At 42.1% G+C, this 108,041-nt stretch overlaps 2 protein-coding genes across 2 annotated transcripts in view; both read left to right on the top strand.

The window, feature by feature from the left end:
* Window positions 1–11,706: 11,706 nt before the first annotated feature.
* icmt (isoprenylcysteine carboxyl methyltransferase) lies at window positions 11,707–70,688 on the top strand. The gene is made up of 5 exons (XM_034171655.1): window positions 11,707–11,953; window positions 12,245–12,333; window positions 34,016–34,185; window positions 68,541–68,758; window positions 69,162–70,688. Exons 1-5 carry the CDS (start codon window positions 11,735–11,737, stop codon window positions 69,339–69,341), a joined length of 876 nt encoding a protein of 291 aa, XP_034027546.1. The 5' UTR covers window positions 11,707–11,734; the 3' UTR covers window positions 69,342–70,688.
* A 23,711-nt stretch (window positions 70,689–94,399) lies between these two features.
* Window positions 94,400–108,041, top strand: part of LOC117513130 (60S ribosomal protein L22-like) — a 20,521-nt gene continuing 6,879 nt past the window's right edge. The window contains exons 1-3 of the mRNA XM_034173465.1: window positions 94,400–94,486; window positions 105,051–105,265; window positions 105,985–105,988. Coding sequence (XP_034029356.1) covers window positions 94,475–94,486; window positions 105,051–105,265; window positions 105,985–105,988 — 231 coding nt within the window. The 5' untranslated portion in view covers window positions 94,400–94,474. The remainder of the gene's footprint in view (window positions 94,487–105,050; window positions 105,266–105,984; window positions 105,989–108,041) is intronic.

Below are 108,041 nucleotides of genomic sequence, written 5' to 3'. Positions count from 1 at the left end.
GGGATGGAGAGGACAAGGCGCTTGGGCAGCGCCCGTCAAGAATAGTGGAGGCCTGACCTAATCCCAGGCCCGGCATCAAAAAAAAATATTAAGGGGGCGATGAGTTTATCACAGGGGGCGGGGTCCCCCCCCCCCCCAAAAAAAAAAGTGTGCACCAGAGGGGACGTGCCTCTGAGCGTGCATAATGAATTGGGTGTGCTCCTGGAAAGCTCATGTATTTAGGCTACACTGTTGTAAGAGACTGACTGAGTAAAAGAGTGATGACAGTATTTTTTTAATTATTATTTGAACGTATAGACCCTCGGTCAAGTGATCTCCTGCATACCACAAAACCAAACCAGCAACTGATCTGAGAAACGACACGAGACAGTAGATTAACCCCACATACAGCCCTCCATCACAAGAGCAAACACAGCACAATTGGGCATGACAGTCACACAACGGCTCAAAGATAAACCTTTCATGTAGATATATTTACAACAATACATAACTTTTATCTTACCATAAAAGTCCATATCTTAACATAAAATTCTGTGTGGAAACTGGATGCTAGCCTACCTCATAAGAGTTGAAGCCTTCGGTTGGATGCCGCGTTGAATCTTCTGAGAAGGACATCTCGCCACTCTCTGTTGAATTTCCTGGTTAGGTCATTCTCAAATGCCAGCCTTATTAAGTTCGCCTTTCATTCATGCAGCATGCTGCGTCGATCACTGAACACTCTTTTTAATGTTGAGAAAGAGTTCTCACACATGGCAGTCGAAGCCCCAAATGTCATTGCCTATTTGAAGGCTGCAAAGACCTGAGGCATAGCAGTGAATACAATTTTGTGTTTAGTGACAAGCTCACTTAAAATCATTGGCTCGCCACCCTGGCTCCAGGCAAACTCGCGTGCAACGATGAACTGTGTCTCGTTTATTTCAGTGTGACTTAAATCCAATAAAGGTTTCAGTTTTTGGGTGTTCAAAAAGTCCTCACTTGCAGGGTCCAAGGCTTTCAAGGCGAATGTGTATTTTTGGTTTGTCTCACTAAAACGTGCAGCCATTTCTCCAAGTACACTGTCTATAATGGCAAAAAACAGTTGTTTCCCTTCCTGTTCACTAAACTCCTCCTGGTGTTACCCCATCCCCGTAGAGACGGTGCCTGCTCCCAGACCACCAACAACTAGTAAAAATCTATTTAAGCATAAAAATTCAAAAAGAAAAAATAATATAGCACCTTCAACTGCACCACAGTTTCCTGCTTTTAAACTCAGATAAAACTGAAGTTATTGTACTTGGCCCCACAAATCTTAGAAACATGGTGTCTAACCAGATCCTTACTCTGGATGGCATTACCCTGACCTCTAGTAATACTGTGAGAAATCTTGGAGTCATTTTTGATCAGGATATGTCATTCAATGCGCATATTAAACAAATATGTAGGACTGCTTTTTTGCATTTACGCAATATCTCTAAAATTAGAAAGGTCTTGTCTCAGAGTAATGCTGAAAAACTAATTCATGCATTTATTTCCTCTAGGCTGGACTATTGTAATTCATTATTATCAGGTTGTCCTAAAAGTTCCCTGAAAAGCCTTCAGTTAATTCAAAATGCTGCAGCTAGAGTACTGACAGGGACTAGAAGGAGAGAGCATATCTCACCCATATTGGCCTCTCTTCATTGGCTTCCTGTTAATTCCAGAATAGAATTTAAAATTCTTCTTCTTACTTATAAGGTTTTGAATAATCAGGTCCCATCTTATCTTAGGGACCTCATAGTACCATATTACCCCAATAGAGCGCTTCGCTCTCAGACTGCAGGCTTACTTGTAGTTCCTAGGGTTTGTAAGAGTAGAATGGGAGGCAGAGCCTTCAGCTTTCAGGCTCCTCTCCTGTGGAACCAGCTCCCAATTCAGATCAGGGAGACAGACATCCTCTCTACTTTTAAGATTAGGCTTAAAACTTTCCTTTTTGCTAAAGCTTATAGTTAGGGCTGGATCAGGTGACCCTGAACCATCCCTTAGTTATGCTGCTATAGACTTAGACTGCTGGGGGGTGCCCATGATGCACTGAGTGTTTCTTTCTCTTTTTGCTCTGTATGCACCACTCTGCATTTAATCATTAGTGATCGATCTCTGCTCCCCTCCACAGCATGTCTTTTTCCTGGTTCTCTCCCTCAGCCCCAACCAGTCCCAGCAGAAGACTGCCCCTCCCTGAGCCTGGTTCTGCTGGAGGTTTCTTCCTGTTAAAAGGGAGTTTTTCCTTCCCACTGTCGCCAAGTGCTTGCTCACAGGGGGTCGTTTTGACAGTTGGGGTTTTTCTGTAATTATTGTATGGCTTTGCCTTGCAATATGAAGCGCCTTGGGGCAACTGTTTGTTGTGATTTGGCGCTATATAAATAAAATTGATTTGATTTGATTTGGTGGCCTAGAGTCTCCTCGACCACAAAGTCTCGGAAGGCTGCAGGTGCCTGTCGCGGCCGCTTTGCGGGAGCAGGGCAATCACTGGCAGTCTCAGTCCAGATGTTTTGAAACTCTTCATCACACTGTAGTCTCCTAAGGCACTCTGTAGAATTGTGTATAAGCTATACTGCAGTGAGAAGATCGCATCGCATCTCTGTCAGGAACCCTGCAAGACTCACATATGATTTCACAATTAGGGACACAGTGTCAAGGTGCCCTGTCCACCGTTGTTCCAATAGTCGTTTGAGGCTCTGTCCTGTATACTGTGCTGCAACGGTGGGCTTTTGTAGAAACTTGTAGAGTGTGTTGCAAACATCAAAGAAAGATTTGAGTGCATCCTCTGATGATAGAGCATGCACAATGACGAGGTGGTGTTGGTGGTTAAAACAGTGAATGTAAGGGATCTGTCTGTGCAGTTTGTCATGCATGATCTTCTGCATCCTCCCATCTTTCCCAGACATAACACTCGCCCCATCGTAGCACTGGCTGAGCATTTTGGCAGTGTCAAGGCCAACTCTTTTAAGTTCCGCAAGCACCGAATCCGCAAGTGATTGCGCATCACATCTGTCTGTCGTCAACATCGCCAGAAGCCTCTTGTGGACCCGACATTCACTGTTCACGTAACGGATAATGATGCTGATGTTCTCACGCCCTGTCGGATCCTTCGTTCCATCCACCTTGAGGTTATACCATGCATCCCCAATATCCTTCGCAATTTCCTCTGTGACAATCCTAGCCATGAGTTCAATAACTTCATTCTGAATATCATGCAACACGTATGTAGCATTTTGGGGGATTGTGCTGTAAACTGTGGCCAATTCTTTATTCTGTGTTAATGTATAGTCAAACAAAGACAGGAACAGTCCACATCCATTTTTATCTCGGTCACCAACTGCATCAAGTGCGCCTCGTAAAGGAAGTTCATTTAAAACTAAGAAGACGATTGTGTCCATAATCCCACACATGTACAGTCTGTTCCGGGAGAGCTGATCAGTGTTAACAAGAGTCGATATCTCTTTTCCCGAGGAACAGCGCTGCTCTTTTTCTTTCCAAGATGTAACACAAGCTAAGTGTTCCTTGCTGTTAGCATGCCTGCTAAATCCCTTTGCCTTATCAGTGACATGTTTCCAATTATTGTAGCCTGCCGTAGTGAAAGTACAGTCACTGCCTCCAAATTTTCGACAAGCAAAACAGAAAGCAGCATCTGCGTCAACCGAATATTCCAACCAATCTCGTCCGGTGTACCAACTACATAAGAACGACCTGTTGCAGTCATTTTTGTGCTGTTTTTTTCTTGGGATATAAAGTGAGCTTTGGTTGGGCTGGGTTATCGTAGCCAAGGTCCCTTGGCTGATGCAACTTACTACCTTGAGACTGAGAGCTGCTGGTAGACTGAGTAGGAGTAGACTGAAGAGACGGTTCAGATAGCTCTGCTGAAGAAGTCTTTAAGGCTGTGTCTGGAGGTGCTGGTGAAGAAGGTCTCGGGTTTCTGGAGGAGTCTTACTAGATTTAATCCACTTTCGTATATCCATCATTTAATCAATTTTCATATCACTTTGCAATATCCATCTTGGCTAGCTGTCTTGAATAAATCGCAGTAACACCATGGAATCGATTCTATACAGTGTAGCCTAGCAACCATCCCGCGTAACCCTCAACCTTTTTTTTTTTCAAAATACCATCTCATATTTATTTGATCTTTATCCTGTTCATTTTTCCTGCTTACATAGATGACATATAAACAATAAAACTTTTTAATACAGACTTTTATTTAGCAATTGTCATTATTTCAGAGTCTAGGCTTTTTCCACTCGTGTGCAAAATCTTAACACCCAACCTTTTTTTTTCACAATACCATCTCATATTTATTTGATCTTTATCCTGTTAATTTTTCCTGCTTACATAGATGACATGTAAACAATAAAACATTTTAATACAGACTTTTATTTAGCACTTGTCATTATTTCAGAATCTAGGCTTTTTCACATCCAGCTCGACAGTGATTGCCTGCTGACTGTTGTTGTGTTAATAGCGTGAATGGCCACACATTTTCTAAGTGCCATGCGAGCAGTGTTAGATGTTCGTGTGTGTCAGCTGGAATTTGGCCGACACCTGTGCACACTCTTAGTGGAGTAGCAGCAGGGATGAAAAATCACCAAACCCCTCCCGGAGTTATAACAAGATGTATTTGGTATCAAAATTTCCGGTGGAACCTCTACTTTTCAGATCTGAGGTTGTACTTTGAGAAAGTTTATTACAACATGGTCAATTAACCCTTTTTTTGCTGAATCATGCAACGAATTGAGACCGTCATAGGCCCACAAAATATTTCGCCCTATTAATATAAAAATGTGTTAAATGCCCATGTCAGTAAGGGTATGTAGACATCATTTTGACACATTCAGGGGTATCCAAGAATCAGGGGTGTTCTTAAGGCCCCCCAAAATAAAAATTTTTAACCCTTTTTCGTCTACGTATCTTTCAGGAAAGGACCCCTTACTGCCTCGAATTTTGTTGGAAAAGGGGGCAGCCATCAATTTAATAAAGGCAGAGATGACCTGTGTGGAAAAAAGTAATTTGAGAGCTGTAGACAATAAAACATGTCACTTTAACCCTTTCACACTTAAAGATGACCACCACCTTAATCCTTTCGGGTCCGAGGGCATTTTTTGGATACTTCACTCACCTGGCATAAATGTTTTATTATTGCTGTTAACAGCTCTCCCTGCATCCCACAATCAAGCTTTATTTCTCTTTTTTCAGGACAACCTGTGCTTTTGTTGTGTTTTATAAGTGTAATACAGGTTTACAATCACAAATAACAAAGAAAAAAGTAAAGTGGAAAATACTTTTCCACACACATTTATTCAAAACACACAGCAAACTATAATAAACAACTGTTTTGACACTTTATAAAGGTAATTTGAGGTCTTGTGTGAAAGACTATACAACAAAAAGTTCAAACAGTAAACACAAATGCACATTTTGAACAATATATACAAAATGGTCTATGCGTTTATGCTCCAAACCTAACTCACTTGTACTGCCAAGACACAAGCTGCATTGATGGGGCTAAATGCCCCTACCTCCAGGTTGGCTTTCCATGCATTGATGCATGCAAATGCAGTGACTGCCCCATTAATCTCCACATTGAGCAGGATAGTGCAGACGGTGATGGCGATGACCACTAAATACATGTATTGTCAAGACTGACGTGATGCTGAACTTCTTTTGGCAATGATCTTGTAAGCCAGTATCTCATGGCCAGTAAACTACAAATAAGGGCATACATGTATATGTAAAAATATTACGTTCCTTGTTGAAATTTTGCACTTAAATAAATAGAAATGGTCTGGAAAAAGAACTTTTCTCTTTTTGATAAGATCCCAAACCTAAGAGATTCTTGAAAAGCCTAATGGCCTAGAGGCTAAGGCATGACCACTTAATGATTGCTGGATGACCCTAATCATAGTCCTGTGGACACCAAAATGGCACCCACTCCTACACCCAGAGGATATCTTTACAATCAATCAACCAATCAGTCAGTTAATCATTACAAGCCTTTTGGACAAAGGAAAGGATCGAGGAAATATCTTCATATGAAAAACCATCATCCGGACAAACATCAAATTCTGGATGGTGCTTTAGTTCCAATGTGAAAGGGTTAAACTGGCTGAATTAGTTATGTGTGGCACGCAAATCAATTTCTGCTTGCAAGGGACCCCTCTACCTTCATAACCCTTTTTTCATACTAAATTAGGTCTCAAACTCCCCAAAAGAAGAAAAGGGGTTAAAAAATTTATTTTGGGTGGGCCTGAAGACCACCCCCTGAACCTTGGATACCCCTGAATGTGTCAAAATGATGTCTACAGACCCTTGCTGATGTGGGCATTTAACACATTTTTATATATATAAGGTGAAATATTTTGTGGGCCTATGACGGTCTCAATTCTTTGCGTGATTTGGCAAAAAAGGGGTTAATTGACCATGTTGTAATAAACTTTTTCAAAGTACAACCTCAGATCTGAAAAGTAGAGGTTCTATCAGACATTTTGATACCAAATACATCTTGTTATAACTCCGGGAGGGGTATCTCGAACAATAGAGCCCTTTTTGGCTGTCTGCTACTCCGCTATCTGTCTTTCAGCCACTGGTGTGCTCAAATAGCTGTAGCAACGGGTGTATGAGGCATTGGAGGCAGCTACAAATATACACATTTTGCATACGATTCCTGCTTCACTTTATTCGACCAAATTTGCACTATGTGTGAAGGGGCCCTTAGCCATGGCAGTGTAGTTTTGCTTAATTTGCATTTTCTTTTCTTTATAAATTTCTGCTATTTAATGTTATTAAAATACGAGGTCTGTTAGAAAAGTATACGACCTTTTTATTTTTTCAAAAACCATATGGATTTGAATCACGTGTGATTGCATCAGCCAAGCTTGAACCTTCGTGCGCATGCGTGAGTTTTTTCACGCCTGTCGGTTGCGTCATTCGCCTGTGAGCAGGCTTTGTGTGAGCAATGGTCCACCCCCTCGTTGTTTTTTATTGCAAATAAATGTCTGAACGATTTGGAGCTTTGCTGCATCAATTTTGTTTCCAGAAACTGTGAGAGACCTCCAGGTGGACACCGTTCGGAAAATTAATATGGCTTTCAGGGACAATTTTATGGGGATTATACAGATTAAGGAGTGTTACTGCCGCTTTAAGGACGGCCCACAACTGCTGAGAGCGGCGCGCTCCCAGCGCCGATCGACAGGCTCAGACCCCGTTGAAACAACCAGATCATTTCCAACGTGAAGGCTTTGTTGATCCGGGACCTCGTCTGACTTTCACAAAAAGGCAGAAGTCGTGGACATCAGCACTTTTTCGGCACATTCCACTGTTACAGGAGTTTTTTTCATGGAAAGAAAAGCGGAGGGACGCGCCACGGAGCCGTTCATTACGCGGCACAAAACCACCTCCATGTTGGTCTCACAGGACGGCTTTCAGGTGGATTTCAGATGGATTCCGGTTGCTTTTCAGTCGTGTGATTATCCGATTGTGATTGTGCATGAGCTGGACATGCCCGAACATGTCCTGGAAAGCTTCATCATGGCGTTGCTTTGCGCCATGCAGCTCCACTGCGACGCGCGGAACTCCTCTGCACATCTGTCTTAATGTGCTGATGTCCACGTCTTTTCACAATTCCTGTGCTAGTCAGACGACATACCGGATCAAGACAGCGTCCAGTTTAGAAATGAACGGCACATTCCACTGTTACAGGAGTTTTTGTCATGGAAAGAGGAGTGGAATTCTGCATGCCACAATCACAATCGGATAATCACACGACTGAAAAGCAACCGGAATCCATCTGAAATCCACCTGAAGCCGTCCTGTGAGACCAACACGGAGGTGGTTTTGTGCCGAGTAATGAATGGCTCCGTGGCGCGTCCCTCCGCTTTTCTTTCCATGAAAAAAACTCCTGTAACAGTGGAATGTGCCGAAAAAGTGCTGATGTCCACGACTTCTGCCTTTTTGTGAAAGTCAGACGAGGTCCTGGATCAAGAAAGCCTTCACGTTGGAAATGAGCTGGTTGTTTCAGCGGGGTTTGAGCCTGTCCATTGGCGCTGGGAAGGCGCCGCGCTCTCAGCAGTTGTGGGCCGTCCTTAAAGAGGCAGTAACACTCCTAAATCTGTATAATCCCCATAAAATCATCCCTGAAAGCCATATTGATTTTCCGAACGGTGTCCACCTGGAGGTCTCTCACAGTTTCTGGAAAAAAATTGATGCAACAAAGCTCCAAATCATTCAGACATTTATTCGCAATAAAAAAACGATGGGGTGGGGGGGTGGACCAGTGCTCACACAAAGCCTGCTCACAGGCGAATGACGCAACCAACAGGCGTGAAAAAACTCACGCATGCGCACGAAGGTTCAAGCTTATCTGATGCAATCACACGTGATTCAAATCCATATGGTTTTTGAAAAAAACTCTTCAGTTCTCTTCAGTTATTTGCTTTATGAATTCTCTATGGAGTTAGTTTTTCTTTTAACAGGCATTTTGCAGTCCCTTTGTGATCCACGGTCGATCAATGTATTTTTGTTTTTTACCGTATTGTTTTATTGGACAGTTTTTAATCATACAATGATGTGAACACTTAAAAATGACTCATATGCATGATCAACATCAACTTCTTTGTATACAATATCCCAGTTTTGTACCAGCAAGCATTCCTCAGTGCACTAAATGGACTGCATTTACAACCCCAATTCCAATGAAGTTGGGACATTGTGTAAAATGAAAAACAGAACATGATTTGAAAATCCTCTTCAACCTATATTCAATTGAATACACCACAAAGACAAGATTGTTGTGAAAGTGTAGGAACACGGACCCACAACAGGGGGCGTAAATGAACGGGCAATGGATAAGCCAAACAGTAACAATTTAATGTTGTAAATTGTGCACAACGGAATACAGACAACAACAAGTTTGGAACTACAGTCAGTTACACGTTGGGTGACGTGTGGGCAGGCTTGAGAATAGGAGACGCCCGTCCAGAACCGAGCCGGATCCCACACGGCCCTCACCGCCAACAGATCTGAAGAACACCGGAGCTGCCAAGTCCTGAGTCCTCAGGTGGCCACCGTCTCCAGCTGTCAGACCTGGCACTGCTGGCAGAGAACAAAAACAGCACAGGTGAGTGTGAGTTCGCACACTCAGTAATCCCACAGTCTGTGTTCTTTTGAGAGAGAGCACCTCCACCTCCAATCACACACTCGTGCAGCTCCTGTTTAACCACTTATCTGGTTGGGATGTGAGGCGAAGCCGTCGCTAATCACACCAAATGCCAATCCAGCAGATAAGGAAACACCACAGGAAACCGGCTGCAAAAGAGTTCAGACTATTATTCAGTTTTAAGTCAGCAGAGAAATTACCTCCAAGGTAGCTGATTTCTTGGCGGGGGAGGCGGAGTTGCAGTCCGGCCTTTAAGGTGGTGGTGATGTGGATGAGTGACAGCTGGTGCTGATGACGAGTGACAGCTGTCACTCCCGGTTGCTATGACGCCCTCTAGTGCTTGAAGCCCGCACTTCAAGCAGGGTGCCATCTGGTGGTGGTGGGCCAGCAGTACCTCCTCTTCAGCGGCCCACACAACAAAGATATTTATTGTTCAAACTGATAAACTTTATTGTTTCTGTGCAAATATTTGCTTCATTTTGAAATGGATGCCTGCAACACGTTTCAAAAAAGTTGGGACAGGGCGACAAAAGACTGGGAAAGTTGATGAATGATCAAAGAACACCGAACTGGAAATAGGTGAGTGTCATGATTGGGTATAAAAGGAGCATCCCCAAAAGCTTCAGCCATTCACAAGCAAAGATGGGGCAAGGATCACCACTTTGTGAACAACTGCATGAAAAAATAGTCCAACAGTTTAAGAACAATGTTTCTCATCGTTCAATTGCAAGGAATTTAGGGATTCCATCATCAGAAGATTCAGAGACTCTGGAGAACTTTCTACACGTAAGCAGCAAGGCTGAAAACCAACATTGAATGCCCGTGACCTTCGATCCCTCAGGCGTCACTGCATTAAAAACTGACATCATTGTGTAAAGGATCTTACTGCGTGGGCTCAGGAACACTTCAGAAAACCATTGTCAGTTAACACAGTTCGTCACTACATCTACAAGTGCAAGTTAAAACTCTACCATGGAAAGTGAAAGTCAAACATCAACAACATCCAGAAACACCGCCACCTTCTCTGGGCCCGAGCTCATTTGAAATGGACAGACGCAAAGTGGAAAAGTGTGCTGTGGTCTGATGGGTCCACATTTCAAATTGTTTTTGGAAATCATGGACGCCGTGTCCTCCAGACAAAAGAGGGAAAAGACCATCCAGATTGTTACCAGCACAAACTTCAAAAGCCAGCATCTGTGATGGTATGGGGGTGTGTTAGTGCCCATGACATGGACAACTTACACATCTGTGATGACACCATCAATGCTGAAAGGTCCATCCAGGTTTTGGAGCAACACATGCTGCCATCCAAGCAACGTCTTTTTCAGGGACGTCCCTGTTTATTTCAGCAAGACAATGCCAAGCCACATTCTGCACGTGTTACAACAGCGTGGCTTCATAGTAAAAGAGTGCTGGTACTAGACTGGCCTGCCTGCAGTCCAGATCTGTCGCCCATTGAAAATGTGTGGCGCATTATGAAGCGCAAAATACGACAATGGAGACCCCGGACTGTTGAACAACTGAAGTCGTACATTAAGCAAGAATGGGAAAGAATTCCACCTACAAAGCTTCAACAATTAGTGTCCTCAGTTCCCAAACGCTTATTGAGTGTTGTTAGAAGGAAAGGTGATGTAACACAGTAGTAAACATACCACTGTTCCAGCTTTTTGAAACATGTTGCAGGCATCCATTTCAAAATGAGCAAATATTTGCACAAAAACAATAAAGTTTATCAGTTTGAACATTAAATATCTTGTCTTTGTGGTGTATTAAATTGAATATAGGTTGAAGAGGATTTGAAAATCATTGTATTCTGTTTTTATTTACATTTTACATAACGTCCCAATTTCACTGGAATTGGGGTTGTATGTAGCGCTTTCCCATCTGCATCAGACGCTCAAAGCGCTTTACAATAATGCCTCAGATTCACCTTGATGCCAGGGTGCTGCCATACAAGGTACTCACTACACACCGGGAGCAACTAGGGGATTAAGGCCTTGCCCAAGGGCTCTTAGTGATTTTCTGGTCAGGCTGGGATTTGAACTGAGGATCCTCTAGTCTCAAGCCCAAAGCTTAACCATGAGACCATCACCTCCCCTCATTGTTTCTGCTGTCATCATTTGATGGTATTTAAGTTTGTCATTTGGTTGTTTCCTCTTGTGGTTACTGTCACAGACTGTAAACATTGGTAGCTGATCAGTGATGTCGTTGATCAATAAGTTACTCACTCTGTCACTGGTGAATTTGTTTTCTCTATTTTGACATTGTGGGACAGCTCGCCGGACTACTTTCACCTGACCCAGCACTGAATTTTCCGACATGAGAAGATGCTGCTGGATGAGTGTGAGTATTGACTTACGATTATTTAGGTGTAAAAACACATGAGATACACAAGTTCTTGGCGGACATAATAAATAAAAAAGCGGATGTATCCACAGTCACATCCCAGACTACTAGGTGGCAGCAACTCACCTTCAGGCTTCAACGGCGTGGAGAAGAAGAAGAAAAAGAAATCGCTCTAACCAACCCTTTGCTCGACACATTCTTCGAAGCAGGTTTCATAATATAACCAACATGGCCGGCAGTAAGTTGGTGTTAGAAGGAAGAATAAGTGTAAAATGCTTCCTTTTAGGACTTAGTGTCGTCGTAATCGCATTAATCAGGTCTTGGTTTGGACATGTTGACTGGGTTTTTGATTATCTGACGGAAACCCCAGGGAAAATTGCGATTTGTGTGCACATTGCGGCGGTGAACGGCCTCTTGCTGGTTTTTTACTCCGGATCTGTATACAAGGTGAGTGACACAGCGAAGCTGCTTCATTTCAGACGCTGCTGTCCACCAGTCCGCTTAACTTTACTAATTTAAAGTGAAATTGTAGCACAGACTTGTGTAGTTAACTGCCTCTGCCTGGAATTAATCCTGTCAAAGGGTTTACGCTAAGCTGGTGGTTTCGTGTGTCAGCAGCTTTAACGAGACGTTTGAAAAGCGCTTCATACAGAGACTTTAAAACATTTACTCAGCACGTAGGATTGATGATTTTTCTTGCTTGTTTCTGACTAATGATGAGTCTTTTCCTTGTTTAAGGTTGCTGTGAGAGCCTGTTTTCTGGGGGTTACTTTTGGCTGTGGCTTAATTATAAGCAGCTCTCAATCTGCTTGGACACATTTTGGCTGGTATGTAGATCAACTCCTGTTTCATTAGTTTGTGTCTGCGATTAAACAGCGACAGGAGACGACAGGAGGCCTACAATCAACAGTTATACATGTGCTGTATTGTAAAAATAAATGTTTTGGTGGTGTTAGCATATAGGGTTCGTCCTAACCAGTACTGCCGCAGTGACTGACAAATGCCATTGCAGTTAACACAAGGGGGACTAGTCTGTTCACTACTTGTAGCCATCTAGCGGTTAAAATATTTTAAAAGGTTTAGTTGAACCTGCTCAGCTGTCGTTGGAGCCCTCTGGTGGTCATTTGTGGCCATTTAATTGTCGACCTCAATAGAAATACATGTCATTTGGTCACTTTTCAAAGGGGTCAGACTCGTCAATAAAGTCAATTTAATGTACAGTGGTTAAGTTGAGGTCAACTTGGTGTTGTAAATCTCATCGTGTCAGGCAGTGAGAGCCATCAGCTGGTTGTTAGAGACAAAACAAAACCAGCTGATTTCAATAGACAATCAATGCAGCCCCAGGTGGTTTTCATCAGGCAGCCAGTCATGGAAGTACAAATTCTTGCCTTTGGATTGGCCACTTTGCCGGAAGTGACATGCTCCACAGCAACCCATATTGACTTATGGTCATTTAGGTGTAAAAACACATGGAATACACAAGGTCTTGTGCCAGATACACTCCTTATGTTTTTGTTACCCGTGAAAACACAGTCATCGCAAATACAGCATTGTTTGGGCACTACTTTTTCTGCAGGAATTCATCAAGCACGTCGTCCGCGGGCGCGTACTAACACAGAATATACAAAAACCGTATAGTTATTCAGCCAAAACAAGAGCATCCACTTTTAGCTTACCATAACCTAACCTAGTGGTGCTTGTGAGAGCAGTGCCGTTTTTTTGGAACAGAGAAGCAACGGAAATTTTTTAAAAAATTTTTTTTTTTATCTAGACTCAATCTGTCAGTGTGATTTGGGGTAAACATGTTTTCCAGTACACCTGTTTAACTTTTATTCTTCACAAAGTGGTGATCTCTGTGCCTCTTCTACCTCAGACTTTTTCCCCCTCTTTTTCTTTGTCACAAACTGTAGAGACTTTTGTGTTTTTCCCTGCGTAAAGGGAAACTGTTTAACCCTCTGGGGTCCGAGGGAATTTTTTGGACAGTTCACTCGCCTGGCATAAATGTTTTATTATTGCTGTTAACAGCTCTCCCTGCATCCCACAATCAAGTTTTATGTCTCTTTTTCAGGACAACCTGTGCTTTCAGAATATATATGTTTTTGTTGTGTTTTGTAAGTGTAATAAAGGTTTACAATCAGAAATAGACAAAGAAAAAATAACGCGAAAAATCATTTTACACACACATTTATTCAAAACACACAGCAAACTATAATAAAGAACTGTTTTGACACTTTATAAAGGTAATTTGAGGTCTTGTGTGAAAGACTGTACAACAAAAAGGTTCAAACAATAAACACAAATGCACATTTTGAACAATAAATACAAAATTGATATGGTAAACAGTGCTTTATGCAGAAAAAGCAAGAGTTATCCAGTAACATTCACATGCAAACTAGTGGAGCAATCCCGATAGTACACACTCTTTGTTTGAGCATGTGAGATCGTCATCAGAGGCTCTCCGTCTGCTTCTGCTTTCACTAATCGCTGTGCGTAATGGCACAGGGCACACTGACTATGTACTAATCAAATGTACTCAATGGAGCACCCAGGGGGCTATTCAAACGGGCCAACTAGTAACACATCACCCCTGAAAACGATCTTTCGCTTTTCATGTGAGGTAAATCTGCCCTACGATTGGCTTTTGGAAAACCATGTGATGGTAAACCAATTCCGATTGGACACTCACATTACGCACGTCATCACACAGCTTCTGTGAGGAGTACAAAGATGGCCAGTGGCTGGCTTGAAAGTCCGCGGAGTTAACTTTTTAGCAAAAACAAAAAAGTGTTTCTATCTCATATCATTCAAAAGTTATTTATAATTTTTTAAAGCTTGGTATTAGCTGTCGTATACAACGGTGTCGGCCCCAGAGAGTTAAGCTTCCAACGTTTTAAAAAAATAAATAAGATCGGCTTGCCCCCCCCCCCCCCCCCCCCCCCCTCAAACATTTTGGAGGTGACATCATCCCACTCTGTTTTGGCTGTGCGTGCATGTGCAGAGTACAATGGTACCAAACGTATGGAACCAAATTTGTACTGTAAATGGAATCAAGTCGCACTCTAAATGTAATGCAACACAAATGGAATGAAGTAATCCATGTCATGTGACATACAAAGCACCAATCAAATGACAAGGATCCACTCAGCTGTTATATAATGGTTTATAAAACAGCATTTCAAATATTTCATATTGGAATTATAAAATGAGTAATTTAAAAAGTCTGTTTTTTGGAAACAAAGTGCAACACTATGTTACAAATTACACTGTTCAACATTTTTTTTTTCCTTGCATGGACTTTGAGAAGTGATTTAGGGTAATTTTGGGGTGCTGAATCTGTGCTGAATCACGTCTTTTTTTATTTTTTTAAATCTGCATGTTCCTTATTGATGGATTATTCAAAAGTTGCTCACAAGTTTGATGCCACTAATCATACACAAAAGCAGCTTCAAAAGCACAGTTTTTAAACCAGGTTTGTGAAATGTGAACAAAGAGCTGTAATATCGTTTATGGCGTAGGAAAGGTGTGGAGACTGCAGCTTTTGCTTCAAGGCGCGATACGAGAAATAGCCACAAAGTTAGAAAAACAGCTGTTTCTAGACAAAGTAGTAATGTTAAAAGTTGTCATTTTAAACATATATTTGACTGTAACAGCAGTTAGTTAGTTTCAACTGTTAGTTTCTTAACAGGAATGTTTGTTATTGTGCGACAGGTTCAGCAATTTACAGTTTTGTGAAGACTTTGCCCTGGTTCTTCTTTATGTTAAGGTAGTGAACATTTCCAAGCGAGGGAAGTGTTGCAATGCCCCAAATATTTTCGGTTCTATCTGTGGTTGCTTCTCTTTACCACCTCAAAGACGTAACATCAATACTTTTATCAGAAGAGTGTACCTTGTTTATTTTGGAGTACCCCGCGTTACTCACTGTTATTGACCAGGACAAAAATTGGGCGCCTCACCAAGTTTGCGCAACTTGTCGAAACACTGACATCCTGGTCTCAAGGAAAGAATGCTAAGCTAAAATTTGGTTTGCTAATGGTTTGGAGCGAACCGAAAAACCACTTAGATGACTGACTGCTCTTTCTTTCTTGTGAACATCAAGGGATTTAATAAGAAAACAAACACTTACAATACCCCAGCGTACCATCTGCTACATGACCGGTTCCCCACAGTGATGAAATATCCGAAGGTATTTTCACCAAACTCCCAGACATTGATGAGGACCAGTTCACTTCTTCCACGTCTTCATAGATTTATGATGATGAAGCAGAAGAGGATATAGCGCATGAAGCATGGGATGCAGATCGAGTTTCTTCTATAGCCTTGTAGTAAGTCTGGTCTGCTTGAGGTTTCTTCCTCAAATCTTCAGAAGGAATTTTTTCTTACCACTGTCGCCTGTGTTCTTGCTCTGGGGGTTGGTAAGGTTAGACCTTACTTGTGTGAAGTGCCTTGAGGCAACTTTGTTGTGATTTGGCACTATATAAATGAAAAAAAATTGAAATTGAATCCTCCAGCAGAGACTGTTATTGCCAGGCTGTATGTATGGCTCATGGCTGTGCAAGTGCACAAAACCTTCTGAGGGCTGCTGCTTTTACCGTGACTGCATCAAAATGAACAGTTATCACTTAAAATGAGTCGTCATAACACAACATCACACTTATGTCAACTGTGGAATTTAATCTGTGCCTCAGTTCTTAACGTTAACAGCTACATTCCATTGAAGCGCACGCTGGAATGCTTCTAATAGCTATGTCACCTGTCGGAAACACATGAGTACTTTGTTTTCAGAAGTCTCCGTAGTTGTTTACTGCGAATGGCCGTGTACTGTGAAACCGGTCACAGAAGTGTACAAACTGATCATCGGATGGTCACTAACAGCCTAAATCTTAATTGTTGTGATTGCGGTGTGACATGTCCTTTACGGGAGTAGCTGCCTTCCATTGAAAACATTATTCCATATATGAGTGCTTAAACAATATAATTTTTTTATGTTTTCATATCTCAAAAATATAATGTGTTTGGCAAAAACAAACACCAGATTCAGATTCAATGCCCCCAAATTATCCAAAATCCGTTGGAAAAACTCCATGCAAGACATGTGCTTCAGCTGTGCATCAAACTGATATAAATCTAACATTCAAATAAACGGAACATTTTTCTCGTGGAAAATATGCTACATCATCTTATATACCTGACCCATAGAAAAAAAACATATTATGCAGTCTTCATCAGAAAGATTATAATCTGAAATTCAAAAGTGTTATGATGGAAGATGAGAGAAACAGAGACAAAGACTTGTAATTGTTTGTTGAAGCATTGGTAGTAGATTTTTGATTTAAGGGGAAACCATTATATACATGCTTTGTAGACTTATTTGACAGCATGAATGCTCTATATTACAAACTGATTAAGAGGGGCATTATTGGTAAACTACTAGTGAAGCCAGTACTGATCTGGGACTCAACCTACCGTTAAAAAAGCAATTTACAACATTTTACAGCAGTAATAAGGGATATTTTGGACTGTGTACATAGAGAATGTTGACTTCCCTGGGAATTGAAGCGTTATTCATACATAGTTAGAAGGAATTCGACTTCCTGTTGGCGTTTAGTCACACTCGTTTCTGTCCCTCAATATTCGGACACTGACATAGTTTGTCCACGGCTCATTTAACTTGGAAGTGAATTTTTTTTTTTTCTTTGATGGCTGAATTAAAGTGCTGCTTGTCATGGCCAATTCACCTTTTGAACAACACTTCCACCCTTCTATTTTTCCTCTTCTCCCACTGTCCTGTTTTCCTTCTCTTCTTCATCTTTGCCCAGCAGTTAGCCCAATTTCTGCCAGCACCCTGTTGAGAAACAGCACCGGTGGCGGTTGTTATTAATCCGGGCCTCGACCGATCCAATATGGAAATTCAATTTGGTCTCTGGATCTTTATTTTTGGTGCTTTTTACACCAAATTGCCCTTCCTCACGCAAACTTCCTCATTTATCCGGACTTGGGATCGGTACTCAGAATGTACCCCATGTGGCTGAGTTCTATTAGCCCAAACCACTCTTTTAAAATATGAATTGCTCCTTCCTGGTTTATGACAACGTATTTGCAGTGATCTCCAAACCTAGTCAGTTATTGGTATCAGCCCTTAAAAATCTATATCAGTCAACCCCGACTGAAGAACTCTGTTGGGATATTATTCCAAAACAAGGTTTCTATGTGAGAGCGAGAAGAGGACTGATGCCGTCCAACTGGCTGAGTTGGGTAGGGGCAGGGGAGGCGACATCTCCCCCACAAAATAACCCCTGGCAGAAGCATCTCCCCAAACAAGATCAGTGTGGTAATGTCCCCCCACAAACCCACCCACCACAACATTGAACCAATGGTTGTACGACTAAATGGTTCAAGTATCGAGTCTCCCCGATCCTAAAACAACTCTGAAATTGAACACAGAAAACATAAAGGGCAGTAGCAATAATACCACATTTAAAAAAAGAAAAGAAAACTGTGCATTTAAACAACATGAAAGCAGCAACAGAGCCACAGCAAATCAGCATCAAATTTATTGCCAAGTAAGTTCTCACATACAAGGAATTTGATCTGGTGTTATTGGTGCAAACAACAGTAAAAAAAGAAAAGGAAACAATACTCTGGAAGAAGTAAAAGAGTCAAATAGGCAAAACTATGTTCACTGTTAAATAAATATAACATGGAACGGAACTGTGCAAAGCATATGATTGGTGTGCAGATGTACGAGGTCTGTTAGAAAAGTATTGGACCTTTTTATTTTTTTCAAAAACCATATGGATTTGAATCACGTGATTGCATCAGCCAAGCTTGAGCCTTTGTGTGCATGCGTGAGTTTTTTACACGCCTGTCGGTTGCGTCATTCGCCTGTGAGCAGGCTTTGTGTGAGCAGTGGTCCACCCCTCTCGTCGATTTTTTTTTTATTTATTTATTTTTTTTTATTGCGAATAAATGTCTGAAAGATTTGGAGCTTTGCTGCATCAAATTTTTTCCAGAAACTGTGAGAGACCTCCAGGTGGACACCGTTCGGAAAATTAATATGGCTTTCAGGGACTATTTTATGGGGATTATACAGGTTAAGGAGTGTTACTGCCGCTTCAAGGACGGCCCACAACTGCTGAGAGCGCGCCGCGCTCTGAGCGCCGATCGACATGCTCAAACAACCAGATCATTTCCAACGTGAAGGCTTTGTTGATCCAGGACCTCGTCTGACTTTCACAAAAAGGCAGAAGGTGTGGACATCAGCACTTTGTCAGCACATTCCACTGTTATAGGAGTTTTTTTCATGGAAAGAAAAGCGGAGGGACACGCCACGGAGCCGTTCATTACGTGGGACAAAACCACCTCGGTGTTGGTCTCACAGGACGGCTTTCAGGTGGCTTTCAGATGTCTTTTCAGTCGTGTGATTATCCGATTGTGATTGTGCATGAGCTGTACATGCCCCAACATGTCCTGGAAGGCTTCATCACGGCGTTGCTTTGCGCCGAGCGGCTCCACCGCGACACGCGGAACTCCTCCGCACGTCTGTCTTAATGTGCTGAAAAAGTGCTGATGTCCACGTCTTTTCACAATTCCTGTGCTAGTCAGACGACATACCGGATCAAGACAGCGTCCAGTTTAGAAATGAACGGCACATTCCACTGTTACAGGAGTTTTTTTCATGGAAAGAGGAGCGGTCGGTGGAGCCACATGGCGCAAAGCAACGCCGTGATGAAGCCTTCCAGGACATGTTGGGGCATGTCCAGCTCATGCACAATCACAATCGGATAATCACACGACTGAAAAGCAACCGGAATCCATCTGAAAGCCATCTCAAAGCTGTCCTGTGAGACCAACACGGAGGTGGTTTTGTTCCGCGTAATGAACGGCTCCGTGGCGCGTCCCTCCGCTTTTCTTTCCATGAAAAAAACTCCTGTAACAGTGGAATGTGCCGAAAAAGTGCTGATGTCCACTCCTTCTGCCTTTTTGTGAAAGTCAGACAAGGTCCCGGATCAACAAAGCCTTCACATTGGCAATGATCTTTGTTTCAGCGGGGTCTGAGCATGTCGATCGGCGCTGGGAGCGCGCCGCGCTCTCAGCAGTTGTGGGCCATCCTTAAAGCGGCAGTAACACTCCTTAATCTGTATAATACCCATAAAATCGTCCCTGAAAGCCATATTAATTTTCCGAACGGTGTCCACCTGGAGGTCTCACGGTTTCTGGAAAAAAATTGATGCAGCAAAGCTCCAAATCGTTTAGACATTTATTCGCAATAAAAAAATGACGAGAGGGTGTACCAGTGCTCACACAAAGCTTGCTCACAGGCGAATGACGCAACCGACAGGCATGAAAAAACTCACGCATGCGCACGAAGGTTGAAGCTTGTCTGATGCAATCAGACGTGATTCAAATCCATATGGTTTTTGAAAAAAATAAAAAGGTCGGATACTTTTCTAACAGACCTCGTACAGTACCTTTCAGGTGACCAATCTGTACTTTGTGGAAGTGGGGAGGGGGAGGGGGGTCAGTGGGGTCTCTGGTATTATTTAACTGTGCTAAATTGTGACACAACCTTGCTTTTCTTAGAAATTTTCTGAGAATTTTCCAAGAAGTGATCTCATCACAAATGCGTATTGCTTGAAAAAAATGCTATCATTAGCACCTGTTTTTATTAGTGTTGGCTGCTTACAAAGACCACCCATTTGGGACGGAGAAAATATATATAAGATTAAAAAAACCTATTGTGTTTTAAAAGCTGCTCCGGTGTTTCTTGATGACCGTGAATTTGCTTCCTTTGCCAGCAAATAAAACTGTTGCTCTGTGACTTAGATTTTGAAAATGTTTAAGGTGTTTTTTTTGTTTGTTTGTTTTTTGAATAATTGCACACAGCTAAAATACTTAGACTTTTTGTTTGGTGACACAGATTATTTTAGTACAAGCACAACATGAAGTGGCAGCATGTTAAAAATAAGTGGCTTAAGTGGCTATTAATAATGCTTGTACATAGTGGAGGGGCTGTCTTGGATGAGACATCTCTTCAACATTGCGTTGAGGTCTGGGACAGTGCCTTAGGTGTGGAAAGCTGGGGTAGTGGTCCCCATATTTAAAAAGGGGACCAGAGAGTGTGTGCCACCTACAGGGGCATCACACTACTCACCCTCTGCACCACTGGCAGAGGAGATAAACGGCTTCTTTGCTCGGTTTGGATCTTCCCAGCTGCACTGCCCCCACCTGGTCCCCGCACCACTCCACTCACTGTAAAAGAGCATGATGTCAGGCGAGTGCTCCTCGCAGTGAATCCCGTCCTGCCTGAAAACCTCCACCATAATCCTGGTGCCGAAGAAGTCTCCCATCACCAGCCTGAATGATTACTGCCCGGTGGCCCTCACTTCGGTAATAATGAAGTGTTTTGAGAGACTGGTACTTAAGCACATCAAGGACCACCCACCCCCCCAGGCCTCGACCCTCACCAGTTTGCATACAGGGCAAACAGATCCACAGAGGACGCCATCAGCGTAGCTCTCTACTCTGCTCTAAACCACCTGGAGCAGCTGCAGAGCTATGTCCGAATGCTCTTTGTGGATTATAGTTCTGTCTTTAACACAGTAATCCCGGACAGACTCACTACAAAACTGGACACTCGGCTTCCACCCTCTCACACGTGCCTGGATTAAAGACTTTCTTTCCAACTGTCCCCAGACTGTGAGACTCGGCCCCCACCTCTCCTCCACCCGCACGCTGAGCATTGGCTCTCCACAGGGCTGCGTGCTGAGCCCCCTCCTCTACTGCCTCTACACCTACGACTGCAGACCGGCCCACAAGAACAACCTTATCGTCAAGTTTGCAGACGATACCACAGTGGTCGGTCTCATCTCCGGAGGTGATGAGGCTGCCTACAGAGAGGAGATCCGGCAGCTGGCAGCCTGGTGCTCAGAGAACATCCTCACTCTGAACACTAGGAAGACCAGAGAGATCATCATTGACTTCAGGAAACACTGCACCAACCCCGCCCCCCTTCTCATCAACGACGAGCGTGTGGAAAGGGTCCACACCTTCAGGTATCTCAGCGTTCTCATCTCAGACTGCATCTCCTGGTCCAACAACATCTCCTCTATCCTCAAGAAGGCTCAGCAGCGGCTACACTTCCTGAGAGTCCTCAGGAAGTACAACCTCAACACCGACCTGCTGCTGGCCTTCTACCGCTCATCCATTGAGAGCCTGCTGACATACTGCATCACAGTATGGTTTGGCAGCTCCACCGCTGCTGACAGGGAGAGAATGCAGAGGGTTGTAAAGGCAGCACAGAAGATCATCGGCTGCCCTCTCCCCTCCCTGTTGGACATTTACACCTCCCGCTGCCTCAGCAGAGCCAAAGCAATCTCCAAAGACTGCTTTCTTCCTGGCTCTGCCCTGTTTGACCTGTTGCCCTCAGGGAGGCGCTACAGGCTCACAAGGACAAAAACAAACAGACTGAAAAACAGTTTCTTCCCCAAAGTCGTAACCACATTGAACTCTAGCATACACTGATCCTCCTCGTGCAATCGTAACCATGTGTAATAACCCAATCACCCATGGACAGTATGCATTTCTGTGCAATATAGTTATATCCTAAGCCGCACCCTGCATTAGTGTCAATTGTGTGTGTGTGTGTGTATGTATATATATATATATATATATATATATATATATATATATATATATATATATATATGTGGAGGGGAGCAGAGATCAATCACTAATGATTAAATGCAGAGTGGTGCATACAGAGTAAAAAGAGAAAGAAACACTCAGTGCATCATGGGAACCCCCCAGCAGTCTAAGTCTATAGTAGCAGAACTAAGGGATGGTTCAGAGTCACCTGATCCAGCCCTAACTATAAGCTTTAGCAAAAAGGAAAGTTTTAAGCCTAATCTTAAAAGTAGAGAGGGTGTCTGTCTCCCTGATCGGAATTGGGAGCTGGTTCCACAGGAGAGGAGCCTGAAAGCTGAAGGCTCTGCCTCCCATTCTACTCTTAAAAACCCTAGGAACTACAAGTAAGCCTGCAGTCTGAGAGCGAAGTGCTCTATTGGGGTGATATGGTACTATGAGGTCCCTAAGATAAGATGGGACCTGATTATTCAAAACCTTATAAGTAAGAAAAAGAATTTTAAATTCTATTCTAGAATTAACAGGAAGCCAATGAAGAGAGGCCAATATGGGTGAAATATGCTCTCTCCTTCTAGTCCCCGTCAGTACTCTAGCTGCAGCATTTTGAATTAACTGAAGGCTTTTCAGGGAACTTTTAGGACAACCTGATAATAATGAATTACAGTAGTCTGGCCTAGAGGAAATAAATGCATAAATTAGTTTTTCAGCATCACTCTGAGACAAGACCTTTCTAATTTTAGAGATATTGTGCAAATGCAAAAAAGCAGTCCAACATATTTTCTTAATATGCGCATTGAAGGACATATCCTGATCAAAAATGACTCCAAGATTTCTCACAGTATTACTAGAGGTCAGGGTAATGCCATCCAGAGTAAGGATCTGGTTAGACACCATGTTTCTAAGATTTGTGGGGCCAAGTACAATAACTTCAGTTTTATCTGAATTTAAAAGCAGGAAATTAGAGGTCATCCATGTCTTTATGTCTGTAAGACAATCCTGCAATTTAGCTAATTGGTGTGTGTCCTCTGGCTTCATGGATAGATAAAGCTGGGTATCATCTGCGTAACAATGAAAATTTAAGCAATGCCGTCTAATAATACTGCCTAAGGGAAGCATGTATAAAGTGAATAAAATTGGTCCTAGCACAGAACCTTGTGGAACTCCATAATTAACCTTAGTCTGTGAAGAAGATTCCCCATTTACATGAACAAATTGTAATCTATTAGATAAATATGATTCAAACCACCGCAGCGCAGTGCCTTTAATACCTATGGCATGCTCTAATCTCTGTAATAAAATTTTATGGTCAACAGTATCAAAAGCAGCACTGAGGTCTGACAGGACAAGCACAGAGATGAGTCCACTGTCTGAGGCCAAAAGAAGATCATTTGTAACCTTCTCTAATGCTGTTTCTGTACTATGATGAATTCTAAAACCTGACTGAAACTCTTCAAATAGACCATTCCTCTGCAGATGATCAGTTAGCTGTTTTACAACTACCCTTTCAAGAATTTTTGAGAGAAAAGGAAGGTTGGAGATTGGCTTATAATTAGCTAAGATAGCTGGGTCAAGTGATGGCTTTTTAAGTAATGGTTTAATTACTGCCACCTTAAAAGCCTGTGGTACATAGCCAACTAATAAAGATAGATTGATCATATTTAAGATCAAAGCATTAATTAATGGTAGGGCTTCCTTGAGCAGCCTGGTAGGAATGGGGTCTAATAGACATGTTGATGGTTTGGAGGAAGTAACTAATGAAAATAACTCAGACAGAACAATCTGAGAGAAAGAGTCTAACCAAATACCGGCATCACTGAAAGCAGCCAAAGATAATGATATGTCTTTGGGATGGTTATGAGTAATTTTTTCTCTAATAGTTAAAATTTTATTAGCAAAGAAAGTCATGAAGTCATTACTAGTTAAAGTTAAAGGAATACTCAGCTCAGTAGCGCGCTGACTCTTTGTCAGCCTGGCTACAGTGCTGAAAAGAAACCTGGGGTTGTTCTTATTTTCTTCAATAAGTGATGAGTAGTAAGATGTCCTAGCTTTACGGAGGGCTTTTTTATAGAGCAACAGACTCTTTTTCCAGGCTAAGTGAAGATCTTCTAAATTAGTGAGACGCCATTTCCTCTCCAACTTAGGGGTTATCTGCTTTAAGCTGCGAGTTTGTGAGTTATACCACAGAGTCAGGCACTTCTGATTTAAGGCTCTCTTTTTTAGAGGAGCTACAACATCCAAAGTTGTCCTCAAGGAGGATGTAAAACTATTGACGAGATAATCTATCTCACTCACAGAGTTTAGGTAGCTACTCTGCCCTGTGTTGGTATATGGCATTAGAGAACATAAAGAAGGAATCATATCCTTAAACCTAGTTACAGCGCTTTCTGAAAGACTTCTACTGTAATGAAACTTATTCCCCACTGCTGGGTAGTCCATCAGAGTAAATGTAAATGTTACTAAGAAATGATCAGACAGAAGGGGGTTTTCAGGGAATACTGTTAAGTCTTCAATTTCCATACCATAAGTCAGAACAGGATCTAAGGTATGATTAAAGTGGTGGGTGGACTCATTTACATTTTGAGCAAAACCAATCGAGTCTAACAGTAGATTAAATGCAGTGTTGACTGTCATTCTCAGCGTCTGTGTGGATGTTAAAATTGCCCACTATAATTATCTTATCTGAGCTAAGCACTAAGTCAGACAAAAGGTCCAAAAATTCACAGAGAAACTCACAGTAACGACCAGGTGGACGATAGATAAAAACAAATAAAACTGGTTTTTGGGACTTCCAATTTGGATGGACAAGACTAAGAGTCAAGCTTTCAAATGAATTAAAGCTCTGTCTGGGTTTTTGATTAATTAATAAGCTGGAGTGGAAGATTGCTGCTAATCCTCCGCCTCGGCCCGTGCTACGAGCGTTCTGGCAGTTAGTGTGACTCGGGGGTGTTGACTCATTTAAACTAACATAATCATCCTGCTGTAACCAGGTTTCTGTAAGGCAGAATAAATCAATATGTTGATCAATTATTATATCATTTACTATCAGGGACTTAGAAGAGAGAGACCTAATGTTTAATAGACCACATTTAACTGTTTTAGTCTGTGGTGCAGTTGAAGGTGCTATATTTTTTCCTTTTGAATTTTTATGCTTAAATAGATTTTTGCTGGTTATTGGTGGTCTGGGAGCAGGCACCGTCTCTACGGGGATGGGGTAATGAGGGGATGGCAGCGGGAGAGAAGCTGCAGAGAGGTGTGTATGACTACAACTCTGCTTCCTGGTCCCAACCCTGGATAGTCACGGTTTGGAAGATTTAATAAAATTGGCCAGATTTCTAGAAATGAGAGCTGCTCCATCCAAAGTGGGATGGATGCCGTCTCTCCTAACAAGACCAGGTTTTCCCCAGAAGCTTTGCCAATTATCTATGAAGCCCACCTCATTTTTTGGACACCACTCAGACAGCCAGCAATTCAGGGAGAACATGCGGCTAAACATGTCACTCCCGGTCCGATTGGGGAGGGGCCCAGAGAAAACTACAGAGTCCGACATTGTTTTTGCAAAGTTACACACCGATTCAATGTTAATTTTAGTGACCTCCGATTGGCGTAACCGGGTGTCATTACTGTCGACGTGAATTACAATCTTAGCAAATTTACGCTTAGCCTTAGCCAGCAGTTTCAAATTTCCTTCGATGTCGCCTGCTCTGGCCCCCGGAAGACAGTTGACTATGGTTGCGGGTGTCGCTAACTTCACATTTCTCAAAACAGTCGTCGTCAATAACCAGAGTTTGTTCCTCGGCGGGTGTGTCGCAGAGTGGGGAAAAACGTTTAGAAATGTGAACGGGTTGGCGGTGTACACGGGGCTTCTGTTTAGGACTACGCTTCCTCCTCACAGTCACCCAGTCGGCCTGCTTTCCCGGCTGCTCGGGATCTGCTGGAGGGGAACTAACGGCAGCTAAGCTACCTTGGTCCGCACCGACTACAGGGGCCTGGCTAGCTGTAGGATTTTCCAACGTGCGGAGCCGAGTCTCCAATTCGTCCAGCCTGCCCTCCAAAGCTACGAATAAGCTACACTTATTCCAAGTACCGTTACTGCTAAAGGAGGCCGAGGAATAACTAAACATTTCACACCCAGAGCAGAAAAGTGCGGGAGAGACAGGAGAAGCCGCCATGCTAAACCGCAAAGAGCTAGTAGCTGCGCTAAGCTAGCGGATTCCTAAAAACACACAAAGTGAATAATATGTAAATAATTTAGAGGTGATTCAGCAGAGGGAGTGCTTTAGTTGAGGCACGTGAAGATTACACTGTGAAACAAATCGTTATCTAGTTAACTAGATCAATCTAACTGCGCAGATTAAACAGCTAACAGATACAGCAAAACACCGCTGTGCTCTGGAACAGGAAGTGATACAATACCGCAGTGAGAGCCAACCACCAGTAGAGGCCCAATCTCCAGTGACACTACATGTCATTGGAGATTCTTAAGGACAGTCTTGCTCAGTATCAGAGGGCAGTGAAGGAAGCTAAGTCCCAGTATCTGTCTGACATTATTTCCACAAATGGACATTGCCCTCGCATGTTGTTCAACACAATTAATTCGGTTGTGAACCCCCGCACCCCTCATTTTGAAAATGCCACTGTTTCTACCTGTGAGGACTTCTTACACTTTTTTGTGGATAAAGTGATGTCAGGTAGAGCATTGAGAAGCTGCAGTATTAATCTGGAGGAGTCTGTTACTACTGCGCACTCTGCAGTGTTTGATCATTTTGATCCCATCACTTTGACATCCCTCACTGACATTGTTAAATGCATGAGGGTCACTAACTGCCCTTTAGATTTTCTTCCTGCTAAATTACTGAAAGAAGTGTTCACCAATGTTGGCCCTTCCCTTTTGATTTTAATTAATATGTCTTTAAGTTCAGGATGCTTCCCTGACGCTTTCAAACATGCTGTGGTGAGACCATTGCTTAAAAAACCATGCCTTGACACTTCTGTTCTAGCTAATTTTAGACCTGTGTCAAATTTGTCTTTTATTTCAAAAATTATTGAAAAACCTGTTTTTAAACAGTTACAAGTGTTCTTAGATAGTAATTTTATTCTTGAAAAATTTCAGTCAGGGTTCAGAACAAGGTACAGCACAGAATCTGCACTCCTCAAAGTCCACAATGATGTGGCTCTGTCGCTTGATGCTAAATGTCCAGTTCTTTTAGTGCTTCTTGACTTGACAGCAGCATTTGATACTGTTGATCACAGGATCCTCTTGTCTCGTTTAAAGCACCATGTTGGCATTTGTGGCACTGCATTAAAGTGGTTTAGTTCCTATTTAATTAACAGAACATTTTCTGTCATGATAGGTGACTTGTCCTCCTCTGTTGCAACCTTGTCTTGTGGAGTACCCCATGGTTCCATTTTGGGCCCCATTTTGTTTTGTCTTTACATGTTCCCACTGGGCTCCATTATGGAGAGACATAACGTCTTTTCATTGCTATGCAGATGATCTGCAGATTTATCTACCAGTGTCTTCAAATACAAATGACGCTATCAGACGTTTGTCAGACTGCATGGCTGATATAAAGCTGTGGCTACAGCAAAATTTTCTTCATTTGAACGAGGACAAAACTGATTACATTTTGTTTGGTGACCCTGCTCTTCTAGGTTCTGGTTTGTTGTCTGCGTCTTTGAAACCTATAGTAAGAAATCTTGGGGTGGTATTTGACAATTCTTTTAGATTTGACAAACAAATTGACAGCGTGGTAAGAACAAGTTTTTGTCTTTTATCTAAGGTTAAACCATTTTTAAACCACACTGACCTTGAAAAAACTATCCACGCTTTTATCAGCTCGAGAATTGACTTGTAATGCCCTTTATGTCGGAGTTCCTCAGACATATCTGAGTTGTCTCCAGCTGGTGCAAAATGCTGCAGCCCGATTTTTAACAAACATGTCAAGACGTCAGCACATCACCCCAGTTCTTTTTAATTTGCACTGGCTTCCAGTCTCTTTTAGAGTTGATTTTAAAATCTTGATGTTTGTCTTTAAAGCCCTTAATGGCCTGGCCCCTCCTTATTTGACTGAGCTTTTGCATCCTCGTGTCTCAAACAGGTCTTTGAGGTCTGTAAATCAGCTTTTAGTGGAAGTGCCCAGGTCCAGGTCTAAACGCTGGGGTGATCGGGCCTTCTCTGTTGCTGTGCCCAAACTTTGGAATAAATTGCCCCCTGAAATGAGAATCATCTCTGACTTAGAGCTTTTTAAGTCCAGGCTCAAGACGTATTTGTTCAGGCTGGCTTTTAACACTCAGTAACATGATGGTGCTTTATTTTATGCTATTAAATGTTTTTATGCATATTTTATTTAATTGTTTTTGTAATGGTTTTACTGTTGGATATTTGTTTTTACCGTGTTTTGTTTTTAAATTTTGTTGTAAAGCACTTTGGTCTCTTTGAGTGTTGTAAAGGGCTCTAGAAATAAACTTGATTGATTGATTGATTGATTGATTGAAATATGGCTATGTACAGATAGCCACTGCCCCCCCCCCCTCCAAAAAAAACACTGCAATGGCACGAGCTTAATCAGGTTTATGTATTCATTGCTGACATGTTGACATATGGTGTTTTTTGTTGTTTTTTTTATTTATTTTTTGTCAGAAGCAAATGCTTTCAAGCAGAGCACAAAGTCAGCTAGGTTGCTAGTTTGCAATCAATGCTACAATGCTAATTAACTCTCTGGGGCCGACGCCGGGCGTATACGACGGCTAAGACCAAGCTTTACTAAATTATAAATAAATTTTTAATGATATGAGGTAGAAACTTAACTTTTCAGCAAAAAAACAAAAGTAACTCCGCTGACTTTTGAGCCAGCCATCGGCCATCTTTGTACTCCTCATAGAAGCTGTGTGATGACGTGCGCAATGGGACAACCTGATAATAATGAATTACAATAGTCCAGCCTAGAGGAAATAAATGCATTAATTAGTTTTTCAGCATCACTCTGAGACAAGACCTTTCTAATTTTAGACATATTGCGACAATCCTGCAGTTTAGCTAATTGGTGTGTGTCCTCTGGCTTCATGGATAGATAAAGCTGGGTATCATCTGCGTAACAATGAAAATTTAAGCAATGCTGTCTAATAATACTGCCTAAGGGAAGCATGTATAAAGTGAATAAAATTGGTCCTAGCACAGAACCTTGTGGAACTCCATAATTAACCTTAGTCTGTGAAGAAGACTCCCCGTTTACATGAACAAATTGTAATCTAATAGATGATTCAAACCACGGCAGCGCAGTGCCTTTAATACCTATGGCATGCTCTAATCTCTGTAATAAAATTTTATGGTCAGCAGTATCAAAAGCAGCACTGAGGTCTAACAGAACAAGCACAGAGATGAGTCCACTGTCTGAGGCCATAAGAAGATCATTTGTAACCTTCACTAATGCTGTTTCTGTACTATAATGAATTCTAAAACCTGACTGAAACTCTTCAAATAGACCATTCCTTTGCAGATGATCAGTTAGCTGTTTTACAACTACCCTTTCAAGAATTTTTGAGAGAAAAGGAAGGTTGGAGATTGGCTTATAATTAGCTAAGATAGCTGGATCAAGTGATGGCTTTTTAAGTAATGGTTTAATTACTGCCACCTTAAAAGCCTGTGGTACATAGCCAACTAATAAAGGTAGATCATATTTAAGATCAAAGCATTAATTAATGGTAGGGCTTCCTTGAGCAGCCAGGTAGGAATGGGGTCTAATAGACATGTTGATGGTTTGGAGGAAGTAACTAATGAAAATAACTCAGACAGAACAATCGGAGAGAAAGAGTCTAACCAAATACCAGCATTACTGAAAGCAGCCAAAGATAACAATATGTCTTTGGGATGGTTATGAGTAATTTTTTCTCTAATAGTTAAAATTTTATTAGCAAAGAAAGTCATGAAGTCGTTACTAGTTAAAGTTAAAGGAATACTCGGTTCAATAGAGCTCTGACTCTTTGTCAGCCTGGCTACAGTGCTGAAAAGAAACCTGGGGTTGTTCTTATTTTCTTCAATAAGTGATGAGTAGTAAGATGTCCTAGCTTTACGGAGGGCTTTTTTATAGAGCAACAGACTCTTTTTCTAGGCTAAGTGAAGATCTTCTAAATTAGTGAGATGCCATTTCCTCTCCAACTTACGGGTTATCTGCTTTAAGCTGTGAGTTTGTGAGTTATACCACAGAGTCAGGCACTTCTGATTTAAGGCTCTCTTTTTCAGAGGAGCTGCAGCATCCAAAGTCGTGCTCAATGAGGATGTAAAACTATTGACAAGATAATCTATCTCACTCACAGAGTTTAGGTAGCTACTCTGCCCTGTGTTGGTATATGGCATTGGAGAACATAACAAAGAAGGAATCATATCCTTAAACCTAGTTACAGCCCTTTCCGAAAGACTTCAACTGTAATGAAACTTAGTCCCCACTGCTGGGTAGTCCATCAGAGTAAATGTAAATGTTATTAAGAAATGATCAGACAGAAGGGAGTTTTCAGGGAATACTGTTAAGTCTTCAATTTCCATACCACAAGTCAGAACAAGATCTAAGATATGATTAAAGTGGTGGGTGGACTCATTTACATTTTGAGCAAAGCCAATTGAGTCTAATAATAGATTAAATGCAGTGTTGAGACTGTCATTCTCAGCATCTATGTGGATGTTAAAATCACCCACTATAATTATCTTATCTGAGCTAAGCACTAAGTCAGACAAAAGGTCTGAAAATTCAGAGAAACTCACAGTAACAACCAGGTGGACGATAGATAACAACAAATAAAACTGGTTTTTGGGACTTCCAATTTGGATGGACAAGACTAAGAGTCAAGCTTTCAAATGAATTAAAGCTCTGTCTGGGTTTTTGATTAATTAATAAGCTGGAGTGGAAGATTGCTGCTAATCCTTCCCCTCGGCCCGTGCTACGAGCATTCTGACAGTTAGTGTGACTCAGGGGTGTTGACTCATTTAAACTAATATATTCATCCTGCTGTAACCAGGTTTCTGTAAGGCAGTATAAATCAATATGTTTATCGGGGAGAGAAACTGCAGAGAGGTGTGTAAGACTACAACTCTGCTTCCTGGTCCCAACCCTGGGTAGTCACGGTTTGGAGGGTTTAATAAAATTGGCCAGATTTCTAGAAATGAGAGCTGCTCCATCCAAAGTGGGATGGATGCCGTCTCTCCTAACAAGACCAGGTTTTCCCCAGAAGCTTTGCCAATTATCTATGAAGCCCGCCTCATTTTTTGGACACCATTCAGACAGCCAGCAATTCAAGGAGAACATGCGGCTAAACATGTCACTCCCAGTCCGATTGGGGAGGGGCCCAGAGAAAACTACAGAGTCCGACATTGTTTTTGCAAAGTTACACACCGATTCAATGTTCATTTTAGTGACCTCCGATTGGCGTAACCGGGTGTCATTACTGCCGATGTGAATTACAATCTTACCGAATTTACGCTTAGCCTTAGCCAGCAGTTTCAAATTTCCTTCAATGTCGCTTGCTCTGGCCCCCGGAAGACAGTTGACTATGGTTGCTGGTGTCGCTAACTTCACATTTCTCAAAATAACCGGCGGGTGTGTCGCCGAGTGGGGAAAAATGGTTAGAGATGTGAACGGGTTGGTGGTGTACAGGGGGCTTGTGTTTAGGACTACGCTTCCTCCTCACAGTCACCCAGCCGGCCTGCTTTCCCGGCTGCTTGGGATCTGCTGGAGAACAGCTAACGGCGGCTAAGCTACCTTGGTCCGCACCGACTACAGGGGCCTGGCTAGCTGTAGGATTTTCCACGGTGCGGAGCCGAGTCTCCAATTTGCCCAGCCTGGCCTCCAAAGCTACGAATAAGCTACACTTATTACAAGTACCATTACCACTAAAGGAGGCCGAGGAATAACTAAACATTTCACACCCAGAGCAGAGAAGTGCGGGAGAGACAGGAGAAGCCGCCATGCTAAACCAGCTAAGAGCTAGTAGCTGCACTAAGCTAACGGATTCCTAAGAACACACAAAGTGAATAATGTGGAAATAATTTACAGGTGATTCAGCAGAGGGAGTGCTTTAGTTAAGGCACGTGAAGATTACACTGTGAAACAAATTGTTATCTAGATCAATCTAACTGCGCAGATTAAACAGCTAACAGATACAGCAAAACACCGCTGTGCTCTGGAACAGGAAGTGATACAATACCTCAGTGAGAGCCAACCACCAGTTGGCTCACTAGCTCACTGTGTCTGCATACATGAGACAGTGATGTTCCTTTAGCACGAGTTTTAGACTCCAGATATCCTTGTTTGTTACCATGTACTTCCTACCAGTGGGATAAGTAACGTTCGTCACTAAAACATTTCCCATTTTCCGTCACTGCCGCCAAGAAAACCGTGGCAGAGTAGAGGTCACCCTGCCTCCCGTTGCTCACCAGTTGGTGTCTAAATGGTCTGCAATTTGTTTATTTCATTTTATATAGCGCAAAATTGCAACAAAGCTGCCTCAAGGATCTTCACACAAGTCTAACCTTACCAACCCTTCGGTTGACCATCTGGTCTGATCATTTCCAGCCCTTAAGGTCTTACCCACTCCATTCGTTGTGGTCCTTGATGGTCCTGTAAACATTTTTGAGCTTTTTCAGCTTTTCTCTGCATTGCTGGAATGTCTGGTGGTACCCATGAGCAACCAACAATTGGGAGATCTTCTGAAATATTTTCTCATTTTGGATCACTCTATCCAGACTGATTCTGTCCTCTGCCACAAAACACAGAAACATCCACAAGTCCTCGACGGACCACTGTGTGGTGTTGCACCCAAGAGCCATGTAGTAAAAAAAAAAAAAACCTTGTGTGAAATGTAAGAAAAGCACAAGCACTGTCACTGTAATGCTGTTGCGACTATTTAAAAGTGGCAGGATTGATTCTTGTAGTCATGCTGACGACTCCTCAAATCATGACACTCTCTGACCAATCAGTGGCCACCAGCCTGTTGACCTCACATTATAGTATCGGCTCAGCTCACTTGGAACCTCTCCTGAGCAGATACCAAAAACAATCACCAGGTACTGTCCAAAATGGAAAATCAAAAAAACAGAGTAGAGTCGAGCCAAGTAAGGCTAGAACTGTAAAATGGAAAAGGTCCTTTACTGTCTCAAGTGGAGGAGTTTAAATATGTCAGGGTCTTATTCACGAGTGGGGGTAAGTTCAAGCGTGAGTGCGATAGACAGATTGGCGCAGCATCTGAACTTTTGCGTATGATTTACCACACCGTCATGGTGAAGAAGGAGCTGAGCCAGAAAGCGGCGCTTTCAATTTACCAATTGATTTACCCTCCTATCCTTACCTATGGTCATGAGCTTTGGGTAATGACTGAAAGAATAAGATCACGGATACAAGCGGCAGAAATGAGAATCCTCCATTGGGTATCTGGGCTTACATTCCTGGACAGGGTGAGAAGCTCAACTATCCTGAAGGGACTCTGAGTAGAGCCATTACTACTTCCCATCAAAAGGAGTCAGTTGAAGTAGTTCGGGCATCTTGAGAGGATGCACCCTGGTCATTCCCTAGGGAGGCCTTCCAGGCACGTCCAACTAAGAGGAGGCTCCAGGGAAGACCCAGGACACGCTGGAGAGATTATATTTCCCACCTGGCTCGGGAAACCCTTGGGATCCAATGGGAAGAGTTACAGGACTTGGCCAAGGATAGGAAAGTGAGGGAGGAGCTGCTTGCTCTGCTGCCACCACGACCTGGATTTGGATAAGCGGCAGAAAATGAATGAATGAATGGTGTCATTTTTGTCTGATCCAGTATAATGCTGTTGTTGTTGGTTGACGGTCAGTGTGGTAACGTGCACAGCTTGAATCCTGCTCTTCTGCAGGTACATGTGCTCCTTGTCTTTCTTCCACTACTCTGAGTACCTGGTGACAGCGGTCATTAACCCTCGCAGCCTGTCTCTGGACTCCTTCCTGCTCAACCACAGCCTGGAATACACTCTGGCTGCCATCTCCTCCTGGCTGGAGTTCACCATCGAGAAACTGATGTTTCCAGGTATCGTTTCACACAAATATCTTGTTGTTGTTAATGTCACTGCTGAGAAATATTTATTTATTTTTATTGTGATTTAAGCCAACAGTCCTTGGACAAATTTCTATTTGTGTTGACTCAGAATTGAGGACAAAATATTACTCAAACTCACGGTATCATCTGGAACATCTCCAGTAAAGCTGGTGTTTAAAAATGCATTACAATATTGTGTAAAATTAGACCTGCAAAAACTACAGCTCCAAACTCAGTGATATTATTATTGTTATTCATATGTGAAATATAACAACATCATTTTTCCCTCAAATACCTTGTCCATTTGATGCAGCCGCCAGGAAAATTAGTTTTTTTTTATATATATTAGTAGAATATACAATGTCAAAGTGACTGTCATGTGACCCACCAAATTGAGAGAAAAAGCATTTCCATTCTGTGAATTTACTCCTGATCAGACAATCACTAAGGGCCCTTTAGCAAGGTCCTTAATCCCCAAGTTGGGCGCCTTGCATGGCAGCAGCCTGACATCATGTTGAATGTGAGGCATTGATGTGTAAAGTGCTTTGAGCGTCTGATGCAGATGGAAAAACGCGATATAAAAGCAGTCCATTTAATTTATTCTCCAGGTATGACATTATCATAATAAAGTAGCTCACCAAGGTCACCACTTCACAGAAGGTGCATTGCACACTGCTGGTATCCGGATAGTGCCATCGTCCTTCTCTCTGTTGGCCTCAGGATTCCTTCTTAGATAACACCAAAATGATTGCAAGTTGTTTTCAAGAGAGAAGTCACAACACTTAGGAAAAAACTCAGCCTTGGACAGGACAAATGCACAGAGTTTAAGTTTATTCAAAAGTCAGAACCCTTGACAAACTGAGTCTTTCGCAAGAGACTGAAAATAGTCCAACCGCGCTCACCTTTCGGGCATCGTTCCATCTTGATATTAATTATTTCATTCCACAAACATGGTTGTCTATTGGAAACACTAATTATCTTTATATGACAGCTGCCATCATTATTTTTTAACAAACATCACTCTGTATAACAGCTGCCATCATTATTTTTGACAAACATCACTTTCTACCAGCTGCACCTGGCCTTAGGGCTCATTACTGCTTGGGCATCAGCCAGCTCTGCTGCCAAGTTGGAAAGTACCTGACAGCCCGAGTGATTAACGGGGCACTCATTAGCAGGACACCTGTTTAGTTCAACCACAGTTCAGATGGAGGACACTCGATGAGTTCAAATATCGGAAACACAGTTCAATTTGAGGATGCCTGAGAGTTTAGTCGGCGAGCACTCAGTTCAGACGGGGAAAAAAATTCCCCACTCTACAGTCCCTCCTCTGGGACTCGATAGAGTCCCATCATACCAAATATACCCCTGTGCTGTTTAATGACAAGACATCATCATCTGTGAACAAAATAACACCACTCAAATTACTGATAAGGCTGGTGCGGATATCTAAAGAGTACAAGTGATACTAGTAAGTCCCTTCGGCTGCTCCCTTGTTTGCACTTGGGGTCGCCACAGCAAATCCAAGGTGGGATTTGAACCCGGAACCTTCTGAACTGAAACCAAGCGCATTAACCACTTGGCCACCACCCCCCAGTACAAGTGATACTAACACAGTAAATATATTTAAGTGCTGGTGAACATAAATGCTGGTATTCCTACATACTAAGGCACAAAATGGTCAGTTATCAGATGGATTAAGTATCAAAGCAAAGTGACACTCAAACATCTTTGAGTTGAGCATAAGCCAAGGCACTTAAAATGGTTACATAATACAACTTACAACAAGCTTTTAGTCATAGCAAAACACAGGCACTACATTGGCATTTCGTGTAGCAAATCATCTTCTGGCATCTATTGTCTCACTCAACCAGAGGCTCTGACCCATTATACTTGGTTCTACTTATTATTGTTATCAAAGCTCACACGTCTATTATTCAGCATATTAAGCAAGGCCTACTTTATCACTATTTATTCAGTCAACCAAGGGACTAGTCTAGGGTCAGCACAGCAAAGTCTAGCCTAATGATAAACAAAATGAATTGTTACCCTTCGTGTCCATCCTTAAGTCATTTGTTTTATCCAGTCATATAATGGTTTATCATTATAGGCCATTTCTAACATTTTCCACTTTATTTTTTATTTTCTTTTTCAGCTTGTTTCCAATACTCGTTCAGCAAGACGCCAAACCTGAGCAATGCATGTCTCTTAAGGCATGCAATAATATAAAGGGTCCCTATGACGCCTCTTTACCATTAACCCTCCAGATACGCCGTGTAAGGGTCCCCTTTTATAAGTGTATTGACTGTGTGTGCATTTAGCTTTATCTGTTACACAAATGATGGTAAGGATAGACATTTATCAGACCTTTGTTATTCACATATACCATTCCACTTTTGTACACTCATTTCTGGAACTAGTCCATCATCTAAATCTAAGAACCAAAGTCCTTGTCCATTTTCAGAGCCATTAAATCAGTTCAAATCCCCAGTGTTCACTCAGCATCCGAATTTTGGGGAAGGGAAGTTGGGGAATATGAGGGGGTTTGTCTTTCAGGGGCAGTGGAAGGAGGACCATCATTATGTCTCGCAGACTGTCACTCAGTGCTCTGAGGGATCTTCCCAGCTCACTGCTCTGCTTGTTCAGCTGAATTAGGGTTCCCAGAGTATTTTCCCCCACTCTCAGGGTAGATGTGACCGCCTCTACGCAGTTGCTTTTCATATGGCCCATCATGCTGACCAGCTTGTTCATGCTAGTCTGAAGACAACACATGTTAGCCTGAAGACACTCCTGAGCACAGGAAATGTTGGCATTGTCATGGTACATCCTTAGCAGGTATGCGGCTGTCTGACTCAGCTTGGGCATGAGTGCATCGAATGCCACACTGGGAATGTGATTCGTGAGGGGCAGGATATGATCCAGGGTCCTTGGAGCCAATTCTTGTGGAAACCCGAGCTCTGGGGTCAGGATTGCCATGTCCAGTGGGGTGACCATGATCAGATTAAAATCGTGCATGCCAGGGGACAGGAGCAACTTGGGGGGAGGCATCTCATGTGCAGGAGGAGTATTGTTAATGTTGCATGCACAAACTGTTAGGGCATGCATCTGGGCATTCAGCTGTCTGTACAGGGTTCCTCGTTGTCCTGGCATGCGAAGTGTGCTGAGGTCAACCCCTCCAGAGGCATTGGGCTGTTCTGAACCTTCTCCCTGCATTGGAGAAGGGAAGTTGGGGATGGAACCTGGCTGTGGATCAGGTCTAGGGTGCACTCGGGCTTCTGCTACATATGGCCAATGTCGGCTACCTCCCCTCATAGGCACTGTTGCTATCGGCACATGTGATTGTCTCCATGGCATCTGGGCAGCTAACAAGGGGAGTTGTCCTACTGTGGATGCAATCAACTTATCAACCAAGCATTTCAGCAAAGGAATACCACAACATATTACTAGCAGGACAACCACTCCTATCAGCGCCAAGACCACACCTGTCTGATATAACCAGTCCCACCATGACAGCCACCCATTCCTTAAAGCTCCAGAAATCATGGCGAACAGTGAGCCAATGTTTATTCCACCTCCAAAGATACTTTCCCAGGGGCTCTCAGTTTTGTTCCTCCCTCCTAGGGTGTTACTTAACAGTTCTTGCTGCATCTTTCCGAGCTCCATTAGGAGTTCGGTTAAATTCCCATCTTCCCCCGTATGCATTGGTATAGCTGTGCAACATTCTTTTGCTCCGATCATGGTGCAAACTCCTTGCTCATCAGCCATCATCATCTCGATAGCTAATCTGTTTTGCATTGTCATTAGTGAGGTGGCATGCAGTTGTTCTGATAAAGCTTCTACAGCTGCTAGTGTCCAATTCAAGTACCTTTGTTTATTATACCACAAGTAATTAATCCATTGCACCTCCCGGAACTTGGTACGAACTGCTGGGTTAACCCTGAAGAACAGTCCTGCTACCCATGACCATTTTGCCGCTTCGTCTTCTGCTTTAACTCTGCTACTATCTATGGCTTCTAATTGTCGGGGTATCCCTTCTGGCACCCCATCTTTGACTGTGACATTGTGGTCTATTTTGAATGTCATTAGTCCTCTTTTCTTTTGAAGTTTCTGGGGTATGGTTTGTATTGAATGTGGCATTTTCATTACTGTTATTGCTCCTGTGAGCATTACAGGGGCACAAATGCCTTTCCAATTAGGGGACAGAGATGACAAGAGTTTCTTCTTTTGTCCGCATGTCCAAAAGATATCAGCTAAGGGTACCGTCCCATTAGCTAAATTTGGGATGGTTATCCATGAAGCATAGGTGAGATTCATTCCAATCACTACTTGTTCACACTGTATGCTTGCTGCAGGCAGAGTGTGACATACGTTAATATTCCATGATGTTTCGGCCGGTTTATATTCTTGTTCCTTTTTTGTACACAGTATGGGGTGTTTTGAGTTGGCCATCCCTACCTCCCAATTACTTATGTATTGTGCTGCTGAGCCTTTAGCTATATAAAAAGGATGTCTCATTTCTTTCTTTATTTTAATAATGGGTGGGAAGGTTGTCTCCCCTTTTGTACTCAAGGGCACCAGACACGAGTTACTGTCGTTCGCATACCCTTCAGCACCTGCTGCCATATGCAAAGCACATTACGGTTAGCAATTTTCTTGGAATAAGTTATGTTGGGGACTCCTGTAACAGTTGTTATTAGGTAGAGGTTTAGCCTGAGGTATCACATTTTTCCGGTGACAGGCTATGCAAGGCTTTTCACTGATCTGTCTGGCTGTAAATTTTAACCATTGGTAAAATAAATTGACAACAGAGCAAGCGGTAGCGCATCCAGCCAGGTTAGTTTGCCATTGCTGTCTGCTATGATCTTTGCTAGTTTACTGTTTAGGATGCCATTAGCCCGCTCCACTGCCCCATTTCATTGGGGATGATAAACACACCCAAATTTTTGCTTGATGCCCAATTGTTTGAATGTTTCCTATGTGACCTTAGCTATAAAGGCACTGCCATTGTCAGATTAGATAGTATCCGGAATGCCAAATCTTGGGAAAACTTCTCGACACAGGAATTTGGCCACCGTTTTATGATCTTGATATGGGGAGGCCACTGCCTCGATCCATCGGCTGAACCTGCATACTACTACCAGAACATATCTCATTCGCTTGACTCGATTGTCGGCTCCCATGTCTATGAAATCCAACATAAGATGTCGGAATGGTCCATCAGGGACCGGAATGTGGGCTAGGGGTGCCATGAATGATTTCCTGACATTGTACTGCGCGCACACCTCACATTCACTTAACAGCCGGTCCACCGTGGCTGCCATATATGGTGACCACCAGACAGCTGTTAGTTTGTTCATGATTTGGACTCACGAACAATGATCTGGTCCATGGGCCCAAATGATCGCCTGTCGTAATAAATTGGTGGGTAACACAAAATGTCCATGACTACTGCGCCACAGTTTGTCAGCTGGCCCTTGGCTATGCGTTTCAATGGCGCCTCGTTTAATCCACATACGTTTTTCTTCTCCACTGGCTCTACTCTGAGCTACTATCAGTGCCTCAAGTGAAACCAGTGGGGCACCGTCTTGGATGGTTAATAATGGAAACATATTTTCCCCTTGTGCTCCTTTTTGTACTGCATCATCTGCCAGGTTGTTACCTTGAGCTATAATGTTATTGTTCTTTTGATGACCTGCACATTTAATGATGGCTACTGCAGATGGCAGTTGGCGGGCTTGTAACAGTTGTGAAATTGCCTCTCCATGTGTGACGGGGGTGCCATCCACCCTCAAAAACCCCCTCTGTTTCCAGATGTTTGCATGTACGTGACATACGCTGTAAGCATAGGCTGAATCCGTGTAGATGTTAACACGTTGATCTTTAGCTATCTGGCAGGCTACAGTTAAGGCCTTAATTTCTGCCAGTTGGGCTGAACAAGGCTGATCAATTCCCTGGGTCTCCAACAACTCAAAGGTCTCCCCATCAGCGTTTAGCTTAACAATACCCATGCCCGCATGTAATCCCGTAGCATCCCGGAAGCATGAGCCGTCCACAGACAGGGTTAAATCTGCATCTATGACGTGGTTATACAAATCTTCCCTGGCTCTCAAGAATTTTTCAGTTTCTGCCACGCAATCATGTGGTGCACCATCTAACGGTGTGGTTAATTTGGTGGCGGGGTTCACCGTGTGACAACGTTGTATTATCTCTGGAGCAGATAACACGACTTCATAGCCAGTGCGTCTAGCTTGTGTTAGGACGAACCGTTGTTTGGTCAATAAGGCATGCAGTTGGTGCGACGTGTACACTGTTACTGCATGTCCCATGATTATGGATGATGCTTTTTGAAATGCGAAGGTAGCTGCTGCTAGACCCTGATAACATGGTGGCAATCCCGTTTCAATGTTGTCAAGCTTGGTACTGTAATAGGCCAATGGTTGTTTTCCTTCTTTTGTATCTTGCATTAGTACAGCGTAGGCATAACCAGCTTTTTCAGCAACATACAAATGGAAAGGTTTTCCATAATCAGGGTTGCCTAACGCTGGAGCAGTTTGCATGTCTGTTTATAGGGTCTCAAAAGCTCCAGTTGCCTCATCTGTCCAGATAAGGAAGCCTGCATTGTTTGTTTGACCCGCAGCTCTAATCATAGCATGCAGAGGTGCGGTTTTTATAGCATAGTCACAAATCCATGGCCGACTGTAACCTGCTATCCCAAGGAATGAAAGCATTTGTCCCACTGTCTGTGGTTTGGGAGCCTTGATTATAGCCTCCACTTGGCTTGGGGCTATACATCGCGTGGTTCCACACAACTGTCTCCCCAAGTATTCTACTTGTTGTTGGCAGAACTGCAGTTTGTCCCTACTTACTTTGTGACCTCCATCCGCCAAAGCATGCAATACAGTTAATGAATCTGTTTCACATTGTTCTTGGGTCTCTGATGCAATGAGGAGATCATCCATATATTGCACCAATGTGCTGGGTATGTCAAGGTGTTGTAAATCTTCAGCCAGGACTTTGTTAAAAATAGCTGAGGACAGGTTCCGTCCCTGAGGCAGACGTGTATAAGTTAATTGTTGTCCCTGAAATGTGAACGCAAGCAAGTGTTGTGAATCTGGGTGCAGGGGTACACTAAAATAGGCTGAACACAAATCAATCACAGTGTACCATTTTGCTTCAGCAGGGATGCTTGACAGTATAGTATGTGGATCAGGAACCACAGGTGCGTCCATTTCTACTATTGCATTGATAGGATGCAGATCATGCACCAGCCGGTACTCCTTGGTGTTATTTTTAGGGATAGGATAGATGGGAGTGTTACACGGGCTGCTAGTTTTTACTAAAACTCCTGCTGCCATTAGTCCCTTAATTACTGGTTTTATGCCCTCCATTGCATGAGGCTTTACTGGATACTGTCTTTGGTGAGGTAATTTTGCTCCTGGTTTTACTTTTATTGTCACTGGTAGGGCTGTTTTTACCAGTCCTACATCTGTTTTGCTTTTGGACCACACCACTGGTGGTATTTGCTCTAACAGCTTCTCTTGTTGGGCCGATATCCCCATTTGTGCTCTGGTCTGGGATTGAGCTCCACTTTTTGAGCTACAGCCTCATCGTTTACATTTAGACTAATTCGTATAAATTGTCTTCTGAAAGATGCACCTGTCGATTTTTCTATGTTTTGCCATTCTCTGACTTCTAAAGCTGTCTTTACCATTGGGCCTAGGTCACGAGATTCGTGTTTTTCTGAAACTAAAAGGGTCACATGAGGCACGGCATTTGGCACTTGATACCATTGCTGTTCAGCTGAAGTCAGCTTGACAGAGGCTGCGGCCCCTTGGGGATCCAAATAGATTGCTGTAGTGGTTATGTGAAACAGCTGTTGATTTATCAATGCGTCCCAGCAGCATGCATAGTCAGTTTGTTCTTGTTTGGCATCATACATCAAAGTGACATGCAGAGGTAAATTGGGTGGATGGGCTGCTGCATAGTGTTCTGCCCAGGGCTTCCACTTTTCCCACTCTAGTAGGAGATTTGAGTCTTCTGGTTGTAACTTCAGCCAGTACACCATGGGTTGTACGGTTCGGACCTCATCTTCTATGTCCACAAGAACCATCACATTGGTAAGTGCTTCGTCAGGAAAATGTATTTGCAGTCCTTGATGAGTACACACTATTTTGGTGTGTAGTTTTGCATAGAATGTCTCTTCCTAGCAAGTTCACAGGTGTATTTAGTGAGTATAATGCCGCGTTCACACCGGGTGTGATCAGACGCTACAAATTCGCGTGGGTCGCCAGGCAACGGACGCGCCTCCTTCGCCCGGTGTGTCGCTCTGCTTGGGTGGACTTTCGCTGCGAAAATTCGCCCCGGTGCGTCATCAAATAGGAGGAGCTTCCATTCCGCTCGCCGGCTCCGGTTGTCAGTCAAGCTGACATGACGGACCTTGATCACACGGAGCGAGTTGTTGTGAAAAGCTCCCAATACAGAGATTATCTTTATTTGCTGCAGGAGCTGTGTCTGGGTGACGGCCACTTTCAGCGGTCCTTCCACCTCTGCGGGACCCAGTTTGAGGATCAACTGTCCCGTTCACGCGCGCACATGTAAACAATAAAAAAAAAAAAAAAAAAAACTCTGCTGCTTGCTGCAGCTGGCTCTTCCCCCAAAAAACTAATAAGTAAAATAATCTCCATGGACGAGTCGGTTGCGCACGCACGTAACATAAAAAGAAAAAGAAACTCCGCTCCTGCTGCTGTGGTGCTGCTGCTCGCTCCAAAAACTCTGTCATAATTGTGTTTAGAAACCAGTCACCATTTGCTTTATACAGGTGTGTAGTTAATAAGTAAAATAATCTCCAGGACAGTGCGCGCACGTAAAATAAAAAGAAACTCCGCTCCCCGCTGCTGTGGTGCTGCTGCTCACTCCAAAAACTGTCATGATTGTGAAATAAAGGACAAAAGAGACATAAGTCCTGCTCACAGGCTGCTACCAGATACAGAACATGTTCACATCTTCAGTCAAACTCCAGACATCTCCACGTCACTACATATTCAGTCCCTGATTGGTCATCGCTGTGCGACGAGACGAAAAAGTTCAGATTTTTGAACTTGGGGAGGAATGCAGCGCGACGTGAGGCGACGTAATATTGCGCCACAAATGTGCAAAACGCTCAAAATCGCTTCACTCGCATCGCTTCACTCGCCTCCATCGATTCGCACTGCGAGGTTTGGCGCCAAAACGCGTCCTTACATAGGGATTACATGGCAACCTGTGGCTGCAGTCGCTTGCGTCGCGCCCGGTGTGAACGCGGCATAACAGGGGTGCTTCAATCGTTTTTACTGCGACTGTGACAGGAAGTGGGCGTCTAAATGGTATTATTTGGGTTTTCCCAGAGAAGCCGATGGTCTTAATTGCAGACCCAGAGAGGGGGCGATGAGCACCCATTTTCCCTATGCATGAGTATGTTGCCCCTGTGTCCACCATAAAAGGGAAATCTCTGTTTCAAATATTAACCATAACAGTTGGCTCCTCCTTTGGTACTGTAGAGACAGCCAATGCCATAGTTTCCCCCTCCGGCTTCTCTAGGCCCCCCTATTGCCAATAGGCGGAGGGTCCGATCCAAGGTCAGGCTGGACAGTCTCTCATTCGATGTCTGGTTTGTCCACAGCTCCAACACTCATCAGGAGGTTGATTCTCTGTCGGGGGTGTTGGTCCCATCGGTGGTCCCGCTTGATTTTTTTCTGGGAGCCATTTGGAACCTGTTTCCAAATGGATTTTGGCGAGGTCCTCTTCGCCACCCTCCTCTGGAACCCTGGAAGTTCCGTGGTTCTCCTCTCCACCCGTGGTAGTTGGCGGAGCCGTTTCTGGGTGTGCTGGTGTTATGGTAGTGATGGTGATGCTCCATTGGTGCTGAGGCTCCTCTCGAGGGAGCACAGTTTCCATTGGGCCCAGTTGTGCCTTGGGGGCTCTGTGTGGTTGTTACCACAGGCGCCTGTATGGTGGCGGTAGTATTTGCTGTAGTACCAGTGCTTGTTGGATCGGAAGGAGTCGGATGGGAGTCAGCAACAGGGGTCACCACAGGAGCTTGGGTCTTTGTTTTTTCTTTCTTAGCTTTAGTCAGTTTGCCCAATTGCATCTGCACCAGTTTTTGTGTCAGGGCCTTGGTTGCATCCTCTTCTTTTTGTTTTTCTTTCTTATAGATTTCAAGGTGGTGACAAATATGATCAGAATATAAGGCCCAGTTCATTTTTGATAATCCCACTACTCCATCTAGAGCTTTCTGAACAGCTTCAGGTAAAGCGTTTTTCACTGTTATTTTGAACAGGATTTCAGTCGCCGGGGAATGATTCCATGCATTTCCTGTTTCCTCTGCCCACCTCTTCTGGAACCTGTGCAGGAATTTCTTTGGGCATTCCTCGGGTTTCCACTCCTCATCATCCAATTTAGAAGGGTCCAAGACCTCAGGGTATTTTCTTCTCAGTTCCTCCCACATAGTGTTCCTATAGCGGTTAAAGGGCACTTCATCGTATACGGTATTTTCCGGACTATAAGTCGCACCGGAGTATAAGTCGCACCAGCCACTTTATCCATTATAAAGAAAAATAAACCATAAATAAGTTGCACCGGAGTATAAGTCGCACCAGCCACTTTATCCATTATAAAGAAAAATAAACCATAAATAAGTTGCACTGGACTATAAGTCCCATGGACATACAGGTATGTTAACATGAAAAGTTCAGATGATAATATTGTGACGGCTACCGTTTTCGGATGCATATTTAACCAGTCTTAACTTGTAATCTGCAGAGTATGATTTTCTTTTTGGTGGCATTTTTTCGGGCCTTCTCCGTTGTCTTAAGTTATCAGTAACGTTGAAATTTTTATTTTTCTATGGTAGTCAGAAGTCGCAGGAACAGTCACACAAGCCTCGAGTGCCCTCTCGTGAGCTGCATTTTACCTACAGATATGTTTGTATTTTGCGGACCACATTGCGAGCCGAACCATGCAGCACCTACCTGCGCAGCTCATGACCGCCCAGCGGTGTCGATCCAGCTCCTTCCAAGTGTAGACGCTAATCCTCCGCCGTCGCTCAGTGCTCCCATGCAGCTCTCAGCGTCAACTCTGCTCACACTGATATCCAAGGGTTGAAGCTGTTTTGTTAGCTGTCCCGGAATAAACACCATATTCGTCTGCTTCAAACGCTTTTCACAATCATCAACGCCAGCTCCTTCCAAGTGCACACGCTAATCCTCCACCGTCGCTCACCCGGTGCTCCCACGCAGCTCTCAGCGTCAACTTAAACACTCTGCTCACACTGATATCCAAGGGTTGAAGCTGTTTTGTTTGCCATGCTGGAATAACAGCAAGCACCGTGTTCATCAGCTTCTCACGCTGTGGGTGAGGTGAGGAATACGCGTCCAACATTCTGTTCTCTGATTGGTTATCGCGACCAGCATAACCTATAGGACGGCCACCATACTACAGTGCCCATGATGCATTGCATTTCCTTTTCTGGTGGCCATTTTAAAACATAGATTGACTCTGTCACGTAAAATTGTTTTGTTACAGTAAATTAATTGAGATCCTACCGGTATATTTTTCATTTATAAGTCGCACCCCAGGCCAAAACATGTAAAAAAGTGCGACTTATAGTCCGGAAAATACGGTAGATAAGTGCCCACCATTGCTATTCCGACCCTTCCTGCTAGTTCTTCAGTGTCATGCTTACCCATAACATGTATCAGCAAGGTCTTTATGTCGCCTAAAGACAAGGTTACTCCTGCAGTGCCTTCCTCTAAGGCGGTTATCCATCTCCCAGCTCCTTGGGTGATGTCTGGCAGTCTATTAGCCAGCCCCACCATGTCTGTCCAGCTCCATGGGGTATACACATGATGACCATTTCTGACCACCAGTGGGCATATGAGGTCTTCGTCATCTTCCTCTTCTTCTGCGGGGGCTCCATACTGTCTGCCAGATCGAGTGCGACTGACGGACCCCAGGTGACCCAGCAAGCCTGTTCCAAAGCTGCTATTTCTTTGGCTGTACACTGTCTTTGCCTGCGTCGGGCCTCTGTTGTACTCTCAATGATGATCTCACCCGAAATTCTCCGGGTGGGCGGCTCTCTGGTGTGGTTCCCTTGATAGGGCGTTGACTGTAGTAATTTCCTTCTTTCCTCCACTAGCCGAAGTTGTTCAGCTAGTTCCTCATTGCCTTTTCTGGCTAGATCCAGCGTGTCACTAAACTTCTTGCACCACTCCTTGGAGACTCTCTACTCTGCTGACTTATGGTGAGAGGGAATGGTTTTCAGTCGGTCTCTGGACACAAGTGGAGGTGTCGGCTCGCTCTCTTCTTCCTCGTCTGGCTCAGCTTCACAGTCATCGGTTGCCCCCTCTGTTGGCCGGGTTGAGGTGTCGCTCCCCCCTGGGCTTGGAGGCCCCGTGGAACCCATTTGACAGGCGGAGGACCTGCCTCCTTGTGGCTCTCGGGTCTTTAGTGTCAGTGTGAACTTGCCCTCTACATCCATGCCCTGGTCTTCTTCAAGATTGCCTAGCACAAATTGTCCAGCTGTTTTCTCCCCATCATGACGTTTATATGGGGGTGGCTCTGCTTCCCAGCTTGGTGCGCTGGCTTTGGTCTCTGTAGATTTTTCCTCTGCCATTTTCTCTTTTCTCTGTTGTAGCTTGTGTGCTTCCTGTTTGAATAGAGCCAACACTTCTTTTTCTTCAGCTCGTTTTTTATTATTCATGTTTATCTGCTGATCTTTAATTTATTTTTTCTGTATTCCTACAGCAACTGTTTCACACATAACTGGATCAAATTACCCCTCTAATGGCCATAGCCTGTCCCCACGTGACCTTTTATTCCACTTTCTCATACATCGGTTGGCCTTAATGCATTTTCCCGGATACCTTCTTAGTACCAAGTCTAATGGGGTGGTTCCCCGACCTGAGCCTTGAGCGTTTCCCATAAAACCCTGGCAGGCACTATGTGAGGTGTTCCTGGGATGTTCTGGTAGTCCCTCAGGGGCTGTCCTGATCCAGACTGTCTGCTTGCTGTAACACGAGTCTTGTATTTTAAATTCTTAAATGGATTAAATTTCCACTTATATTCTCCGTCTTCTTTTTCTTTATCCAAATATGCAAATTTACCTTTTTCCCACTGAACCTTCCTTGGGACCACATTCAGAGTCAACCTAGGAAATAGCTCTTCCCCTGGATCGTTTGATAGTGTTAATTGATTTAACGGTATACTGATTTCTTTATTTGGATCAGTACAAAGCAGTTCCAACCACGGGGTTTGTCTTATCAGCAGCTCCCAATTAATTAGAGGGAATTGTTCTTTCTTTTGTTTTAAGTTGACTACTTTAGTTATTTGCCATAATTTCTGATTAATCTGTTGTTCGTCCTGCCAATGTTCCCTGCCTGAAGTATCATAATACGTTCATTCCATCCAAAAATGTGTCCTAATTACCTGAGATTCTATGTCTCCGTCAGTTGAATAATGTTCGGGGAGTATTGTTTCATCATCACTTAAGTCTCCCATCAGTCACTGTCCCAGGCATTTGATCAGTCTGTTAGCTTTTAAAACGAAAACTCTCTTTCGTTTTAATCAATTTTACTGCCTAATTCCTTTTACAGGTTTTTAATTCTTTAGTTTTAATCAATTTTATTTCTTTAATCATTCTACAGTTTTAATTCTTTGGCTTTAGTCAATTCTATCTCTTTCAATTATTTTTAGTATTTTCAAACACCTCCTCATGCGCTTGCATTCATGATTTTTTGAAGAAGTTGAAGAAAAGCGAAAAAATTATTCTTAGAAAGGCTAAAACGACTCTGTGCCTGAGCAAAAGACATAAGATTGCCTCCTTCATCATAAAGATCTTTGATAACACGTATTCCCTTTTTATACCAATCTGAAAACACTTTACTTTTAATACCCGGGAGGAACAGTCTATTGTCCACAATAGGCATATTAAAGGAAAAGTTGCTCCTGTGTCCCATATGAGTAGACATGTCCTTCCACGTTTTCACATAGTTCATCAAAATTGGATTAGACCAGATCTCTGGCTGAATCTTCTTGGCCAAAATTTCCCCTAGAAGATTGTATGGGGCACACATCCAGGATTCCAGAGGGTACGAGAGTCCATTCAGATAAAACTGAAACCATTCCCGGATGACCCTGCCTTGACAAGCCCAGTTGTACAGAAGTATGTTAGGAATCATCCTTAATCTGGACTTCTTATCCTTCCAGATAAATTTGCTCAAGTCTCTCTCAATCTCTTTAGCTTTTGTTCTTGACAAATACACAGGTAACATTTGCAGTGGGTACAAAAGTCTTGGAATTACATTCATTTTTAACAGGTTGATTCTACCCATCCATGATATTGGCAAATCCCTCCACCTGAGAAGGTCACTTTTAATATTTTTACACACATTCTGAAGATTCACTTTAAGAGTAATTTTTATGCATGGGGAAACAAAAATTCCCAAGTATGTAAAACCTGAAACAGACCATGTAAATGGAAAATTAGGTATAGAGGGAAGGCATTCACCCTAACCAAGTGGTAGTGCCATTGATTTATCAAAGTTTATTTTATAGCCAGATAGTGAAGAAAATAACTTAATAATTTCCATAAGCTCTGGGATAGATTTCTGTGGATCAGAGATAAACAACAGCACATCATCAGCATAAAGTGCAATTTTATATATTTTATTGTTCATCTCGAATCCAGAAATATTATCATAACATCTAATTGCTTGAGCCAAAGGCTCTATTGCCAGAGCGAATATTAATGGTGATAATGGATCCCCCTGACGAGTAGATCTGCCCAATTGGAAGGGTGAAGATTTAACTCCGTTAACCAATGCACAAGCCATTGGGGAAAAGTATAAAAGTTTGACCAAATTTATAAAGTTACTACCCAATCCAAATTTTTGCATGACCATGAAAAGATAAGGCCACTCGACCCGGTTGAACGCCTTCTCTGCATCAAGAGAGACAATGATACCTTTTTTATTATTATGTTTTGTGTGTTGGATTAAGTTAAGTAAAGTTCTCATGTTTGTGAAAGATGTCCTGTGTTTTATAAAACCTGTCTGATCTTTGTTGATTAATAAGGGAAGGAGAGCCGCCAACCTCTTGGCCAATATTTTAGACAGAATTTTACTATCTACATTTATTAAACTTATAGGGCGATAAGAGCAACATTTATCACTAGGTTTATCTTTCTTCAGTATTACTGAAATATTTGCTGAATACAAAGAGGGGGGCAAAGATCCCTGTTGCAAAGAGTGCAGATACATGTCCAGCAAGAGTGGGTTAACTAAATCATGGAAGGTTTTGTAGAACTCAGTGCCGTATCCATCTGGCCCTGGAGCCTTTGAATTTGGGAGCGATTTAATGGCCCTAGTAATTTCTTCTTTGGTAATTGGATCTCCTAAAGACACCCTATCTTCTTCTGAAAGGATAGGGAGGCTAAGGCCACTCAGAAAATCTTCAGTTTGACTTTCGGAACTTTTCAGTTCCGAGGTATATAACTTTATGTAGAATGATTTCATAATTTCAATCAGTTTTTTAGACTCATAGTGATTTTTACCATTTTCATTCTGGAGAGAAGAGATTGATTGTATTTCCCGTCTACTAGCTGCTAAGCGAGCTAACAGACGGCCTGGTTTGTCTCCCATTTCAAATATCCTGTGTCTTGCATATAATAAACTTGCTTCAGCTTTTTGGGATAGAAGTTGGTTAAGGGCAGATCGAGTTACGTCCAGCTCTTTAGACAGACTGGGAGATGGATTTGTTTTCATTAATTGATCAAGTGCCTTGAGCTGCGTTTCTAATTCAAGCTGGGCTTTCAATGCTTCCCTCTTTCTGCAAGAGCTATAAGAAATTATAACACCCCTAACATATGCTTTCAGTGTATCCCAGAGAATAGAGGGATTAGTGTCTTCATTATTATTAAAAGCAAGAAATTCTTTAATCTGTTTAGTTAGATGTGTTACAAAATCTGGTTGTTGCAGCAATGACGTATTTAAACGCCATTGACGTGATGAAGGTTGAAGGGGGGGGGGGGCAACCACCAAAGAAACTTCACCGTGGTCAGAGAGTAAACGTGCACCTATTTTACACTCCTCACTTCTGTCAAGCACCATTCTGGTAGAGAAAATATAATCAATTCTGGAGTGACTACGATGAGGATTAGAAACTATAATCTCTTTCTGTTTGGTTAATCACTCTCCATGTATCCAGCAGCTGAAGATTGGCACAGAGCTGTTTAGTTGCATCCCTCATTCTGGAGCTGGTTGGTTTAGCTGAGGGGAACTGGTCTACCTCTGGAACCATCGGACAGTTAGTCTCCTGCTAAGATGCTGAATGTTTGTGTCATGTTAGAAGCATGTGCCAGAAGTTTAGAATAAAAGTCTTTCTCATAAACATTGGGAGCATAAACACACCCTATAAAAACGTGTTCCCCATATAAATAACCTGTTATTAGCACATATCTACCCTGATTGTCTTTTATGCATTTATCCAAAGTAAACAGAGTATTTTTATTAATAAGAATAGCCACTCCTCTCTTATTAGAGGAAAATGAAGAGTAAAAAATCTGCCCAACCCATTCTCGCTTTAATTTATCATGCTCCTTATCAGTAAGGTGGGTTTCTTGCAACAAAGCAATATTTGTTTTTTTCCTTTTTTAGCCAGGTTAATAATTTTTTACGTTTAATTACATTGTTGACACCTTTTACGTTGATAGAAATATATTCAACCGTTCCCATTATTCTTCACAAAAACAAGTTTTCAAAGTGTAAAACCAAAATGCAGGGTTTAAATCTCGACCAATAAAATTCACATTAAAATACAACATAAAGAGTCTGCTCAGTGTAAAGAAATAACATGAGTGCCACAAACATGCACTCCCAAACACAACATAACACACATACATACTAACAAAAGGGAAAATAACGTCCCCTATTTCTAAAGTCCATGCTCCAAGATACCAAGAGATAACAGAGCAAACTGCAGGCGCATGTACAGAATCTGCCCACTCTACCGTCCTCACTTGCGCCCACTCGCTCCCAGACCGACTCGTCACATGCAACTACTCACAGGAGTCCTCCTGCTCCAGCGCGTCCACGATGACTGCAGCTGCTGCCGCGCTGTCAAAAGAGTAGTCCTTCTTGTTATGTGAAAACGCGAGGATCGCTGGATACCTCATCCGGAACCTGATGTTCTTGGCGATAAGCCTCTGGCACATGGTGTTGAACACTCTTCTTTGCTGGACAATACTTTGACGAAAATCCTGACGAATGGCGATTGTGGCGCCTTCCCACGTCAATTTACGCCCGGCGCACAGTGACAACACACTCATTTTATCTGCCTGGTAGTGAAGCTTCATGATTACAGCTCTGGGAGTATCTGATTCAACACGACCAGCACCCCCCAGTCCGGTAACATCTGTCCAGTACCAGACAGCCTTTGGGGGCTTCAAAGTTGAGCAATTTGGGCAGCCAGGTTTCAAAAAAGGTCAGAGCATTACCCTTTACAATTCCTTCTTTTACACCATAAATCATCATTATTTTTTAAAAAAACATCACTCTATATGACAGCTGCCATCATTATTTTTGACAAACATCACTTTCTACCAGCTGCACCTGGCCTTAGGGCTCATTACTGTTTAGGCATCAGCCAGCTCTGCTGCCAAGTTGGAAAGTACCTGATAGCCCGAGTGATTAACGGGGCACTCATTAGCAGGACACCTGTTTAGTTCAACCACAGTTCAGATGGAGGACACTCGATGAGTTCAAATATCGGACACACAGTTCAATTTGAGGATGCCTGAGAGTTCAATCGGCGAGCACTCAGGTCAGACGGGGACAAAATCCTGCCTCTACAATAGTAGGAGGCTAATATCTAGCATCATATTCAAATCTGTATTCTTTGCACAGGACCTAAGCCTAACTTTGTGTATTTTTGGGTTAAAAGCACCAAACTGCACAGTTATAGAGTAGCCTAAGGTGAATATTTTCAGATAGGGAGCTACTTCACCAGAGCCCCCTGGTGGCCACAGCAGGAGGTTGAAGTACGGACGCCATGAAACAACCTTAATGTCACTGAATCGGGGCATATATTTTTGTTTGTTAGACTACAATCTTAAAACATTGCTAATTACCTAAGTAAGATCTTGCAAACATTTGAATTATTTAATAGAGCCCCTGCTGGTCATATGTTGTAGTAAATCTAATTTGTGTGGCGCCTATAAAAATGGACATAGAACTTGAAAATGCCATGTGATAATAAGATAAGACCAGAAGACTTTCACAGTCTAGATTAAATTACAAATTGTGCCTTCTTCAACACTGAAATAAGGACTTGTCATGATCAGCATGGCACTTAGGTCAAAGATCTATCTACTGTTGGAAGCAATTTCCTTCACAGTGGCAAAGTGCAGTACAGCTGAGTTGGGCCTTCTTGCATTTGCACAGGCCTCTGCAAGATTTCTTACAATTGCAGTCTATCAATTCACAGCACATCTCAGGCACCTGTTGAAGGGTGGTCCATTTTGATAGCCACCAGGAAGAGCGTTCATCCCATTCCCAGCCAAAGAATGAGGATCTCAGCAGCTGGGGATCCTTCTCCAGTGCTTGACCCCACACATGTCCTCATTGGTAGGAAGCTCTGAGAAGGTGCTGCTTCAGTGCAGCCTGTGTTGTAGAAATACCATCAAGTAATTTGGATTTTCTGGAGAACATGTGTTGCCTTGCTTCATTCACACTGGAGAGTTCACTTGTGCATAGCACAACAAAAATCTCTGAATAAGGGCCAATGATTCATCCGTCAACTGACACTGGGCAAGTGATAGACAGAAAAGGTCAGTGACATCTGGAAATGTCTTTCATGTGTCCCATACACTCTTCTTGCCTCTTCCAGCAAAGAGAGATGTCACATCACAGCCTGTGAATGCATGGAAGAAAGGCAAAGTCTAGGCCTTGGATACTGAAGATGCATTGACATGAATGGCAATATACCTCTGAAATTTCCCAGTCCAAAATGATGTCCATAGCTCAGAGACACTGAACTTGTGAAAGTTTGCCATGGCCAGGATAACTACATCGGTATCTGCCGTTCTGATCAAAATGCGTTCATGGTCCTGGTTGGCAGTATCCATGACATGGAGCATGTTTCGTGAATCTGCCTCATCCTGAGTGCAGGGATCCAGCTGGGTCTTTTTTTGACTGTTGCATTGCTCACTACTTGTGTCTTTGTGGTACACCCGATTTGTTTGTTGAGATTCTCAGTACCTGCTGCATGTTCAGCAAGTAGAGATAATAGCTCAGTTTTGTTCTCATTGTTGCGGAGAAAGCTCTGCCAGTTACCTGGGATCTGGGTTGAGAGAGCTACGCTTCTGTGAACACCACTGTCTCTCTCCTGTCTAGTGAATGTCTTTAGACTTTGTTCATTGTAAACATCAAAAACAGTGTCCAGTCTGTCAGCATTCTTCAAGATGTTTTCGGTGTGGGGAAGAAAAACTTGTGAGACATAGTCAGAGAAGGTCTTTGAAGCAACTGAAGATAGAGAATGCACTACCATAGCACCACTGAGCACAACTGAGGTAACTTTGGGTACTTTATGGTCAAAGTTACAGGGATCCTCCAGTGGGGATAGTAAGTCAGATTTCTTGCCAGTTCTGATCACTCCACACTTTAACAGTGATGGCTGATTCCCAAACTTGGAAGAACTCTTCAGGTTTGCCCTGTCTAGACTTGGCAGGCTGTGTACAGCCTGGAGAGCAATGCAGTCATCCTTCAGCGCAGCAACTTGACTCTTCTGTTTTGCGGTAGTTTGAGATGCACAGAATAGTGGCAGCTTGCTCTTTTTGATAGGCTGCGCCACTGACTTTGAGTTGTGATATGTTCCGCTACATATGTCTCAAACTGATCCTGTCCCATGTCATGCATGGTTATAACACTTTCAGCAGTAGACTGGTTCATGACCACCTTGGTATCGAGTGTCAACAGGTCCTTTACTGTCATCCAGGAAAGGACTTCCAAGATCCTGCATGACATCCCCGAGAGAAGTCACTTCCTTGACAAATAATTTCTGAACTCCATTACCAAGTTCCAGAAGTGGAACTGTGGGTGACTGGCCAACATCATTTTGACCCACTCCTCGAAATCCAGTTGGTCATCAGTGCTTTGCTTGTAATCTTAATAGGCTTGGAACTGCAGGAGGTACAGAGCAGCTGCAGTGAAGATATAGGCATGAAGTGTCCTGGTCAGGTGTGCTGCTTTGAGAAGGGAGTCAGCAACACCACCAGTTGCAATGCCAGCAGTTGATATGACTGTGCTCCATCCACTGTCTGTCAGCAGGTCTCCTAGTACCTTGAAGAATGTCATCTCAGTATGCATACCACCCAGCCTCAGCACAAACTGAAGTGGCATCTGCACTTCAGCCTCCTGCTGCGGCCACCACTTTCTAATTTTTGTACTCAGGCTTTCTTGATGACATCATCAAGATTGGTGTGGGTGTGTGTATGTGTGTGTGTGTGTGTGTGTGTGTGGGGGGGGGGGGGGGGGGGATTAGAATTCTGACCGCTTTATACTTTTTGTAGTCAGGTTTTCTTGATGACATCAAGTAGCCATAAAAGATAAATAAAGAGAATACATTAAAGCAATAAATTATTGGTTGCCCAGAACTTAAAAAAAAAAAAAGTACCAGTTTGTTCCCCATGTCATGAGGATTCAGAATATATAGGGTGTCCCAAAAAAAATATACAACATTTAAAACACTCGGTTTGACCCTTAAATGCTACAGACTTAATCACTTATGTTTCTTTTTTACTTGCAGAGACCCTAGTAAAGTTTATGTTGATGCCAAGCATCGATGCATTGAAGGAAAACATCTGCCAAGAAATCCGAAACATTCCTCAGGACACTTTCCCCAAAGTGTTTGCAGGCCGTAATTGGCCAAGAGGCTGACAAAATGCAGGGCCAATATTGGTATGAAAAACTTCAACCTTTCAGCTTTCTATCCAGCCATAAATTTATTTCCTAGACATATGCTTTGACCATTTTCTTTGCTGATAGTATGTTGCATTTTTTTTGGGACACCCAATATCTAGTTTTTAGGGCTACATATTATAGTTTGGGTATTTATTCCAGACAGACAGACAGAATTAGCCCTTTATGTATATAGATGTTAACAGTAGCACCATTTTATTGTAAATGAAAGTGTGCATTCCACACATGCTTTTGCATGGTCGGAGAGTTACCAAATTTCAACAGAAATGGAGAGTTTTCACTTGTAAAATGAGCTACCAGTACCAGGTTAATTTTGGTGGTGAGGAGTTAGCGAACAACGTGTCGTCACGATCATGTTACTGTTGTTTTCTCGTAGTAAGAGTTTGTATTTGTCAGTGATTTTCTACAGCAAGTGGACTTCAAACAAGTTCCAGCAGACAGTCCAAAGCAAGCGAACACCTGGAGATTCGGAACCTGGTCAGAAGAGCAGCAGGAGCGAGTTCAGCAGAGAGAGAGCTTTTATCAGTCGGAGCTGCAGCCCGGAGGACAGACAGTGGCAGAGAACGGGTCACTTGGAAGAAAAACGCTTAATCAGTGAAGTTCCTATCTCGGCTTTCAGTGCTTACCAGTCGAGTGAGTATAAGAGAAATTGTGGAGAGATGGGCATGTCCCAACTTGTCCTCTAACACTCCGAAACGGAGGTGTTCCTTTGTCTCGCTTCATCAGCGAATCGGTCGTGACGCACGAAGCCTCCGCGCGGCTTGCCATGACAAAATCTCTTGTTAAAAGTGAAATCTGCCGGAAAATGGCTGATGTCCAGCTCTTGTGATAACCAGAGAAATTGCACACGGCGGTCCCGGCTCCACACAGCCATCCGTTTAGAAATGATGTGGTGGTTTCTGCCTCTCGATGGCAGCTCGGCGCGCGGTGCGCCATTGTGGGCCGTCCTTAAAGCTGTAGTAACACTCCTTATTCTCTGTGAAGCCCGTAAAATTTTCACCGAAAGCCAGATAAATTTTTCGAATGGTTTCCAGCTGCCTGTCTGTAACAGTTTCTGGAAAAATTCTGATGGAAAAAAAGCCCAAATCATTCCGCCATTTCCTAGCAATGAAACGACGAGAGGGGTGAAGCAGTGCTCACTCAAAGCCTGCCCACAGTCGAATGACGCAACCGACAGGCGTGGAAAAACTCACGCATGCGCACGAAGGTTCAAGCTTGGCTGACGTAAAAACATATGACTCAAATCCATATTACAGTTTTTGAAAAAATAAAAAGGTACGATACTTTTCTAACAGACCTCGTGTATATATATATTTTTTTTCCTTTACACAAGAGGCCGCAACTTCAGCTTGTCGGTGAGCCGCCGTGACACCCGTAACAGCGGCAGCATTTTAAGGAACGAGTCAACATTATTTTTAATTTCAGTTGATGAACCGATGAAGTGGCAGATATTGATGATCCAGTCTGGGTCTGAGAAGTGGCTGCCCCACGAAAAAGCCACGTTAATAAGGAACGAATAAAAACTCCAGTGTGACACGGCGGATGAGTCTCATTTCTTGCCCGCACCGGTTAGCGACTTTAATCATCAGGAAGAGGAGCCAGGATTGATACCTTTAAATGGATTTGATGAAGTTTAACTTGCAGTACGCTACGTTTGTTTTATGACTGAGAGCATTTTACCCATTAAATGTGAGTAGTTTTCAACATGGGTGACAGTGTTTCTTTATGCTCAGCAGAAAAACATTGTCAGTTGCTTTAAGCCCTGATTTTGCATTTAATTGGCTGTACAGCCAGCGACACAGCACCCTTTTGGCGCATTTACGGTATTAGAACTGATCGAAATACTACAGAAGACAGAGAAGTTCTGGTGACAACAGCACGCTGCAGATCACATGACCAAATCGTACCAACTATGCTAATGCTAATCACGAAGCTAACAGCTAGCAAGAGGCTAGTTAAGTTGCTGGTTAAGCTGATAAAGCTGATTTAGTTCATTGTTGAGCTTCGTTTGTGTTCTTTACTTCCTAAGTGCCTTCATAATTGTGTGTTTACAGGAATGTAATGAGTGTTAAACATAGCTTATGCCTCTGTAAAGTAACATATATATTTCATTTGTGTTGCAGTTTTCCAAAGTTATTTGAGAATATTCAGTAAAGCAACCTCAGGGTCATTCCATCTAAAATCACCCACTTTTTGGAAAAAAAATTCCCAGGTCACCTCTCAGCTTTATTCTGTCAATTTTATATGTTAATCACATTCCAAAGTTAGGGAGAAATGCCAAATATTAGCTCTGTATCTTGAAAACCTTTGACGTTACAGCTTTTCTGAATTTTTCACATATCATGAAAACAGTATTTTCTGCCACCTTTGCATGTTAATAATGAGCTCCCTGTACCAACTTGTGGTATAGAGTTGGGAAATTGTGGCAGTTTTGGTGTATCCAGTGTGATCTGCCTTCCACAAAGGTCTTAAAATGGTAGGAAACCCAAAATTGTACATGTCGTTTGTATCTTTGATTAGTTCAAAATCAAAGAAACATACCAGCTATGGCTATAGAACATTTTGCATGATTGATTGTGATGTACCAAGTTATTTTAAAGCTAGGGTTGGTAACTCTGTTCAGAAACACTTTCTGTTATATTGGGTGAAATGGTCCGTCTATCCTAACAGGAGTCACTACATTATGTATTCAGAAAAAGGAACAAAAAAATCGGACGACTGTAGCAGCTGTAGGATCGATAAAACTCCGACCAGTATAACCCTCCGTGGTGCGCTCTCAAAAACCAATCAGATGCCTTCATGTCTAGTTCTTCCTGCTCACGTCACCAGGCTCTACAACCCCCTCTGGCCCTCCCACATCCACGCATGCACACTCATTTTGTTTCACTGAAGAAGTTCACTTTGGTACAATGGCATAATAGGTGTAATTAAGATAAGAAAAGCCTTTATTCATCCCTCAATGGGGAAATTTCAGTGTCACATCGCAGCATAGAACAGTAGGAATAGACAGAAGGGCATGCAATAAAACAAACAAGTATCGCTTAAAAAACAAGAACTATAAAAGCACTGAGTGCCGGGTAAAGCTAAGGCTACCATTGTTCAGTTCAGTGCTGCACTGCCGGGATGATATACACTGTCGGGATGTAAAAGTGATCAGATAAAGTGACTTCAGCGTGAAATGTACGATAAGTTACTCTGATATTTACAATATGGACAGGTTAAAATATGAGGGTAGGCTGAAAAGTTCTAAAGCTCTTCAAGAAGGAGAAATGCCATTTCAATAAAACTTGGCATGCATTAAGTTCAACTCTTCTGATGACTGTTATTTTCTTCCAGGTTGTGAGGTAGTTTGTGGTTCATAGCCAAGTTTGAAAGTTCGTGGTAGAGGGAAACAGCAAAAATGGACAAAATCTGGCATCGCGGTGTGATTAAGTACCTGCATATGAAGGGGTTAAAGCCCAAAGACATTCATGCGGATATGGTTGCTACATTAGGGGATGAAGCTCCCTCCATATCTACAGTGCAGAAGTGGGCAGCTGAATTTAAGAGGGGCAGAGAGAGCCTTGAAGACGACCCAAGGTCTGGGTGGCCTGCAACAGCCACAACCCAGAAAAACATTGACCTTGTTCATGAAACGACAGACGATCAATGATTAATCAGCTAGCAGATGCTGTGGGAATATCCAGTGAGAGAATTGAACACATTCTGCATGAAGAACTTGGAATGTCAAAGGTGTCATCTCAGTGGGTGCCACGTCTTCTGACGCCTGATCAGAAACGCACCAGGCTAGTCATGTCGAAGGCAAACTTGGCGCAATTTGAAGAGGATCCAGCCAATTACATGGAACGTTTTCTTACCCAGGATGAGTGTTGGGTTCACCACTTTGAACCAGAGACAAAAAACAATCAATGCAGTGGAAACACCCAAGGTCACCACCTCCAAAGAAGGCCAAGGTCATGGTTTCAGTTTTCTGGGATGCCAAGGGCATTGTGTTCATGGACTATCTTGAAAAGGGACAAACCATAAATGGACAGTACTATTCTAACCTACTGAGACAGTTACGCGAGGCTATCAAAAAGAAGCGACCAGGAAAGCTGACGAAAGGGGTGCTGTTCCATCAAGACAATCCTCCAGCTCACAAGTCAACAGTGGCCATGGCCACTATCCACGAGTGTGGATTCGAACTTTTAGATCACCCACCATACTCCCCTGACTTGGCACCCTCGGACTTTCATCTGTTCCCAAACCTGAAAAAAAACTTGGCTGGGAAGCACTATCGGAGCAATGATGAGGTGATGGCTGCCGTTCTCAAGATGAAAGCTTCTATGCCAAGGGAATCGAAGCACTCAAGCACCACTGGATGAAGTGTGTGGAGTTACAGGGAGACTATGTAGAAAAATAACCCTGAATTTGTTCAATTCGACAACTGCATCATAGGCAGCCTTAGAACTTTTCAGCCTACCCTCTTATAAATGATAAATGTTGTATGGTTTTCTGAAGGGTGTAAAAAGCCATATTCATTGGTAAAACAACTTGATAATGATTTTATCATATACCTATAAATGATAAATGTTGTGTGGTTTTCTGAAGGGTGTAAAAAGCTATATTCATTGGTGAACATCTTGATAATGATTTTATCATATACAGTGGTCCCTCGTTTATCGCGGGAGTTCCGTTCTAAAAATAACCCGCGATAGGCGAAATCCGCGAAGTAGTCAGCGTTATTTTTTACAATTATAGATGTTTTAAGGCTGTAAAACCCCTGCACACTACACACTTTATACACTTTTCTCAAACAGCATTAACATTTTCTCACTTTTCTCTCCTGTGTAAACACTCAAAGTTCAAACCTTAGTAGAAAAAAAAAATAGAACATTTTCCTATAAATAATTCTGATGGCTTTTAGAACTAACAAATTTAATTTTAAAGATCAACCTACGAAGTTGGACACGTAAGAAATTATTAATAGTGACTCACCAGTATTTCACACTTCCTCTGACCACGCCTCTTCATCGTGGCGCCGCTCCGCTGTCCGGATTGGCCGATTACTCAGGTGGTATTACTCGGTAGCCGTAGCTAGTATTTGATTTTGATCTAATCAAACATGCAAACGATGTAAAATTTTGGGCTTTCTACGATTTAGAGGCCTTTGTGGAAGGCAGATCACACTAAATACACCAAAACTGAAACTTATTGAAACTTTACCACCAAATGTTAGCCTGACATGAGCAGTTTGAAAGCTGTGAGGCATATAGGGAGCTCATTATTAACGTGCGAAGTTGGTACTAAGCACCAATTTCACAATATGTGAAAAATTCACAAAAAATTTCCAAAGGCTGTAACTTCAAATGTTTGCAAGATGCAGACCTAACATTTGGCATTTCACCATAACTTTGTAAACGGAATAACATATCAAACTGACAGAACGGAACTGAGGGGTGACCTGGGAGTCTCTGGGTGACTTGATATGGAATTGACCCCTCAGTCAAATCTACTGGGTGTTTTATTTTGTTCGATAATCTGTCAGCAAGGACAGAATAGTATATTATGTCTGTTTAAACAAACAAAAAAAAAATTCTCCTTCTCAATCCTGCTGAGGAGGGTGGTATGCATGTTTCTCAATCTTGGGTCCGCTACCAGAGGCCTTGGATTTTGTGGGGTTCCAGTATCTTACCTGTTCTTAGGGCTGAACTCTGCAGGAGCCACTCTTCCTATTTGGGAGTTACAGTTCCTAATGCTGCTATTACCACTGGCACAACTTTGGACTTTACCTTCCACATCTGCTTCAGTTGCTCCTTCAGCATGTGGTGTGTGTATGTGTATATGAGAGAGAGCGAGCGAGCTCATTACATATAAACTAAAATGTTTCAAGCGTTTTTATTTGAATTTTGAGATTTACAGACTATAGCTCCCAAAAATAGAAAATGCACATCTCAAAACATTAGACTATTTCATCAAGTCTATCCAAAAAAGGTTTTTCTAAAACAGGATTCATGAACTTCTGAAAAGTATGTTCACAGTACTTGGTTGGGACTCCTTCTGTGTAGACTCCTGTAGGATATGTACATACTAGGCATGTGGAGATTAGTCAGTATGAATTGGTATCTAGATACAAACGTGCGCGATGAGTGCATTGATTCATTCAGTGTGCATCAATTCAGTTGATGCCGATTAAACATAGCAGACAAATTATTTGGAATATTTATTTTAGCAAGTTTTCAGGGACAGTTTGCGGTCTACAGCACAGAGAATCCACATGACAATTGTAAATGAACATTATACAACCAAAATGTTGTGCTTTTCTTCACGTTAATAAGAGGCTGCATGCATGAGACCCTGAAAACTTGCAACAACTCTGGCGTGCAAAGGATTATGGAATATCTCAAGAGGGTGAACATTGCCATCTACTGGCCAGTAGATGGCAGTAGAGACCCTGAAAACTTGCTGAAATAAAGATTCCAAATAATCTGTGATATGTTTAATCTGCGTGGAATTTAATGAACGCAAACTGAATTTCAGACATCTTATATATATTACTCTGGAACAAAGAGGACAAACAGTGTTGTAAAGGACAATAAGCAGGATGCTGAAGAGCAAACAGGAAGTGATTGCAGCTCACAGTGATTATTCCCATTGAAAATAATGGAGAAACAACCTGAGCTCCTGGCATGTTTACATAAAACAAACACAATAATGGCATCTGTCAACCCAGAGAATATATTCATGAGAGTTTTAGGCATGTTTTAGGAATGTCTCAAACCAAAACCTAGTTCTAGGCATCTTATATTTGCTACTCTGGAACCACCCCTAAATCCAAACAGTTCAACTGGACCGGCGTATACGACAGCATGTACCAGTTCCTGCCAATATCCAGCAACTTCGCACAGCCATTGAAGAGGAGTCGACCAACATTCCACAGGCCACAATTGACAACCTGATCAACTCTATGCGAAGGAGATGTGTTGCACTGCATGAGGCAAATGGTGGTCACACCAGATACTGACTGGTATCCCCCCCCAATAAAACAAAACTGCACCTTTCAGAGTGGCCTTTTATTGTGGGCAGTCTAAGGCACACCTGTGCACTAATCATGGTGTCTAATCAGCATCTTGATATGGCACACCTGTGAGGTGGGATGGATTATCTCAGCAAAGGAGAAGTGCTCACTATCACAGATTTAGACTGGTTTGTGAACAATATTTGAGGGAAATGGTGATATTGTGTATGTGGAAAAAGTTTTAGATCTTTGAGTTCTTCTCATACGAAATGGGAGCAAAACCAAAAGTGTTGCGTTTATATTTTTGTTGAGTTTGTGTGTGTGTGTATATATATATATATATATATATATATACACACAACCACACACACACAACCCCTGGCAATAATGATGGAATCACCGGCCTCAGAGGATGTTCATTCAGTTGTTTAATTTTGTAGAAAAAAAGCAGATCACAGAAATGACACAAAACTAAAGTCATTTCAAATGGCAACTTTCTGGCTTTAAGAAACACTATAAGAAATCAGGAAAAAAAAATTGTGGCAGTCAGTAACGGTTACTGTTTTAGACCAAGCAGAGGGGAAAAAAAATATGGAATCACTCAATTCTGAGGAAAAAATTATGGAATCATGAAAAACAAACGAACGCTCCAACACATCACCACCTCTGGCTTTTATAACAGCTTACAGTCTCTGAGGCATGGACTTGAGTGACAAACAGTACTCTTCATCAATCTGGCTCCAACTTTCTCTGATTGCTGTTGCCAGATCAGCTTTGCAGGTTGGAGCCTTGTCATGGACCACTTTCTTCAATTTCTACCAAAGATTTTCAATTGGATTAAGAGCCAGACTATTTGCAGGCCATGACATTGACCCTATGTGTCTTTTTGCAAGGAATGTTTTCACAGTTTTTGCTCTATGGCAAGATGCATTATCATCTTGAAAAATGATTTCATCATCCCCAAACATCCTTTCAATTGATGGGATAAGAAAAGTGTCCAAAATATCAACGTAAACTTGTGCATTTATTGATGATGTAATGACAGCTATCTCCCCAGTGCCTTTACCTGACAGGCAGCCCCATATCATCAATGACTGTGGAAATTTACATGTTCTCTTCAGGCAGTCATCTTTATAAATCTCATTGGAACGGCACCAAACAAAAGTTCCAACATCATCACCTTGTCCAATGCAGATTCGAGATTCATCACTGAATATGACTTTCATCCAGTCATCCACAGTCCACGATTGCTCTTCCTTAGCCCATTGTAACCTTGTTTTCTTCTGTTTAGGTGTTAATGATGGCTTTCATCTAGCTTTTCTGTATGCAAATCCCATTTCCTTTAGGCGGTTTCTTACAGTTCGGTCACAGACGTTGACTCCAGTTTCCTCCCATTCGTTCATTTGTTTTGTTGTGCATTTTTGATTTTTGAGACTTATTGCTTTAAGTTGTCTGTCTTGACGCTTTGATGTCTTCCTTGGTCTACCAGTATGTTTGCCTTTAACAACCTTCCCATGTTTGTATTTGCTCCAGAGTTTAGACACAGCTGACTGTGAACAACCAACATCTTTTGCAACATTGCGTGATGATTTACCCTCTTTTAAGAGTTTGATAATCCTCTCCTTTGTTTCAATTGACATCTCTCATGTTGGAGCCATGATTCATGTCAGTCCACTTGGTGCAACAGCTCTCCAAGGTGTGATCACACCTTTTTAGATGCAGACTAATGAGCAGATCTGATTTGATGCAGGTGTTAGTTTTGGGGATGAAAATTTACAGGGTGATTCCGTAATTTTTTTCCTCGGAACTGAGTGAGTCCATATTTTTTTTTTTTTTTTTTTTTTTTTTTTTTTTTTTCCCTCTGTTTGGTCTAAAAAAGTAACCGTTACTGACTGCCACAATTTTTTTTTCTTGATTTCTTATAGTGTTTCTTAAAGCCAGAAAGTTGCCATTTGAAATGACTTTAGTTTTGTCATGTCTGTGAATTGCTTTTTTTTCTACAAAATTAAACAACTGAATGAACATCCTCCGAGGCCGGTGATTCCATCATTATTGCCAGGGGTTGTATATAAAGCCTTCTGATCCCCTCTGCAAATCATTTAGGGAAATTGTGGATACATTAGGATTTCAGCAATGCATTCGGGACTCGATGCACATTAGTGGAAATAACCTGGATCTGGTTCTCGCACGTGGTATTGCTATCACAAATATTGACATCATGCCTCTTGTGTCAGTGGTCTCTGATCACTCACTTAAGTTTCCAGTTTTGCTGCCGTGTTTAGTGGAACAACAACCTTTATATATCACTACTGTGATGCATCAACTCTTCAACTAAGACTGAATTCGAAGCTAGACTGCCTGATGTCTTAGCTTCACATTTGGCAAATACCCAATCGGTAGACAGTCTTGTGGATAGTTTAAACTCAGTTCTCAAAACTACACTCGATATGATTGCGCCACCTGTGTTAAAACTGTGCTCCCCCAAATCACAGTCACCTTGGTTAAATGATTACCTGCGTGACCTCAAGCATAAGGCAAGAGGTCTAGAACGGAAATGGCACCGTTCAAAATTAGAAGCATTCCACCTTGCGTGGCCTGATGCTATCTTAGACTATAAGCATGCATTACTGGCTACAAAGCGGAGCTCTTACTCTGATTTGATCAACAAAAACAAGCATAACTCCAAGTTCTTGTTTGACACGGTGGCAACACTTATTCATGGACAACCACCTGTAGTTCGGTGTCCTTTTACAGCACAAGATATCCTGAATTACTTTGAGAAGAAAATAGAAGACATTAAGTTAAACATATCCCAGCATGCCTTAACCCAGCCACTATCAATCAATCAATCAATTTTTTTTTTATATAGCGCCAAATCACAACAAACAGTTGCCCCAAGGCGCTTTATATTGTAAGGCAAGGCCATACAATAATGATGTAAAACCCCAACGGTCAAAACGACCCCCTGTGAGCAAGCACTTGGCTACAGTGGGAAGGAAAAACTCCCTTTTAACAGGAAGAAACCTCCAGCAGAACCAGGCTCAGGGAGGGGCAGTCTTCTGCTGGGACTGGTTGGGGCTGCTATTGAGGTGGGCACCATTACTGAGGTATTACCTAGATTTACAGAATTTGATAGTATCTCACTAGGCATGCTGACAAAACTCGTGACATCAACAAAAAGCACAACCTGCTTATTTAATCGTATACCAACAAAACTGTTTAAGGACCTGTGGCCCACTCTTAGGCTGACTGTGCTGGAAACTATTAATCTTTCTTTAACTTCTGGATCTGTTCCTAAATGTTTCAAATCTGCAGTGATTAAACCATTACTTAAGAAACCTAATCTTGACCCGAGTGTATTGAAAAACTATCGGCCGATATCAAATCTATCATTTTGCTCTAAAACTCTGGAAAAAGTGGTGTCACGGCAGCTCATTAACTATCTTACTGAGAATAATCTCTTTGAGCCACTGCAGTCTGCTTTTAGAAAATATCATTCCACAGAGACGGCTCTCACTAAAGTGGTGAATGAGCGTCTGCTTACAATGGATTTGGACACCACTACGGTTCTGCTGCTGTTAGATCTGTGCTGCATTTAATACCATGGATCATAATATTCTACTTGATAGACTGGATAATCATTTTGGGATTACTGGGAGTGCCCTTGCATGGCTGACGTCATACTTGACCAGTCGTTCTCACTGTGTTTTGTACAGTAACACTACCTCTAACCTTAGTGACATGAAATTTGGGGTTCCACAGGGGTCTGTCTTAGGCCCCTTGCTGTTCTCCCTTTATATAGCGCCCCTTGGGCACATATTGCGGCATTTTGGGATTACCTTTCACTGCTATGCTGATAATACTCAGTTATACATGCCGATAACTGCTGGTAATCTCGTTCACATAAAATCCTTAGAAAATTGCCTTGCAGCAGTGAGAAGTTGGATGTCTAGAAACTTCCTACTTTTAAACTCTGAGACTGAAATGATGGTTCTTGGTCCAGTGAGACATTGGCATCAATTTGGACAGTTAACGCTCAGCCTCGGCTCGTGTGTCATACATCACACTGACAAAGTGAGGAACGTTGGGGTAATTTTTGATCCTTCATTGTCCTTTGGCCTCCACATTAGAAATATTACGTGGACTGCTTTCTTCCACCTGCGAAATATAGCGAAGATTCGTCCCATCCTGTGTATGGCTGATGCGAAACCCTGATCCATGCATTTATCTCTTCCAGATTGGACTACTGCAATGTTCTGTTTTCTGGTTTACCGCAGGTGCTGCAGCCAGACTTTTGACATGAAGCAGAAAGTTCGACACATTACACCCATTTTGGCATCTCTTCACTGGCTTCCTGTCCCAGTGAGATCAGATTTTAAGGTTCTGCTACTAGTCTATAAAATTGTTCACGGACTGGCACCTCCCTACCTTTCTGACCTAATTAAACCTTACATACTGGCCCCGGCTTTACGTTCTCCGGGTGCAGGACTACTTTGTGTCCTTAGGGTGAATAAGAAATCTGCGGGTCATAGAGCTTTCTCTTATCGTGTCCCTGTTCTGTGGAATGATCTCCCTGCGTCAATAAAACAGTCAGAGTCTGTGGAGACTTTCAAGTCCAGACTTGAGACGCACTTATTCTCCCTTTTATATGGCTAGCATACTGATATAGTTTTGTTTTACGCTTTTTAAGCCCAGGTTACACATAGACAGTTTTGTCGGCAGGTAGTACGTAGACCGAAGTTCGCGGTAGTTCCGGCTGTTTTCGCGGTGGAAAGGGATGGAGCATTTCGCCAGCGTTTTGAGCGCCGTACTAGCCGCAAACACGCAGATAAAACGCCGCTAAATCCGCCGAATAAAGCGGCGTTTTGACGCCATAGCATCCGGCACACGTCAGGCAACGGGGGTTAATACTCAGTTCTATCCTTTACAATCGGAGGTTAAGACGCGCGTGAGAACGGTGCTGTTCTGCCACCGATAATGCCCTGTGTACCTCTGGATTTATCCAGGCAAATCCTGCGTTACTCCAGGAACCTTTGCTTATAGGCACCGCCCCCAGAGTATAATAGGCTGAAGCAGCTGTCAGTGCTGGGGGAGAGAGTGACAGGGAGCTCATCTCTCAGCCTTTTCTCTCCTTTTTCCCCTCCTCAACGTGTTGCTCGTCTGCACCACAGGGCTACCCTCTGCTTCTGAACCAGACCTCTTGGTAAGTCCTTGCCGCTCCCAATTTTATTTTAGGAGGTATACTGGAGCTTCTCTGCAAAAATATCTGGAGCTGGCCGCGAGTGAGAGACCTGCATGCAGCGCGCTAGTGTTTTTATACTGACCACCGCCTATCGGCCGTTTGGAACGCCGTTAACCGGGAGGTGGCGTTTAGAACAGCGTACTGTCCTCTAGCGCCGCTGTTTTGTCTGCCTCTGTCACCGGTTAAAACGCCTTTGAGGACGCCGATGTGGGCTCTGTTGCCGTTTTACACGCCGTTGGTTAGGGATACAACGCCGGCCGCCAATTACGGCGGTGTAAACTGCAGCACTACAGGAAGGGGCGGGATGACACGGCGATTAAAAAGTATCAAACGCCGTTGTTCGCGTTGTCTCCGTCGTCAGGCCACTTCTCCGGGAGCGCTCCCGGAATTATTCGACATGTTGAATAATTTTTTCGACGATTCCCGGTGAAGCCAGAACCAAACCACGCCCCCGTGCGCCGGCGTTAACTACGGCGTTTGAGCCCTAAAACGGCTCGGAGGGGGCAAAATCTCTGCCGGGACGCTTCCGGGAGAGTTTACCGTCTATGTGTAAACGGGGCTTTACTCTTTTAAGTCATTTTATTAGTAATTGGAGCAGGCCGCGGCCTCAACTTTACCTAAATTCTGGGTCTTTTAGTGAAGTTCAGGGCTAGTGGCCGGCGATCACCTTAGTATTTCTTCTGTTTTTCTTGTTGATTAATGCTGACAAATTATACTGTATTTCCTGTCTTTCTGATGCCTGATTCTCTGTTTAAGGTGCAGCTCCATCCAGAGATGGGAGTTGTATTTGTGCTGGCGACCCTCCTGTCCTGTGCACCAACAGCATTTCCTGTATAGTCGTTTTGTGAATTGTTCTGTAATTTGTGTCTGTAGCATGGCCCAAGCGGAGGGTCACCCCTTTGAGTCTGGTCTGCTTGAGGTTTCTTCCTGAGAGGGAGTTTTTCCTTCCCACTGTTGCTCTGGGGATTAGTAAGGTTAGACCTTACTTGTGTGAAGCACCTTCAGGCAACTCTATTGTGATTTGGCGCTAAATAAATGAAAATAAATTAAAATTGAAATTGGAACAGTGGTTTAAAAAAAATCTTTAATCTTTCTGCAGAGCTGAAACAGCTCAACTGGATCAGTTTTGTGGGTCTGCTGATGGTGCTGTGCGGTGAGGGTCTACGAAAGGCTGCCATGTTGACCGCTGGCTCCAACTTCAATCACATTGTCCAGAATGAGAAGGCGCGGAGCCATGTGCTGGTCACGAGTGGAGTCTACGCTTACTTCAGACACCCCTCATACGTGGGCTGGTTCTACTGGAGCATAGGAACACAGGTCAGTAACAGGCTTTTACTTGGTGTTGGAGGAAGCGACTTCAGATCTTTTGAAATGTTTCAGGTTAGTTTAGGAAGTCTTGCTGTTTGAAGATTTCATGTGATTTTATTCATATAATAATGTAAAAACAATACTACATTAAAATACAGGGTAACACAAAAAAGCGACAAATGCACTTGTTTCCACTGTGGCCCAACATAAATCTCAGATCAAAAGATATGTATGAATCCCAGTGGCAGAAAGTTTTGCCCATGATACAGAGGCAAAAACATCACCTCTTCAGTAGAACCACTAAATGAGTCACACGTATTATTATGAACTGAATAAATTGTAAAGTCACTTGTTCCAGCCGGTCACTAGAAAGGCAGATTTTATAGTAAGTGGTGACTTTGTTGTCTTGCAGGTGATGCTCTTTAACCCGGTGTGTATAGTAGGCTACACAATAGCCAGCTGGCGCTTCTTCCGGGAGCGGATTGAGGAGGAGGAGCTATCTCTCATCCATTTCTTTGCGGATGACTACGTGGAATACAAAAAGAAGGTTCCTGCTGGGCTGCCCTTTATTTCAGGTATCCGTGTCAACTAAGCTCACCAGCCAAATACAGCTTGTGACAGACTTAGAGCCCAGAGGTAGTCAGACTGCGTTAGCCCTGTGAAGGGAAACCCTGCAGCGGCCTGAATACTGCGGCTCATTGCCAGAGACCACGTGAACTGGGACAGCGACAGGCAGCTGTGCTGCTCTTCTGGATTTGTCCAGTTACAAAGACAAGACAACCTCTCCTGTCTCACCTTATTCCAGTAAAAGTGATTGCAAATGTCCTGGTTTGATTTGTCTGCATGCTTCAGGTGTTTCCACTTATCACTTATCAAAATTGGCATAAATTATTATTAATCACTATTTTTGCTCCACTTAGCTGGCAGTACATCAATTCAGTCACAGTGGATATAAAACACCCACTGTGATTGAAAATGAAAACCAGTCAGTCACTTTTCCTGTCTCTTCTAGTGAATGAGACCAAGGGGTGATGGGGTCCCAGCTGTGCTTGACAGCATTGTAAATGGTGCCACTAGAACAGCCTCTGTTGGATAAACTGTAATCACACAATTTCAGACTGCTTTTTCTTCATTATTTATTTATATAAAATAAAAGTTTTCATTTCTGCAAGAGTAACTCAGATACTGATATGTTCATGAAAGGCTCATATCGGCCAGTATATCAGCCGCACTGTAGCAATCATCAAAAGGAAATATTAATGGCAATGTTTCCGATGTTTCATTGTCATTGCTGAAATGGTGATCAGTGGTAACGCTGAAACACTGACTTGGCAGTGAGATGGGGTTTATTGTAGTGCTGTGAGTCTTTTGTCTGGATGTTTGCCCCAAAGTCTTTTGCAGACAGAATTGCTGATGGGTTCTTTGGACTAAAACAGAACCACTCTCATCAAAGGGTGTTGAAACGCAGAGCGAGGTTCACCTGTTGTTCAGAAAAACTGCCCTTGTTATTTCAACCTAACTAAAGTTATTTCAACTTAAGTAGAGGTGTGTTGTGGCATTAACTCAGTTGAAACTTGAAATAACTTAAACTCTGTACAAATTGTTACATCAGTTGTTCTCACTGAGACAACAGTTCCTTTTTTAGAGTGTGCAGCTCACAAACACGAGGTAATCCACTGGTTCACAGACTCTGGTCTTTGTGTATCCGTGTTTGGAATGGTTTGCCGTTTTCCTGCTTTTCTCACTGCTGTCCCCGGTGTCCACTCCTGAAATACACCTGGTGATTAGTATGTAAGTGCAGCACGGAAAACTGGAAACCATTGGAGGAAGCATCCAAAATATGAAGAACCACTGATTGAATCTGCAGACGTCTCCTCCAAAACTTGCACATGTTGGGAATATCCAGTGCAAATTAATGCATATTTTTCAATATAAAATTCAAGAGATTTGTTTTCAATTTGAGATCAAGTGTCAAATTCTTTTTTTTTTTTTTTTTTTTTTTTTTTTTAAAAAGAATTTGACACTTGATCTCAAATTGAAAACAAATCTCTTGAATGTGATCCAAATCAAATGAAACAAGTGTCTTTTCATTTCTTAAAGACAAAATGTGACCTGATTTGTCTGATGCAAATCGTCTGCCTTTAGTTGTTAAAGAAATGGTGTATGTATGCATACACTCTGTTATTGTTTGATTTCTGCTGTGTTTTACTGTTACCTCTTGAAATTCTTTTATTTTTTTACTTTGATGTGACACGGTACTGCAGCGCAGTGAAAACTCTCCTGTCAGGAGCTTGTTGAACATTTTCTATGTCTCCGTGTCTGCTCATCCTTTACCAAAGGAACGTAGACTGCGAGGCCCCGGACTTCCTTGCAGTGACACACCATTCATGGACATTTTTAGTTTTAAGAAAAAGCTTTATTCAAACAATGTGAAAATAAAATATTAAAATTCATAAACAGTTCTCACTGTCATGCAAAGATGCACCAACCAGTCACATCAGAGAAACTAAAAGAAAATTAAAAACAAACAAAAAAACACATTCAGTTTTTTTTTTTTTTGTTTTAACTTTTAATAAAGTTGTGAATATTCATTCCCAAACTGAAATGATTAGCGCTGAAGAACGCTGTCATACTCGAACATCTCAGACACTAAGAATGAGCATTCAGTTGGACATTTCAGGGCCAGACGTGTTTCGTCTGTCAGCACAAATTTGTCATTTATATTCACACTCAATAAATATGAGTGGGGGGGGGTCCACTCATGAAGTGATTGTGTTGTCTGTAATGGTGTGCATGAAACAACGGTGGGATGAAACAGGGCCAAAATGCACATTTCAATCATCAGATAAATAGTTTGACCACAGGTGACGGACGTCTTAATAACGGCTCAGTGTCACTGGATGCTCTCAGCACCGACACCTGCATCCACATGAGAGCTCCCTAACATCTGTTCTTGATCTCCGGATGTTCTCCATCGAGGTTGAGGGATAGTTGTTAAGAAATGACAGAGGAGGACCAGCCTGCTTCTCTTTGGTGTCGCCACGGATATGAAGTCAGATTTTTATGATCTGCATATTGATATGGCACAAAGTTTCACATTGAGAGTAATTCGTCCATTAGTTCAGGTTGCATGGAACGGGACCGAGTCTGACCTTTTAAGCTGGACCGGGGGACTCGTGTACAAAGCATGCGTACACAAAAAAACATGACGTGCGTTCATCTCCACGCTAACGTTCAGATGTATCAAGAGTGAAATTACCGTTGAAACGTGCGGTGCATCACACACAAATCCTGGCTGGTTGTACACACGTTTCTACAGCTATTGTTCCTCTGCCGACGCGTAGCAGTGCTGCTGAAAAACGTTAATAGTGAGAAAACATGAAGTCATCAGAGTGATGTGCACATCAGAGACACACTTATGAACAATTAACACACCCACGTGTTTGCAGTTAAATGGGTGGACATAAAATCATGCACAAATGATGTGTAAAATGGCACTAACAAAGGCTGCGTTAGTGTTGTTAGAGGACTTTGTAAGTGGCACAATCTGACATGAGCATGTATTCAGGGAATGCGAGGGTTAACTTGCAAATGACGATAATTGGCTCATAAGCCGATTTTGAATACCAAGGCCGCTGCTACTGGAGTTGCGCGCGGAACTGCGGCCGGCCCTACAGTACAATACGATGAGGAGCCAGGGGTTGTCTGTGCCCACTGCCCACACAGGTGTTGACCACGCTGTGCTTCCTGGCAACAGGGGCATTACAGCGGGAGCTGGCTGATCAGCCTGTCAGCCTTGAGCTGAGTCACGCCAGCTGTGTGAAACGCAATCATCTGAATGTCATCCAGGTACATCACATTCCAACATCAAAGTGCAATTTGCAACGAGAGCCGGTTTCCATAATGTAACTGGAGCTATTGACCACACACACAAAGCTATTGACCACACAAATTCACATAATGAATTTGTTTTGTTAATAGGATCATTTTCATTCCATCAATGTTAAAATCATATGCGATGCGCAAATGCATCTAACACCATGGCTAGGTGGCCTGGTTCAATGCACGACTCATTCATCCTGACTAACAGTGTGGTTGGGGTGGCCCTGTCTCACTGGAGTTTTTTTTGTTGTTGTTGTTGCTGTTGTTTTTCCACGCTCCCATCACAAAATGTGTGACATTTCCGTGACACGGTTTTTTATTTTACTATTTTTACCCCTTCTCCTAACTAAAACATAACTGTCTCCCTTCCCATAACTTTAGCCCCAGGCCCCCGTATCACCCCGCACTTCATGCTCCTGTCTGGCACGTGCACAATGAGTAAATAGTTTATTGGTGTAATTGTTCCCAATAAGACCAGCGCGGGCACATTTGGGCATGTGCACATTCAAATGTTTTTTTTTTTGTTACAGTGAGGCAAGTATTTGATCCACTGTCGATTTTGCAGGTTTTCCCACCTACAAAGAATGTAGAGGTCTGTAATTTTTATCGTAGGTACATTTCAACTTTGAGAGACAGAATAAAAAAAAAATTCTGAAAAATCACATTGTATGATTTTTAAATAATTAATTTGCATTTCAGTGCATGAAATAAGTATTTGATCACCTACAAACCAGCATGAATTCTGGCTCCCACCTGTTTGAACTTGTTACCTGTATAAAAGACACCTGTTCACACACTCAATCAATCACACTCCAACCTTTCCACCATAGCCAAGACCAACGAGCTGTCTTAGGACACCAGGGACAAAACTAGACCTGCACAAGGCTGGGATGGACTACAGGACATCAGGCAAGCAGCTTGGTAGAACACAACAACTGTTATGATTATTTATTAGAAAGTGGAAGAAGCACAAGATGACTGTCATTGTCCCTCAGTCTGGGATTCCATGCAAGATCTCACTTTGTGGGGTAAGGATGATTCTGAGAAAGCTCAGAATTACACAGGAGGACCTGGTCATTGACCTGAAGAGAGCTGGGACCAGAGTCACAAAGATTACATTAGTAACACATGATGCTGTCATGGTTTAAAATCCTGCAGGGCAGCAAGGTCCCTCTGCTCACGCCAGCACATGTCCAGGCCCGTTTGAAGTTCACCAGTGACCATCTGGATGATCCAGAGGAGGCATGGGAGAAGGTCATGAGGTCAGATGAGACCAAAATAGAGCTTTTTGGTATCAACTCCATTTACCATGTTTAGAGGATAAGAACAACCCCAAGAAAACCATCCCAACAGTGAAGCATGGGGGTGGAAACATCATACTCTGGGGGTGCTCTTCTACAAAGGGGACAGGACGACTGCACCATATTGAAGGGAGGATGGACGGGGTCATGTTTGGTGAGATTTTGGCAAACAACCTCCTTCCCTCAGTAAGAGCATTGAAAATGGGTCATGGCTGGGTCTTACAGCATGACATTGACCCCAAACACACAGCCAGGGCAACTAAGGAGGGGCTCCGTAAGAAGCATTTCAAGGTCCTGGAGTGGCTGAGCCAGTCTGCAGCTGAATAGAAAATCTTTGGAGGGAGCTGAAACTCCAAACCTGAAAGATTTGGAGAAGATAGTAGAGAAGCTTGAATCTTCGACTGGACTGGGTTGCTTGACGTGAGGACATTTCGCTTCAAATCACAGAAGCTTCCTCAGCTTAAGATTCTTACTCTGGTAGTCTGACTTCTGTCTTGACTCTTGTAAAGAAGAATAAACAGAAGTCACAAAAGCTGGAGTTTTAAACCTAACCAGACCCCTCCTACCGAGAGGCAGACTGCTATAGGCTAGTGACTAAACAATAGCTTTAATTAGCAACTATTGTGCTCTAGTTAGCACCCTCCTAATGACAGAGCAGCTGTCCCTCCTAATGATGGGACTGATGGCTCCCCTGACGACTCTCCTGATGACGTGAATGACTCATTACCGTGAACAAAAGACTGAAACTGCTTTGACCTGAGTACCCCATTGTAAACAGGGGACAAAGCGTGTCTCAGACCCCCTCCCCGGTTAAGGCTGGGTTTCAACTGTTTCACATAAAATGCCTCCTTCACTCCTCTCTCAAACTATTTCCTTTCTCTGGCAAAGATTTTAACTTCCTTGTCCTCAAACATGTGGTTAGTGTCTTTAAGGTGGAGATGAACTGCAGACTGAGGTCCACCGGCGCCCTCTCTGCCGTGCTGGTATAGCCTTTTGTGTCACGGCTGCTTAGTCTCACCTATGTAGTGTTCGTTACAGTTTTCCTGACATCTGATGGAATACAATACATTGCTCTGTTTGTAACGCGGGATCTTGTCCTTAGGGTGAACTAATTTCTGTCTCAAGGTATTAACAGGTTTAAAGTAAACTGGGATTTTGTACTGTCTGAGGATCCTCTGTAGTTTTTCCCCTACTCCTGCTAAATAAGGGAGAGACACTCCTCTTCTTCTTGTCTCCGTCTCTCCTGTCTATCTGGTCTCTTTGTTCTCTGGGACTTCTGCACTTTGTCCAGGGACCATCGTGGGTACCCACATACTGTGAGGGCTTTCCGGACAAGTTGTTCTTTAGCCCTTCCGTCTGCAGTTGTGGGCTTTTGTGGGGCTCTGTGTTGAAGAGTCCTGATCACCCCGAGCTTGTGTTCAAGGGGGTGATTTGAACCAAAGAGCTGATATTGGTCAGTGTGAGTGGGTTTTCTGTAAACCCCTGATTGGAGCTGCCTGTTCTCTCCAGTCGTAACGTTACGAGCAGGAGTGTCTCTCCCTTATTTAGCAGGAGTAGGGGAAAAACTACAGAGGATCTTCAGACAGCACAAAATCCCAGTTTACTTTAAACCGGTTAACACCTTGAGACAGAAATTAGTTCACCCTAAGGACAGGATCCCGAGTTACAAACAGAGCAATGTAGTGTATTCTATCAGATGTCAGGAAAACTGTAACGAACACTACATAGGTGAGACTAAGCAACCTTTACACAAAAGGCTATACCAGCACCGCAGAGAGGGCACCAGTGGACTTCAGTCTGTAGTTCATCTCCACTTTAGAGACACTAACCACACGTTTGAGGACAAGGAAGTTAAAATCTTAGCCAGAGAGGAGAAATGGTTTGAGAGAGGGGTCAAGGAGGCATTCTATGTGAAACAGTTGAGACCCAGCCTTAATTGGGGAGGGGGTCTGAGACACGCTTTGTTCCCTGTTTACAATGGGGTACTCGGATCAAAGCAGTTTCAGTCTTCTGTTCATGGTAATGAGTCATTCATGTCATCAGAAGAGTCGTCAAGGGAGCCATCAGGAGAGGCATCCATCCCATCATTAGGAGGGACAGCTGCCCTGTCATTAGGAGGGTGCTAACTAGAGCACAATAGGTGCTAATTAGAGCTATTGATTAGTCACTAGCCTATAGCAGTCTGCCTCTCGGTAGGAGGGGTCTGGTTAGGTATAAAACTCCAGCTTTTGTGGCTTCTGTTTATTCTTCTCTACAAGAGTCAAGACAGGAGTCAGACTACCAGAGCAAGAATTTTAGCTGAGGAAGCTTCTGCGATTTGAAGCGAAATGTCCTCGCGTCAAGCAACCCAGTCCTGTCGAAGATTCAAGCTTCTCTACTTTGAACCACTGCGTTACATCATATCGCAAGACTTTAAATGTGGATGCAAAAGAGTTGTATTTTATATTTACGAGGTCTGTTAGAAAAGTATCTGACCTTTTTATTTTTTGCAATAACCTTATGGATTTGAGTCACGTGTGATTGCATCAGCCAAGCTTGAACCTTCGTGCGCATGCGTGAGTTTTTTCACGCCTGTCGGTTGCGTCAGTCGCCTGTGAGCAGGCTTTGAGTGAGCAGTGGTTCACCCCTCTCGTCGGATTTTCATTGTGAGGAAAATGTCTGAACGGCTGGAGCAGCGCTGCATCAAATTTTTCCAGAAACTGTGAGAGACAGCCAGGTGGACACCATTCGGAAAATTCAGATGGCTTTCAGGGACGATTTTATGGGTATCACACAGATTAAGGAGTGTTACAGCCGGTTTAAAGATGGTGCACAATGGCGGCGGGCGCACCGCGCTCCGAGCGGCAATCGACAGGCTGAAACGACCAGATCATTTCCAAACTGAATGCTGTGTTGATCCGGGACGTCATCTGACTACCAGAGAAATGGCAGAAAAGGTGGACATAGCACTTTTCCGGCACATTCCACTGTTAAAGGAGATTTTGTCATGAAAACAGGAGCGGAGGAATTCGCCACGGCGCCGCTAATGGCACGGAACGAAAGCACCTCCATGTTGGTCTCACAGGACATGTTGTGACATGCTCAGCTCTTTGACAATTTCTCGGATACTCACTCGACTGAAAAGCCACCCAAAGCCGTCTGAATCTTCCGAATGGTGGAAGAGCTGAGCATGTCACAACATGTCCCGTGAGACTTCCAACACGGAGGTGCTTTTTGTTCTGCACCATTACGCGGCTCCATCCTGACACACGAATTCCGCCGCACGTCTTTCATTACAAAAACTCCTGTCACAGTGTAATGTGCCGAAAAAGTGCTATGTCCACCTCTCTTGCCATTTCTCTGGTAGTCAGACGACGTCCTGGATCAACACAGCCTTCACTTTGGAAATGATCTGGTTGTTTCAGCCTGTCGATGGCCGTTCGAAGCACGGCGTGCCCTCAGCCGCTGTGGGCTGCCTTTAATCCGGTTGTAATGCTCCTTAATCTGTATGATGCCCATAAGATCTTCACCGAAAGCCATCTGAATGTTCCGAATGATTTCCACCTGGCTGTCTCTCACAGTTTCTGAAAAAATTTTGATGCAGCAAAGTGGCAGTTGCTTGGCCATTTTCCTGACAATGAAAATCCGCCGAGGGGGCTGGACCAGTGCTCACTCAAAGCGTGCTCACAGGCGAATGACGCAACCGACAGGTGTGAAAAAACTCACGCATGCGCACAAAGGTTCAAGCTTGGCTGATGCAATCACACGTGATTCAAATCCATATGGTTTTTGCAAAAAATAAAAAGGTCGGATAGTTTTCTAACAGACCTCGTATATTAAAGCTTTTCTAAATTAGATTTATTTGTGCATATGTTGACTTCCCAGTGTGTACATTATGACACAAAATTTGTTTTATACGGTTTAAAAAAAACAAAAAAGTCCATGACCCTCAAGCAAACCCACGATCGATGCACATATGGCTGGTCATGGCAGCGATTTTCTGAAGCAGACAAGTGTTGATATAAATCTTCACTGGACATTGTCCTCTATAGAACTTCAGTACATGATATCACACAACTTTTGCATGAAAATTATTATTATTTTTCTCTTGATTCACCCCATTTAAGACTATGGATGAAACAAGTCCTGTCCATCCCCAGGATCCAGTTCAGTTCATACTGACTTAAGTTCAAGTACTGTAGAGGTTTTGAAGTAATGGATTACTGGGCTCCAGGAGGTGACCGGTCCTTGTTGAGTTTCCTGCTTATTGAGTGGACGTGGACTCCTTCTGACACAGCTCCTGTTGAAATGTCTGTCAGCAGGATGGACCAGCCATCTTCAGTCCAGAGTCAGAAGGAGCGATTGTCTTCCACTGATCCACCAGGAAACGGATCCTCCTGAGGACCTTTCACTCTGTGGACCCGCTCTATGTGACCTGTGATCCCTGAGAAAAATAGCGCACGTCACTTTTTGAGGAATTGTTAACTATGAGAGTGTTACACTTTTCCTAAAAGGGGGGAACTGTGAACATGGCATTAAAATCTCTATTGCACAAGTTTTATTAAGTTTTAAACTGCTGAATGTTTTTGAGATGTGAATTTTATGTGTTCACACAGGAATACTTTCAGATCTAATGCAGATACTCAGTGTTTTACAATGACTGCCTGCCTGCCGCCATACAAGGCACTCAACTGAACATCGGGCAGTAACTTGGTGATTAAGACCCTTGCCCAAGGGACTTGATTTTCCAGTCTAACGGAAGTTTGAACCAAGGATGACGAGGTTACAGAGCCTGCTGTTTTAACCTCTGGACCAGGGCGGAGAGAAGTGTGCCACAAACAGCTGAGACACAGCAGGTGAGTTCACGTATGATCTCCTGATTAAAACCAATTCATCGACCCGTTTTGGTGTTTCACTTTGATCTCCATATTGTTCTGTTTCTGGTGTTTGTCTCCATGTTATTCTGCCGTAGCATTATTACGTTCTTGTCTGCTGTCTGTTAGCAGGATTATGTCAAAACTACTCCACAGATTTTGACAAAATTTTCCATCACAGATACATATTAAGCCATGGAAGACTCCATTAAATTTTGAAGATCTGAATCTGGATTCTGGATAAAGATTTCACTTTATATGAGGTTTCAAGGACTACATCAAAACCACTTCATGGATTCTCACCAAATTTGCACCACAGATAGGTACAGTTGTATGTAAATGTTTGGGCACCAAAGTGCGCTGTATAGCTGTATAGTGGTCTTTGGAGCAGGTCTGTGGGTTGACTATGTTCTCACCATCCTTCACTTCAGCTTATGAGATTTTTCTTGGCCTGCCACTTCAGGCCTTAACTACTGCCTATAGTTTTCCATTTCCTCACTATGTTCCTCACAGTGGAAACTGACAGCTGAAATCTCTGAGATAGCGTTTTGTATCCTTCCCCTAAACCATGATGTTGAACAATTTTTGTTTACAGGTCATTTGAGAGTTGTTTAGAGGCTCCCACTCATTAGAAGAGATGCAACGAGGGAAAACATTTGCAAATGGCCACCTTAAATACCCTTTCTCATGATTGGATTCACCCGTGTAAGGAGGTTAAGTGTCAATGAGCTTACCAAACCAATTTTGTGTTCTGATAATTAGTGCAAAATGTAGTCAAATCAATAAAATTACAAGACTGCCCAAATTTATGCACCTGCCCAATTTTGTTTAAATAATTATTCCACACGTTCTGTAAATACTAGAAACTTCATTTCACTTTTCAAATATCAGTGTGTTCATCTGCTATATGAAGTATTTACCTGAAATTTCTGATCCAGACAACCAATGATTTATAAAGGAAAATCATGGAAATTATCAGGCAGGTATTGACATTAACAGTTGTCCGATTGTCCGGGACAAGTGTAAAATGTGATTGAACAAGCAATATGCTCTAATCGTTGTCCGACTGGACAAGTGGCTTTTTTTTTTTTGGTTTAAAACGTTCAAATTCTTTATTTACATCACGTTTTGTCTTGTACCTCGCGAGAAAGCGTCTTCTGTTTTTCCCGCCACTTTCCACGCAACGAACAATCGGAAAACATAATGTGTGCACGAGACCACTGTGTGTAGTGTGCGTTCATAGTAGAGGCTGACATTTTTTGGGAATCCCACCGGATGGGAGTCAACTTTGCTATTTATCACATGATTGGGACAGTACGGGATTCAAAATTCATGGGAGCAGATGAGCGCGGGAACCAAGGTTTTAGGCAGTGAGCCGTCCTGCTGTCATTTGAGTGGTCAATTTTCAAAAAAGACGCCGAAAAATAGCGGGCAGCTTTGCTTAAAGCCGTCTAAAATTAAGACTGGGGCCGATCGCTGCAGCTGTGTGTGTGAGTGAGAGAGTCGGCTGGCTGGGGGGGGCACACTGAGCACAGAGTGAAAAACAACACAAACTAAACTGTGTCTCTGCCTTTATTTCTCTCTGGACTGTTCTGACGGTGCGTCCTGTTCACACCGTGTGCACGTGTTGGTGACAGTTATACTGAAATTATTAGATGAAATAAATTGGTCAAAATTCCTTAAAATGAGAATATATTAATGAACAGAATAAAAAATCACACACGAGTTTAAAAAAAAAAAAACCCTGATATGTAGAAACTCTGCAGTGATGTTCAGAAGCAGAAATCACATAAAGCAGCTGAGAACTCTGAACTTTAACAGGCTATTTTACAAAGATTTTTATTTTAGAGGAATTAATGTAGTTTTATGTTCAAGCAAAAAAACATGACTGAGGAGGAGAAAAAAGAGGAAGTGAACTCTAGTCTGAATAAAAATACAAGTCATTTCAATTTATTTTCCTTTATATAGCGCCAAATCACAACAGAGTTGCCTCAAAGTGCTTCACACAGGTAAGGTCTAACCTTACTAACCCCCAGAGCAACAGTGGTAAGGAAAAACTCCCTCTGAGGAAGAAACCTCAAGCAGACCAGACTCAAAGGGGTGACCCTCTGCTTGGGCCATGCTACAAACAGAAATTACAGCAATAATTCACAGAACAATTCACGGAAGAATATACAAGAATTGCTGTTGGTGCACAGAACAGGAGGATCGCCAACATGAACACAACTCCCATCTCTGGATGGAGCTGCACCTTAAACAGAGAAAAAACAATCAGGCATCAGAAAGACAAAAAATACTGTATAATTTGTCAGCATTAAACAACAAGAAAAACAGAGAAATACTAAAGTGATCACCGGCCATAAGCTTCACTAAAAGACCCAGAATTTAGGTAAAGTTGAGGCCGCAGCCCGCTCCAATTACTAATGACATGAATTAAAAGAGTAAAAAACGTAAAACAAAACTGTACCAGTATGCTGCCATATGAAAGGGAAAATAAGTGCGTCTTAAGTCTGGACTTGAAAGTTTCCACAGAATCTGATTGTTTTATTGATGCAGGGAGATCATTCCACAGAACAGGGGCACGATAAGAGAAAGCTCTGTGACCCACAGACTTCTTATTCACCTTAGGGACACAAAGTAGTCCTGCACTCTGAGAACGTAAAGCCCGGGCCGGTACGTAAGGTTTAATTAAGTCAGTTAGGTAGAGAGGTGCCAGTCCATGAATAATTTTATAGGTTAGTAGCAGAACCTTAAAATCTGATCTCACTGGAACAGGAAGCCAGTGAAGAGACGCCAAAATGGGTGTAATGTGGTCGAACTTTTTGCTTCGTGTCAAAAGTCTGGCTGCAGCATTTTGAACCAAGTGGAGACCCTTATGCTAGACTGCGGTAAACCAAAAAATAGAACATTGCAATAGTCCAATCTAGAAGAGATAAATGCATGGATCAGGGTCTCAGCATCAGCCATACACAGGATGGGACGAATCTTCACTATATTTCAATTACAAGCTGCTGATTTTTATTTTTCAAAATTATTAAGCTGCAGTTCTGTTTCATTTATTTCAAAGTAAGTTACCGCTTATTATTTTAAAAAATCACGAGTCAAATCAGTCTGCATTGTTCAGTTTTTCCTGCACGTTTGTGTATTTTTCCTTCTTTATAAGAGTTTGGTTTTTGTTTGTTCTACTAAAAGTTTGAAAAAACAATAAAATGTTAACACTTTTCCTTATAGCAGTTCTTTAATTTCAGAAATGGAACAGAAACAACCACAAATAAAGTAGGAACTATATGTAAGATGAAGATAAAATAAAAATATTGTTATACGAGGTCTGTTAGAAAAGTATCCAACCTTATTATTTTTTTCAAAAACCATATGGATTTGAATCACGTGTGATTACATCAGACATGCTTGAACCCTCGTGGGCATGCAAGAGTTTTTTCACGCCTGTCGGTTACGTCATTCGCCTGTGGGCAGTCTTTGAGTGAGGAGTCGCCCACCCTCTCATCGTTTTTTCATTGTTTAGGAATGGCTCAGAGACTGCTGCTTTGTTTGATCAAAATTTTTTCAAAACTGTAAGGCACAACTGAGTGGACACCATTTGATAAATTCAGCTGGTTTTCGGTAAACATTTTAATGGCTGATGAGAGATTTTGGTCTGGTAGTGTCGCTTTAAGGACGGCCCACGGCGCCTGATGGCGATCTGCGCTTCGAGGCGGCAGCGTCTCACCGTTTCAAGTTGAAAACTTCCTCATTTCAGGCTCTGTTGACCCAGTAAGTCATCAGAGAACAGAGAACTTTCAGAAGAAGTTGGCATGAGGAGTTTATTCGGACATTCCATTGTTAACGGTCATTTTGTAATGAAAGAACGTGCGGGCAGAGTCACATGTCGGGCCAGACCCGACCGCGGGGGGCCGCTACAGGAAAAACACCTCCGTTGGAAACCTTAACGGGCAAGTTGGAACATGCCCAAGCTGTTAAACAATTTCTGTTACTCACTTGTTGAAAGCCATCAAAAGCCGCCTGAATTTTACAAATGGTTTTCAACACGGAGGTGTTTTTCCTGTCACGGTGCATACAGATTCGCCAAGTCGTCATGGAAACGACTCGGCAAATTTGCGCGCACGTCTTTCATTAAAAAAATGTCCTTAAACAGTGGAATGTCCGCATAAAGTCCTCATGCCGGCCTCTTCTGAATCTTCTCTGTTCTCTCACGACATCCTGGGTGAATTAAGCCTTAAATTAGGATGTTTTCAGGTCGAAACAGGCCGACGACGGCGCCTGGAAGCGCTGCACGACGTCCTGCTCTGTGTGAAGTCCTTACACCGACAGAAACACCCCATAATCTCTCATCAGCCGTTAAATTTTTCACCGAAAACCATCTTAATTTCTCAAATAGTGTCCACTCGGATATTCCTCGCAGGTCCAGAAAAAATTTTGATAAAGCAACACGCGCCGTCTCGAGCAGCGTGTGAAACAAAGGAATTCAGCCGAGAGGGCTGAACCACATCTCACTCAAGGCCTGCCCACAGCGAAATGACGTCACCGACATGCGTGAAAAAACTCACGCATGCGCACGAGGGTTCAAGCATGATTGGTGTAATCGCATGTCATTCAAATCCATATAGTTAAAATAAAAAAAAAAGTATCGGTTTCTCTCCACTCACACCCACAGAAGACAAACATTCTTCCAAAGTTGTGTCTTGGTAGCTTCCCTCACTTGTCTTCTTCCAGCATGGACATTTAGTTTTTGAGAACTGCCTACCTGACACAGATTTACCATAAAGTACCACACTGTTTGTATTTCTGAATGATTGATATAAATGAAGTCTAAGAAATATTCAGTGAGTTGGAAATGTTCATGTTTTCATCCTCTGACATTTCCCAAGAAAACTGGCTGTAAATATTATTAACTAATCCATTAACAATAAACTGCGCTGTCCCAAGCTTTTTTTCTTGGAAAATGCTGCAGGCCTCAAATGTAGGAATGGATATATATATTAACAAATAAATAAATAAATAAATAAAAATAAAGCTGATCTCACAAAACATGAAATATGTTGGTTTCATACAGTCTGCAGTTACAGAAATAGAAGACAAAGTAAATGTCAGGATCATTACGTGTCCATCACCACCACATTTTGAAAAACTGTAAGACCACAGGCCATGCATTATTTATGTTTTGTCTTTTAGTGATGTTTATTTTATTTTTTTTTTTGGATTAAGGCAATAAGTGCCTCCCTGTATTACCACAGATGAACTGTTTCTCTTGCCACATCTTCTGAAATAAAACTCCAAAATTTTACCACCCACAAAGGAGAGTGACAGTATTAACTTTTTCATCAAGTGATATGTCACAGCAAAGTAGATGTGATAAATATTTAATCTGAATCTCAGTTCCAGAAAATGTTGAAATGTAATGATTTTTCTATTTCAGCTGCAATTCTTATGTTGGAATATTAAAGTTAAAGTACAAACGTATGACAAAGACGTATGACAGGTTTTTATTAAATGACAAGTCAGATCAAAGTATGTGATAAATATTTAATTTGAATCTCACTCATGGATTGTCCGGACAACTATGGACAAGTACACTAAAAAGTTTAATGTCAGTGCCTGATCATGGGTGCCCAAACTTTTACATACAACTGTATTAGGGCATGGAAGACTCCACTGAATTTTGGAGGCGATCCAGATCCAGATTGGCAGACATCAGAAATCTCTTGATTGCTCTTGTTTTGTTCTGTGGGATCTGGCTAATTCTTCCCTGCTGCAAATATTCTCTGGCGCTTTTATTTTGAAAGTTAGTCCGTCTTTGTTTCATGTACTTTAGGTTCCTCTTTCTGCCCTTCTGCTTTCATGTTACTGCACTTCTGGGTTTAATTGTCAGTTCACTACCTGTGTCCCTTGTTGCCAGATTGCATTTGGTCTGTCCTGCTCTCTCGTGTTCACCTTACAGTAGTGCTTGTATGGATCACAGCTGATCCGTGATCTGTATGGCCCACCCCTCACAGATCAGCATGCAGTGAACCATGGATGATTTGCAAAGGGTGATTTTTTTTTTTTTTTTTTTTTTTTTTTTTTTTTTTTTGTGACATGGTGACATGTTTTTTAAAGCAATAACTGTTTATTTCTGTGCATTCATGGAGAAAAAAAATCAGTAATTGCAGGACAGCACGTGGAAAAAGCTTGATTCACACTGACTACAGATGAAACCAAGCTTGTCCATCCCAGGATCCAGTTCAGTTCTTATTGACTCAAGTACTTTTTGTTAGTACAGGAGCCCTGTAATCCGTGTGCCCTGATGATGAATGGATGAAAACCCTGATCAAATCTAATGAGAATCACTCTTATTTTGATGAATCGGTTATTTTGAGTCATTTGCGTGCTTCCGCACACACCACCATGTGTTTAAAAAATAAAGAAATAAAATTCACGAACACACTGCTTGGCTTTTGATGCTTAATATTGTGGACTCGAGGAACCGATAACTTTCTCTTCTGTTCTGCAGTGCACTGATAGGCTGTGCAGGGGCTGAGCTATAGGGGTGGTGGTAGGAAAGTCTCTCACACCCCCCCCCCCAAACCCTTTAAAGTTACACTTTTGAAGGCTTTTTTTGTTTTTTGCACATAAAAATATGAACTAGATTATACTACTTTGAAAAAATATTATTTCATAATATATATTGTTGATTTACTATTTCTAATATCAAAGAATAAAGTAATGCAGTTTGAACCATGTTGATTTTGAAACAAAGATTGATTTTGTCTGATTCCACTGATTCAAGCGTCGGCAGCTGAGCTGAAACTCCACAGCTATGGCCAGAAGACTTTGTGCAGTCACGTGTTCTCATGGTAATAAATAACTTTAATGTTACAAACTCAGATCAGATTTACTCATTTTTTTTATACTTTTAATGACAAATACATTTTTATGAACTGATACTGTTAATATTGCAATTTAATACAACAAAGTATTTTAAAATATTGTGTAAAACACGGCACCTTGTTTTCATTCAGGATCACAGGCAAAATTACTTAATTTCATGACTTATTTTCAAAATTAGAAAAAGTATTTTATTATTTTATTTCTTTATTGCTGATCTGAACAGCAATCTGATCCATAGGGGGGAGGTGATGGTCTAGTGGTTAAGCGTTGGGCTTGAGACCAGAGGATCCTCTGTTCAAATCACAGCCTGACTGGAAAGGGCCCTTGGGCAAGGTCCTTAATCCCCTAGTTGGTCCGGGTGTGTAGTGAGTACCTTGTATGGCAGCATCCTGACATTGGAGTGAATGTGAGGCATTACTGTAAAGTGCTTTGAGCGTCTGATGCAGATGGAAAATTGCCATATGCATTCTATTTACCATAGCTTAAAACTATCCGAACCGTGACTTTTGTGATCCATGACTAGGGTTGGGTATCGAGAACTGGTTCTTTTCAGGTATCGTTAAGAAATGATTCAATCTGATATCAATAGTCTTTTTGCTTATCAGTTCCCTTATCTGTCCTTCAGAGCAGCCGTTGTTTTTGAGGGTGTGATGAAATTGAAAATGTTGATTCTGCTACATTGATTACTGACCCTGCAGCGGCTCTGTAATCAACCATTTCTGCAGCGCGACTCCACTTTGAAGTTTGAACCAATGAAGCAGTGCTTCGATCCACTGGCTCGTTGGTTCTTTGATTTGCTGCTCTACAGAAGCAGTAAGTCCACTTCTTAACCCTCTCAAAGCCATTAAAATATGTCAATCATGAGTCACTTTTGTGTGGATTAAAGTCACTAACTGGGACTCTTGTCTTGTTGCAAGAAAGAAACAAGAATCGTCCTCCGTTCCATTGGCACAGCTTCAAACGCTGTGCCGCTGTCTGCCGAGACAGAGTCTGGTCAGAATTAATAACTTACACCTTTTTCCAAATGCTGTAATACAGACAATAAACTACAATTGACTAAAACATTTTTTTTTCCTCTCAAAATGAGATGTGCTGCATTCTTTATGAATTACATCCTGACGTGCAGCACAGCAGCTGCAAGAGCTCAGCTCAGATATATGGAAAGACATTCATGCCAATAATGTCTGAAAGGAAATGCTTTTGACAAAAAGTACAGATTTTGTTTATTTCTATTTAGACGGAAAGCTGCTGAAGCTCTGAAACAGTTGGCAGCCTCCTAGTTAGATGCCTGGATGAATTTCTTCTGGACCGCCATGCTTGTGTCGAGTGGCAGTGATGATGATTTATGTCCAGAGATGAAGGATCCACCATGTAGAGTTTATTGATGTCCAGAGTTTAAGGATCTAGTGACCAATTTCATATTTATTTACTTTAAGACTCAATAAAATGTTGTTGACATAGAAAACCTGTAAATCCTACTTTTAGTACACAGAAAATTCACAACAGGTATCAATAAGGGAATTGATAACAGTATCTATCGATAAAATCTTATCAATACCCATCCCTATCCATGACACTCCTACCTTACAGTGATCACTTTCAGTGATTTTGAGTTCTCATTACAGACCTTTGCTGCCTTCCTGGATTCCTGTTTTATTTTTTTATCGTGATTTGGACTGACTGCTTTCTATGAAAACTTGTTGCTGAAATGTGCCTGTTGCCAGTTTAGCCAATTTTTGGCTCAAGTATTGCCCTCGAAGATGGCAAAACACTCAAAATCCACTCAGTGTACCATGGCCTACACAAAAATGTGACAGCTTTCTCAGAGTGGCATTTGTAGTCAGGTAGGGGTCATCAAAGGTTACACAGGGGTCCAAATTTAAACATGTTTAAATCACACTGAGAAGTGTACCACATTGTCTGATCACAATGATCCCAAAAACATATAGTTTGGACTATCTATGACTCAATGTTACAAAATTTGGGGCAAAACAGCAAAAAAAAAAAAAAAAAAGTGACAAAGGTCAGCTTGAGTTTGTGCAGGGGTAAAAAGTTAGCTTTACTCCAAATTTGGTAGCAAAAAAAGATGCAAATTATTGATTGAGCTAATAGGATTAATAAAGTGAATAATTTTGTACATGTTGAATGCTTGTGCTCAAAAGTAAAGGTCAAGAAAGGTTGACGTCACTTGGATTCTACAATGCATCCAGGAAATATTCACACTGCTTCAGTTTTCTTCATTATATTTTACAGCCTTATTCCAAAATAGATTAAATCATTTTTCCCCTCAAAATTCTACTTCCAACACCCCATAATAACAAAATGAGGTTTTTGTTTTTTATTTCTCCAAGTTTATTAAAAATAAACTAAGAAATCACATGTACCTAAGTTATTCACAGCCTTTGCTCAATACTTTGTTGATGCTCCTTTGGCAGCAATTGCAGCCTCAAGTCTTCTTGAATATGATGTCACAAGTTTGGTGCACCTATCTTTGGGCAGTTTGGTCCATTCCTCTTTGCAGCACCTCTCAAGCTCCATCAGGTTGGATGGGGAGCGTCGGTGCACAGACATTTTCAGATCTCTCCAGAGATGTTCGAATGGATTCAGGTCTGGACTCACTCTGGATCACTCAAGGACATTCCCAGAGTTGTCCTGAAGCCACTCCTTTGATATCTTGGCTGTGTGTTTAGGGTCACTGTCCTGCTGAAAGATGAACCGTCGCCCCAGTCTGAGGTTGAGAGTGCTGTGGAGCAGGTTTTCATCCAGAATGTCTCTGTACGTTGCTGCATTCATCTTTCCCTCAATCCTGACTCGTCTCCCAGTTGCAGCTGCTGAAAAACATCCCCACAGCATGATGCTGCCACCACCATGCTTCACTATAGGGATGGTGCCTGGTTTCATGACGCCTGTCATTCACACCAAAGAGTTCAATCTTTGTCTCATCAGACCAGAGAATTTTGTTTCTCATAGTCTGAGAGTCCTTCAGGTGCCTTTTGGCAATTTCCAGGCGAGCTACCATGTGCCTTTTACTAAGGAGTGGCTTCCATCTGGCCACTCAACCATACAGGCCTGATTGGTGGATTGTTGCAGAGATAGTTGTCTTTCTCGAAGGTTCTTCTCTCACCACTGAGGAATGCTGGAGCTCTGACAGAGTGACCATCGGGTTCTTGGTCCCCTCCATAACTAAGGAAACAAACAACTGGGGGGAACTCTCCTCTGTACCCCTCAGTTTAGATGGGTGGTCAGCTCTAGGAAGAGTCCTGGTGGATCTGAACTTCTTCCATTTATGGATGATGGAGGCCACTGTGCTCATTGAGACCTTCAAAGCAGCAGAAATGTTTCTGTACCGTTCCACAGATTTACAAATCTGTGGGCAATCCTGTCTGAGGTCTACAGACAATTCCTTTGACTTCATGCTTGGTTTGTTCTCTAACATGCTGTGAACAACTGTGAACTGTGGGACCTTATATGTAGACAGGTGTGTGTCTTTTCAAATCATGTCCAATCAACTGAATTTACTCCAGGTTGACTCCAGTTAAGCTGCAGAAACATCTCAAGGATGATCAGTGGAAACAGGATGCACCTGAGCTCAATTTTGAGCTTCATGGCAAAGGCTGTGAATACTTATGTACATGTGATTTCTTAGTTTTTTTATTTATTTATTTATTTTTAATAAATTTGCAAAAATCTAAACAAAAAACAAACCTTTTTTTGACATTATCATTATGGAGTATTGTGTGCAGAATTTTGAGGAAAAAATAGTGAATTTCATTCATTTTGGAATAATGCTGTAACATTAAAAAATTGGAAAAAAGTGAAGAGTGATGAATACAACCCCAAATCCAATGAAGTTGGGACGTTGTGTAAAATATACATAAAAACAGAATACAATGCTTTTCAAATCCTCTTCAACCTATATTCAATTGAATACACCACAAAGACAAGATATTTAATGTTCAAACTGATAAACTTTATTGTTTTTGTGCAAATATTTGCTCATTTTGAAATGGATGCCTGCAACATGTTTCAAAAAAGCTGGGACAGTGGTATGTTTTCCACTGTGTTACATCACCTTTCCTTCTAACAACACTCAGTAAACGTTTGGGAACTGAGGACACTAATTGTTGAAGCTTTGTAGGTGGAATTCTTTCCCATTCTTGCTTGATGTACGACTTCAGTTGTTCAACAGTCTGGGGTCTCCGTTGTCGTATTTTGTGCTTCATAATGCGCCACACATTTTCAATGGGCGACAGGTCTGGACTGCAGGCAGACCAGTCTAGTACCCGCACTCTTTTACTACGAAGCCACACTGTTGTAACACGTGCAGAATGTGGCTTGGCATTGTCTTGCTGAAATAAGCAGGGACGTCCCTGAAAAAGACGTTGCTTGGATGGCAGCATGTGTTGCTCCAAAACCTGGATGGACCTTTCAGCATTGATGATGCCATCACAGATGTGTAAGTTGTCCGTGCCATGGGCACTAACACACCCCCATACCATCACAGATGCTGGCTTTTGAACTTTGTGCTGGTAACAATCTGGATGGTCTTTTTCCTCTTTTGTCCAGAGGACACGACGTCCATGATTTCCAAAAACAATTTGAAATGTGGACTCATCAGACCACAGCACACTTTTCTACTTTGCATCTGTCCATTTCAAATGAGCTCGGGCCCAGAGAAGGCGGCGGTGTTTCTGGATGTTGTTGATGTATGGTTTTCACTTTGCATGGTAGAGTTTTAACTTGCGCTTGTAGATGTAGTGACAAACTGTGTTAACTGACAATGGTTTCTGAAGTGTTCCTGAGCCCACGCAGTAAGATCCTTTACACAATGATGTCGGTTTTTAATACAGTGCCACCTGAGGGATCAAAGGTCACAGGATTCAGTGTTGATTTTCGGCCTTGCTGCTTACGTGTAGAAAGTTCTCCAGATTCTCTGAATCTTCTGATTATATTATGGACTGTAGATGATGGAATCCCTAAATTCCTTGCAATTGAACATTGAGAAACATTGTTCTTAAACTGTTGGACTATTTTTTCACAGTTGTTCACAAAGTGGTGATCCTCGCCCCATCTTTGCTTGTGAACAGTTGAGACTTTTGGGGATGCTCCTTTTATACCCAATTATGACACTTACCTGTTCATTCATCAACTTTCCCAGTCTTTTGTTGCCCCGTCCCAGCTTTTTTGAAATGTGTTGCAGGCATCCATTTCAAAGCACAAAACAATAAAGTTTATCAATTTGAATATTAAATATCTTGTTTTTGTGGTTTATTTGATTGAATATGGGTTGAAGAGGATTTGCAAATCATTCTGTTTTTATTTACATTTCACACAACGTCCCAACTTCATTGGAATTGGGGTTGTACTTTCCAGATGCACTGTATGTACTTGGTCATGACTTGGCAACTTACTGGTCAACAAGGACAAACCCCTCACCAACAGCTTGTACGGACTTGAAGAGTTGCAGAGGAAACGGCTAAGGTAAGTACCCGCCTCTATAATCAACTTTCTTTACATTTACTAAGGTAATTATGCATGTGTCCCTCTGTAGGGATCCTGTCCATGGTACCTGAAGTGTCTAACATTTTATTCAGTTCGGTGCTGATGAGAAGCATTTTACACTGTTTGAAACTGTACACTAACATTGTGTAGCTTTTTAGTCTGTGACAGTTTTAACCAGCATTCAGCTATTTTCCACAAAAATTATTTCTGTGGAACTTTCCAGCATTTTATATCTCCCAGAAAGCACTCCTCATCTACACACACACACAAGTTCAAAAGTTGCCAATTTTAACATCGTTGGTTGATTGTTGTTGTTGTTTTTTTTTTTTTAACTGTTGGACAGATGCATTGCTACATTAAGCTAGCGGTTTGTTTTTCTTGAGGAGTAGGTCCGTTTGTGAGATATGGTTAATGTCTTCTATCCAAACCAGTTAACTGAACTTAGGTCATTAAAGACGTTTCATCCAGAAAAGCTTCAAGTTGGAGAAGTGCCAGGTTCAAATATTTTTCGTGTGTAGGGGGTGGCGGTGTAACGGTTTGCACATTGGACTGTGATGCCGCCAATCTGTGTTTGTTTCCTGATCATATCAATGTGATCAGGAAACACATCAATGCCTCATTCACCCCGATGTCAGGGTGCTGCCATAATACAAGGCGCTCACTACACACCAGGAGCAAGTAGGGGATTAAGGACCTTGCCCAAGGGCCCTTAGTGATTTTCCCATCAGGCTGGGATTTGAACGGAGGATCTTCTGGTCTCAAGCCCAACACTTAACCACTAGACCATCACCTCCCCAGGGCAGTGATTGTGAACACTGGGGGCACATTTAGGGCAGTGATTGTGAACACTGGGGGCACATTTAGGACAGTGATTGTGAACACTGGGGGCGCAGAAGCCAGTGCTGTTGAGGTGCAAAAGGCAGGAGGAGGTATGCTGGGTTGTTTGTTGCCCGGTGGGGGGGGGGGGGGGGGTAGATTGGACTGTTTGTTGTTGGGGGCGCAGGGTGTCATGGGAGTAGGTCTGTATGTGTGTCCCTGTCCATGGGTGTTTGCAGTACATATGTCCCAGGTCGAGAAAGCTGTTTGTCACCCTGCTGGTGTGGGACTTTATTGACCTGTAGTGTCAAATTTAAAAGAAATAAACATTTGAAATATATCAGTCTGTGTGTAATGAATGAATATAATATAAAAGTTTCTCTTTTTGAATGGAATTACTGAAATAAATCAACTTTTTCATGATATTGTAATTATATGACCAGCACCTGTACCTTGCGATCAGATGGGACATTTTATTCGACGTGAGCAAAAAATCTGTTATATGTGGTGTTTATTACATGGCAAACAATACAAAAACATCGTGACTTTTTTGTCTGGTGACTGCGAATATGACTGTTTAGGTGAGTTTTACTGTATGTGGGACTGAACAATTAATTTACTTTGCAAAACTTTGAAGTCGGCTTCCATCACGCACAGCTGACTTTATTTTCCCAAATTTTTCTTCTGTTTGGATCTGAAGGGAATCTGTACATCTTGAAGCCCTTGTGTCTATTTGTGCGTCCAAATACACAACAACCTGCATTTTCAGTGAATAAATAAAATAGCTGGATTTACATGCAGATAGATTAACAGTGAGCACTATTTTGGACCTAAGACGGCACCAGGAGTCACGTGACTGATTTTGTTTTCATCTGGTCATGTCACTACTTGCTCACTAACAATGACTAACAATGGCTGCCATTCCCCTGGTGGCTGAAGCAGGAAATACTACTGTAGGGGTGGTGGCCAAATGGTTAATGCACTTGGTTTCAGTGCAGAAGGTTCCGGGTTCAAATCCCACCCCTGCCACATTTCTCCATGTAATGTGGAGTTGCATCAGGAAGGGCATCCAGCGTAAAACCTGTGCCAATTCAACATGCAGATCCACCTTGAATTTGATGTGGCGACCCCGAGTGCAAACAAGGGAGCAGCTGAAGAGACTTACTATTTCATCTGCTAAGAAGAAAACGGCGGAAGATCAGCTGTTGGTTCACACTGCATTCACAGGCACAACGTGAAGTAGATTTTATACAATTTGACAGCTTATGTTTTTAGACTCCGCCCCTCCAGGGGTGGCAAATCACCTGAGCCAGATGTAGGTGAGCGCAAACATATATGGAGTGTGTTCCAGTTCAAGAACTGCATCCTTCTCCTACAGTCTGTGATCCTTGTAAGGCTATGATCGTGTTCGGTCCGTGTATCACTGTGGTGCAGCTCGGCTGGCTCATTTCAAAGACTCCTTGGAATCTGGCCAAATGTGCACCTTTCTTCCCCCCAAAGTTATAAGCATATGTAGCGGGATGAAAGTCCCGGGTCCCAATTGAAAAGACGTTCCCGCTAGCTTGGCTAATGGGGAGTTCCCCTTTGGCTGACCTGGTAGAGGAACTGTCTTTTGGTGCGAGCCGCGTGGGTTCGATCCCCCACCGTCGTCCCAGCTACGAAGGTCCTGCTGCTTCAATCATAACAGGTGTATCCTTCACTGCCTAAACAATCCTAAGAGTGATTGCACTTTTTTTTTCATGATAGAACAGTTGGTTTAAAAAAAATTGGGTTCTCTATGTACAGTTGTATACAAGTAACGTTTATAAGTGAAGTATGAGACCTGGACCACCTGCCAGCACATGTAGACCCTCGTGTCTTTTCACCAATGCCGCCTGAGGAGTATCCTCCACGTCAGGTGGGAAAACTACCGTACCAACATCAGCGTTCTGACTGAAGGCGAGCTGTTGGGGTCATGCCGTTAGGATGGATGACAGCCGACCCCCCAAGCAGATCTAGTCCCAGCTGAGCAAAGGAAAATGCTTTAATTTATTTTGGATTTGTGAATTTGGGTTCATTTGTGTTAGTTTATTGACAGTCAGTATAGACTTTTGAAAATGTTAAGATTTGGATTTGTCAGTTATGGTACTGCTTATAACAACCAATTTTATTTTAAATATTTTGATCTATAGCAAGTTTTATATTCATACAAATATAGCAATAAGAATCGCTGTTTTAACATAGGTTAGTGTTTTGAATTAGTTTTTGTGTGTTTTATATAAATATGTAATTTATTATGGTTTAGGTCTCCCAGCATCTGTCTCTTCTGTTTTGGATTTGTGCAGTAAAGATGTAACTAAAACCCTCCGATCTCCTTCTGAAGACTTGATCTTGGAAAGATGCAGCCCTGATTCTCGGATTCAATCGATAACTCGGCGTTTGATTTGTTAGCCTGTACCGTGACGCATGCGCAACGCATTCTCGTTCTTTCCGTGAGCTTTTCCGCCATGGCGCCTCTTGTAAGTATGTTCGTCTGTTTGTAAATCCATTCAAACTGCTGCAATTCCGTTGTTATTTCGACAAACCTCTCATACGACAGGAAAATACGAACGACGATGTTTGAACCCGCTGTTTAAGGATTTTTTTGTGTGTTTGATGAGAGGGTTTTGGGGGAAACTGTGCCTGTGAACTAGCCAGCTGTGGCTAATTAGCATAGCGCATTAGAGATTCTCTATTGTTATTGTAACAGGTACAGCGAAAGGTGAGGTGCAGATATAAACCTGAGTAAACCGCACACAGACTTGAAAGGTCTATGGAAGAAAAGAAAATAAACATAAAAATTAACAGAATGAAAAAGGTTTGTCCAGACCACAAAAACATCTGTAAGTATGTTTTAGCAATAAAAAAAGATAAGTATAAATAAAATAGTAAAAGAGAAAAGTATTGGATATTTTAGTGGCAGTGGATATTGCACATAAACAAATATGGGTTGCCACAGAGCTCTGTGAATCCGAAAGCAAGAATCCATACTTCAACTGGCCGCCTGATGAAAACAAGCTCGGGCTGCATTGTCTATTGAAATCAGATGGTTTTGTTTGGTCTCTAATGGCCCAGTCACACGGCACGTGACGATTCCTGAACGAAGGAAAAAGTTTTAAAAAAGTCACTATTTGTTGAGAAAAGGTGGACGAACGAGCTTTATCACCAAACAGCCTGCGATGCAAGAGAGCAAAAGGGACGAAAGAGGAACTAAACAAAGCTAAAGTTGATCTCGACGCTTTAAACGAAACACACCTGGAGCCACAGCTGGAGCAGTGTGTGTCTGCAGGACTCTGCGCTGGAACAGAGCTCGTAGCACCTTGAGTCCTGGAGAAACTGCAAACAGAAGCTGTGGAGATCTGTGCACACGTCGGTGGACCCACCTGCTCTGGTTCCTCGTCCAGAACAAAAGCAGGATCATCTCCATCAGAATCCTCACTGTCTGACGACATGCTGCACGCTCCATCTTGCTCCAACTAAAAAAAAAACCCAAACTGGTGCACTGTGGTCACTGTTGTATCACTGTATTATGTTCTAAGCCATATGTATTGATTTATAACAGAAAACTGGCTAAAGGGGAATAAATGTGTAAAGATGATTGAATATATGAGAGCAGTAAATTGATCAGTGCGTGTGAATGCGCATTGACTCACATGCAGACTCGCGTGAATTCTGTTTTCCAAAACAGCTCTTTATATAATTCTTTGAATTATCTACCTGTTGCCACATGTACATAAGGGCTGGATTGTCATTCCTACACTGATATTGTTATATTTATTAAAAAATAAGCGCACACAGGAGCTGCTGCTGCCACTGCGTTCAAGTACTGTCGGAAATTACACAACTTTTTTGTTTCAAATTCAACAGTTGCTTGTGCAAAATATTTATATACACACAAAAGATTAATTCTGCCCTGTATAAGGTGCCTGAGCCCATTGAAGCTGATCCCCCAACCAGATAAAAAAAAAAATCCATACAAACAGGTTGAATTTGCCCTCTAATTTCCGACAGTACATGAACGCAGCAGCAGCCTCAGCGCTCTCAAACCAGCTTCTGCACTGTGTGAAAACATTCAGCTGTCGAAAGAAGTCAAACTAAATAACATTACAAAAACTAAAACAATTAAAAAATGTCAAGAACAGCAAAACAAAACACAGGCGAACTGAGGTTTTCGTTGCCCTTTGTTAAAATTTTTCAACAGTACAAAAATGCTGAAGAAGCACCAGCTGCAGGAACAAAGCTGGGCAAAGATTAAACGATGCCAACAAAAGTCCAGATTTCTTGTTTCGTTTGGGCTTCCTTGCCCTTCGTTAAGTGGCGTGTGACTAGGCCATAACTTGCCAGCTGACGGCTCTCACTGCCTGAAATGATTAGATTTATACACCAAGTGGACCTGAAATGAACCATTGGACATTAAATTGACTTCGTTGACGAGTCTGATCCCTTTGAAAAATGACCAAATTACATGTATTTGTATTGCGCTTGATGATTATTGTAATTGTGACTATTGTAATTCATTATTATCAGGTTGTCCTAAAAGTTTTGAATGAATGAAAACTGTTTATTTCGAACATTTGATACAACAACAATTACAAGATAGATCAGTAAAGACAACAACAAAAAAGTTCCTACTGTGTACCCAACATGTCCGAAAAGGGGTAGGGTGAAGCATCAGCTTATTTATCCCTACCCCTTCTTCCCCACAACCAGTAATACCCTTTGCCACATATACACATAGATTCCTACACACCTAAACCGATATCAATATATATATATATATATATATACACAAACATAAATATGCACCTACACATACCTACTTACATACAAAATACTATATATTTACAAGCCGAAGCAAAAAACAAAAACACCCTAACCCTCATTACCCTTCCTCCTCCCTATACCTAGAAAAAAACATATTTTTGTACCGCTGTTTGAACTGGTTCATGCTTGGACATTGCTTGAGCCCCACTCCCGATCTGTTCCACATCCTCACCCCACAGACAGAAATACAGAAACCTTTTAATGTTGTTCGTGCCCACTGATGCTTTAAATTAAATTTCCCCCTCAGACTGTAATCCCCTGATCTGTTAAAAAACATATTTTTAATATTTGCTGGAAGTAAATTGTTTATTGCTTTATACACGATTTGTACTGTTTGAAAATGAACCAAGTCTGTGAATTTTAAGAATTTGGATTGTAAAAATAGTGGATTTGTATGATCTCTATAGCCAGTATTATGAATAATTCTTATAGCTCTTTTCTGCATTACTGATAGTGATTGTGTTGTACCTTTATAAGTATTACCCCATACCTCTGCACAGTACTGTAAATATGGTAAAACCAGTGAGCAGTAAAGAATGCGGAGTGAGTTGTGGTCCAGAATATGTTTTGCTTTGTTTAGAACTGAAATGCTTCTTGACAGTTTACTTTGTATATGTTTTATATGAGTCTTCCAGTTTATCTTATCATCTATTATCACCCCCAGAAACTTATTTTCATGTACCCTTTCAATATCTACCCCCTCGACTTGTAACTGAACCTGTATGTCTGTATTACAATAGCCAAATAACATGTATTTTGTTTTACTTAAGTTTAATGATAATTTGTTTCTGTCAAACCATATTTTCAATTTTCCCATTTCTATACTGATCCTCCTCAGTAACTCCTGCAAATCCCCCCCTGAACAAAAAATGCTTGTGTCATCTGCAAATAATACTAATTTTAATATTTTGGAAACATTGACAATATCATTTATATAAATTAGAAACAGTTTTGGACCCAATACTGACCCCTGTGGGACGCCACAAGCATTGTCCAAGCATGATGATGTATATTCCCCCAACTTCACAAACTGTTTTCTGTTACTTAAGTAGCTTCTCACCCAGTGCAACACCAACCCCCTAATCCCATACTGTTCAAGTTTATTGATTAATATGTCATGATTAATTGTATCAAAAGCCTTTTTAAGGTCTATAAATATTCCAACTGAATGTAATTTGTGGTCTATGGCGTTTGTAATCTCCTCAACTGATTCTATTAATGCAAGTGATGTTGAACTATGTGCTCTGAATCCATATTGACTATCAGTAAGTAATTTATGTTTATTTATGAATTTGTCTAATCTATTATTGAATAACTTTTCTAATAATTTGGAAAATTGTGGAAGCAAAGAAACAGGTCTATAATTTGTGAAGTGGTGTCTATCCCCAGTCTTATACAGTGGCACAACCTTAGCTATTTTAATTTGATTGGGAAATTTACCGGTTTGAAATGATAAGTTACAGATGTATGTTAATGGTTCTACAATCCATTCAATGACCTGTTTTACCACCACCATATCAATTTCATTTAAATCGGTAGATGTTTTATATTTACAATTATTCACAATGTCTATAATTTCTTTTCCATCCACTGCTGTGAGGAACATTGAACAGGGATTTCTTTCTATGAGATTATCCCAATCCTCAGGTTGGGAATCGGGAATTTTTTCTGCCAAGCTTGGTCCAATATTTACAAAAAAATTATTAAAACCGTTGACTACCTCATCCTTATTTTCCTTCTTGACATTATTATCAATGAAATACTGAGGGTAACTCTGTTTTTTATTACCATTTTTGATAATGCTATTTAATATATCCCATATTCCTTTAATATTTTTTGTTATTATATAATATGTTACTATAATATTCCTTCCTACATACCCGTATAATAATCTATTTTCTGCCTCTTTAGTCTTTAGTTTTATGAATTCTCTATACAGTGTATTTTTCTTATTACATGCATTTCGTAACCCTTTCGTCATCCATGGTCGAGCTTGGATTTTTTGTTTTCTGTAGTCTTGTTTAATTGGACAATTTTTATCATATAATGATGTAAATATTTGTAAAAAGGTTCCCTGAAAAGCCTTCAGTTAATTCAAAATGCTGCAGCTAGAGTACTGACGGGGACTAGAAGGAGAGAGCATATTTCACCCATATTGGCCTCTCTTCATTGGCTTCCTGTTAATTCTAGAATAGAATTTAAAATTCTTCTTCTTACTTATAAGGTTTTGAATAATCAGGTCCCATCTTATCTAGAGCGCTTCGCTCTCAGACTGCAGGCTTACTTGTAGTTCCTAGGGTTTGTAAGAGTAGAATGGGAGGCAGAGCCTTCAGCTTTCAGGCTCCTCTCCTGTGGAACCAGCTCCCAATTCAGATCAGGGAGACAGACACCCTCTCTACTTTTAAGATTAGGCTTAAAACTTTCCTTTTTGCTAAAGCTTATAGTTAGGGCTGGATCAGGTGACCCTGAACCGTCCCTTAGTTATGCTGCTATAGACTTAGACTGCTGGGGGGTTCCCATGATGCACTGAGTGTTTCTTTCTCTTTTTACTCTGTATGCACCACTCTGCATTTAATCATTAGTGATTGATCTCTGCTCTCTTCCACAGCATGTCTTTTTCCTGGTTCTCTCCCTCATCCCCAACCAGTCCCAGCAGAAGACTGCCCCTCCCTGAGCCTGGTACTGCTGGAGGTTTCTTCCTATTAAAAGGGAGTTTTTCCTTCCCACTGTCGCCAAGTGCTTGCTCACAGGGGGTCATTTTGACTGTTGGGGTTTTTCTGTAATTATTGTATGGCCTTGCCTTACAATATAAAGCACCTTGGGGTAACTGTTTGTTGTGATTTGGCGCTATATAAATAAAATTGATTTGATTTGATTTTGATGTTTTCATCGACCAGAAATGGCCACATGGGGGCGCTTTGTGTAAAGTCTGCAGCAACCCATTGCACTCATTTCAAGTGTGCATGTGACTTGGCTATTTGTTCCATTGGTATTCAAAGCTCTAACAGCAGGTGGGTAGAAACTGTCAATTTATTTGTACTTGCTTTAATGGCCCTGTACCATCTGATGGCAGTCGCTCAAACAGAGTGGACAGGGTGGGATGAGTCCTTTAGGATGGTGTTGCCTTTCCTGACACAGTAAGAGCCATGAATGTCCCTCAGTGTGGGTAGGGGGATGCACTGATCCACAATTGTTCACTTCCAATTCTATCCCGATACCTGAATTTGGATATCTGCTGATACTGATACTAGAGCTCTGTTTGCTTTAATATTATCATTGTTGATTTTATATGAGGATTTTCTTAAAAAGGAGACCTGAAAGTTCAGCTACAATTTGCCAGAAGGTGTATCTAAGATGAAAGCCTAGATTTGATGTTTTGGTGAAAGAATTAAGTACTTTTGTTTTTTTATAGACTTAAGAGCCATAGTCTGTAACTGGTTCATAGAAGGGAGTGATATATCATGTTTCAGTGGGCCACTGAAGTTTTTTTAGGGGAAGATGTATCGTCCAAATGGACAAAAATTGTTTTTTTGTTTTGTTTTTTGTTTTTTTATCCAAAGATCCCTTCGGGCAGAAAATTACGGCTCTTTTTAGGGTAGGGGTTAAAGGGGCCAAAACAAACATAGTCAAAATGTGGATTTTGACCTCTGAATATCTTTGTGCGCCCTCAGTAAGCCTCATTCTTATGGGATATGAATGTATGGATGGAGTTCTCCTATTTAGCCTTATATTTTTCAAGGCTAACTGAGGGCGCCGCCTGTAGGTGGCACTTCAAGTCACAACTTTTGGCATTTTGGGCTACATGTGGGACCCTGCCAATTGTAGCCCAAAATGAGCCTTGCTCATTTATGCATATTTGGATACACTGGGACAAGTTCTTTCCAAATTTGCATAAATGGCGGTGGCTTAGTTAGGGCGCTTTTGCATAGGAGGGGCTCTTTATGTTAAGAAAGTGTTTTCATTTGGCCATATCTCGGTGCGCCCCCTATGGATTTCAGTGAAACTTGTTTAATAAAACAGGTTTTATTAAAACTTGTTCCTCTATGTCTCTGCTAGTCATGATAAAGATATCAAGAAGGCGTAAAATTAAAAATGAAGTGTTCTCTCTCTCTCTCCTCCACTATCAGAAAATGTCGCAGGTTGGATCAGTATTTTCCGATACTTGAATTGCGTTGGTATCGGATTGGTTGCAACCTTACCAATGATCTTCGCTGACATTTTGGTAACCCTCTGGAGCTCTTTCCTGTTTGCCCCGTGCAGCTGGTAAACCACGTACAGAGGCAGTATGTGAGGATGCTCTCCATGGTAGAGCGGTAAAAAGATGAACAATCTCTGGTTTGTTTTTTTCTGAGGATTTGCAGAAAGTGGAGTGTTTGCTGTAACCAGATCCTTACTCTGGATGGCATTACCCTGACCTCTAGTAATACTGTGAGAAATCTTGGAGTCATTTTTGATCAGGATATGTCATTCAATGCGCATATTAAACAAATATGTAGGACTGCTTTTTTGCATTTGCGCAATATCTCTAAAATTAATCAATCAATCAATTTTATTTATATAGCACCAAATCACAACAAACAGTTGCCCCAAGGCGCTTTATATTGTAAGGCAAGGCCATACAATAATTACGTAAAAACCCCAACGGTCAAAACGACCCCCTGTGAGCAAGCACTTGGCGACAGTGGGAAGGAAAAACTCCCTTTTAACAGGAAGAAACCTCCAGCAGAACCAGGCTCAAGGAGGGGCAGTCTTCTGCTGGGACTGGTTGGGGCTGAGGGAGAGAACCAGGAAAAAGACATGCTGTGGAGGGGAGCAGAGATCAATCACTAATGATTAAATGCAGAGTGGTGCATACAGAGCAAAAAGAGAAAGGAAACACTCAGTGCATCATGGGAACCCCCCAGCAGTCTAAGTCTATAGCAGCATAACTAAGGGATGGTTCAGGGTCACCTGATCCAGCCCTAACTATAAGCTTTAGCAAAAAGGAAAGTTTTAAGCCTAATCTTAAAAGTAGAGAGGGTGTCTGTCTCCCTGATCTGAATTGGGAGCTGGTTCCACAGGAGAGGAGCCTGAAAGCTGAAGGCTCTGCCTCCCATTCTACTCTTACAAACCCTAGGAACTACAAGTAAGCCTGCAGTCTGAGAGCGAAGCGCTCTATTGGGGTGATATGGTACTATGAGGTCCCTAAGATAAGATGGGACCTGATTATTCAAAACCTTATAAGTAAGAAGAAGAATTTTAAATTCTATTCTAGAATTAACAGGAAGCCAATGAAGAGAGGCCAATATGGGTGAGATATGCTCTCTCCTTCTAGTCCCCGTTAGTACTCTAGCTGCAGCATTTTGAATTAACTGAAGGCTTTTCAGGGAACTTTTAGGACAACCTGATAATAATGAATTACAATAGTCCAGCCTAGAGGAAATAAATGCATGAATTAGTTTTTCAGCATCACTCTGAGACAAGACCTTTCTAATTTTAGAGATATTGCATAAATGCAAAAAAGCAGTCCTACATATTTGTTTAATATGCGCGTTGAATGACATATCCTGATCAAAAATGACTCCAAGATTTCTCACAGTATTACTAGAGGTCAGGGTAATGCCATCCAGAGTAAGGATCTGGTTAGACACCATGTTTCTAAGATTTGTGGGGCCAAGTACAGTAACTTCAGTTTTATCTGTGTTTAAAAGCAGGAAATTAGAGGTCATCCATGTCTTTATGTCTGTAAGACAATCCTGCAGTTTAGCTAATTGATGTGTGTCCTCTGGCTTCATGGATAGATAAAGCTGGGTATCATCTGTGTAACAATGAAAATTTAAGCAATGCCGTCTAATAATACTGCCTAAGGGAAGCATGTATAAAGTGAATAAAATTGGTCCTAGCACAGAACCTTGTGGAACTCCATAATTAATCTATTAGATAAATATGATTCAAACCACCGCAGCGCAGTGCCTTTAATACCTATGGCATGCTCTAATCTCTGTAATAAAATTTTATGGTCAACAGTATCAAAAGCAGCACTGAGGTCTAACAGAACAAGCACAGAGATGAGTCCGCTGTCTGAGGCCATAAGATGATCATTTGTAACCTTCACTAATGCTGTTTCTGTACTATGATGAATTCTAAAACCTGACTGAAACTCTTCAAATAGACTATTCCTCTGCAGATGATCAGTTAGCTAAATTAGAAAGGTCTTGTCTCAGAGTGATGCTGAAAAACTAATTCATGCATTTATTTCCTCTAGGCTGGACTATTGTAATTCATTATTATCAGGTTGTCCTAAAAGTTCCCAGAAAAGCCTTCAGTTAATTCAAAATGCTGCAGCTAGAGTGCTGACGGGGACTAGAAGGAGAGAGCATATTTCACCCATATTGGCCTCTCTTTCTGTTAATTCTAGAATAGAATTTAAAATTCTTCTTCTTACTTATAAGGTTTTGAATAATCAGGTCCCATCTTATCTTAGGGACCTCATAGTACCATATCACCCCAATAGAGCGCTTCGCTCTCAGACTGCAGGCTTACTTGTAGTTCCTAGGGTTTGTAAGAGTAGAATGGGAGGCAGAGCCTTCAGCTTTCAGGCTCTTCTCCTGTGGAACCAGCTCCCAATTCTGATCAGGGAGACAGACACCCTCTCTACTTTTAAGATTAGGCTTAAAACTTTCCTTTTTGCTAAAGCTTATAGTTAGGGCTGGATCAGGTGACCCTGAACCATCCCTTAGTTATGCTGCTATAGACTTAGACTGCTGGGGGGTTCCCATGATGCACTGAGTGTTTTTCTGTTTTTGCTCTGTATGCACCACTCTGCATTTAATCATTAGTGATTGATCTCTGCTCCCCTCCACAGCATGTCTTTTTCCTGGTTTTTTCCCTCAGCCCCAACCAGTCCCAGCAGAAGACTGCCCCTCCCTGAGCCTGGTTCTGCTGGAGGTTTCTTCCTGTTAAAAGGGAGTTTTTCCTTCCCACTGTCACCAAGTGCTTGCTCACAGGGGGTCGTTTTGACCGTTGGGTTTTTCCGTAATTATTGTATGGCCTTGCCTTGCAGTGTGGAGCGCCTTGGGGCAGCTGTTTGTTGTGATTTGGCGCTATATAAATAAAGTTGATTTGATTTGCTGTGCCTTCTTTACCAAATGTGTGACTTTCCTTTCCCAGGTCAGTTTCACCTCTATGTGGACTCCCGGGAAATGGAAGTTCTTGACCCTTTCCACACAGGTCCCCACAATGATAATGTGCTGAATGTCTTCAACCACGGACCGGTTGAAAATCCCAGCAAGCTGGTCTGCACAGTATTTCAGTCTTTGCTGAAAATGTTCCATTGTAGTTCAAGCTTATTGGGTCATAGTTTTGCTTTATTTTACCATTTTAAACAAACAGTTAAAGAAATAAATGTTTCTTGTTATCTTTATATCAAATCAACCGTGAACAGCAGAGATCACCAGTCAATGGTTTCAGTGTTCTGTGAGGTTGTGAAACTCTGATACGCCAGCTCAGAGTGCAGCAGATCACAGCTGAACACATCTCTGTCTGCTGAAAGGGAAAAAAAACTCCATCAAAATCCTTTAATATTAATCCAGAGGTCCTCATGTGCGTGTAGCTATGATACATTCAGAAATTTATGGTTTATTTTACAGGTGAAAGACGTTGTGTTATCAAAAAGCTCCAAATTAGCTTGAAGTAGAAAAATAGTGAGACTGTGTGAGGCGGGGGAGGAGAGTATTAAACTTGTGAAGAGATTCCGTTAGCTCATTCATGTTCATGTCCTCTGCGTTTGAGATCCAGAGATTACCTGGGAAGAGCTCATGGAGTCACGAGTTTGCTAGACAGCCGTAATTGGGAGATCTGAGTTTTTGTGTTCCTGCGGCCTCGTTTATAAAACAATATGTAAGCTTTGTGCAAAAAATATGTGTACAAACAAAAGTCAAAAATGGTATAAAAATGCTGCGTCAGGGTATACTCCCTGACCTGAGCTTTTGATTGCTGTTGGGATTGGCTCCACTCAGACTGGCTTCAAGAGGAATCTTATGACGGGTGTGACTTGTAAACATTACATATGGTAATGTTTCCAGAGGCCACCTGGCTCTGCAGCACTGCACGTTTTGTTAAAGGGTACCATGGTGTTAATAGCATTGGTTGCTGTGGTAACATACTGGTCTTGACTTTTGCACTGGTACCTCAGTCAGCCTGACTCAAAGGTTTCCTTCGAAATGTCATTTTGTGTTGCAGAAGAAACAGAACATTGGCAAAGGTGGAAAGAAGAGGAAACAGGTGCTGAAGTTCACGCTGGACTGCACTCATCCTGTTGAAGATGGTATTATGGATGCTGCTAACTTTGTAAGAGCATCACACATCAGTTGTTTTCAGCCTTTGGTTCCCCTGCCTGTATCTCAGTATGTATGTACTGAGATGAACCCTGTACCAGATTTATATATTTACTATCTGTGCAAACTCAGACTAGAACAAACTTTCTGCATATGTTTTGAGAAATTAGCCATTTTAGCTAACCAATAAACAATGGATGCTGTGCTGCAATGCACAATGGGAATTGGGGCTTTGAGGTTTTAAATGTTGTTGTGGTGGTTTATGTTCGTTTAAGTGTTGTTAATGTTATTGATTCATTGTGTTTTTGTAGCACATTTGGTTTATTCAGTTTAGATAAGTGTAATGTTCTTATTACCACCAGTGACTTAAGTTTCATGTTGGTATCATGAGCAAACTGTTTATTGGTTTTAATGTCTTCATCCACTGTCTTTGTCAAATTAAAACCACCTGCTTGCAGCATCTGTGTGTGCATGTGCGTGCATGTTGCTAACTACTTTCTGGACTCACACCATTCCAGCAGGGGGCGGTAAGTTATCTTGATATTAAAAGTGTGAGTGTGGTGACTGATTGCAAGTACATAATATAATTGTAAATACATTACATTTAGGCCCCCTGCTTTTTTCCCTTTATGTAGCACCCCTTGGGAATATACTGCGGCACTTTGGGATTCCCTTTCATTGCTATGCTGATGACACTCAATTGTACATGCCAATAACTGCTGGTAATCTCATTCACATAAAATCTTTGGAAGATTGCCTTGCATCAGTAAGAATTTGGATGTCTAGTAACTTCCTACTTTTAAATTATGATAAGACTGAACTTGTGGTTCTTGGTCCAGCGAGGTATCAGCATCAATTTGATCATTTAGCAATTAGCTAGCTTAGGTTCATGTGTTATACATCATACGGATAAAGTGAGGAACCTTGGAGTAATTTTTGATCCTATGTTGTCCTTTGACCTCCACATTAGAGACATTACGAGGACTGCTTTCTTCCATTTATGAAATATAGGGAAGATTCGTCCCATCCTGTCTATGGCTGATGCTGAGACTTTATTCATGCATTTGTCTCTTCTAGATTGGACTACTGCAATGTTCTATTTTCTGGTTTACTGTAGTCCAGGATTAGGGTTCTTCACTGGTTCAAAATGCTGCTGCCAGACTTTTGACACAAAGCAGAAAGTTTGACCACATTACGCCCGTTTTGGCATCCCTGCACTGGCTTCCAGTTGCTGCAAGATCGGATTTTAAAGTACTGTTATTACAATCCCTGGCAGAAATTATGGAATCACCGGCCTCAGAGGATGTTCATTCAGTTGTTTAATTTTGTAGAAAAAAAGCAGATCACAGACATGACACAAAACTAAAGTCATTTCAAATGGCAACTTTCTGGCTTTAAGAAACACTAAGAAATCAGGAAAAAAAAATTGTGGCAGTCAGTAACGGTTACTTTTTTAGACCAAGCAGAGGGGAAAAAAATATGGACTCACTCAATTCTGAGGAAAAAATTATGGAATCATGAAAAACAAAAGAACGCTCCAACACATCACTAGCATCTTGTTGCACCACCTCTGGCTTTTATAACAGCTTGCAGTCTCTGAGGCATGGACTTAATGAGTGACAAACTGATTGCTGTTGCCAGATCAGCTTTGCAGGTTGGAGCCTTGTCATGGACCATTTTCTTCAACTTCCACCAAAGATTTTCAGTTGGATTAAGATCCGGACTATTTGCAGGCCATGACATTGACCCTATGTGTGTTTTTGCAAGGAATGTTTTCACAGTTTTTTTCTCTATGGCAAGATGCATTATCATCTTGAAAAATGATTTCATCATCCCCAAACATCCTTTCAATTGATGGGATAAGAAAAGTGTCCAAAATATCAATGTAAACTTGTGCATTTATTGATGATATGACAGCCATCTCCCCAGTGCCTTTACCTGACATGCAGCCCCATATCATCAATGACTGTGGAAATTTACATGTTCTCTTCAGGCAGTCATCTTTATAAATCTCATTGGAACGGCACCAAACAAAAGTTCCAGCATCATCACCATGTCTAATGCAGATTTGAAATTCATCACTGAATATGACTTTCATCCAGTCATAAACAGTCCACGATTGCTTTTCCTTAGCCCATTGTAACCTTGTTTTTTTTTCTGTTTAGGTGTTAATGATGGCTTTGGTTTAGCTTTTCTGTATGTAAATCCCATTTCCTTTAGGGGGTTTCTTACAGTTCGGTCACAGACGTTGACTCCAGTTTCCTCCCATTCGTTCCTCATTTGTTTTGTTGTGCATTTTCAATTTTTGAGACATATTGCTTTAAATTATCTGTCTTGACGCTTTGATGTCTTCCTTGGTCTACCAGTATGTTTGCCTTTAACAACCTTCCCATGTTGTTTGTATTTGGTCCAGAGTTTAGACACAGCTGACTGTGAACAACCAACATCTTTTGCAACATTGCATGATGATTTACCCTCTTTTAAGAGTTTGATAATCCTCTCCTTTGTTTCAATTGAAATCTCTCATGTTGGAGCCATGATTCATGTCAGTCCACTTGGTGCAACAGCTCTCCAAGGTGTGATCACTCCTTTTTAGATGCAGACTAACGAGCAGATCTGATTTGATGCAGGTGTTAGTTTTGGGGATGAAAACTTACAGGGTGATTCCATAATTTATTCCTCAGAATTGAGTGAGTCCATATTTTTTCCCTCTGCTTGGTCTAAAAAAGTGACTGACTGCCACAATTTTTTTTCCTGATTTCTTATAGTGTTTCTTAAAGCCGAAAGTTGCCATTTGAAATGACTTTAGTTTTGTGTCATGTCTGTGATCTGCTTTTTTTTCTACAAAATTAAACAACTGAATGAACATCCTCAGAGGCCGGTGATTCCATAATTA

The sequence above is a fragment of the Thalassophryne amazonica genome, chromosome 6 (assembly GCF_902500255.1).
Source record: "Thalassophryne amazonica chromosome 6, fThaAma1.1, whole genome shotgun sequence".
In the NCBI taxonomy this organism is placed as follows: Eukaryota; Metazoa; Chordata; class Actinopteri; order Batrachoidiformes; family Batrachoididae; genus Thalassophryne; species Thalassophryne amazonica.
This window is presented reverse-complemented; position numbering and strand designations above follow the sequence as displayed.

Coding starts and splice junctions, on each gene's coding strand:
- icmt (XM_034171655.1), top strand. CDS start 11,735: ATGGCCGGCAGTAAGTTGGTGTTAGAAGGAAGAATAAGTGTAAAATGC. Junction 11,954..12,244: donor ACTCCGGATCTGTATACAAG/GTGAGTGACACA, acceptor TCCTTGTTTAAG/GTTGCTGTGAGAGCCTGTTT. Junction 12,334..34,015: donor GCTTGGACACATTTTGGCTG/GTATGTAGATCA, acceptor GCTCTTCTGCAG/GTACATGTGCTCCTTGTCTT.